General features: G+C 37.3%; 1 long non-coding RNA gene across 1 annotated transcript; it reads right to left on the reverse strand.

Moving 5' to 3' along the window:
• Positions 1–24728: 24728 nt before the first annotated feature.
• LOC131481106 (uncharacterized) lies at positions 24729–92386 on the reverse strand. The gene is made up of 3 exons (XR_009246040.1): positions 92249–92386; positions 39999–40152; positions 24729–24817 (listed from the first exon to the last, which is right to left on the reverse strand). It is a non-coding gene; the product is annotated as an uncharacterized LOC131481106 (long non-coding RNA).
• Between the last annotated feature and the right edge of the window lie 51793 nt (positions 92387–144179).

The raw sequence follows: 144179 nt of genomic DNA on the forward strand, positions 1-144179 counted from the left end.
TTTCACCTCAATCCAATTAAAATGTTTTTCATACAGAAACCAGAATATTGGGCCCTGTGTGGCAAGCCTAGTGACTAAAGTCTTCGCCTTGAACATGCCAGGATCCCATATGGGTGCCAGTTCTAAACCCAGCAGAGCCACTTCCCATCCAGCTCCCTGCTTGTGGCCTGGGAAGCAGTCAAGGACAGCCCAAAGCCTTGGGACCCTGCTTCAGTTGGTGACCTGGAGTTCCTGGCTTCAGCTCAGCGCAACTGTGGCCACTGTGGCCATTAAGGGGTGAATCAATAGATGGAAGATCTTTTCTCTTTCCTCCTCTCTGCATATCTGACTTTCCAATAAAAATACACCTTAAAAAAAAAAAGAAAGTGAAATGTTATGAAAATGTGGGGAAAGGATACTGCGAATTACTGTTTGTGAGACTATAAAGCAGTGCAACCATTCTGAAGACTGTATGGAGCTTCTGCAGATATTGATAATATATATTCTATATGATGCAGCCATCCCACTCCTTTGAATTTATTCAAATGAAGTAAAAGCAGCATTTAAAAGAGTTTATACCACCTGCTTATAGCAGCTAAAATCACAATATCTAATATATGGAATTATGCCAGATGACTAAAAAGTGATAACTGGAAAAAGGAAATGGTATACTTCTACACTATAAAGTACTCTTTCATAAAAAGAATAAATTTCATCTTTTGTAATTAAATAGATCCAACTGAAAACTATTATGCTTCATGAAATAATCCAACCACAAAAGAGAAATACTATGTTTTCCTTGTTCTGTGATAACAAATATACAGAATACAACAAAAGTAATTTAAATGAGTATGATTGAGTTTTGGGATTTGATTATTGATTAAAGGATTTGTCTATACTCCTGAGGAAAAGTGTATTATCATCCTTGATATCTGTTCATATCTTTTCCTGACGTAGTTAAGCCTATCATTGCAATGTGAAATGAAAATATGCAATCATAAAAATTAGAGAAACAAACTGGTAAGGAGGAGGGTGCCTAAGGAATTTGAGCAGGAGTAAGGTAATTTGAGAAATCACAATGCTGTCAAATCTGTGTCATGAAATATGTGGCATTTATTCATATCATTTTTCATTTTTTTTGTATTTTATTGCTGGCATTACTTTCCAAATACAGGTTTGTAGGTGTAAGGATTCTGCCTTCCCATCCCTCCCTCTCCATTTTCTATCCTCCACTCCCACTATTTCCCCGATATTATTGTAATCGTATATCTCACTCTTATTCTTCAAAGGATTTTCCATTATATTCAAAAATGGCAACCGATGTGCCATCCTCCCTGATGGTCAGGACTACCTTGACAACTGCACCCCTGTTTATGTGCCCATCTGTAATTGCTCTACTCTCAGATTCAGTTTCTAATCAGATGAGAAAAAGTCACTGGAACCCACATATGCATGACTTGAGTCACGTCCTGTGTTGTAAATAATTTCCTCTTCCCACCTGTACACAGGTGGAGCTCCAACTGTGACTGGAGTGTGTTCACCGTAGCACCACTACATTGCCTGCTGCTTTGTCATGCCTGTGAACTCCCATGTGTGTCTGTACTGCTGGCCTTCCTGCTACTATTACCCAGGATCACACCCTGTCTGAGTCTTTGCTTATCCTCTTCTGTCCACTTTAATGTATCCTCACCCTATTCCATCATCTTGTCTGCTATAATTTTGTAAAGTGAATTTATTTTAAATTCTGATCATAGCAGAAATGGTTAAAATTGGGTGCTTATTTCAAAATAATTACATTTCTTTTTTTAAAAAGATTTGTTTTTTCACTTGAATGGGAGCTACAGAGAGAGAAAAAGATATATAGAGAGATATACTATCATGTTATTCACTCCTCAAAAGGCCACAAGAGTTGGAGCTGGATTAGTCCAAAGTCCGGATCCAGGTGATTCTTCCAAGTCTCCCACATGGATTTAAGTGCCTAGGGACTTGGGTCATCTGCTGCTGACTTTTCCCGTACATTAACAAGGAGCTTTATTGAAAGAAGAGAAGCTGAGATCCACATATACCTTAATAGGTAGAACATGAAAATAAGTTACTCCTCACTGGGGTATTGAAGATTTCTCTGCACAGCCCCCCTAAAACTGTTCTGTGCCTCAACTGTTGACATATGCCCTGTTAAAGTTATAAGCCAATTTGGACTATCCTAAAATCTGCCAAGTTCAGTAAAAATTATGCTTCAATACAATAAGCTGCTAAATACAAACACGAAAATAGACACAAGACAGCTGAATAGTATCCCATAGTCATTTTAAGGTGGATAGAAACTGGTTGTATATGAACTAAAATTGAAATGTCAATGAAGTAGTCACAGGATGTGGTTAAGGAATTGCATTTTCTAACATATCAGTCGCTCAATACCATGTCAGTTAACGCCATAATGTTGTAAACTGTTATCGATGTTATGTTATGGCTTTTTATTGGTCAGGACGATATTCTGCCAGCTCTGCTTTTAGACCAGAGATCTCCCCAAGAAACTGTTGAATTTATCTGGACAATAAGATGCTGGACTCTATGCATGGTACATGCTTGCAATGAAAGAAGCATGACTGAATTTGAACTGTAATACTGCAACAAGGTGGAGGAATCCACCATGGGGAACGGATGGGGGAACCTCAGAGCCTATGAAACGATGTCATAAAATGAAATGCAATTAAAATAAGAGATAGAGAGAGAAACTGAAATCAAACTGTTGCCCATAAGGGATTCCAGCACCACAGATGAAAGCTCAACCTATTTATCTCATGGCACGTGTCCCAATAAGAGTGTGTGTGTGTGTGTGTGTGTGTGTGTGTGTGTGTGTGTGTGTGTGTATTTAAAAATTTGTTTAATTTTATTTGAAAAGCAAATTTACAGTGAGAGGAGAAACAGGGAGAGAGAAAAAGATAGAGATCTTTCATCTGCTGGCCTGCTACCCAGATGGCTGCAACGATCAGAGCTAAGCTCTTCTAAGCTGGGGGATTCTTCCAGGTTTCCATGCGGCTTCAGGGGTCCAAACTCGTGAGCCATTCCCCACTGCTTTCCTAGACAGGGAGCTGTATCAGAAGTGGAGTAACCAGGATGCAAAACAGTTTCCAAATGGGATATTGGTGTTGCAGGCAGGCATTAGTTTGCTCAGCCACACTGTTTGCCTCTAATAATTGTATTCCTAAGAAATGCTGCAGTAATATTTTATCCATGGATAATAAAAATTTCCATTTGTTGATATCTTTTAAAAAGCAAAGCATAAACACAGGTTGTGTGATACTCAAATATCAAAATGGACAAAATTCTGTCATTAACTATAATTTACATGGAACTTGAGATAGTTATTTTAAATGAAATAAGCCAAATACAGAAAGAGAAATTTCAATGATCTCACTTATATATGGAGCACGAAAAATTTAGCTTTTACCATTAGAATTAAAATTATACCCTCCCACGGGAATAGTGACCCAAGAAGGGGGAACCCACTTTTTCCCTCTCAGATCTCTCTGTCCCAGTTTATGCACTCTTTAGGTGGTTCTGTGATTTGACTTGACAGAATTAGTCCCCAGTGCCAGCTTCTGCGGCTATACCCATACATCCCTCACCCACTCTAATTTATGCTTTCACCAGCAGGAATAATCAGCCCAGCCTGGCTTTTCCCTGGTCTAATCCACATGCAGCGCACAGGTGATGTAGCCTTGCTTAGTCTGGTCTGTCTCTATCCCAGCCCACGCTCTCCAGTGGGAGTAGCTGTCCAGCGAGGGGACCAGCCCCTTAATCCCCCTGCCGGTTCTGCCCCTCCCTTCCTGGATCTCACGTGTGCTGGTTGGGTGCTGCACTCATATCCAGTACAGGCAATCACGCCCTGGCATTCCATAATGTGTACTTATTTTGTCGCGACCAAACCCGGCTCATCCCACACTCTGTTCTGGTGATCGGATTTCCCAGTGGGGACGGGAGCTGGGATGGCTAGATAGAGAGGCACTCAACAACACCCGTGAGGGCTGGATGGTTGTGTTGATTAGATAGAACTAAGCTTTAATACCCATTGACAAGTACAAGAGCCAAATGGGATGGGGGACAGACTGGTCTTCTGCTACACATACTGGCAAACCAAAGGTAGGGGGCGGGCCTGGTGGGGGTTATTGTGGGTCGCCCCAACTAGGCTGCAGCTCCCACTGGTTGATGTAAGGGCCGAACCAGACTGGACTGCAACACCCATTGGTTCCAGTGCAACTCGAGACCGAAAACAGAACCAACCCAGCAATTGCAACCACCAGCTGATAGGAGTGATGGACTGTGCCGGGCCCTGTGCTTGCTAGAACATGCAAGAAACTAGTCTGGGAATACCTCAAAGTTTCTTTGGAGATCTCCCCAATCGAACTGCTGGACTCAGAACTCTAATCATCATTCATCTCAGCTATATGTTGGCAGCGAAATATGGGGCAAACAGAGACTTTATAATGGACCATATCAATCAGTGGATGACCTCATCGAGCAAAACTGGCAGCGATTCATAATCGGAGAACTATTAACACCACTCGAGCACATATTTCAGAGCATGCCCCACATCCGGGACTCGGGGTGAGCAGGAAACTGGGTGGGGCTTCTCCCTCAATATCCCTTTACCTCAGATACATGATGGACTTGAGTCAAGGAAACAATATGAACATAATAGTATTACCCACTTCCCTATCCCCCTGAACCTTTTTTTTTCTTTTTCTTTTTTTAACTGTAATTAACTATGTAAAGATTGTCAACAATACAATAAAATAGATTAAAAAAAAAAAGAAGAAAGAAATTGAGAGGCAGGGAAATAGAGAAAGGTTCCATGTGTTAGTTCACTCCCCCAAAGGCCTCAAGGATGGGCTAAGCCGAAGCCAAGGACAAATTCATGCTAGGTCTCCCATGTGAGTACTGTAAATCCAGCTCCGTGGGCTATCACCGCTGCCTCCCGGAGTTTGTTTTATCAGGAAACTGGAGTCAGGAACTAGAGGTGGATAACGAATCCAGGTATTCTGGTATGGGACACAAGCAGCTTAACCCCTAAGCCACATGCATCTCCCACCACAATTGTTTGAAGTATGCTCGTCTCTCCTCAATATGACCTAACTGCAATAGACAAAACAGGGATTAAGCAGTGATAAAAAAAAAAAAAAGAATTAAAATTATAATGGTGATAACCAGAAATTTTGGAGGGAAAACTGGAAAGAGGTAGAAAACAGTTTCTAGGTTATATAGCTTAGCTAAGAATAAGAAGGTTGTGGACTCTATTGCAAAATAGCATGACTATAGATAATGTTGATTGATTGCACATTATTAATCTAGTTAAAAAATAAGCGCTAGAGCCCATCCTGCCTCGTCTTGTTTCTGTTCAGGTTAATACATGCATATTAATAGATGAAGTTGAGTTACTGGTGAAAATGACTTTCTCTTACCCACTCTTGGGCAGGGAAGTAATGTTGATTTTTTAGGTCTTTGTCTCATTGTTTTAAAAAGTGATCATACTGAACTTTTTGCAATGGCATAGAAAACATAACTGTGTGTGTATTTCAGTCAGTGAGACATTCCTGATGATTTTTGCAGAGAAGAGGATGTGATTGCCTTTGTCACTGGCAAGGTTGTCATTAGTTGCATAAACTAAAAAAAATGTCAAGTGAGACAGTGACTCACTTTTATATGAATGCAGTATGTGATGACTCACCTCTTAGATTAACTAAACCAATGCAGTTACTACAATTTACATCAGATTCCTAAGAGATTTTCAGCTCAGATTTCTGAAGGGAAACTTAACCTTGTCCCTCACCAGTTCCGTCCCTTTAGTGCCAACTCTATTTGTTGCAAACAATTACATTTCCAGGCCACGATCTGACTTGTTTTAACCAAGTGGAGAAGTGTGAAGATGTAAGTGGACATAATATCATAAGCTTTCAAACAACATAAAGCATTAATCAGATGAATAAAAACTTGGACTTTACAATTCAAGTAAAAAGCCAATTTTGCCTGCAAATCTGTATGTTTTTGAAACAGTATGAACCTACATTGAGGTTTAAGAAGTACCTAATCAGGTTTTCAAAGATCAACATGTATTTTTCAGGGCATACTTGATATTTGACTACCAAATTCAGTTTTTGGTTTTTTTCTTCTTCTTTTCCTTGGTTTCTCTCTATCTTTTTAAAGACATTTATTTTATTTTTTTATTGTATTTACATAGTTGTGAAGGACACATACACATGTGGAGCACTGATGAGGGCCACATTCAGTGTGGATGATGTTTCCAGAAGGAAAATTAAGAAAAACATATTCAGAGAATTGAGTAAGAGAAATCTTATTATTCGTCTTTGTTAATATGGGCTCTGATATCCAGAGAATGACCTTAGCACAGTTAGTATTAGAGAAATGTATCTTCATTGTCATCACATCTAAACTATTTCCATGTCTTCATATGATCTGAGACTGATCTGCAGCTGAATCCATCTGTAATCTATGATATTACTTTACACACAAGTACGAGATGAGCTTCAAAACTTGTTGGTATATTCACATGAAATGTTTGTGACCAAGTTAATTTCTAATAAAAATTAGTTGTTGTCAAATCATCATTCACCTGGAATAAATCTGTAGAGTTGAATATGTTGTGGTTTTCCAGCTTGAAATCACAAAGGATGTTCCATAATTTCTATATGGAAAGCTTTACTGTATATTAACTAAAGAGAATTTTATCATATGACTTCTGCTAACAACTTAAATAGACTTGCCCCGAGATACTCAAGAGACCCAGATGACAGTTTATTTGAAAAAGGACAGACTGATATTGGTGAATATGTATGAAGTTCTTGCATGATTATAACTGAAGCATTCATTATTGGAAAATTGCCTCAAATGACCTGTGTCCCCTTAACTGAGCTGTCAAGGGGGAGGTCATGAACTTTGATATCAAAGATTCATGTGGATAAAAGCAAATTTAACCCCTTGGTTTTTGCTCTTGATAAAAACTAGTGACTTCAAAAAATGAAAGAAACAAACGTCCTAAAAATAAATTCTTTCTCTAGGTGTATGAAAGTGAAGAGAGACTAACAATGTCTAATTTAATTGATGGATGACATTACTTTTTATCCCCAACTTAAAATTTTCTTCAAGAGAATACTACAAAACATACTAAAGAAGAAATCATTATGCCTAGTGTTGAACTAAAGCCTTGCTTCCATCTTTATACTTATGAAGTTGTTTTAGCAGTTCAGATAAAACCATAGGAATCTATTTTGCTTAAAACCAGGTATGATTCCATGAAATCAGTTATCCACATCCCCCATTGGACATTCCTATTCTTAGTTCTTATCTTTTCTCAGGAAAATGGCAAAAATAGTCAAAATTAGGGAGGAAAATGACATGGAAAAAAATCTATATTCACTAGCTCTCAGATTCAATTACCTTTACTTTTCTTATTTCCACTGCCTTAAAGTTGTGATATCCTGGGATATGGAAATGGAAGGTAGTGTAAGTCCTTTTGTCCTCAAGTTTAACTTTCTGCTTTCTCTCTTTCACTCTCCACCTTTACTTGTTTTGCCTCTTTGGCTTTTATCCAGGAGTATGGATCTCTTTAGGATAGCTTTCTCTATTGTAACTTTGCTTTTGTTTTTTTGTGGGTTTTTTTTGTTTTTTTTTGTTGTTGTTGTTTTTTGTTTGTTTGTTTTTGTTTTGCTTCTGAGCAAATTGAAGTGATGAAACAAGATGACAGACTCATGGTCACCTTAACAACATGTAAAGAACATATTCCAATATGATGGGAAGAAAAGACACACAGGAGTTTCATTTGTTCAGAACTGCAAAGTCAATCAACATAGGGTGTACACTTGAAAGATCACTTTATATAAACAAAAAGTGTAAAAAAGACAAAAAAGAAAAAGATCAACAATGCTACTATTTATGAATATAAAGGTATATTAAGTCTTTCACATTCTGGATTGCTATTTTATTCAAAAGAAGTTAAAAGAAAACCATTTGCTACTTTTATCCCAGTTTAGGAAGTCCTGCACATCGGCTGGAAACTAATACATTTAATTTGAGGTGTCACCATTCCTAGTAATGTCGTATACATTCTGATCAAAGAGCCTGCTAAAGCACTCCATACTTAGATATGAGCATTGTTCTCACTGAATATGTCTCAAGAGGCTGGATAAGGTATTTCCTGAATATCAGGGGCTTATTTTTATATGACAAGGTTTAGTTTGTCACATACTTTAAACAGTCATGTTAATGGGCTCTAACATGACCTGTAGGTTATTAGATTTGCTTTCCACTTCAAATCATTATATGTGTTCTTATCAATATACTTTCTTCAATAATTTAGAAGTACATAGACAGAATTTTTAGTGCATGTATTTCATTTTAATTGAAAATGTTTTACATATTTCCTATAATATGCCACATCATGTCTATACAAGAGAGAATTCAAAAAGTCCATGAGTTCTTTGAATTATAAGACAAATTTATTTTGTTACAAAGTTAATTTTAAATCTTCACTTTTTTTAATGATGTACATTTTCTAAGAACTTCTGAAGACTCTGAATGTCAAATCCAAATATATAACTGCATAATTTTTATTCTGTGTTATAATGCATTTTAATGGTATGAGTTAAGAACACTTGATCATCTTAAATGAATTTTGACAATATATACAACATGTATATATTGTAAAACTTATGAGACTTTGTAGTAAATGTAAAATAATTTATACACAATTTCCAAATAAAGATATTTACCTACCTGCAGTTATCTAACTAGATGTCACTTGTTTTAGCATCATCACTAACCTGCTAATGCATAATTACATTACCATATAAATATTCCTTCTTCTAGGACTTTTTAATCCAATCCTTATCCTAATTCTAACCTGTGGACACCATTACTTAAGCCTTTATCACAATAGCGCTGTGTTTTGGAGCCTTCTGTGTGTTTGGAATCCTGTGAACTTCTGAGGTTAGCTTCCTTTAATCCGCCATGTCCTTAAAATTTGCTATCCAAGCTACATGCTGATTTTTGTTGAATAATACTGCACATTCGCTTTTAAACCTGTCTTTTTTCTAACACTTTTTAAAGTGTTTACTTGTGTTTTTGTGGATGAGAGTAAGAGAAGGAGAAGGAGAGAGAGATTGAAGAGAGAGAGAGAGAGAGAGAAAACATGCACATGAATTTGTCCATTTACTGTTTCACTCCTCAAAGGTTCTCAACAACCAGGGTCAGGCAGGTCAACCCACAACAGAGAGAGACAGAGAGATAAGGGCCCAATTTTATTCTTTTTTAATGTGTATATCTAGTTTTTACTGAGACAATGCGTCCTTTCCCCATTGAGTATTCCTTGCAACTTTCTAAAATAATCAACTGATCACAACTGATTAGTGGCAACTTTAATGTGTTTCATAAGCCTATCTGTCTGTGCTTATATTTGTATTTTTCTTTTCTTTCTTTTTTTTTTTTTAGATTTTCATTTTACTTTTATTACAAAGTCAGATATACAGAGAGGAGAAGAGACAGAGAGGAAGTGGAGCTGCCGGGATTAGAACCGGTGACCACTTGGGATCCTGGCGAGGACCTTAGCCACTAGGCCACGCCGCCAGGCCCTATATTTGTATTTTTCAATAGTACTGTGCAAAAGTGGAATTTTATTTAACCCTCTCTGATGAACTCTTAATAACATTGTAACTATGTCTTTGGCTAAATGATCAGAGATTGTAAGTATGAAAAAACAATGGAAGCTTACCTTCCTGGGACACAACTGTTCTGAGCAAGAACATTTTCCTTTTTTTCAGAGTTCAGCTGATGCAACTCCCTATTTCAGGCAGTATTACTATCTTAAATTCATCTTTCCCTCATGAATAACAAGATCTTTTGAAATTTTCTGCTTATGATTGACATGCACTTCTTAAATTTCAAGCTGCTATGAGACCAAGTTGAAAAATACTGTGAAGGTAAAAAAAATTGCAAAATCCCTGTCATTTAACAGGCATGTCATAATCTACCTTCTTCAGTTCTCAGGAGTTTTCCTTCCTGCATGTCAGTGTAACCACCGAGGGGGTGAGGCAGCAGTGTTCTTCAGCAGCAAGAACCACCAGAGACAGTCTGATGGATCATGTTCATTTATTGTAATGCAAGCACAAACTTATATAGACTAAGAAAGCGGAAGGCAGGGGGGTGTTTCCTGACAGTCCTCCCACCAAAAATGGCACTGTAATAGGCTAGAAGGCTTGTCTATCTCTGTACTCTATAATCATGTCATATCACATACAACATTCATGGCTGGCAGGTAGGCTCTGAGTCACATATACCAGGTTGGCCGGGAGGTAACGTGGGCTGCACCTGTTTATCAAGGAAGTCCCAGCACAGCTCCTCCAAGGACAGAGAAGAGAAACTTGGGTGCAGCCTATCATTATCACCTGTAAGACCAATGAATAAGGCACGTTGGGGTCTCAGCCAAAACCACAGTCAGCGGTTTCCCACAGGGAGTTGGTGTGTGTTGTGCACCTATGATTTTCCAAATAGGCCAAGCAGGCAAAGATCCAGGGATGAGCTACCACATTCAGTCTGTCAAGTACTATTTGGTTTTTACAGACTTCTAATAGTTACCATAACCACTGTCCATATTTTATTAAAACATTCATAAAGAGGATAATGTGAAGAAAGTTCACTTTGTCTTTTTCAGAAAAAAATGATAATTACAAGTTTGTATTTATTTATTTATTTATTTATTTATTTATTTATTTATTTACTTATTTTGCAGTCCCTGGGTTTCTGAAGCTCTTTGTAAATCCTGAATATTAGTCCCTTATCACCTCTGTAGTGTGCAAAAAATTTCTCCCATTCTGTTGGCTGCTTATTCACTTTGCTGATTGTTTCCTTTGCTGTACAGAAGCTTTTTAGTTGGATGTAGTCCCATCTGTTCATATTGGCATTGACAGCCTGTGCTTTTGGGGGTCTTTCCTATGAAGTCTTCCCCTGTTCCTATATTTTGGAGTGTGCTTCCTATATTATCCTTTCATAGTTTGATGGGTTTTGGCTGCAGATTTAGGTCCTTGATCCATTTAGACTTAATTTTTGCATAATGTGACAGGTGTGGGTCCTGCTTCTTCTTTTTTTTTTAAGAGATTTATTTATTTTTTATTACAAAGTCAGATATACAGAAAGGAGAGACAGAGAGGAAGATCTTCCGTCCGGTGATTCACTCCCCAAGTGACCGCAATGGCCGGTGCGCGCCGATCCAAAGCCGGGAACCAGGAATCTCCTCCAGGTCTCCCACGCGGGTGCAGGGTCCCAATGCACCGGGCAGTCCTCGACTGCTTTCCCAGGCCACAAGCAGGGAGCTAGATGGAAAGTGGAGCTGCCGGGATACAAACTGGCGCCCATATGGGATCCCAGCGCGTTCCAGGTGAGGACTTTAGCCGCTAGGCCACGCCGCTGGGCGCAGGTCCTGCTTCGTAATTCTGCAAGCTGCTATTCAGTTGTTCCGATGGCATTTGTTGAGGAGATCAGGCTTTTTGCCTGGACAGCACAATCCACACTAGCAAAGACATGGAAATAATCTAGATGGGCGTCCAAAGAAGAGTGGTTAAAGAAACTGTGGTACATCTACCTCATGGAAAATTATTCAGTTATTAAGAAAAATGAACTCGGGCCTGGCATGATAGCATAATGGTTAAGGTCCTTGCCTTGCACATGCCAGGATCCCATATGGGCGCCAGTTCTAATCCCAGCACCCCATTTCCCATCCAGCTCCCTGCCTGTGGCCTGGGAAAGCAGTCAAGGACGGCCCAAGGCCTTGGGAACCTGCATCTGTGTTGGAGACCTGGAAGAGCTCCTGGCTCCTGGCTTGCCTTTGGCTCAGCTCCAGCCATTGTGGCTGCTTGAGGAGTGAACCACCCGATGGAAGATCTTCCTTTCTGTATATTCGCCTTTCCGGTTAAAAAAAAAAAAAGAAGAAGAAGAATGAAATTATACTATTTACAACTAGGTAGTCCCAACTCGAGACCATTATACTCAGTGAAATGAGTCAATCACAAAAGAACAAATACCATATGGTTTCTCTTATATAAGGAAACCAGCATGGAAAGTGGAACTCCAGTACTGTGATCCATACTGTTTTTGTTTTGCTTTGTTCTGTTTGTTTTGTTTTGGCTGCATCCCATGTGCTTTGATGTGTTTTTTAAATTTCCGTTTTATTTATTCCAAATACTATCTTTTGTCTTTTCGAATTAATTGCTGGCTCATGGATTTTACCGTGGCATCATTTTTCCAAAGAGACTTTTGTATCTCCATTTGTCACCCATGTGTTGGTTACTCAGTGGCATGTTTTTTTTCATGGAGCTGTAATTTGTTGTTGTTATTGTTGTTGAAGCTGTTGTTCTAACTCATACCAGTTGCTGACCTTGTTCCATGGCTTCTCAAATATGGACCTGTATAATGATGGAGTATTGGGGTCTACCATAGCCAGATGTGGGTGTATAATGCAACATGCATCCTTGCTTCCCGATGAAAGATGGATTCCCAATGAAACTGTTGGACAAGTGTAGACAATGGGATCTGAATTGTCTGACTTTGTACGAGCAATGTTGGGGTACACTTAAATAAGACATTGATGGAATTACAATTCCTTATGCAGGATTATACCACTGTAGTAAAATGGGGATAAATTTGTCAAGGGGTGGGAGTCTGGGGGAAAATGCCAGTTTATACGAAACTATAACACAAAATTTTAAAATTCAAGAAATATATGTATATATATAGTTAGACCCAGCGTGGTAGCCTCGTGGCTAGAGTCCTTGCCTTACATGCTCCAGGATCCCATATGGGCACAAGTTATCATCCCAGCAGCCACCACATCCCATCCAGCTCCCTGCTTTTGGCCTGGGAGAGTAGTTAAGGACCACCCAAAGCCTTGGGACACTACACCTACATGGGAGACTCTGAGGAGGCTCCTGGCTCCTGGCTTCGGATTGACTCAGATCTTGTCATTGTGGCCACTTGGGGAGTGAGTGAACAAATGGAAGATCTTCTTCTTTGTCTCTCCTCCTCTCTGTATAGCCGACTTTACAACAAAATAAAAACAAAATAAAACAAATCTTTAAAAATCTGATGATTTAATCCTGATTGAAAATAATTAATTGGATTTTAATCTTTTTTATAGTCTGCATTGTGGATGTTTAGTGCTTAACACTAAAAAGAATTTATCAGGGTTATACAGCTGAAAACACTCAATTGTTACTCAAGATATTAAATCAGTTCAGCAGTGCACATCTCAATTGAACGTAACTGTAAGCCATGACTAATTTTGGTTCATTTCATCTGATGGATCTCATTGTGAAATGAGTCACCAATGTCACGTTAGGTTTAAATGCGGTGTTTATATAAGAGTGTGGCATGTCTTAGGCAAATGGCACAGCAATCTCACTTTGTGCCACATTGATTCAGATTTCAGAAATTTTACTTAACACTTTGGCTGAAAAAAAAAGACGGGGATATAAGGCAGCTATTTTCTGCCTAATTTGTCAATGCAAGCTTATTTATTCTTTTCTCCTAGGAAACATCTAAGCTTTTATGTTTTTGTTGGATTGTTGACAAGAGTTGCCAGTCTCAGTGCTACAGTGTGCATCTCTCCCGACAACCAGAATGTACTCCCTGGAGAGCTCTGACAGTTATCGATGTGCTGAAAGCGCTGCAGTGCCAAAGCCAGAAATGCACACACCTCTACAGAGGATCAAGATCGGCCAGGAGCTAACGAGTTTGAAAGAAAAATATTAACCGCAGATCTATGTAGCTTTTATTTAAAGTGAAAATTTCAGCAAGAAATAGGAAAAGTTTATAAAATATGCAATTTATCTGAGTTCAAGCTTTCTAAGCATTTTATGTATTTATTTATTTTTTTTTCTGCAGTGCCTTTCCCACGATTACATTATCCTCTAAGGTGGACTGATGTTAACGACATATCAATATCATAATGGTTAAAATAATGGTCAATTCATTTTGAAGAATTATTTATTTTGCAAGAATGAGAGAGATTCTTTTTCTTCTTCTTTTTTTTAATCTGCTGGCTACTCCCCAGTTGGACACAATGGCCAGCTCTGGACCAGCATGAAACAAGAAACCAAGAATTTTGTCTGGTTCATCCACATGGGTGGCAGGGATTCGAACACCTGGGCCATTTTCTACTGCTTTTCTAAGTGAGTAGCAAGAAGCTGGAGTCATGATTAAAATATATTCACTGATATATGAAAATATTGCTTTCAGAAAAATTAGCAGCTTGCTCATTGATACTCTTAAAATGTATGACTGGATCCTTACAAATAGTCACATAGCTAGAACATTTCATAGGAATAGAGGGAGACTCCTGGCAGGGACCAGCTCCAGCTGTCTCAAGAGATTGAGAAGGATGCATTGATCATCGAGAAGATAAACAGAGGCAGAGGAGGTATGTACCGCTGTGGCATGATACTCATAATGAACATCTCAGAAAAGTTGCCTTCTTTAGTTATACACAAATCATCTCAAGCTTTTGCACAACATCCAATACTTTCATTTTTACTTCACTATAAAAGATGATTACAGAAACAATCCTAAAAGATTATTATTGTTTTACTTCAGAGAAAATATTTTCAGCAAGCTATGACACATTCAAACCTGCAGTGACCTGGCTGAAGCCAGGAATCCCATGGTTGGCAGCACGTGCAGTTACATAGTGACAAGTGGTTTACTTATATTCAAAGTTAATTTTCAATAAACCTAAACTAACATTGCTTAAAATATCAAGAGTACAGAATTAAAAGATCATAAATGAAAGGAATTTATAAAAGCATATAACATAGATTCTTTATTAAATCTTATAATCAATCATGCATTAACTACCGTCACCTTCACCTAGTGCTGATTCAGTTGTTTTTTGTTCTTTTGTTAAAGGGCAGTGAAAGGGATCAGGGCAACTCAGCCATTCTACAAACAGAGGGCCTTTATGAGAAACTTCCTTTTATCTTTATAAACTGTTTTCTTTCCCTTTATATGAGTGCCAATATAAGGTAGAAGTTTTTATAAACTGTTTTCTTTCCCTAAATATAAGTGCCAATATAAGGTAGAAGTTTTAAGCCATTTGGGGGCGGGAAGGAGTTCACATTTGTCTCCCTTTAGAAGATGCCCCATACACTTTCTGCTTTTTGTGGTGAGAAACCAAAATGTGTCATTTCATGTGTTGTAACAGTTCGAGCCTCATGGTAAACAAACTCTGTACCTCCATGATTGCCAACTGTTCCAAGATATTGTTAAGCCATTTCTTAAGGAAAACATTACTTATATTAGGGCAATCTTCAGGACAAAGGTGGGAACATAACAGGATGTTTGAAGACATTGTAGGCTCTATTGTACTATTGTATGCTTTTACCTGTGTGTCATTGCCTTACGTCGCTAAAGATGTTTTTGTCATAACATGATTGATCAGTTTGAGGTGTTATGCCAGTTACAGGAATCATCTCACATTTGCAGAAAATCAACAGCACCCTCAGGAAACTTCTGTGAAACATCAGAGAGGTTATTGAGTGTCCATGCAATGGGGTGAAGCAGCAATGAGGTGACCAGAGACATTCTGCCGGGCCTTGCTTGCCACGGCAGCCAGAAACTCCTTGTAGCCTTGCTAACCAAGGAGCGGTGCTCACCACACACCCATGCCATCCGAGCCAACTGCATGGCTCCATGCAGACTCCATCTTCAGAAGTTCAATTCAACTGCTCAGACACAGCTTATGAAGTGTCTTCTTTACTAATTCATTGTTTTCATTTGAAACATTTTTGCTAAGGACTTGCTATTAACATGAAATCACCACGGGAAAGGTAATGTCTGAAACTGTTTATTATCTTGGCCCTCTCTGATCTTTTATGATTCTTTTGTTCTGAAAAGCAAGGATCAAATGTATGAAGGAGTAGGAATCATGGCATTAGGTTTAGTTTTACTGAGGAGAAAAATGTTGTACTCAGTGTGCTACAGGGAGCTTCATCATTTGCCAAAACACTACTTTGGTTCTGGATTCAGTTGGGTAGAAGGTGCCAGCAACAAATGTGAATTACTCACAAGCTTTCCCCACTACAGGTATATCCCCACTACAGGAGCAGTTAAATGACCACTAAGCCAAGATAATATGATACTTGCTAAATACATAGAAAACAATATTAAGTTGCTGAAATTTTTGTCAAGATATATCAGACACTGGAATGCTGCTGCTTTTTCTACCAACAGCTTCCACGACAATTGGCTACCAGCCCTTGTCAGACCTAGAAAAATCAATCATACCAATGGACAAATCCTGGAAACCTACTCTTAAGAAGAGATTTATGACTCTGTTATGGGTTATTTTGCAGAGTCAGCAAAGTGTTATAACTTTATGGCCAGCTTAAACAGGATCAAAGTCAGCCATTAGCCAGCTATCGAAGAACTTGAATCATCCAGGAGAAAATCTGGTGGTGGAAGTTCACATTTGAGGCCTCTCATTAAATAGCACTATCTTGGCAGCACCTGGTCAAAGGACACAGCTCAGCATCAGTTGGAAATTTGAAAGTTTCCAAAGAAAATAACATGCCTTTTCAGTTTTAGCCAATTTAGTAAGCTATGTCTAGGGAGCACCAAGATTATAGCTATATTTACATAGAAAATGGTGCTATATTATTACTGTCAAATGCATAACTCTAGCATGCCCAGATATTTTTAAAAATTCAAAATATTTGTACACAATAAGTAGATTGTCAATTTTGGAAACAAGAAGATGGGTAGTATTTACTTATGGTTAATCACCATTATGTTTTTGCCAATAAGATGTGTCTGTATGGCCAAATCTGCTACATAGCCAACTTAATTTACCTGTCTCTTTCTGATATGTAGCTGATTTTTACATCATAAAATTCCTCCTGGAGAATTTGGATTTCCATATCTAAATTGACTGGTGGTTTACTCTTTTCAGACTGGTAGGCTGAAAGCGTAGATCAGTAATTTTCTAAAAGATAATTCACAACTCTGATTAATTACTACATAAATTTCCTTTGCCACTCAATTACATGTCTTAATCAGACACACCATCTTTGAAGCAACTCAGAATTCCAAAAATGCTTCCCATTTGCATGTAACCAATGTTTCACTTCTGATAGGGTATGAGTTACTCATAGTGACTTCTATGATTTGTTTTTTTCTGAATTTGCAAGCTTGGCCTCAAGAAGTATTGGCTAGCTCTAGGACATGTACTATGTTACTAAAACATAAGTGCAATCTATCTTCCTGTAGGGTTAATATGCATCTCTCCTTCATGTAAAAATCCAGAGAGTAATATCTAATGATACTTCAAGGTGAGTCATATTTATCTTCTTAGTCTTATAACATATTTCTTACCTTTCATTTGAGCTTAGTGTCAGCTTATAAAAGCTCAATATTTCCCAGATCCTGCTCATCACCATCTGTTCAAATTCTAACACATTTGTGCTTCGGCAATACAATTATGAATACCATGTTTATATAATGCTAACAGTCTAACAAGCCTGAAACTCCTCCTTCATATAGATGCAGCAACACCTATGAAGTTTGATGACATTCTTGCAAGGGCTCTAATTTCCTGTAAATGACAAGATTCTTTGACATCAAGGAACTTGCATTGCATGTGAATTGTGAGGGTCAATATTAAATCCTTAACAGATGTGAATGCACATGAAGCCACTTTCCGACCACATACAACCTGTCAGTTCTGAATTTTAACTGCTCTTGTTGTGTTATCACCTAGTTCTCAAGGATCCATCAACACAATTTTATGCCTAAATTCATGGGTGCCATCCATATTTCATCCAGAATACAAGTTATACAACAAAAAGAAAATAGAGGAAAAGAATCTTTAGGTATGAGTTCTAGTGAGAAGCTAAATTGAATTTGGTGATAACTTTTATTTACAGGAAAAAAAGCTGTGTTTTAAATCAATAGACAAAACATTTCTTATTGCATCATTTGTGCTAATACCATATCGCTAGTCTCAAATGCATTTTGTGATAACAGCATGAAATTTATTTCATTAAGTTAAAGTGTGCTGGCATTAGTGTAATGGCTGATGACATCCTCAGTTTGAGAGCCTTCCAGAGTTAGTTTTATGGGGACATTTTCCTCAGCAACCAAACCCAGGCCTAAAATACCTTTAGAATATTATTTCTGCTTGGGCAAGAATCCATCCCTTTGGCCTAGTGTGTGTGTGTGTGTATAACAGGCTATAGTAGTGTTAAATATGACATAGCTCCCTTGCTACTTCAACCCAGGAAGGAACATTACACTGTTTATGCAAAAAGTTTTTCTAGGATTTTATTACTAATTAAATTAATGGTGGAACAAAGGGTTCTGGAAGCACATGTGCCTTGACACATTTTTACATGAAATAAGGAGTTAGATGTCTTTTAATTTGAAGGGATGAAAAAATTGCCAAGAGCTATGAAAAGGAAAATGGTTGATATTCCATCACTTCTACTATATATTTTAGTTATGGAACTTTAACAAGCTACCAGAATCAGCATTTTTTACTGAGCCTGTCTAGAAATCGGCCCAGTTCCAACAAAACACATACTTGTGTAATTTTCTAAGAAATGATGCCTTGTGGGAGCGCCCTAAGCTCCCCCACCAGGCCCACTGCCAGACTCAGATCTCATGCATGTCAGTGGATGTTAGGCACTTCTTTGTCCACCACCTAATCTCGACCTTTGCGTATGCTGGTAGACACTGTGACCTGCCCCACCCCACACCCAACTCTTGGTTGTGCCTGAGGTGCTTCAGATAGGACCAGTCAGTCCTAATCCTAACCCCAGGTCCCATAAGTATCAGTGTGCCCCTGATCATGCCTGCCTCAGCTTGTCACCACTCCCAGCTTCCCAACAAACCAGCTGGTATTTACAGTTCCACAGGGGTAATCCACAAATCCCCCAGAAAATCTGCTCTCAGACCCAGTTCTCTCATGTGCAGATTAATGTCATGGCCAGGCTAACCTTGCCCACCTCCTTCTCTGACAGTCACTGATGGACACTGTGGGATAGCCCTGTCAGCCAGGTCCCCCACACCTAGTTTCTAAGGGCACCAACTGTCCAGCTTAGATCTTCCATATGGGTGGGTGCACTGGTCTGACTCAAAAATATCTTTTGGTTTGCCTCATCTGAACCATCTGGTATCAACTGGCCTCAACCTATCATTTACCTGTAAGTGCAGTAGTCTGGTCAGTGAAAGTCCCCTGGAAGTCATTTCTCAGTGACCTTGTCTCCCACAACCCCCTCCCTGAGCAATCTACAACCGCATGCTTGCAAGCATGTGGGTCTCTGAGCCCCATCTTCCAGCAATATGACGTGCCAGCCTGAGGCCCTAGCCATCATTCTGGGGCTTACAGATGTTTGCATCTGGGTACCCAAAAGCCATTAGCCAATGTGCTGCAGTCTGCTGGTGTTCAGCATCTGTCCCCCTCATATCTTAAAAAAAAAAAAATGAATAGGAAATTGTGCTGGCATACTAGTGGATTTAACACAAGTTCAGCGTTTTCCAGACCCAGAATGCCTGCCAGCTATTAACTGCTTTACTCCAAGCAATGTCACATTTGCCTTGGCACAATGAAATTGATGTCAGCTATATATCCTGATGACTTAAGAAGTTTTATTAAGGTCACTTAACAAAAACTTTGAATCTTTAAATAAATGATAGATGTGTGTGTGTATATATATGTACGTATGTATATAACATAGAAAACTATAATGAGAAGTCTTGACTTCTCTTAAAATCAAAGTTTAAGTAACTCAAATTGGAAAATCTAGCCAAAATGTACACAGGTACCCAAAGGTTCCTAGAGATTAAGGTGATCATGTGCTAGCTTCACTCGCTGTTCAGTGCATAGAAGATATCATCCTTATCTAGCAGGATCATCAGTCCCAAAATGTTAAACTGGCATATGTTAACAATATTAATAATTTAAAATAATTATGTATTGTAACCTAGTCAAATATGCATTAAGTTCTCTTCCTGATTTCTACAACTTGAACCTCTACTCTCCCTGGTTCTTTCTGCTAACAAAAACAGATATAGTATGACTGACATCATATTACACACATTAAGATAATTTCCTTTCCTTGAGATGTATCAGAAGTAGCTTGCAAAGCAATCAATTAAATTACCACACATATATTCTTTATCTTCAATTTGTGTATTTGTCAAGACCAACTTCCTCAAATGTACTTCTCAGAAATTAATTTTTTTGTGTAAATAAAATAAGCTCTACAGTCACCTATCATTTAGTTTTCTGTACTTTTATGGGAACCTGACACAAAGCAGCAGCCAGGAGATTTAGATATGATAACAAAATGTATCATTTAGTCTTCTAATTTTTAATAAAACCATGCCTGCTAGCAGATGAACTCTGATAACCTAAAGTAGGCATTTTCCATCACAAGTTTGGGTTTTCAAAGTCTGGCTTAGAAGGGTAATTCATTTCCTCTTACATATTTTTCTTCTCAACAGATGGACAAGAGTGATTTCTTTATAGCCTGCCTCATGGTTCATCTCTTCAAGCTTCCAGATGAACTGGTTTAGAGAGACAAAGAAAGATAAGCTTCAGCCATATATATACATAGAGATATAGATAAGTATCTATATACAGATGTATCTATATAGAGAGAGTTATATAATATATATACATATACATATGAAATATTAGATTGCTTGATCTTACACAAAGGAAATCTTGCAGATATGTTTTATAAGCTACTCAAAATGTAATTTGCACATTAGAAAATAAATGTATCCTGGTTTAGGATAACTTTTACCGTTTGAATTAACTAGTATTTTATCTAAATATTCTATCTTCGATGTTACAAATCAAGTTTAGTGTGTCTTACATTAATTCGACCCTACAAAGTTTTTATTAGCCATTTCTCAGGACATACTTATGCCTGGCCAGCAATGTAAGAGTAAGACAAATGATGACTAAAACAAAACAAGCAGAAACAAAATATTGAAACAAAATATTAAAATAACGAAATCTGTATGATACATATCAACAATTTGCCAAGAGACTGATATATGAAAATGAAATATTAGAAATGAAGAATTTGCCACAGATAGCTTGTAAAAAATAAGTGTCTCTTGATAAGGGATAGCAGGCCTGACTCTGTCTAGAATCTTCAGTTCACAGATTGATGATGTTAGAGACCAAGGTCTAACTTGGTAGGCAGTGGTCTACAAGTGTGCAAGTTTGACTTTGAGACCAAGATATTATCTTGTGTCTGTCTCTTTTCTTCTTTTCTCAAGTACACATCATCCCCTCTCCAACCCTTTCATTTACAAATGAAAGCTAAATAAAGTCCTTCCAAAACAAAGAAATTTGAAGAATGTGTTACCATCCATACAGACAGATTGAATGGAGTAAAAAGCAAGACTCATCTATTCTCTTCCTACAAAACATACACCTCAACAGCAAAGATACACAGACTCAAAGTGAAAAGTTGGAAAAAGATGTTCCACACCAATGGAATAAAAAAACAAGAAGATGTAACTATTCTAATATCAGAAAAATAGACTAACACAATACTATTAAAAGAGATGAAAAAGGGCATTACATAGTGGTTCAGGGATCAATTCAACAAAAATTGACTCCAGTAAATGGATATGCATTGATGCCAGGGAACCTGACTATTTAAAACAATTGTGATTAGACTTAAAGCAACACATGGATTCCAGTACAATTATTATGGGGGATGTAAGCATCCCACACTAATCAATTGACAGCTCAAGAAGTTAGTAAATCAATAAACAACAAAAGTAATCTATGTTATGGACCAATGGATCTAATTGACATCCATAGAACATTTCATCCCACAGTGAAAGAATGCATTTTTTCATGAATGCATCAAATTTATTCTGATATACTATGTTATATTATGTTATATTATATTATATTATATATTATAAAGCAAGCCTCTGCAAATTTAAAAAAATTGAAATTATATCAAGTAGTGTTTCTGACTTCCAAGCAATGAAGCTGGGAATCAACAATTTATGAAATTCCAGAGATATACAAAATACACAGATTTAATAGTATTCTACTAAATGAACAGGTCATAGAATAAAATCAAAGGGAAATTTAAAGTTCCTGAAAATGAATGAAGTTGACAGCACAATGTATCTAACCTAAGAGGTACTGCCGAAGCAGTGTTAACCATGAAGTTCATAGAATTAGTGCCTATATCTATAATTATAAAGGCAGCCTAGGGACCCTGCACCCACATGGGAGACCTAGGAGAAGCTCCTGGATTGCTTTAGCTCTGACTCTTGCAGCCACATTGGGAGTGAGCCAACAGATGGAAGATCTTTCTCTCTGAATCTCCTCTCTGTTGATCTGCCTTTCCAATAAAAATAAATAAATCTTTAAAAAAATGTTCTCACCCTTCCTACACACTGAGTCACCTACAAGCTTGTCTCTGTTCTTCCAATTATTCTTAAGGATGTTCTTAGCATAAACCATCACACTTGCAATTTATGAATGGAAATGTTTTTCATCAGAGATATTAAAACAGATTCCTTCTTGACACTCAGAACTCAACACAGATAGACATTATGACTACTGGTCTATGAGACAGATTTTTCAGTTTGAAAATTCGTACTTTTTCTTAGCATCAAAGGGATGCTGCTTTTGATTGCTTTTCTATTTTGAAATTTATCCTGACATGTAATGTAGATACAAGTGAATGTTCTGATCAGAAACTGACAAATTTTTACAAACTTAACACATTTATGTAAACAGCAACCAAATTAAGGAATCTGAACATTAATGGCCCAGCAAAACTCCACTCATACTTCCAACCCAGTCACTAGTCACTAAATAGAGGCTAGTCACAATTTTGAATTATAGAATATCAATAATGGCTAAGGCTGTGTCAAGAGTAAAATTAGGAACCAGGAACTCAATCTAGATCTTAAGTGATACTTAATCCATTATGTATGTGGTAGGGATCCTATTACTTGGGCTGACACCTTGTACTTGCTAAGACTTGCCCTATTGGGACTGGAGTCAGAAGGAGCAGACTGGAAATGTATCCAAACCATGTTTATGAATGCTACAGACATCTTCATCAACACCTTAGCCACTAGATTTAGCATATTACTTAATAAAAATTATTTGAGACATGTTCATGTTTGTTACAATATAGTTACACATTTTGAAAAACAAGTGTTGTAGACAATGACTCCTTACAAAGAAAGAAAAGGAAGAGAGAGAAACCTTAGTTCTATTTTTTTTCTCCTAGAGGCAAACACTTTAAACTCTTATGCTTGTTGCCATTGGTAATTAAATTTACATTTCTAAATAAAATGTTAGTATGCTAATGACCTTTTTGCTCAGTCTATATGACTGCAAATTTTTTCATGCTAACGAATATTTATTTTCTGAAATGTCAGCATATGTTTAATTCACCCGCTTCACTATTGATCTTTTGACTGTTCTTTCTAAGCTTCAAAATTTAGGATACTTTCCTTTTTCTTTAATAATATCATATACAAGACGTACATTTTAAAAATTATCAAAGGGAAAATGTTTTTTATGGTGGTGAGCTGTAACATAGGATGCCTCCATCTCTCCTCAGTTCCCATTCCATTACCTGCTAACACAGTCTGCATATAGAGGGCGATGGCTCAGAATCTTGAGTCCCTGCACCAGTTCCTGATTCTGACTTTGACCAGGCCTAATCTTGGCATTTGGAGATGAACCAGAGGCTAGACTATCTCTTATTTTTCTCCATTTGTCTTCTTACCTTTAGAACACAATGCTAATAAGAATCAAAGGTGAAAATCTCTAACAAAAAGTTACCAAGTATATGCATGCTATTTTCCAGTTCAGATTCTGTTACATTCTACACCTTTAAGTTGTTCCAGTTTTTTCATTTTTATAGATGAAAGCTGTTTTTGTTATGTTCAGAATCTTGCCATACTTCAGAGAAACTTAAAATTGCTGCCTCAAAGTGAAAGCCATTAGGAAACCATACTGAATAGACAGGGAGTCCAAAATGAGTCCATAAAGCTACATGGGGCTGATATGTGATCTCCACTACCCACTCCCTGCTGTCTAGTCTTAACTCCTTGAATGCATGTTGCCCAAATCCCCAAGCTTGCTCATTTGGTCATAGCAATGTTTGCTACAAAGGAGCGTAAGAAATATTGGCAAGAGAATAATTCATTTATTTAGATAGGACATGGATATTGGTAAAGTAAACTTCTCCTCCTAAAGGGAAATTCTTAAAATGCATTATTATTCAGAAAATGTTTCATTTGTATATAATTCTTTTCCTGTAGGCCTGTTTTCTGTGTGACCAACAGGAAAATAGATGCTTTATATATTTGAAAAGTCAAAATGCAACAATGAGTGAATACTCATATTTTAACACTAGGTCACTGAACTGGGCCCCTTATATGTGCTTTTAAAAGCTAAAATAAATCCAAATTTTTTAAATGCCATCAGAATTCTGTAAGCAAATTAGAACTTACTAAAAATAGCACGCTCAATTAATCATGGCCTGTAAGATGACAGTATCTCAGACCAGAGAATTCTTTTGTGATCCAACTCTAAACAAACTCCCAGGTAATATGCATAGAAGAAATGGTGGAACCGCAAACATGGCCCTTGCTACCCACATGGGCACCCATAACGAGTTACGGGCTCTTGCTTTCAATCTGGTTTAACCATGACCATTTGGTCATTTGAGGAGGCAACCAATGAGTCCAAGATCTCTCACTCCATCTTTCTCTAAAAAGAATACCAAAAGCATGAATTTAGTTTATGCTTGCAGAATTTTACGTACAAACTATAAATTATTATAACATTAATAATAGTGCTAATATTTTAATAACATTAATTTTTTATTATATATATATATTTTATTAATTATTTTGCATTATGTGACAGTTTCATAGGCTCTGGGAATCCCCCCACCCCTCCCCCTCCCTTCCCCCCTGTTGGATTCCTCCACCTTGATGCAGTATCACAGTTCAAATTCAATCAAGATTCTTTCCTTGCAAACATATACCAAGCATAGAGTCCAACTACTTATTGTACAGATGGGTTGAACAGTTTCTTGGGAAGACCATTTCTGGTCTGAAGTTAGAGCTGGTAGAATATCATCACAGTCAATTAAGAGTCCCAATATAACATCAACAACAATTTGCAGTATTATGGAATTGACATGGTTTTGAGTAACCAGTATGTTCAAAAAAAAAAAGCAAGTCCTAACCACAACCTATGATTTTTTGCTCATTGACATTTCAATTTTAGTTTATATACAGGACCGGCTGCTATATATCTTAAAATGGCTATAAGGTACCATTCAGCTGTCTCGTGTCTATTTCATTTTAGTATTTAGCCATTTGTTGTGTTGAAGTATAATTTTGCTGATCTTGGCAGATTTTAGGATAATCTAGACTGGCTTGTAACTCTAACAAGATATTTGTTGACATTTAAGGTGCGGAACATTTTTTTTTGGGGGGGGGATGTGCAGGAAAATCCTCAACACCATGGTGAGGAGTAACTAATCTTTGTGTTCCACCCAGCAAGGCATGAGCAAATCCACACCAGCTCTTTCCTGTCAGATTTCAAGCTCTACTTTCTGTTGTTTGTCTATTTATTTTAGGTTTTTTTTAGTTTGTATGATTGTTTGTTTGCTGTGAGGGGTTTTCGAAGCGATCCCGATGGTCATTGTGAGGGAGGGCGGGGGTCCAGAAGCGGAGCCAGGCTAAGGCCAGAGAAAGCTCTCCTCCCTGGTCCCGAAGGACATTTATTGTTCTTCTGTTTCTGCGGACTGCTCAGGGCTGCTGGTTGTCTTTCCGATGACGTTGGTTTCTGCACAATAGTGTTTGGACTTCTTCCATCCCCTGCGGAAGCTCCGGTTGGGGGTGGGTGACCTCAGAGTTCTTGGCCTCCGAGGGCATCCAATTCCCTGTGGCCTCCTTGGCAGTTGGGATATAGTCCTTGTTGCTCGTATTAATAGTTTGTGGTGAAGGTCTGGGAGTCTTCATGGTTGGGAGCCAAGCTTCCTCCTTACCACCTGCTCCACTCTGGAGTCCCCCCTGCTCCACGCACATGACCTCCTGTTAAGAGGTTGTCAGGATCGCACCCGATTCCCCCCTCATGCATTGGTATAGTAGTTTTATTGTTGTTTAGTGCCGCTTTGAGTCTGTTGTCTATGAATTACCAGATTTGATCTTGATAGGCTATATTGTACTTTTTTCTCACTCTTTTTATGGTCCTGAAAGGCTTCCCTGCACTCCCCCCCCCATTACAGATTAACATAGCGTATTGAGGGTATAGTAGGTTTTACAGTTTTTCGATGTAGATCTTAAGTATTCTGACATTAATTGTTGGTTTATACATTATATCGCGTTATTGCATTGGATACAGGTTGTTAGAGATTGCACTAATATTACAATATACAGGTACTGTCTTCCAAGTTGTCATCTTTTCATCTCAGATTAAGGCAAACATGTGGTATTTAACCTTTTGGGATTGGTTCATTTCTCTTAGCATGATGGATTCCAGTCGGGCCCATTTGACCACAAAGAACTGCATTTCGTTTTTTTTAAAATAGCTGGAGTAGATGAACCATAGCTTTCTTATTCAGTCTTCTATTGATGGGCATTTTGGCTGCTTCCAGGTTTTTGCGATTGTAGATTGTGCTGCTATGAACATAGGTGTGCATGTTGGTTTCTTGTGTAGGAGATGTTTTGGATATATCCCTAGGAGTGCTATTGCTGGAACATATGGTATGTTGATTTTCAGCTGTTTGAGTATTCACCAAACTGATTCCCATAGAGGCTTTACAAGTCTGCAGTCCCACCAGCAGTGGAGAAGGGTTCCCTTTTCCCCACATCCTCGCCAGCAAGTGTTGGTGGTATTATGTATGTGTGCCATCCTTACTGGAGTTAGGTGGTACCTCATTGTTGTCTTCATTTGGATTTCCCTTATTGCCAGGGAACTTGAGCATTTTTTCATATGCTTGTTTGCCATTTGGGTTTGTTCTTTTGTGAAATGTCTGCCCATTTCCCGTGCCCATTTCTTGAGCAGTTTGTTTGTTCTGTTGTTTTGGTTTCTCTGGAGATCTTTGTATATTCTGGAGATCAGCCCTCTATCACCTATGTAGTGTGCAAAGATCTTCTCCCATTCTGTAGGTTGTTTTTTTTACTTTGTTGATTGTTTCTCTAGCTGTACAGAAGCTTCTTAGTTTGATGAGGTCCCAATTGTTTATTTTGGTCTCGATTTCTACTGCTTTTGGAGTCTTTTTTAGGAAGTCAGGGCCTACCCCTAAGTGTTGCAGTGTGTTTCCAACATTTTCTTCCAAAAGTTTGAAGGTTTCTGGATGTAGGTTTAGGTCTTTTGTCCATTTAGATTCGATCTTGGTGTATGGTGAGAGATGTGGGTCTATCTTTTTGTTTCTGCAGGCTATCAACCAGTTGTCCCAACAGCATTTATTGAACAGACCTTTCCATTTGCTTGGGTGTTGTCTGTCTTTTTGTCAAAGATTAATTGACTGTATGTGTGTGGGTTTCCATCTGTTGTTTCTATTCTGTTCCACTGATCTTCCTTTTTATCTTTGTGCCAGTACCAGGCTGTTTTGATGACCACTGCCTTATAGTATGTCCATAGATCCGGTACTGTGATTCCTCCTGTTAAGTTCCTGTTCTTCAGAGTGGTTCTGGCTATTCGTGGTTTTTTGTGTTTCCAGATGAATCTGTGTATCATTTTTTCCAGTTCGATGAAGAATGCTGTGGGTAATTTGATTGGGATTGCATTGAATGTATATGTTACTTTTGGTAGTATAGACATTTTGATGATATTAATTTTTCCTATCCAGGAGCATGGGATGTTGTTCCATCTTTCAAGGTCTTGTTCTATTTGTTTTTTGAGTGTTTTGTAATTTTCTTCATAAAGGTCTTCTACGCTTTTGGTTAAATTTATTCCCAGATATTTCATGCTTTTCTCTGTTATTTTGAATGGTAGCTTGTTGGTTAGATCTTCTTCCATCTTGCGGCCGTTTGCATACACTATGGCTGTTGATTTTTGTTCATTTATCTTGTATCCTGCCATTCTGCCAAATTCTGGTATGAGTTCTAGGAGTCTTTGTATTGAGTTTTTTGGTTCTTCTATGTAAAGAATCATGTCATCTGCGAATAGTGAAAGCTTGATTTCTTCATTTCCAATTTGGATTCCTTTGATTTCTTTGTCTTGTCTTATGATTTCTGCAAGTACCTCTAGGACTATATGAATAGCAGTGGTGATAGTGGGCAGCCTTATCTTGTTCCAGATCTCAGTGGGAAGGGATCCAGTTTTTCTCCATTTAGTATGATGCTGGCATTGGGTTTTTCATATATTGCTTTGATTATATTGTGGATTATTCCTTCTATCCCCACCCTGGTTAGGGTTTTTAACATGAAGTGGTGTTGAATTTTGAATGACATTAATTTTTATAAAATTTAATTCAAATTCTTAGAAAATATTATATTTAATCTGGCTTTTAAAACACTGAAAATATGTGACATTCTATGAAAATTATTTTCTTATACTTCCTTGTAGTATGAATTCCCTTAGGATAGACTGAGTCAATTCAGAACAAAAATCATCTGACCTGTATAATTTACACTTTGTTTTCAAAACAGAAAGGATTGCTCTGGATCTTCAGGCTGCTCTTTTATTCTTGTAGATATGTTTAGAGCCTTGCTCAGCTTGGTCTGCCCCCAATCCCACCTGTTACACTCACCAATGGGAACAGTATCCAGCAGGGGAGTCCTTGCAGCTCCATCTGGCTTGCTACACCTCCCGGGTCTCACACATGCTAGTGGATGCTGCGACCCATTCTGGTAGGTCCTGCCTCACCCTGGCATTCACTGGTTGGTGTTGTTGCCTAGCCCAGCCAGCCAGCCTCTAATCCCAGCCGTAATGTGAAGTGGTAGGTGCTGTCTCTTTATCTTGCTTTTCTTGCACTCCATCTTGATTTTCACATCTGACAATGTATGTTATGAACTGGCCCATCCTGACCCACCCCTAGACCTGACCCACACATATACCAGCAGATACCATAACATGGCATGTTCTGGGCTGCTCCCAGATTGTTTTTGGGCTCACCTGCAGGACTGCATCCTGATAGAGGAGTTTCCCAAGCTCCTCTGTCAGGTCTCCTCTCAGTAGCAGATATTTTGCACACCATTAGGTTTTTCAGCTAGCCTGACTTGGCCCACCTCCTCTCCTGGCAGGCACAGTGGCTTTACCTGACTAGCCCAAACCCACTCAAGTTCTTACTGTTGGATGTTACAGCCCAGCCACCCCTGGCCCACATCCACACCCAGTTCTCATGTGGTTCAGTGGATGCTGAGACCTAGTCCAGCCTGTCCTACCCCCACTATGGAGCTTGTGAGCACCACCAAGTGCTGAACCTACCCTAGTCTGCCACACCTCAGTCTTAGTTCATATCCATGCCAAGGGATGCTGTATTAATGCCCAGTCCAGTTCACTGCCCTGATTGCAGCTGTCACATACACTAGTGGGAACTGCAGCCCAACCAGGGCATCCCCCTGGCTCCCTAACCAGGACTGGTTCCAATCACAGATCTTGTGTGCACCAGTGATTGCTCTGACCCAGCCCATTATGGGGTCCCCCAACAGATTCCTCTGGTACCCTGTTGCTGGAGGGGGTGAGCCTGCTTTCCGCCATCCAGCCTCCTAGCACACGGGAGACAAATAGATGTGACAGGGGTTCCGTCTAAGCAGTTCTGATTTATTTGGGAAATTCAATTTCTTATATAAGGTAGCAAATAGCCTCAGGCCAGGAATCCCAGGAATTCCAGGAGGGGAGGACTAAAAACCAATTGTCACCCCCATGACTGTGGAAACCACCTCCCATAGGCCAGGGGGTAGGTGAGTAAAATGGTCTTGGCTAATCAGTCTTTCTTTGAAACAACTTGACCCCTGCCCTGATTTACACCCAGGGCTCTGTCCTTAACCATGATCTTGCTTGCCACATGTAACCCAGTGACCTTGACTGTTAGTTGCCATCTTGTTGACTTAGTGACCTCTTCGTCCCTGAGCTCCACAGCCCAGCATAACTCATTCCCAGTCTTGTCCTTTGTCATTAGATGATACAGCCTGACCTGGCCTGGCCCATCCCCAATAACCATCATTGGTGTGTGCTGCAGCCTAGGCCTACCCAGTGTGACCATCCACAGCTTTTATGTAAACCAATAGGTGTGATAACCTCTTCTAGGCCAATGTGGCCCACACCTCATCCTGCCTGCTATATATGCCAGTTTGCTATGGATTGGCCTAGGGCTGCCAGGTTGGCCCCAGAGCCAACTCGTAAACCCATCAACAAGTGAAGCAACCCTGCTCAACTTGCTCACCAGTGGGGGCTACAATTCACCATGGGAATTCCCCAAGTTCTCCTACAAGGCCTACTCCCAGGCTTGGATCTCATGCATGCTGGCAAGTGCTAAGCCCTTACCAAGCACAATCTGTTCTCCAGTCTCAGCTTTTGTATGCTGATAGATACTGAGCCCCTACCAGCCCCACACCTAATTCTTGGGTATGCCTGTGGGTGCTGCAAACTGGATGTGCCCAGCCTGTTCCCAATCCCACTAGCCATGAGTATTCATCAATTCATGATTGTGCCTAACTTAGTCCATCACTACTCCCAACACTTGAGCAAACCAGCTGGTAATGGTGGTCCCACAGAGATGAACCTACAAATCTCTCACAGAATGTACTCCCAGACTTGGCTCTCTTCCTTTGTAGCTAATGTCATGGCCAAGCCTAATGAGGTGCACACACTGCCCTGACACTCACTGGTGGGTACTGTGGTCTAGCCCTCCCAGGCAGGCCCCCCAGTCCTAGCTTTCATGTGCACTGTTAGTGTTTGATACTAACAAGCCCAGCTTAGGACTCCTATGTCGGTGGGTGTATTATTCTGGCCCTGAAAGGTCCTCTGGTTTCCCTCCCCTAAACCACTTGGTCTCATCCCCCTCATTTACGTGCAAGTTCAGTACCCGGATTGGTGGAAATACTCCAGAAATCATTCCTCACCTGTCCCATTCTCTCTCAGCAGAGCTCCCTCACATATATCTCCCTTCCCTGAGCAAGCTCCCCATGCTCATAGCGAGCAGATCCCCAAGCCATGTCCTCCGTTGCTATGGTGTGACACCCTGTAGCTTTGCCTGCCTGCCTGGGACCCACATATGCTCAGGTGCAGGTCCCTAGACCCCTGTTCTTGGTGTGTTGGCACCTGTCCCCCATCTACCTATTTAAAATTAGGCAACTATGCTGGGACACAGGTGCAATTAATAAAAATTGGCATTATCCAAGCCAAGAATGCCCACCAGCTATTAGCTACTTTTATCTTAGCAACGCAACACTTGTCTAGGTGCAATGCATCCTAGGTAGTTGCTGACAGCTGCATTTTACTCTTAACAAGGATTTTGTTTACTTTCATCATCGCCAGTTTTATTTTCAAAGGAAATATTGGGTTTTTTCTTATGTTTTGACTTTCAGTATAAAACGGAAATGCTTAAATATTCATTTTTATTCTCAAACAGGAATGGAGGCAGGTTGGGCACAAAAGCACAAAAGATTTTTTCCAAATGTAATGGTTTTGTAAGCCATCAAAGAGCAGAAATTGTAAAATATATAAATATTTTATAACATAACAAAACAATTAGCACTTTAATTCCAAGTTCTATCATTAAATATGCACGTTTTAGGATGGGAATTTGAATTAGCTATTAAAATGGTCATGTCCAACATCAACATGACTGTGTTCAATGTCCAAATCCATATCAGAAGTCTAGCTTCTTGCTGTCATAAAGCCTGAAGATGGTACTAACAATGTAGTTTGTCACATCCTATGGGAGACTTCATTGAATTCCCAGCTCCTAGCTTTGTCTTGGCCCAGCCAAATCTGTTACGGACAGCTGAGCAGAAGCCAGCTTATGGGATTTTGTGTTTTCTCTCCCTTTCTTTGCCACTTCAATAACTTTCAAAAAGAAGGTACATTGAAATGTAAAAACAAAAGACAAACATATCCAAAATGCTATTTCTATGACTTGGTTTTAAAAGCGTTTTTTCTTTTAATATCTTAAGACTGTGTTGAAGAATATATCAGAATAAAAATTTCATAGGAAATTTTATATTACATACTGCTAAGTAAATTATTAAACATAAATGTTACTAATATGAAAGCAAGAATATATTCCAGGGTCCGTCAATGCCGTTTAAAATTCTAGTTTTGCTATTTTTGTTTAGCGGAAATCAGATTACTTTGAATGAATGTGGATAACTATTTAAACACGACACTGTTCAGAGATAACATAGTAGAAGGACAATTTATTTTGTTGAAAAACCTAAAATCTTTTTCTACAGTCAATCTTGACAAGTTCATGGAAAATTGCTGTTTAAAAAAGTTATGTATGGGCCCGGCGGCATGGCCTAAAGGCTAAAGTCCTCGCCTTGAATGCCCCGGGATCCCATATGGGTGCCGGTTCTAATCCCGGCAGCTCCACTTCCCATCCAGCTCCCTGCTTGTGGCCTGGGAAAGCAGTTGAGGACGGCCCAATGCATTGGGACACTGCACCCGTGAGGGAGACCCAGAAGAGGTTCCTGGTTCCTGGCTTCGGATCGGCCAAAGCACCGGCCGTTGCGGTCACTTGGGGAGTGAATCATTGGATGGAAGATCTTCCTCTCTGTCTCTCCTCCTCTCTGTATACCCAGCTTTCCAATAAAAATAAATAAATCTTTTAAAAAAAGTTATGTATGATTTAAGACTTTTTTTGGAACAAAATAAATCTTTCAGTTCCTTTTTTTTTTTTTTCAAGAAATGTTTGAAGTACACTTCTATTTTCTGAGATTCACTTGATTCATCTAGCTGCTGAAAGCTTTCTTCCTTCTGGGATTTGCAGTTATCAAAAGAAGAAGATAAAACAACAAACTTAAAAGTCAAGCGAATTCTGAGGTTTCCATCTACTTCATTCAATGATATATCCCAAACAAATAAATCAGTCCCAGGAAAATTTTAGACATGTACACATATTCTGTATGAAGCCATACTCTGTAGTCAAAACTTTGTTCTGGCTTCAAAATTATCTAGCAGATATTCATCATACATAAAAATTCTTAGAAACATATTCAGAAATCAAAGTAATCTATCAGTACACCTGTAGAAATAAGGTAGTCCTACTGAGACTGTAATAGACATTTATTTACTAGGTAGTTATCAAGAATTTACTGTATGTGGTAAAGATGCTGCCTGTGCTGCTAGAATCCCATATCAACACCAGAATGAATCTAGCTGTTCCAACTCTGCTTCAGCTTCCTACTAATGAACCTGGAAAGAAGCAGGGGGAAGGTGCAGTGTCTGGGCCTCTACATCCACTTGGGACACTGTGGGAGATCGCCACTGGATAGTTGCCTGCTTTGGCCTATGTGGAAGTTCATAGACACACAGCACAATGTGTGACAGCACAAGGGAGCTCATTTTGTTTGCTTTCCTTTTCAATTAAAGTTACGGAAAGAAAGAGGCAAAGATATTCCACCAAGTGGCTCATCAAAATGGCTGAAAAGGTGAAACCTGGGCCAGACTGAAGGCAGGAGCTTTATCTGAACCTCCTACATTGTTTTTAGAGACACAAAAGCCTGGACTATCTTCAGATCCTTTTCCTAGGCAATTAGAAGAGAGTTGAATCTGAAGAACCTTATATCTGAAAGGTCACCAATAGGAGGCACCAGTGTTGCAGGTAGCGCTTTCACCAACTATACCACACTGTCCCTAAAGTTCTTCAACCCTTCATTTGATGAACGGTAACAAAAGGATTAGGATTAGGATAGCAATTCAGTAAATTACCTCACCATAGGCCTGTCATGAAAATAAATTAGTTAAATTTGATAAATTTTATAAAGCACCTATTACAAAATAAGTAGTAAACAGTAGATGCTCAATAAATACATCTTCTACAACATTAAAATTTGCTTCTTCTTCATTGTGTGCTAATTAAGTCCTGTCAAACTTTCTAAGGTCCACCCTTATACAATTTACATTGTTTGGAAACTAAATATTTTAGTCATTCAGGAGAAAGGACTTTTTTTTTTTTAAATTAAAGAACCTAATTTTCCAGTAACTGAAATGATACATAACTTTAAATGCTGTCCAAATGTAGAATCTCCATAGTTGAAAACTTTTCCTTTATTAGAAACTATTGTTAGTTTCTGGGAGGTAATATATTTAGGAAGTCTTGAGTGTCTATTTCCATTAACAACATAGTCAGGGATTAGTATAAATATAATGTCTGGGTTTCAGAAAGACTTAACATTTACTATTCTTTAAGTAAAATGAGCATATATCACATGGATAAAACCAGAGTTCATTATGTCTGCAGAGTGTAGGATAGAAGTGCCTAAAATTATTGTTAGCAAGATGAGTAAAATTAATACATATTAATGTGTAACATTATGTTTCCTATAAGATGTACAGTATTTCCTTTTTTCAAGACTTTTAACTTATTTAAAAAATATAATCACAGCAAGAAGGAAAGAGTCTTTCATCCACTGTCCACCCTTTAAACAACTCTAGTAGCTAGCATGTGCCAGGATGAATTTGGGAGCCACAAGCCTCTCACAGGTCTCTCACAGGGGTAACAGTGACCCAGGTGCATCAGCCATCTTTTACTGCTTTCTAAAGGATGTTAAGAGACCTGGATCAGAAGTGGAAAAATACCCAGATGGGATGAGAGCATTGCAGGCAGGGGATTCGCTTATTATATCACAATACTCAGTTAATATTATATGATATCCTGGAAATATGAGTTCAAAAAAAGGACAAGATTTCAAACGTCAAATATGTAAAGAGCCAGCTAAAAATGTAATGTGTTGTTGAATCTACAGCAGCAATTATATTTCCGTACATCACACTTTCAAAAGCTCTTAGACACACTGTCCAGAGGGATGACTAGGGTGAGGAGAGAATTCAGTCCATGGCTATGTAAAAAGCAGGGAATGGATGGTTGGATGGTATGTATGCTGAATCCTCTAGCAAACATCCTTTATTTAAAAAATCAGTTAACAGGGCACACTCCTAATCTCCCTGAGGCCCATCCGACTGATGAACATCACAGACAAGTTATTTCCCCTGAGACATGAAGCATATGGAGTGAAAACTTAATTAAAACATTGACAGAACAGTAACCAACTAAGAAAAGGCAAACAAAGAGGGAAGACATAAGGAGTTGTTATACAAAGTTATGAAGAGGAGGAAAGACACCAAGAGGAGAAAATGACAATACTTTCAGCCCCCAGTTTATGCATTATTTTAGAAGATATAGTCATCATTTCCTCAGTGAATATTTGAGCACAGATAAAGTCTTTTTTTTTAAGATTTATTTATTTTTGTTACAAAATCAGATATACAGAGAGGAGGAGAGACAGAGAGGAAGATCTTCCATCCGATGATTCACTCCCCAAGTGACTGTAACGGCCCATGCTGCGCCAATCTGAAGCCAGGAGCCAGGAACCTCTTCCGCGTCTCCCACGTGGGAGCAGGGTCCCAAGACTTTGGGCCGTCCTCAACTACTTTCCCAGGCCACAAGCAGGGAGCTGGATGGGAAGTGGGACTGCTGGGGTTAGAACTGGCGCCCATAGAGGATCCCGGCCCATTCAAGGCAAGCACTTTAGTGCTGGGCCCAAGATCAGGCCTTATTTATTGCTCTAGAAACAGAATAGAGCAGTAGACATGTGACAGAAAATGCCTGCACTCCTAAAGTATATTTTCTGGCAGAAATAAACAATATTAACTTATAATTTTGCCTTGGTTTATATTTTAAGGTATCACATCTAATGCCTTATAAACAAAGAATTGTAAATCGACAAAGATGAGGCAGGGAGATGATATCAAGATGAGATTATTGTGGTCATTCAAGATAAATAGTGTGTAAGCAGGAGTAGACATGAAGAAAAATAGATGGACTTGAGATAAACATTTTACTTAGGAGCAAAAATTTTAATGGATGGTAGGTGTGAAAGGATGAGCTAGAAAATAAATCAAAGTGATTATCTTTTGCTGGCTGAATAATTAGAGAAGTGGCCATACTGAAATACTGAGATAAAAATCAAATGAGCAGAGAACAATGAAAGATAGTCATGCCCTGCCTATGAAATACATTCAAGAGAAGAAGGGGGTTGTAAAGTCATTAACTATACGCAGAAGCTTGGAGAGCAAGAACACTCATGTACTGAAGCAAAACACTGGGGAAAAAAACCCTCATTTGTACATGGTATTTGTGGTTTAAAGGAAAATGTGGTATAAGAATGCATGGATATTCTGAAACACAAAAGTCATCAGCAAATGAAATCTAGGAAGCTCAAGAATCAGGAGAGAAACAAGATGAACGAAAATTTCCAGAGGGGGCGGGAGGGGGGAAGAATCACCCAGTATATCATACTTTTCAGGAATTAAGTAGGAGGGTTTTTTTTTTTACCGTACAGATTTGGACATTCCTTTGGAAGCGTATGTGCACTGTTAGTGATCTCAGGCAGGGCGGTTTTTTGAGAAGCAAATCAAGTAGAGTCTGATGGAAGTAGATTTTCAATAAAGAATGTGGGGGGAGAACAAATATATACCAATCAAAGGTATTTCTTGAGGAAATTTCACTTTAATAACAAAGCAGAAAACATGGTCATAGCAGTGGTTGTAGAGTGTTAATTTTATTCTTTTTTTTCATAAAAACAGTGCAACAAAAGCATATTGTGCCCTTAAGGACTAATGGAAATAATTCTCATTGTAATTATTGCAAAAATGCATTACATACTGTCCAGCATGGTAGCCTGGTGGCTAAATTTCTTGCCTTGCATGCAGCAAGATCCCAGATAGGTGCTGGTTCATAACCTGACTGCTCCACTTCCCATCCAGCTCCCTGCTGTGGCCTGGCAAAGCAACGAGGATAGCCCAAAATGCTGGGACCCTGCCCCTATATGGGAGACCCAGAAGAAACTCCTGACTCCTGGCTAGAGCTCAGTTTAGCCCAGGCTATTGTGACCACTTGAGGAGTGAACCAGCAGATGGAAATCTTTCTGTCTCTCCTCCTCTCTGTATATCTGACTTTCCAATAACAAATACATATTTTTTTTCAAAAATGCACTTAGTATACAATGGTAACAGCAAGAGTGAAAATGATGGGATTGTGCACATGCGTCAAGGGTGACGTTTGACCTTTGGTAAAAACAGAAAAACCTTGTTTATTGTAGGGGGAAGCATACAGGATAGATAGATAGATAGATAGATAGATAGATAGATATTAACAATGTGGAAAAATATAGAGCATCTTACTATTTGTTTTAGTGTGAGATTTTTTTCCTTCCAAACTATTATGTTTCTGTCACTACATAACCTGGAAAACAGAGTTCTATAAACATGTAAAAGAAGCAATGGGGTTCAACTCACTTCTAAGCCAACTACCATGGAGGCTCTGAGGAACAGTTACACAGTTGTTCATGCTATTTATCACAGTACTAACAAGGATGTAGAACAATATTAAATGGCAATTTAAAAAAATATTTGTTTTTCTTGGATAAGCAGATTTACAAAGAAAAAGAGAGGCACAGAGAAACATCTTGCATCTGCTGATTCACTCCCCAAATGGCCACAGATGCCAGAGTTGAGCCAATACAAAGCCAGGAGCCTGGGGCCTCTTCCAGTTCTCTCATGTGGTTACAGAGCCCCAAAGCTTTGAACCATCCTTTGCTGCTTTCTTAAGCCACAAGCATAGAGCTGGATGGGAAGTGGAACAGCCAGGACATGACCCAGCAGTGATATGGATCCTGGCAAATTCAAGGTGAGTAATTTCACCACTGGGTCATTGTCCCAGGCCCTAAATGGTAATTTTTAAACCATAACTCAATAAGTAGCAAAATTAAAGCCAAACATTTTTCCCCTCACTTTTACTGTAAAGTGATGATCAGATTATGGTATTCTATGATTTAATGAAAAATACTGCTTTTATTCATAATACTGTTAATCATCCTTAAGAGGATAGGATAAGAATTTATTCATAATTTTACTTGCAATGACTAACATCAAGTCTGGAATATCCAATACATGCCATGATTTTGAGCATCCATTGCCAAGCAAGTACACAGCCACGCTGTATCAATGAGTCCTGATCTGTAAAAATATGGACACATCCAAAGTAAAATGAACTGAGTGTATTAACAAGGTATCATAAATGTCATAAAGCTTTGTGCAATTATGAAATGGAAAAAGGAATATTTGAAATGCCTGAATACTAAATAAAAAAATATATATAGTTGCCTTCACAAATAGAAATGGATTTGATATACAGCTGATGTTTAGATACTGATTGAAAAAAAGTATGTGCAGAAGGCAATAAAAATTGTTTTTTTCTTGTTTAGTTGAACATTTCACTTTGATTTTAGATTTTTGTATGCTCCTTAAAATAGAATCTACTACTGCTCATCAATTTACTTGGGAGAAGAAACCCAATGTATAATTCATAATATGTATTTAAATATTCTTCGTTTGAATCTCATGTTGCTTAAACAGTTTGTTATTACTTGAAGTTTATTGATTTCTTTTTTTTCCTTTGACAGAAGTCTTATAAACCAAAGTGATTCATCTGTCACAATGAAAATATTTCCATATTCAGGATATACTGCCATAGAAGAGTGAAAATCAATATAGCAATTTCTGTGTAGTAAGATTTTTCAACAAGAAACATTACACATTTTTAAATATATGATATGTACAGACATTAATGAAAGCTTTATCACAGCAGTGCCATAATTCTTCTCAGACTGACACATATCTGTGTTTAAGAGATCTTATTTTAGGACTTGATTCCTTACATCTAGTATGCTCATAAGCTACTGATGTTTCTCTATGTGGTATCAGTTTATTGGCTGAAGAATAGGTAAGGAAATAAAGTTTAAAAATTGAATATTCTGAAAAGCATATACATAAATATGCATGCATAATCAGTTATTCATAATGAAAACTTTAAGAGCAAAACCCCACATAATGTTAAGTAAAAGTGTGATTACAAAAATTTTAAATAAAAAACCTAATTTTTATGTTCCTAAACATAAAAATTAGCACAGCAAATAGAACCATCAAAAAGAACGGTCAACTGTCTTTATTTTTTTTTCCATACCCATGAAAGCATAGGGAATTGTTACATTACAATTGGTAGAGCAACAATTTAAATCTAATTTTTGAATCTCTTGTATACATAATATCCTGTAAGATAGCAAATTTCTGGAAAGGACATCTTGGAATTGGCATTGGCATAGACCCACAGCATCATTTTGGATTATCCACACACGCTGAACACACAGACCATGGTGTGTGTAACATTCTTAGGTAAAACATAAATAAGCTCCCAAAGTCTTCAGAATAAATTATTCTCTAGCATTTTTTTTCTCCTATCAGCAAAACTCTTAAGAGCATGTCAGACATTCTTTACCGAACTGCCTCCACTTCATGAAGTTAATACCACAGATAATGTTTCTGTTCATGTACTATGTGTGTGTGTGGATGTGTGTGCTTGCAAAAAATAACAACAAGAGTTGCTGCTTTGTGTACTGTATGTGTCTGTGAATGTGTACATTAGTAAGAAAATAAATAATAACAAGAGATCTTGCTTCCTACTCACGAATTATTTGTGCCCCTTGGTCTACACATAGAGGAAAGTGAGATTACACGGCCTAGTGAATCCAGATTCAGGATGTGAGCTACACTATACTGCAAATTCATGGACACTGAGTTCAGATCTCTTACAGTCTTTAGGAAGCTATGAAGGCTGATGAAATCAATGAAATTCAGCCGTCAACAGTGTGTTTTACAGAACAGTGTATGAAAAATAACTAATCAGTCTTGGAAAACAGAAATCACTTACATAGAGAAAGCAGAAATATTAGAAATTTGGTTCTTTTCAAATCTCTGAGATATAGGGCATTGCATTACAGCTTGTTAATCTGACACTTGCAATTTCAGCATCCTATTCAATATGTGGGATGTTCTGTTTTCAAACCAACTTCTTGCTCATGTGCCTGGAAAGATAGTAGAAACAGTATGAGTACTTGATTGAGGTCCCTGTGACCCTTGTGAAATTCTAGGTTGGATTCTCAGTACTTGGTTTATCCTGCTTCAGCCCTAGCTACTGTTTTCAGTTGGAGAGTGACCCAGCAGATTAAAGATTTCTATTTTGTCTCCGTCTCTGATTCTCCTACTCTCTTTCTTTGTGACTTTCAAATACATAAATTGATTCTTAATAAAGAATCGGGGCCAGTGCAATGGCTCAACAGATTAATCTTTTGTCGGCACCAGCATCCCATATGTGCATTGCTTCATGTCCCAGCTGTTCAGCATCTGATCCAACTCCCTATTTATGGTTTAGGAAAGAAATAGGGAATGGCCTAAAGCCTTGGAATCCTACACCTGCGTGGGAAACCCAGAGGATCTTGGCTCCTAGATTCAGAGTGGCTCTTTCTCAGTCCTTGTGGTCATTTCAGCAGTGAAACAATGGATGGAAGATCTTTCCCTGTCTCTCCTTCTCTGTGTAAACCAACCTTACCATTAAAATAAAATATTTTAAATAAAGAATTGAAAATGAATTCTACCAAGCAATGAGAGGAGTAAAAGTCAAAGTCAGTACTGTGTTTTAGAATCAACAACTCGGTTGTGAACTAGCAAATCCAGAAGTTGTTACTGCTACTCAGAAGTTAGGAAATGAATCCACAGGCAAGTGTCACAACTGCCAAGAGCAATTCCATGTTTACTGAAGTTCATTTATTGCATGTGACTGCTGAAAAGCAAAAATAATACCAAACGTTCCTTTTCTGTTTTCCAAATATGCTAGAGCATGTGTGCGAGATGTTGGCTGTTACAAAGCACCAATATTGGAGACTGACAAGGAGGAGCGAGAAGAACAGCAAATAGTTCAAAACAAAACCAGAGTTAAAATCAAACATATACACTGTCTCCTCAAAGAAAAATAAGCTTTGTTTTTCGTTAATATCCTTTCTCTCAAATGGAAAGAAAAAGTGAACAAGTGGATCATATTCATAGAACAATGCTTTTGGTAAATATGTGCAAACAGGAAATGCAATCACACTAAAAGCAGACACCGAGTAAGCAGACCCTCCTGTCTGTCCCAAGAAACACTACCATATGAAAACCCAGAGAAAAACAAATGAGAGAGAGCCTTGAAGCCTAAATTTCAAAATTGATTGCTGTGATTCCTAAATTGCATATAATTATACTCTCTCTCTCCTTCTCTCTCTCTTCTCTCTCTCTCTCTCTCTCTCCTGGTTAAGAGAAGAAAATATATGCCATTCTGAATTTTTCACTGTGACTATCAACAGAAACATAACCATTCATAAGCAATGTAACCTTTCCTAAGTAAGATTTCTGTTCAGGCCATTGTGGGAAGCTTTACAAAACCTACCAGACTATGACCTTTTTCCACATTTCTCAGCTATGAGAAAATCGGAGCTCTTACTCTCACTAAGAACCAACTCGGGATCATTCCGTTCAGTGAACTGACATTGTACCCCCTAATGAAACTTTCTTGGCATTGGCAGACTTTTTTTAATGGCTCTTCAAACTGGCTTGAACATTTCGGCTTAATTCTGAATTTGCTGCAAGTAGTGCCAAATTTAGTACACTACTTTTCATAATAAATCTATTCATGTATTTTGTGGTACCCATCAACTTTTATATATATATATATATTTCCCATTTCAGATGGTGAACCAGAAAAAAACATTTTTTTATTTTGGGTTCCTCAGTCATCTTCCTATGCTTTCACAGACTATAAGCAAGAAAATGAGGCTAAAATAATGTCAGATAATAAAGAAATATTTACATCTCAAAATATTTACCAAAAATATTTTAGGACTCAGGTTAATTTTATACAGGAATTTATCTTCCTTCATTTGGTCTCTATAGGTTCAAGTCTTCTTGGATAATGTACTTCCAACTCATCCAGGGTTCATTTGAGAGCTTTCATGTAGAACATTTTCCTTTCTATTTCTAGTCTAGACATAGCCATGATCGATAATGAGACACATGCCTGCATTTATCATTGCCAAGTTGTTTTCCCCTTTATCTTTGTTCACATTTTTGAAACATGAAGTACTAAGAAGAGATGAATATACAAGAATGCAATTTAAGCCTAAAAATATAACAGTGGCTATTATATCTAAATACTTATGGCTATGAAATGATATTAATGATTGTGCATTCAATGGTATATTTTTTTGAAAGTAGCTTTTCTAGGGCCCAGCATGGTAGCCTAGCGGCTGACGTACTCACGCTGAACACACGGGTATCCCGTATGGGCACCAGTTCTGATCCTGGTGGCCCCACTTCCCATCCAGCTCCCTGCTTGTGGCCTGGGAAAGCAGTTGAGGACAGGTCAAAGCCTTGAGACCCTGCATCCAAAGGGAGGCCTGGAAGAGGCTCCTGTCTCCTGGCTCCTGGCTTCGGATTGGCTCAGCTCTGGCCGTTGTGGCCACTTGGGTGGTGAATCATTGGACAGAAGATCTTCCTCTCTGTCTCTCCTCTCTGATATTTGCATTTCCAATAAAAATTAAAAGTCTTTAAAAAAGTAACTTTCCTATACAATATTCTAATACCTAATCAGTCAGTTACATGTCAGGAGAGGAGGAATATTTTATCATGATTAAGAAAGTCCACCTATTTAAATTTAAATTTCTGAAGTCTGGATTTTATTTTTTAAATGTGTTTGATAGCACAAACACAAAGTGAAATTTGTATTACTATAGGATAACATCATCATTTGCAATAATGCTGATATAATTGCATGTATTCTGTTTGTGATGTTGCATGGAACTAAATGGCAATCTTATAATAGGAGTAAGGCCAAAGTATTCCATTTTATAGTAATGAGCATGGTATGATTATGTAAAATATTTATGATAGCAGCTATATTTTACAACAGTATTTTTGTCTTTAGCTTCTCATAGGGAGATATATATATATTATTCATGATTTGGCTGAAGACAAAATAGCTCCAGGGATTAGGAATGAGATATGAAACCTTTCATCTCAAAGTTTCTAGTTCCAGCATATGATACTTATGCCTTAGGGTGTGTATTACCTGTTCACTGTCAAATATTCTAAATAATGTGACTTTAGAGAACTGATTTAAGTCATGTGCAAGAAAATTTCATCTGTCACAAACTATATATACATAAGTAATCAGCAGCCTTCGATCAAGCTTGCAAGGATAACATAATTTATTCTATAGATTCTGTCTCCCTGAGTTAATGTACAGCCCAAAAGCCTCATAAGGAAGACCAATCTATAAAACTACATTGGTCCACTGTTGTTTGTTGATTATTGCTCATTTACTCACTAGCTATTAGTCTACTTGTGTTATTTTTAATTAATATGCACTAGGTAATATTTATTAGCGGTCTACACCATTATTTTATATCAGGTGCATAAGGTCATTTGGTCACATCAAACTCATTGAGTCACCAGCTACAATACTCATTTTACAAATTGAGTAAACTGAAATTAAAGGATGCTGTGAAGTTCACCCTTACCATGGAGTTCATGGTTTGGATATCCTGGGATAAATAACAAAGCCACTCTTGCTTTGAGTATAAAACAGTGTCACACGTGAAATGTTTTCAACTATTAAATAAATGTAGAAAATCCTTATGGTGCAAGGTTACAGATTGCATTTATTAGATTTTTCCCTTGTACTCTCAAAAGTAGGAAAAGCAGGGGATTTTAGTTGTTATTCTAATATTTAGTTATCATCTTAATATTTTGTTAAAGGATATAAAATAGGATTTGCTTGACACACCACTCTTGGTTTCTAGATTCTAAATTGTCACTTTTAGGACATTTATTAACTACTTTTTCAAAAAACTTATTTAAAAAGCACAGCCAGAGAGAGAGAGAGAGAGAGTTATCATTTGTGAAGTCAAGTCAAGTGAAAGAGAGAGAAGCAGAGAGAATCTTCCATCTGGAGGCTCATGCCCACATATCAAAGCTGGATAGATCTGAAGCCAGGAGTACCTTCTGGTTCTCCCACGTGGGGACTTGGGCCATCCTCTGTTGCTTGAGCAGGAAGCCAGATCCAGCATGGAGAGCTGGGATCAAGCTAGTACTGCTGTGGGGCATTTTGGCACAGGTGGTAGCTTTGCCTACTACAATATAGCACTGACCCTCATTAATATTTTTTCAATTTCAAATATATAGATATAATTTTAAATACACACTTTAAATATTATAAACATATACAAATACTAACATAGCAACTTTTCATTTATAAGAAGGCATACTATCATTCATATGATAAATATATTAAAATCGAAATTTAGATTGTGGCATCTTAATGACTTATGGGCTGATGTGCACTTAGAAAAGATTTAAGCAGTGACAAGCATTGTGGCACAGCTCTTTAAGTTATTACTTTTAAAGTAAACACGCCATGTGACAATGCTTGTTTAGATCCAGATGCTTCCATTCTGGTTCAGCTCCCTGCTAATGTGTCTGGGCACTCAGCAGACAGTGGCCCAAGTTCTTGCATCCCTGCTGCCAATGGAGTTCTCAGAGCCTGGCTTTGGTTATTTTGGGGAATGAGGAAATTAATGGAAAATCAATTTATCTCTCTCACTCTCTCCCTTGCTGTTTCAGTCTGCCTTTCAAATAAATAAATAAATATTTTCAAGCCATTTTGAGTAAAGTACTTAGGATTTATTATATTAAAATAGAGATTTATTTTGGTTGGGGGAGCTTGAGAAGATGTAGGCTGAATAAAAGTGAGTAAATGATAGTTTCTGCAAGAACTAAAATGTAATTTAATTTGCAGGAAACTTAGTTTTTATTTCTCCCATTTACATTTTTCTCATTGCTTATACCTTGCATGACCTTGAAAAATCTTTTTTCTAGGCACTAATGTAGATAAAATTCTAAAGGTAACATCACTCTTTGAAAATAAAACAATGTTAATTATACTCATTCATTATGTAACAACTCATTTCAAATTAACATAACCGCTGCTCACAAGAGAAATATATTAATAAAGAAATGTTATTTCTATTATGCTGTTTACATTTTGATCGATGATAAGAAGCAAGCAAGTATAAAGATACTTTGAGAAAGATACATATTAGAAAGAAAATGCACTGGAACTTTCGTGTATTTCTCATATGAATTATCTTGTGCTGTTATGAAAATATCCAAAAGATTAACAAAAGGTTAGAGAGGTAAATTTCAAAATATCAGATAGAAAAACTTTCACATTATTATAAGAACCTGAAAATTTTACTCAGAGGAAAGAAAAAGGAAACTTTTTTATGATTTATGCTAAAGAAGCCTCTAGAAGCCTTTACCCAATTAAAAGCAAAATGCACACACACACACACAAATACACACACACACACAAGATACACAGACATACACACTCAGCAGAAATATACATACACTCAAATACACACACACGATATACAATGATTCCTGTGACCCCATTCTCAAATGATTTGTAAGCACAAGTTTAATTTTCTGATTATACTTTCATATATGTCAGATGAAAAGATTTTATTCCAAATAATTTCCCCAAAGAGTGGTATAATTTGTCCAAAACTTGTCAGTTTTTAATAGTTTTAAATTTAACAATACTGTCATTTATAGAACCATAAACTAATCAAATGGTGAATTTATTGCAGTGTGGATAAATATAGAAAAATAATTTAGATTCTATACAAAGATGTGCCATTTTTGTACTGCAGGTTATGTTTCTATGTGTAAAGATATCAGTTATTGGGGTCACTTAGAAACTCAAGAATCAAAGACAAGAAGTCAGGAAAGGATCATTTCCCAGGTTGACTCCCTACCAATAAATCACTGTCGTTATCTTTACACCCTAATAGTGCACTTACTCACAGTGACAAATCTCTGACAAGTGCTTTAATACATCTTGAGGTTAATGTCAACCTGTATAACTTTGAACAAATTCTAAGTGCTGAATTCTGAGACCCATGACTGCTGGGCAATAAATGACTTTATTTTCAGTAAACCTTTTAATCCTATAGAGAGCTGATCTGACATGGCAAATATGATTAGTCTGAGAAGGATCCCTTATTTACAGAGATTTTTGAGAGGAAATCTTTCGCTGAGACTATATCCCACATAGGTTAGAAAATAATATGCTACTAGTTTTCATTTCATTTATGTATAACCTCAGGAGAAAATAATATTGAGTTTTTAAAGACTGATATAATACGCACAATTAATTAATGTTACATTTTGTTGTAAAAATAGAAATCATGGGATCAGAGTTAAGCAGTTTTTTATCTCACAGTCCAGATAGTCTTTCATTCAGAAGTTTGGAGCACTGACAGTTTAAAGATAACTTTAAGAAATATAAACACATACATATCCATATAAATATATATAAATAAATATATATAATCTATCACCAGCTATAAGCTTAAAGATAAAAAGAAACGACAATTTTGTGATAACTACATGATAAGATAGAATGCAGATGGGTGTTTGTTGCAATGGTTAAGATGCTGCTCTGGACTGCCACATCCCATTTCTTTGTATCCAGGTTTAATTCCTGACTCTGTTCTTGATTCTAGCCTCTGGATAGTGTGCTACAATGGGAATCTGCAGGATTGCAGGTGATGGCTCAGGGAGGTGGTTCCTTGAAGCCCAGGAGATGGATCTAGATTGGATTCTTAGTTTCTAGATTTGGCTTAGTGCAACTAGGTTATGCTTGTCATTTGGAGAGTAAATGTGTCATTGTGATCTCCATATCTCCCTCTCCCTACATTTCCATTCTTCCCTTTCTCTTTCCTCCCTTCCTCTATATTTCAAATAAGTTACATAGATAAATGTACTTCATTTAATAAAGAGACCCAATATACACAGATACACAACAAAAGTGTAAAGCTAGTTAGATGTAAGATATTAAGGCAATATTAGCTGAGGACAGAATGCCATTATTTACAAAATTATATCTAGATATTTTGCATATTGCCCATTTGAATAACTCTATTCATAGTCCTACTATATAGTATACTATATATATGAATATATATACGTGTGTGTGTATTGCAAAAAGCTTTGGTTTAAAATAATGATTAAAGCAACAATCATAAAAGTGAATTTTAGTCTTCATAAACTAGTGATGAAATATTTAGCATAAAACCAAACTGATTAATAAGAAAAGTAGCTATATGTGATACATATATGTATTTATTTATATGTCAAATAGTAAATATACTTGTACCAGTTTAGACACAATATGCTCAAGATTAATATTGCAATTGCTAAGATGTCTATGTGCAATCTGTTTTGAAAGAAGAGAGATCAGTTCTCTACATGTCTCTTTACTCTCCAAATGGCTGCAATAGGCAGGATCAGGTCAGGTTAAACCAAAAGCCCAGAATTTCATCCAGCTCTTTCACACAGATAGCAGGGACACAAACATCTAGGCCGTTTCCCACTGCCCTTGTAGGCACATCAGCAGGGAACTGAATCAAAAGCAGAGCACCCAGGACCAGAGCCAACAGAGAATGCTGGCATTACAGAAAGTGTACCAACCTGACCTATTACAATGTTGGCCCCACAAATCTTTAAAATAAATACATAAAGTAAATTTATATTGAGTATTATAACCTCAAGATCAAAACAAAACCTTTGTGTAAGACATCTTTGAAAAGACATTATTGAGAAAAAAAAGTGCTGGATACCACCTAGCTTAAGTAAATATCTTAATAAGCTCAATAAGCTCAATACCAATGGCAAACTGAAAAAAGGAAGAGTAGCAAGTCTTATTCTGCCTTTGCCAGATGTCACTCTTGCTACCTTTGTGGTCTGTCTCCTGTTCACAGATGGTACATCTTGTGACCTTTTTCTGTTACAGATAGGTGGTCTTTATCTGCACTAGGACTTGTAGTTGCCTTATGCTAGGTGTGCATGAGCTCATCAATCTGCTACAGTGATGCAATAAAAAAAATCCATGCTCAGTTGATGCTCAATGTGTCCTGCATTACAGGTTTATATGCAGCCTGGGGCACAAGAGCAGCAGCAATACTAATAATAGTAATAATAATAATAATAATAACTAATATAGATCTTTATGTTTTGTATATGTTTATTAAATAACAACTTTAGTATTGTTATTGTTATATTCTTGGCTGACAATTGTAATATCAGTTCTACCTACTAAGCTTCAGAGTCATATCATATAATACATCACGAGCTAGGCAAGTTAATTATTACATGAGGATTCAGCAGTCGTTCAACTCTGCTGACAAAGGTAACCATGTATTTATCACCACATTAGCAAATGAATTCTCACAACTTGTAACTATCAGGAGATGGGATTACATGCTCACAATTTTTCAGGATTTGAGGGCAATATATAATTTTGAACTCTTAGGGGAAAAATGTTTATGAGCATCTTGAAAAATATGTTTACAAGTGGTAAATTATGTATGATTTCAAGCACACCAAAGAAACTTATGCTCATATTTACATAACTATATTTATACAAATTTAGTTCACACATTAGAGAAATGCATCAAATGACCAGCTGAAAAGATCAAAATTTTATTAAATTACTTAATCAAAAAGTTAGTGATACAGAATAAAGCAAAATGGAAAATGGAAGTGTTAGAAAACAAGCCACAAAATGATAAGCAAAGTCATTCTTATCATTTGCTACATTAAAATACAATAAAAGAAAATACTTGGATTACAATGGCAGGAAATGTCAAGCTGGATTAAAAAAATTAAGCCTGGTGAAAGTGAGGCTTACAGGAAAGCACATTAAGCATAAGATAAATATATGAAAAATAAAAACACATGAGCTCACAGGATACAAATCATGAGAAATGTGTTGTTTCTATTAGCGGCAGTACATATAAAGGAAGCACACATCAAAAATATAAAAGTCTGCTGAAACCACACTAGTTGAAAATCTGTACATCCTCTAAGGTCAGAGTGTTAAGACGCAAAGACGGCCAGAATTGGGACTGGTATTGTGGCAGAGCAAGTAAAGCCATGATCTATTGTCACTGGCATAACATATAGCTTTCTTCATATCCTGCTCGCTAATGGCCTGGTAAAACAAAGGAAATGTCCAAGCATTCGGGCCTTGCTACCCACCTGAGAGACCTGTGTGAAGATCCTGGCCTCAGCCTAATTCAGTCCTGGACATTGTGGCCGCCTTGGGTGGTGAACCTGTGGATAGAATATTTCTAGACTTTTTGTTTCTCCCTTTCCTTCTATAACTCTTTCAGATAAATATTTTGAGGCATCAGCATAATTAAAAAGAAATAGATCAAAGCAATAACTACTGTGGTAGCGGTAGAGCTAACACTGCCAACAGTGACATCAGCATCGCATGTGGGAACTGAGTCTCCACCTCTGATCCAGCGTCCTGATAATGGCGTGGCAAGAACAGTGGGACATGGCCCAGCTTTAGGTCCCTGCTGCCCAGGCGGTGGACCAGGAAGAAGCTCCTGGTTCACAGCTTTGGCCTGGCCCATCTCCGTTTGTGCCTTTTACAGACAAGTAAACCAGCCATTGGAGGATTCTCTCTCTCTCTTTGCCTTTTCCTCCCTTTCTCTGAGACTCTTTCATATAAATAATTAAATATTTGCAAAAATTACACCAGGGACTTCAAAATTCTTCACTCTATAGTTCAAACAAAGTAGAATCGAAAGTTATATATATATATATATATATATATATATATAGAGAGAGAGAGAGAGAGAGAGAGAGAGAGAGAGAGAGAGTGAGTATTGGAGAAAACATCACTTTTTTTTATTTATTCACTTTATTACAGTCAGATATACAGAGAGGAGGAGAGACAGAGAGGAGGATCTTCTGTCCGATGATTCACTCCCCAAGTGAGCCGCAATGGTCGATACGCGCCGATCCGAAGCCAGGAACCTGGAACCTCCTCCAGGTCTCCCACACGGGTGCAGGGTCCCAAAGCTTTGGGCCATCCTAGACTGCTTTCCCAAGCCACAAGCAGGGAGCTGGATCGGAAATGGAGCTGCTGGGATTAGAACCGGCGCCTATATGGGATCCTGGGGCGTTCAAGGTGAGGACTTTAGCCGCTAGGCCACGCCGCCGGGCCCATCATCACTTTTTTCAAAAAACATTATTTTATTTTTGTTGGAAAGTCAGATATACAGAGAGGAGGAGAGGCAGAGAGGAAGATCTTCCGTCCATTGATTCACAGCCCAAGCAGCTGCAACAGCCGGAGCTGATTCAATCCGAAGCCAGGATCCCAGAGCCTCTCTGGATCGCCTATATGGGTGTAGGGTCCCAAAGGATTTGGGCCATCCAGGAAGAGGGGCCGCTGGAATTAGAATCGGTGTTCATATGGGATCCTGGTGAGTGTAAGGTGTGGGCTTTAGCCACTAGGCTACCCTGCCAGGCCTTATCACTTGTGTTATTTTATCTATTCAGCAATTCACTGGGCCTGTGTTGAACCTGATAATGTATTAAAAACAGAGTTGCAATGAAGAATGACACAATCTCTATTGCAGCAGTATATGCTTTTGTCTATTTTTATTTATGTATGCATGTGTTTATGTATGTGTGTAAGTATGTATTAGAAATGCAGACACACAGAGAGAACAAGATACAGAGAGAAAGCTCTTCCATCTGTTGAATCACTCCTCAGGTGGCCACAACAGCCATAGCTGAGCCCACTTAAAGCCAGGAGCCTCTTCTGGGTCTCCCGTGAAAGTTCAGGGTTTCAAGGCTTTGGGGCATCCTGGACTGCTCTCCCAGGCTACAAGCAGGGAGCTAGAAGGGAAGCTAGAAGGGACATGAACCGGTATCCATATGGGATCCTGGCATATGCAAGGAGAGGACTTTAGCTACTAGGCTACCACGATGTAGCCAAATAACGCATTGTCATCAGAACTTGAGGATGATAAAGTTGACTGCTAGTCTTGAGTAAGACTAGCCCAGAAGTAAAAAAAAAAAAGGAAATAGTAAGTGTGTTGGTTTATTACCAATAAACTATTAAAATTGGTAAATCAGAGAAGATTCAAGTCTGTCCCCAATATGAAAGCCATTATATCAAATAGCATGTCTTCATTAGAGTGACAAAATGGATATTATTACAGTTTACATATGCATATTGTAAATGATCCTGTTTATGTCCGTATGACTCTGACTGCGGCAGACTTATTACTTCGTATTTGAGAGCTTGTTCGGAGGTTCTAGCAGGGGAGCGCTGCTACTCGTATACCCTTGACCGAAGACCGGTCCTCCTCTAGCGGGAATGGTCGTCCTCTTCGACCGAGCGCGCAGCTTCGGGAGGGACGCACATGGAGCAGTGAGGGAGGAAGGGGACACCCGCCTAGCCAGCCAGATCAGCCGAATCAACCCTGGCGATCAATGGGGTGACAGATGTCGCAGCCTAATCGCCCTCACATCCATTACTTTGTATTTGTTTCTCAATCCTATTAGTGGAATGATCATATGTCAGTTGACCAAGCAAGTTAGTTGAATACTTTTCTAGACCTTTTATCTTATAATGTACCCAATGTGTCTTTTAAATGTTACATTAATATATTTTATATGATTATTTGCATATATTTTCTTTTTGCTTTGCTAAGTGGCACTCATTTTATTCATCTTATTAAACAGGACAAGTTGAAACTTGTAGACAAGTATTTTATTGAGGCACTGAAACCTTTCAAAATGTCAGTCTATAATTCTGCATTCATTTCTTTCAACAAAAAAAAGAAAAAGAAAAAGAAAATAATTGGATTTTCAGAAACCTAAAAGCTGGAGAAAAAAAGTTGCTGTTTGCAGATCAGAACATTGAGGCTATCAAAGAAACCCCTTACAGAAGAAGTTAAATTAAATAAAAATTTACACAAAGCACAAGATGTATGGTAACATGTTATTCTTTTTTTGTTTTGTTTTGTTTTGTTTTTGGTAACATGTTGTTCTTAATATTTAAATTGAGGTAATTCAATAAACCAAAAGATCCACGTATAGTGTAGAAAGAGAGAGAGAGAAAGGGTGTGATTGTGTGTGTGTGTGTGTGCATGTGTGTGTGTCTGTGCATGTTGCAAATGTAGCACGTTTAAAAGACACTCCAATTGGCTCATGCCTCGCTGGGTAGGACATGAAGATTAGTCACTCTTCACCGTGGTGTTGGGGACTTTCCTGCACACCCCCCCCCAAAAAAAAATGTTCTGCACCTTAATTGTTGACAAATGTCTTGTTAGAGTTACAAGCCAGTCTAGATTATCCCAAAATCTGCCAAGATCAGCAAAATTATACTTCAACACAACAAATGGCTAAATACTAAAATGAAATAGACAAGAGACAGCTGAATGGTACCTCATAGCCATTTTAAGGTATATAGCAGCCGGTCCTGTGTACAAACTAAAATTGAATTGTCAATGAGCAAATCATAGGTTGTGGTTATGAACTTGCTTTTTTTTTTTTTTTTTAACATACTGGTTACTCAAAACCATGTCAATTCCATAATGTTACAAATTGCTGTTGATGTTATATTGGGACTCTTAATTGACTGGGATGATATTCTACCAGCTCTAACTTTGGACCAGAAATGGTCTCCCCAAGAAGCTGTTCAACCCATCTGGACAATAAGTAGCTGGACTCTATGCTTGGTATATGTTTGCAAGGAAAGAATCTTGATGGAATTTGAACTGTAATAGTGCATCAAGGTGGAGGAATCCACCAGGGGGGAAGGGAGGGGGAGGGGTGGGGGGATTCCCAGAGCCTATGAATCTGTCACATAATGCATAATAATTAATAAAAAATATATATATATAAAAAATTTAAAAAATTAAAAAAAAGAAAGTGAAAAAAAAAATAATAAAAATAAAAGACACTCCAAAAGGCTTGTTGGGTAAAAACATGTAAAATATTCTGTAATCGTATGACTAGAACAAGATGTAAAAAATAAACTTTGCTATCCGTGATATGACCTTTGTGTTACCTCCCACCCTATCACATTTGGAATGAACATTTAATTCATCAATGTTTTACCACACGAGAAGTATCAGCCTAACAGATTTGCTCCCTGCCTAACAGCCACACATAGCAACTGACCTTGGTGCCATTCCTGACAAAATTGTATTCAGTTTTCCATAACTGCTGGTGTGTCAAATGGCATATTGGAAGTTTATTTTCATGTTTGGCTAAAATAGGTGGAAATAATTTTCTGTCTTGGTTGCAAACACAGAATTCTCTACCTTTAGTGTATCAGAAGGGTTGTGTGTGCTGATTCACATGTTGCAGGAAAAAAGACAGCTGCAAATTCAGACTCCAGGACAGTACCAAAAATAATTGACTGTGCTCTTCCATATTTGAATATCTACAAGGTCTACTGAAAAATTTGAAAATCAGCTTCATGTTCCTTAAGGTTGCTACATTGCAGTTTACTTCCCTGGAGGTTGTGACATTTATTTTGATTTATCAGTAGCCTGTACATTTTTGATTAGTCAACCATATGTTTTGCTGTCTTAAAAAACTTGTAAATCAATCCCCTTGTTCTCATTAGAATATTTGATGAAATGTGATTTAAATCACCCTATGATTATATCACTATACATTTAGTAACGACAAGAACTTTCAGCCAGGGGTAACAAAACACAGACGTTCTCCTCCAGACAATGAAGATTTGTTTGTCACTGCTACCAAAAGTGCATGCCTGTCAAAATTGTTCACATCACTGTCATTTGTATTACCCCTACTCAGTGGTGTAACAAAAGAGAAAACAAAAGATTTCAGCATATCGAAGCTACATCAAACATGGAACAAAGCATAAGGGAAAATGAAACTTTTATAAAAACTGGCAAATATCTGGAATCAGCAACATTGTAGTAGGAATAAAGTAAAATGCATAAATTCTTTAGATTTAATTGTTAAAATGCCAGAATATGTAGATGGATATTGGCATAATTTGGGGAAATTAAAAAAAAAAGTAAGTTTGAAATAGAGATAGGGTCTGCATGGTGGCATTGCAAGCTAAGTGCTGCTCGGGCCTCTGGCATCCCATATAAGTGCAAGTTCCAGTCCTGGCTGCCCAATTTCTATCCAGTATTCTCTTTATGGCTAGCTTTGGATCTACCCAGGCCTGGCCTTTGACACTATTTGGAGAACGAACAAGTGGATTGAAGATCTCTCTCTTTTTCTCTCTCTGCTCTCTAACTCTGCCTTGCAAGTAAAATAAATCTTTTTTAAAAAATAGAAGTAGATAGATATAAACAGCATTTTCCTACATACACTCAAAATCAAAACTAAGGTAAAATAACACCTTGGATAATTTTGATCAAATTCATGAAAATGAATACCTTTAGTAGCAAAGAACTTTTACAAATCAAAATAATCAGCAATAAGCAACTAATACCACCTAAAACACAAAACTTAGTCACCCTTGCAATAATACAACGTGTAAATGAAAACAAAAGATGTTAAATATCAAATTGATAAATAAAATGCAGCACTATCAAGAATGTTCATAAATCATGATTTTTTCCCTCACCTGTGGAAATACATATTTCAAAGTCTTCTTCAGGGCAACTGACCTTGAATAACATAAATTTTAAACAGGTATGAACTCTCTGAGTACTTTCAGAGCCATATTTACCACAGAAACATTTGATCTAATATAAAGCAAATATGTAAGACAAAGGTGCAATAGATTCCCTAACATCATTGAAAATAAAATATTATTTTGCATACAGTAATATGAAATTAATACTATTTGGCATTTAACAACTCACAGTATACAAATGGACTAGGGAGTCTGTATGAATATACAGCTGGAAGTTTTATATTAACTCTGTTAGCAGTGTAATAGGCCAGAAAATTTGGGAAACACCTGCTGAATATAATGATAAAATGGGAAGACCCACAGAGCTTGCTAAATTTGCTAATCAAGTGAAATTTACATAGAAAAGTATAAAAGCTTATAAAAATTTGAATTTTTTTTTTAAATTCTTTTTTATTCATTTTATTACAGCCAGATATACACAGAGGAGGAGAGACAGAGAGGAAGATGTTCCGTCCGATGATTCACTCCCCAAGTGAGCCGCAACGGGCCGATGCATGCCGATCCGAAGCCGGGAACCTGGAACCTCTTCAGGGTCTCCCACGCGGGTGCAGGGTCCCAATGCATTGGGCCATCCTCAACTACTTTCCCAGGCCACAAGCAGGGAGCTGGACAGGAAGTGGAGCTGCCGGGATTAGAACCGGCGACCATGTGAGATCCCGGGGCTTTCAAGGCGAGGACTTTAGCCGCTAGGCCATGCCGCCGGGAAAAAAAAAAATTTGATTTTACAGGTTCATTTTCATAGAGCTCTTTATATTTCATGAACAGAAAGATCTATTTGAAACCTCTATTCAATGATAAATTATTTTTCACTGTCATTCAAGGTCTACCAGGAAATAAGTGGCACTTCATTGCTTGGATAAGTCAAGCACATTTAATTTTTTAAATATAATGTGAGGCTTTGTAATAGGATTAAAGTTAATAATTGAATGCTAAATTATATTGCTAGAATGATAATGTTGTCCTGAAACTATTATATAGAAATATATTATTCTTAATATTACGCTTTTTGGAATTTTTCTTGTTTTTGTTTTACTTTAAAAGCAAAGAAAAAGACACAGATCTTTCAAAGAGAGTTATATCCCAAATATCTACAATAGCTGTGGTTGGGCTTGGTTAAAACCAAGAATCTAGGACTGCATTCAGTCTCACATGTGTGTGACCTGTGTGATTTACTGGCTTCAAGAATGTACAGTGCGGGATGTTGGAGCTAGAAGCACAACTTCACTTGGATGGAGAATGAGGGAGATTTCAACGGCATCCTAGTGTACCTCAGACCTTTTCCATTAGGTCAGCTGCAATTCCACAGAGTTTTCGTTAATATTTACCTTCATGCTAGTGTTTTCATTTTATTTAAGACTTCTGCATTTTTATTTCTTTTTTACTACTTTCATCATCATGCTTTAGGATAAATGATGTATCTGGAAGAAACTTCTCACATCTCTTTATTTAGGATAGTATTTGTAGATTAGTTATTCTAAAAAGTTGAAGAATAATTTCTCACAAATTTATAAATTCTTACAGTCTTTTTTTTTACTACTTTGTCTTTTTCCAATTTGCCTTTATAGAAATAAATTCTTCTTGTTGATACTTTGTTTAGTTGGGATGATTTATTACATTTCCTATCAATTAATCTTTTCAACTCATAAAATTCTACTATTTCTCAGTATTGTGAACTAACTTCTATTGATTGCTTTGTTTACTTAAAATATTTTGCTTAGTATAATTTTCACAGGCATACTATGTCAGTGGTGAATTAAGCCTTTTAATGTGTAACGAAAGAATAGATTTTCTTCATCAGTTCTGTTGATTTATCTCTTCATTTCACAATCCAGGCATTTTTACCTTTATTTCTCTTCATTTCTTTGGTATATTAAAATCTCTACATAAGTTTATTGTCTGTCTATTTAATTCTTTAAATATTTGTATATTTTTAAATGTTTAAAAATGTCCTGAACTCTTTAAACTGAAAGACAATACAGTTTTAATAACAATAAAAAGGATGGAATCTGTGTTTGCAATAACTTTGATGGAATTTGAGAATGCCAGGTGGAAACAGCATGGCAGAGAAAGCCAAATGCTGTATGATCTCACTCATCTATAGAATATAAATAGTTAATGTGATAATAGTTGAAAGTACACAATAGTTAAAGGAAATTGTGTAGAATAGGGTAGTGGGGAGATAGAGAAAGATTGTTTCCACATTAGAAAATTCTCATCTTCCATCACAGAAAGTAATGACATATAATTATAATTTTGCATCTTTTTTTGAGTCTAAAGTGTTCAGAATTATTTTCACCAGAAAGAAATAACTTTGTAGAACTAGATATGTTCACCTTGATTTGCATGTTTCACAATTAGCATGTATAGAAATCACATAATAACCAACAAATATATATACTTGTTAGTTAAAATAGTGGAAGAAAGTAATCAAGATAACTTATGATTAATAAGGATATGCTAATTGTGAATCTAGACAGTGAGAATGATTCACAGAATTGCGTAAATATACATAAACAGAAAAAGTCATAACACAAAAATATGAAAATTCATGAGTTACTACTCATATTTGGAGGTTTTCGAAAAGTTCATGGACAATGCTATGAAAACAAAAGAACACCAATCAAAAAATGTATCAAAATAAATTTTTTGAAGTAGTACCGTGTACTTAACATAATCAGTAAAATTGAACTATGGACCTATGGGTGACACACTTTAGAATACTGGCCTTAGGGGAAGAATTTGCTAACCAAACATAAAATGACCAAAATCGAAAGAGACAGAGGTACAATGAATATTAGTGAAGATTCCCCTGCAGAGAAGCAAAAGCCTTGGCAACCTCAGAGTTAACTGAGAAATAATCAAAGAAAGGTGGGGTGGTACAGAATTCAAAACACTTGTTATAAAGCTTCTTATCCACAATGAGATGCACAAACAGGAGTTCAAAGAATTTAAGAAATATGCCACGCAAAAAATAGCAACATTGGAAAAAAATCAAGCAACATTTTTGAAAATGAAGGACACAATGGAACAAATTAAACATGTAGTGGAAAGTAACCATAATTGAACGAATGAGGCAGAAGAAAGAATCTTAACATTGGAAGATATTTCTTGCCAGAACAGTGAAACAATAAAAAAGCTGGAAGAGGAACTGAGTAAAGCTAAGAGAAATATTCAGGAATTAAGGGGCACTATTAAAAGGCCAAATATCAGAGTTACTGGAGGTCAAGAAGGTGCAGAAGAAGAAGCTGGGTTTAAAAACATTTTCAGTGAAATAATAAGGGCAAACTTCCCTCCTCTGGAGAAAGAATTGAAAAACAGATTATAGGAGTGGCATATAACTCCCAACAGGGTTGACCAAAAGTGATCCTCACCACAGCACATGATAATCAATCTCACTTCAGTTAAACATAAGAAAATGATCCTTAAATGTGCATGTAAAAAAAGAATTAGTTAAAATGTAGAAGAATGGCAATCAATCTCACAGATGACCTCTCCCTGGAAACTCTATAGGCCAGAAGAGAATGGAGCCACATATTCCAGAAGGAAAAAAAAGAATGTCTGCCCAGAAAAACATACCCAGCAAAGCTTACCTGTCTTTCAAAATGAAATAAAATTCTTCCACAGTAAAGAAAATCTCAAAAAAGTATATCTCTCCCAGACCTGCCCCACTATGGTACTTAGGATTGTTCTGTTAGAGAAAAGCAATCGCACCCACCAAGACCAAAAGCAAATATGAAGAACATCCCAGTAAAATAACAACGGAAGACTAATTAAAATGAATAGCCCATTGCTAAAATAACAGGACTAAATTACAACCTATCATTATTAACCCTGAATGTAAATGGCTTAAGTTTATCAATCAAATTACATAGATTAGTTGATTGGACCAAAAAACAAAATCCATCTATATGTTCCCACAGGAGACACATCTCACCAACAAAGATCAGCTAAAACTGTATCTCATAGATTTTGATACTTTTGTTTTTATTTTCATTTCTTTAAAGCAGTTTTTTCTCATATCAAATTCTTCACTGACTCTAAAGTCATACAATAACATCATTTTCTTCAAGAAGAATTTTTTTTAAATTTCTTCAGCGACACATTAGTCATTCAGCAGCATGTTACTTAACTTCATGCTGTTGTAAATTTCTATTTTTTTCATGTTGTCAATTTTGTCTTTTTTTTCTTTTTAAGGGGATGTATAGTAACTGTGTAATGGAGACTATGACATCCAGATGTGAGAATATAATACAATATGCATCTCTACTTCCAGATCAAAGATCGACTCCCAAGGAAGCTGTTAAATATACCTAGACAATAGGATTGTGGAGTCTGCCATTGTCCAGGCTCTCAATGATGGACTTGCGACTATTTAGGAAAGATTGTGTTATTGTAATAATATAGGGGAAATCAGTGTGTGGGGTGGAGATGATTTGGAGAGGGAGATAAGGTAAATCTCAGAGGCAATGGAACTGCATCATAAAAAAATAAAAAAAAAATAGAAAAAGACGTTATTTTGGTTAATAATTTTCCTGACATTTATCAACAAAATTCGTTTTAGTTACATAAATCAATGTTGTGGGCTTTGGAAATGTTCATATCTAGTTGAAAATCACTCCATCACGCTAAGGTGACAAATGAAAATCCAATTCACAGGTTTTTATTAGTGCTCCCAAACTCCTTCCTGAGCTTCAGACAGCTCTCAAATTGTCTCAAAATATGTTTTTTTTTATTTTATTTTCTCTGTAGGTGACATAAACAATAAATAAATGAGTATCTTATATAATACAAAATCATCCATGAATTCTGCCTGGTTTCTCTCCTAAGCATATCTAACATGAGCCAGTTCACTTAAAAACACAGCTGGTATTAACTAAAACAAAAGTCAGAACTCAGAGGTTTCTTTTCCAGTTCACCTAAAATCAAACCCAGAGCAACAAACCAGGTGATACCCTCCATTTTATCTACACAGTGAACTCTTTTCCAACAAAATCTACTTAATAAAGAAGGAAGGAATATAGGAAAAAGAGAATGTCATTTGCCGTTAAAATTGTATCTACAAGTCACATTGAATTTGTTTAAAAATTAAAAATGGAAACAACACAAATTAGAGGAAAATAAAACAACATGCTGATTAATAGAGAGATTAGAGCGAGAAAGGAATTTGTAAAAACAGTAGGAGATGTTGGGTGGTGTTCAATAATTGTGACAAATACATTAATATGAGACAAAAATTTGGAAATAAGGTAAATGAGATAGGGGAAGGCTTTGTGTTAGTATTTCAAAGCTTTTGCCTTTCAAATTAAGAACTGTTCCGAGATGAAATTTAAGAAAGAAAAACAAAAGCAAGTCAAGTGAATCTTTTTTTACTCTTGGTGATATGGATCTAGCTGTCATGGAAATACAAACGAAAATGACATGGAGGTTCCACCTAACTCCAGTGAGATTGGCCCACATTAGGAACTCCACTAACAGCAGCTGTTGGCATGGATGTGGGAAGAAAGTTATCCTCTTTCACTGTTAGTAAGAGTGCAGGCTGGTATAACCACTATAGAAATCAGTATGGAGAGTGCTAAAAGAACTAAAACTTGACCTGATGTTTGACCTAGCTATTTCACTTACTGGAATAAATCCAAATATCATAAAATCTGTATATGAGAAATTGACCTATACTCCTATTCATATTTAAATTGCGGCACAATCTATAATAGTGAAAACATGGAAACAACCCAGCAGCTATTTAAAAGAGGAGTGAATAAAGAAACTGTGATACATTAACTCTATGCAATATTACTCAGCCATTAAAAATGATGAAATTTTAATACAACTGGAAAATGTAAATTTAAATTTATTCTTAGTACACTTGAAAAGATTAAAAATCATACGATGAATCTTCTCAGATCACAAACGAGTAAAATTATAGATCATCAACAAAGAAGAATGGAATATTTATAAGTACATGGAAATTAAAATAATAGTGAATTACCAATGGCTCACTGAAGAAAACTTCCTTGAAACAAATGAAAATTAAAGTTTAATGTATCAAAACCTGTGGAAAATATCAAACGGAGTATTAACACTGAAATTTACAGCATTGTTTACATTTAAAAGTTTCAAATACTCTAATATTGTATCTTTAGTATTTACAAAAAAAAAAAAAGAGCAAACACCAATATCAGGAATTGAGAAACATTAAAGGGTATAAACAAATAAAAAAAAAATCACCAAAACAGAAACAAAATCAAAATTTCTTTTGTTAGACAAAGCATTATTCAAATAAATTCAAAACCTTATCCAAAAAACAGAGAAATTCAAATAAACAAAAATTACAACTGACATCTGAGAAATACAAAAACCATAAGAAATTACTGTGAACAGCCACATGCTAATAAATTGGAAAACCTAGATACATACAATCTCCTGGGAAAGATTCAAGACAATAATTGAAAATTTAAACAAATCCAGAGCAAGTAATGAAATTCAGGCAATAATTAAGTCTCTCCCTGAACTTCAACCCCTTTATATAAAAACAGGATCCAGCCTCCAATCTATCTCTCACAGCACAAGGTGTCCCTGCATGCTCTTTATCAAAAGTAATTTACTGACTTGAGGGAGCAATCCAGCTGGCCTCACAAAGTTCTAATCACTGGATTCAAGGAGTCATTTGCTTCTCCAATGTCTCAAAACAGTTCAGAGTAACATCCAAACTGTTATTCAGCAACATCATCAAGGAAAAGTACAAGACTTGATTTTTCTACCGTGTTCTACAAAACATTTAAAGAAGGACTGATTTCGAACACCTCCAAATGGTTGAACAGACTAGAACTCTGCCAAACTGTTTTCATGAGGCAGCATCTCCTTTATACAAAACCAAATAAAGAGACAATGCAAAGAGCAAACTACAGATCTATATCCTTGGAAAGACAGATGCAAACATTCTCAAGAAGATACCAGCAAACAGAATCTAAGTCTACAGAAATGATTATACGTATTGACCAAGTTAGACTTATCCCAGAGATACAAGTCTGGTTCAGCAATCCAAAAGTAACATAAACCACAGCCAAAAAAAGAATAAACATGATATAGTTACAATTATATGATATTATATATCATAATATATGATATATAATATCATATATATAATATGCATGATATATAATAATCTATATATAATGTGTAATATGAATTATAAAATATAATATATAATAATATACAATAATATAATGTATAATATATCATATATAATAATATAGTTATAACTATATCAAATATGATGCAGTTATCTAAACATGCTGAGAAAACATGTGATCATGAATAAAATAAAGGCAAAACTAAGCAAAACCCTCCACAACTGATATAACAGGAAGACTTCTAAAAATCATAAAAAGTACATATTGCAATCCAAAACCAATATCACACTGAATAGGAAAAAGCTGAAAGCACTTCTCTCAGAACTGGAATAAGACAAGGATGTCCACTTCTATCAGTTGTAGGAGCACATTGCGACCCTAGAAGGTCAGCGAGCACAGGATTACAGTTGATTGGATAATATTTGTATGAAAACAACCGAATGGCTACCTTTTGTATACCTGATTGGATATCATTTGTATAAGAATAGTTGAGTGGACCTCATGTGTATGAGAACACTTGGTGGAATATACAAGACAAAAGGAGTTCCAAACAAAAGTATAGAAACAGTTGATGGGTTTTGTTGATAAGCTCAATACTTCCTCTCTTATCCTATATGACCCTCTGTATAAAGTCTGATGCCACTAATAAACTTCAGCTTTTGACCATCAGTCAGGGTCCACACATGTTATTATTGGCTTCGTGCACCAAGTCCATCACTGCGGGACAGCGACAATCAGTCTTACTCAATATAGTATTGGCAGTATTGGCAAGAGCAATTAAGGAGGAGAAAGAATAAAAAGCATCAAATCTATGAAGAAAAACATCAAAATATGTATGGTTGCTGATGACATCGTGTTGTGCTTGGAGAAACCTAAACACTTCATGAAAAAGCTTTAGGACTGAAACAAACAGGATAATGAAATTTCATGTTACAAAGTAAATATAAAAAAGTAACTTTGTATGTTAATAATGGACTCACTGAAATGAAAACCAAAAAAATCCCACTCATGAGAGCCAACTACAACAAACTTAGTAAAATATTAAATGAAAGAAGTAATGGATCTCTACAATGGAATTATCCAACATGGATTAAGGTGATCATCAGGGAAACAAAATAAAATATTTTCCCTGATTATCAAATGGAGAATACAATTAACGTGTCTATACTACCTAAAGTAATATATATATATTTTATGCAATGTCTGTCCAAAAAAGTAAAATAAAACAATATTCCCTACAAAACTTGATAAAAACCCTAAAATCTATACTGAATTACAAGAGCCTAAACTGTCAAAGCAATCCTGGTACGTGGCCAATTGTTCAAGCTGGAGGGTTCATACTATCTGACTTCAAAGCATATTGGAAAGTTGTACTAATTAAACAACATATGACTGACATAAAAACCAATTTACACATCAAACTGAAACAAAGAAAACCCAGAAGTTAATCCGCATATATACAGCCAACCAATTTGTAACAAAAGTCCCTAGTTCATACATGGGAGATATGATCATCTCTACAAAAAGTCAATACTAAACACATGAGATAATATCAAACTCAGAAACACAGCAATAAAACAATGAACATAAGGAATAGGCATTCACAAGGATGGAAAAAATAGCGCATAGATGAACCAACAAAGGATTAATATTCAGAATATATCAGCAACTCAAAAACTCAACAACTAATAAAATAACCACTCCAGTTAAGAAACGAGTAAAGGATCTTAAGGAACAGTTTGGAAAAAATATAAATGCCCCACGTACATATGAAAAAAAAAATATTCAACATTATAGAGAATAAAGAAAATGCAAGTCAAAACCATAATGGAGATCACCTCATTCCTGCCAGACAGGACATTGAAATTACATGGAAGAAGCAGTTCTCATAACCACCATTCACAGGAATGTGGAAAACAGTACCCAGATTACTTCAGGAACCGAAAATAGACAAGTCACATGATCTATCAATCCCACTATGAATTATTCGCTCCACTGGCACAAAAACATTCTATCAGATAGTTACTTACACTGTAGTGTTTATAGCAGTAGTGTTCATAACAGTCAAACTGGAATCAACCAAGGACCCAACTTGCATTCAAGTTCCCCATGTGGTGGCAGGAACTCAAATACATGAGCCTATAATAGGAGCGACTTGAAGGTGAAGCACACTGCCTGTCATGTTCCACTACCAAAATTTATTAAACACATACATTAAAAATTCTGTCAGAGTTTTAATTCATAAAGATTTTTTTCAAATATTATATTTTATTACTCTTGAAGATGAATATGACACAGAATAAAGGGCACTTAAGGATCTTCCAGAAAGTTTTCATTGTTCTTATTTCCATAAGAATAAAGGATAGCTTTAAGTTCAGCTAGGATAAAAAAGTAAATGTTCATGTTTTTCTGTTTCGACTTTATACCTCGTGTTTGCTTTAAATATTGAAATAAAAATGAAATTGTTGAAATGAGCACTGTGTCTTTCAGAACTTGGGGTTCCACCAAGTTAAAAACAGCAGGAAGCTACAATATATTTATATATTTCTGCAGAAGAAAGGAAAATTAGTTGCTTCACTGTGCTTCAATGTGTTTTACCAGTTTTACGCATTTTCAGAATCAGCTCTTCCATGGAAATCTATCATGATTAATATGAAGTTTCTCCACAGGCTTTTCATTATCACAGCCCTAATAAAGCACATTATCTAAAATATTTTCTTTCTTTCCACATGGATAATAAGCTCTTAAGAAGCAACAACTTTGTAACTGTGTCCCAGCTACAGCCGACATCCAGGCTGGGTGCTGGAACAATGAACTTCTGTCCATTGTCACTTAGGATGGCACTGTGCTTCTCAACGCTCAGGAAAGATGCTGGTCCTAAGTTGTGGAAGAGACTGGTGCCACTGTTTTAATTTTATGTAAGAAAACTGACTCTTGAATTACTGTCTGTGAACCAAAAAGTATGAAGAATATGACATATGTATTCAGCTCAAGAATTTGGGAATCAACAAGTGCAAACTTATTGTTTAAGATGATAGACAAGCTGATAATCCTGATGTAATAATTATATTATGTACATGTGCTGAAATATTACAGCATATTCCATAAATACGTGCTATTATATGCCAATAAAAATAATAATCATTGGTTTTTGAGGAGTGTCAGAAAATATTAATTTTATGAAGATGCTGATAGAAATAAAAGAAATAAAGTGCTACCTACCATGTGTCCCATAACTTTTCTTTCTTTTTTTTTTTTTAAAGATTTTTATTATTGTTGGAAAGCCGGATATACAGAGAGGAGGAGAGACAGAGAGGAAGATCTTCCATCCGGTGTTTCACTCCCCAAGTGAGCCGCGACGGGCAGGTGCTGTGCCAGTCCGAAGCCGGGAACCAGGAACCTCCTCCAGGTCTCCCACACGGGTGCAGGGTCCCAATGCATTGGGCCGTCCTCGACTGCTTTCCCAGGCCACAAGCAGGGAGCTGGATGGGAAGTGGAGCAGCCGGGATTAGAATCGGCGCCCATATGGGATCCCGGGGCTTTCAAGGCGAGGACTTAAGCCGCTAGGCCACGCCGCCGGGCCCTCCCATAACTTTTCTGAATACTGTAATGTATTAAGTGATTAAACTTATCCTAAGCAGCCATCTAATTGAAACACATTTCTAACAAACAATTTTTGGTGAATATTTAGAAATACTATTTCACATGGGTTATCTATGTATTGCTAAAAAAAGAAAATCTTCCCTCAAGTTCTTATAAATTTGTTTTACTTATACAGAAAATGTAACATTATTTATAAGACACTGACAATGCATTGAAGGTTCTGCATGAAAATGTTTTTTTAATATGAGATGTTATTCAATATTTTTAGTAAAATCCAAAACATCATTTAGATTGGAGTCAGGGATGCCTAAAGGATGCATATATAGAATAAAAACACATAACACTTTTCTAATAATTAAGCAGTAACCTACAAAGCATTATTATTATTTCTTAATGTTCAGAAACCCTGCTTCCAAAATGTAAAATTGAATAGTGTTGCAAGGCTTTTTTTTTTTAATATTGTGCTTCAACATTTATTTTATACCAACATAAGTAGTAACCGCCCATTTAAAATTCTAGCCCAGGGAAACACAGTAAAAATTATAAGGGTTGACTCTGCAACCATTAGCTACACAGCATTGAACATGACTTTCAGCATAATGAACCCTAATACCTCCATCCTTTATTTCAGCACACTCAACATACCTGCCCTTTCAGCCATATGCCTTGATGTTAGCTCAACTTGTTAAGTATTTACAAGAGTTATTCAAATGTTAGTTGTTACTATCAACAGAATTAATCTCATGAAATTGATTTAGGCATTACACTAAATAGTAATCAAATCTAAGTAAATGATAGGTTGTGTGATTGAAACACAGTGCTTAAAAGCTCACTGATTAGCTAATATCCCCAAATATGAGACTGTATCATAAAATACAAAGGTCTAGAATACTTCCAACATTGCTATTTAGAATCTATTACTTAGAATTTCTGAGCAGTGTTTTGTTAAAATCATTCCACATCAGTTATTCTGTCGATTTGCAAAGTTTTCATAACTACAACAAATCATCCTGAGAGGAATTAGAAAAAAGTTGATAAAATAAAATAATTGTTTATGATTGCATATTTATACTCCTGTGTATTTGGATATTGAGAAAACCTTCACTCTGTACGACTGCTCTACACTGTAATATCACAATCTTTTATGCCATCTAATTTAAATAGAGAAATTACATAGTGATAAATTTTTAATTGAGCAAAATATCCATTATTATTTGCCAACTATTAAATAGCAACTCTAGCAAATATTGATGGCATAAAATACTGAATGTCCTGTGACTTGTTGAACCAGAGCCCTTGTGTTAATGACCATTCCTTAGTAATAAAACTGTTCCAAGAGAGATTGTAGACGCTTTTGACTCTTTTTTTTTTAAAGATTTATTCATTTTTTCATTACAGCCAAATATACAGAGAGGAGGAGAGACAGAGAGGAAGATCTTCCCTCCGATAATTCACTCCCCAAGTGAGCCGCAACGGGCCGATGCTGTGCCGATCCGATGCCGGGAGTGTTGACAGCTTGTGGCTGGAAAAACATATCAATAGTCAATTGAATCCAGGCAACACATGTGTACCAAGCTAAAGCTCCACAGCCTTTTTTCCTAGCTTTTGATTTTCATTAAGACAAAATAAGCAGAATTCAGCCTCCTTTAAAAATTACAGTTAATAATTAACTGATTTAAATGTTTAATTTGCATAATTTTATGGTGCTTGGAAAGTGAAACTACTCACTTGATCTCACACTTGATATGTCAAGAATTAACTGTGATATGGAATTTAGGAACAAAATCATCTGATTTATTTATTTTCCCTATTTCACCCCGTTATTTCAATTTAAAAATACATTCAAAAGTAAATCAAGTAGTTTAATGTGATAATCAAAATGCTTGAAATCACTCAGATAAAATTCTGAGATTTCACAATCCTCAAAAAAACACTAAATAAGGGAAGAAATTAAATAAACAGAGACCAAAAATCCATACATGAAATCAATGAATCAAAAAGTTGGTTCTATTAAAAAAAATAAACAAAATAGACACCCTACTGGCCCAAATGACAAAACAACTGTGAGAGAAAATGAGAATTAATAGCATCAGAGATGAAAAAGTGAACATCACAACAGACACCACAGACAGATGAAGAATAATTAGAAGTACTATACAATCATATGCCAACAAATCACAAGACCTCCAAGCAACGGAGAGGTTCCTGGACTCCCACCAACCACCAAAACTTAGTCAGGAAGCAACGGAAAGCCTAAACAAACCTATGACAGAGGCAGAAATTGAATCAGTTACCAAAACCCTATCAAGAAAGAAAAGCCCAGGCCCAGAGGGTTTCACTACAGAATGCTACAAAACATTCCAAGCAGAACTGACCCCAAATCCTCCATAACTCTTCAAATCAATACAAGGAGAAGCAATTCTTCAAAATTGTTCTATGAAGCCAAAATCATCTTAATACCAAAAGCAGACAGAGCTACGACAAAGAAAGAAACTACAGACCGATATCCCTGATGAACATCAATGCTAAGATCCTCAACAAAGTACTAGCTAACAGAATACAAAAACACATCAGGCAGCTCATTCTCCCAGACCAAGTGAAATTCATCTCGGGCACTTAGAGACAGTTCAACATACGTAAAGCTATAAACATGATACACAATATCAAAAAACTCAAGAACAAGATCATATGATAGTCTCAACAGACGCAGAGAAAGCTTTTGACAAAATCCAACACCACTTCATTATAAAAACACAAAATAAATTATGCATAGAAGGAACAATCCGTAACATAATTAAAACAGTACATGAAAAACCCAAGGCCAACACCATATTGAATGGGGAAAGACTGGCAGTCTTTCCACTAAGATCTGGAACAAGACAAGGCTGCCCGCTATCACCACTGCTGTTCAATATAGTACTGGAAGTACTTGCAAATTCTATTAGACAAGGAAAAGAAATCAAAGGAATCCAAATGGAAAAGGAGGAAATCAAATTATCTATATTTGCAAATGACATGATCCTATACATGGGAGAACCAGGAGACTCAATAAAGAGACTGCTACAAATAATGTGAGAATTCAGCAAAGTGGCAGGGTATAAGATAAATGAAAAGAAAGCAACAGCCATAGTGTACACAGACAACCCCAAGGCTGAAGAAGAACTAACCAGCATGGTGTCTTTCAAAATAGCAGAGCAGGAAATGAAATACTTAGGAATAAATCTAAATACCCAGGAATAAACCTGACAACAGATGTGGAAGACCTATATGAAGAAAATTACAAAACATTGAAACAAGAAATAGAAAAAAGACCTCAAAAAATGGAGAAAATATCTTGTTCCTGAACAGGAAGAGTAACATCATCAAAATGGCCATATTTACCAAAATCAATATATACATTCAACACGATTCCAATTAAAATACCAAGAGCATGCTTCACAGAACGGGAAAAAATGATACAAAGGTTCATCTGGAAACACAAACACTATGAGTAGCCAGAACTATCTTGAAGAATAAGAATCTAGCAGGAGGGATCACAATCCCAGATCTCCAGACATATTATAGATAGAAATTGATATACTATTTGAAAAATGGAATTGACAAAAGGAAAAATGAAGGTAAGAAGACCATTTAGGTCACTTCTAAAGTGATTTAGGATCATGATTACAGCTGCAACAAAGAAGAAGAGGAAAGATGAGGAGGAGAAGAAAGAAGAAGCAGCAGCAGAACGAACTCATAGAGGGAAAGGAGAAAAGGGAAGTGGAGGACAGGATTTTTTTGACCTTCACCTTGTGTGTTTTAAAATAAGCAACCATATTGGAGAAGCTAAATTAGGGAAACATCAGAGGAGAAAATAATAATCTTCATCAAATAAGTTTAAAACTGAGACATTTACGGGAAAGTCATGAATAAATTAATCAAAATGTGGTGTTCTAGATAATAACAGACAAAGCAAAAGATACTAAGTTGCTGAGTATAAGGTGGGAAAAGTTTGAGCAACTTCCTTATCCCCCTCTTCTAGGTCTCCCACACAGGTGCAGGGTGCCAAAGCTTTGGGCCATCCTGGACTGCTTTCCCAGGCCACAAGCAGGGAGCTGGATGGGAAGTGGAGCTGCCGGGATTAGAACCTGCGCCTATATGGGATCCCGGTGCATTCAAGGGGAGGACTTTAGCCACTAGGCCACGCCGTCGGGCCCAGTGTTCTGTTAAGGAATTATCATAGGTATGCGTGTGCATATCCACATCTGCAAGAAGACATCCGGGTTTGACTATGCACTTATAATGGATGGTGTGATACTTACACATCTCAGGAAGTGAGACTAACAGGAGAGCCAGTCAAGCAAATTAAAAATAAGACAACACAAAAAAATAACACAATGTGTTTTTCTAATAAAAGACTTCTCTTTACTTCTTGGCTGATAATTACTGATTCATTATTCTCCAGCCTGTTTCTACTCCCCATCATTTTTTATGAGTGAAAGTTCAGAATCATACCCTCTGAGAAATAATGAGCGATTTTCACTTAGTCTTCAACACTCTTGAAGTCTCAGAGGCATCCTCATAGGATCATCTGGCACCTCATATCTCACACTATTTTCTAGATTCTGTAGACATATCAGAATCTTTTGATTAGAACAGCCAACTGGGACACTTCGACACATAAGAGAGGATAACTACTGATTTCACGAATAGGATTTACTGAAGCACTAAGAGGTTTAAGTATATTTTTGTTCTAATAACATTCATACTCAATCCCTTCCATCATGGTGAGCCATAAGTGTTCTTTTTATATCTCAGTTCAGCACTTGCCCAATTCAGTGTGCCAGTCATTTGACTAATATTCAGAGGATGGGCATCTGCTGTAAGCATAGCAATATGCTCTTTGCTTTCGGGGACTCCCCTTAAAAATCATCAACTAATTATAAGAATCTTCACAAAATGAGTATATCCATGAGTGATTTCCATCATAGTATAAAGAAGTAAAACTTACTATAATAATACAATAATTTCTAATGATATTTTGGACTGTTCATTTGGAATTATTCAATTCACAATCCATGAGTCAGTCTCGCTCACAGTTATAGTTAACACTGGATATTAGAAACAAAATTATCATTCAATCATGGTTTAGAGCAGGAAGAGATTATTTCAACAGGGAGTAGTAGCTAAGGGATGCTGGCACATACTCTATGTGCACTGACTACTAAATGCTTTCAACAGCTCACTAACACACTGAGGAAATGAGTAAAAATAATAGCAGAATATCTTCAAAATTTACTGTATTATAGAAGTGGTCATAGAAAATGTGAATCCATGCAATTTTTCTCATGCAAATCACCTCAGGAAACAGTAGAACTCCAAAGTATTTTGTCAGAGTTATTTTAGCCCCAGTTCACCAATAATATGAAATACACATTTTGTTTGATTATAGTCAACAAAGCACACTAAATTAAGTCCTGTTATACTTCAGATGTGGGAAAGTGCATTTCAGTAGGGATTGACCAAGAAATGATATCTCCCCCAGGACATAGGAGAATAAAAAGACTGAAACATGTGTCCCACCCTCCTTTCAACATGCCTGACCTGCCCCACCTCAATCAGAGGCCCACATGGGCATGCATCCCTCTCAGCCATTTAAATAATATTAAAAATAAAGATAGAGACCAATAAGGAAAGCTTAGAACAGACAGGAAACAGTCAGTTTGGACTCACATACACTAAGATTAGTTACTCCTCACTAAGGTAGTGAAAATTTCTCTGCACACTCCTTCTAAAACTGTTCTGTGCCTCAATTGTTAATGTATGCCTTGTTAGAGCTATAAGCCTGTTTGGACTATTCTAAAATTTGCCAAGTTCAGTAAAAATCATGCTTCAATACTAATGCTGCTAAATATAAAAATGAAAATAGACACATAACAAATGAATAGCACCCTATAACCATTTTAAGGTGTATTGCACCCAGTTGTGTATAAACTAAGATTGAAATGTCAATGAAATAGTCACAGGATGTGGCTAAGAACTTGCATTTTCTAACATATTGGTCACTCAGTACCATGTCAATTAATTCCATAATGTTGTAAGTTGTTGTTGATGTCATGTTGTGGTTTTCATTGGAGGGGATGATATTCGGCCAGCTCTACTTTCAGATGAGGTATGGTCTCCCAAGGAAACTGTTGAATTTATCTGGACAATCTGGACAATAAGATGCTGGACTCTATGCATGGTACATGTTTGCAATGAAAGAAGCATGACTGAATTTGAACTGTAATACTGCAATAAGGTGGAGGAATCCACCATGGGGGGAGGATACGGGGAAGGGTTGGGGAAACCTTACAGCCTATGAAATTGTGTCATAAAGCAAAAGTAAAATAATAATAATACTACTAATAATAAAGGCTTAAAATTAAGTATACGGGCCTGGCGGCATGGCCTAGTGCTAAAGTCCTCGCCTTGAACACACCGGGATCCCATATGGGCGCCGGTTCTAATCCCGGCAGCTCCACTTCCCATCCAGCTCCCTGTTGGGGCCTGGGAAAGCAGTTGAGGACGGCCCAAAGCTTTGGCACCCTGCACCTGTGTGGGAGACCTGGAAGAGGTTCCTGGTCCCAGCTTCGGATCGGCCGAAGCCGTTGTGCTCACTTGGGGAGTGAATCGTCGGACGGAAGATCTTCCTCTCTGTCTCTCCTCCTTTCTGTATATCTGACTTTGTAAGAAAAATAAATAAATCTAAAAAAAAAAAGTATACAAAGTAACAGAAAAAGAAAAACTAGAAGAAATAAAGAGGCAAAATTTTAAATGAGCATTAAATACCAAGACAACTCAAGGGATATATAAAGAGACAGCACCTTATGGGGGAAAAAAAATAAGAAACAAAGAATCCAGTGTAGGCCAATACAAGCTGTGTTCCAGTGAAAGAAAATAGACTTTTTCTGCGGGAGGGAAAATTGAAGAGGAAGAATCTGAAATAATATTACGGTAACAGTTTGTGCCAAGTTGTGGAAAGCACCACACATATTTGAAATTTGTCTGATATGCTGTCACTGAGATCCCTATGCATAGTAAAACTGTTTTGTGATTTACTACAAAGCTCTTCATCAACATTTCAATGGAATTTAGCATTTGTAAAAAAATGTAGCCTATTTTTTAAAAAATGATTTGTGAAAGGTAATTGTAAATTGTGTATGCTTGCAAAAAATCAGTCAAACTGTCTTCCCCAAAGCTAGATATTTTGCATCTTTTTATTGCCCTCACTCATTCTCTCATTCTCAATTTGAAACAGTGCTCTTGCTGTTTCCCTTGTTCCCATTGCCCTAAACCCTCCCCTATCTTGTCTCTACGTCTCAAAATTCTCTACTGATATTGTCACATTAGGCAGCAAAACAATGTGTAGGGCAGCTTGTAAGGCACACAGATTCCTTTCACTTGAGAAATTTTCTCTGCGCATCTTCCAAGTGTTTAGACAGTCAGTGCCTTATTTCTTGAACATTTAATCACATCTGTGACTTCATATGACAACATAGCATATATGTAAAAAGTATTATGAGAGAAGGACCAGAGGCTCCCAAGAATTATAAGAGGCGCGAGTTGAGTTCGAAACAATAATCAAGCGTGATCCAAGCAAAATTCGGAGATAAATAAATGCTATCAGAAAGCAAGAAACAGGCAAATGTTTCAAAAAGAAAGAACGTGAATCTTTGAAATAACTAACTAAATGTCAAAGTGGAGACTCCCCAAAACTGGGACTTCATCTAAAAGGATCTTAGATGTCGTCACATTGTGTTAGTCAATGCTGAAGCTAAGCAATGCCACTAATGAAAACTTCAGGTGTTACACAAAGATGAATTTTTAGTAAGATTGGTTAGGCTATAATGTACATGGTAGATAAGGAATGCTCAAAACTAGAGATAAGTAATTGAGCTTTGAAGATATGAGGGCACTTCAAAAACATGGCACAAAAATGAATTTAAATCTGTTAGTAAAATGTATTATATTTTAGGTATAGGCAATGGTAAAAAGTTCAGAATCCTATTGTTAAAATGTGTTTAACAATTTCATCAGGAGGGCCCGGCGTGATAGCATAGTGGTTAAAGTCTTCATCTTGCATTCCCGGGATTCCATATGGGCACCGGTTTTAATCCCAGCAGCCCAGCTTCCAATCCAGCTCCCTGCTTGTGCCCTGGGAAAGCAGTCAAGGATGGCCCAAAGACTTGGCACCCTGCACCTACGTGGCAGGCCCGGAAGAGCTCCTGGCTCCTGGCTTCGGATTGGCATAGTACTGACCGTTGCGGTCACTTGGGGAATGAACAATCAGACGAAAGATCTTCCTCTCTGTCTCTCCACCTCTCTGTATATCTGACTTTGCAATAAAAACAAATAAATCTTAAAAAAAAAACAATTTCATCAGGAGTCCTCCTTTTATGCAGAAGCGATGCTTTCTGCAATGTATCTTCACTTCTCAGTATGATAGTCTCTTTTACAGTTCCTGTAGATGAATTATATACATGCATATTTACCTATATCTCTATTGATCTCATATTTTTCATGAAAACTGCCTTCTATCAGGGGGAACATATGATAATCATCCCTTGGTACTGGCTTATTTAACTAAGCGTAATAATCTCTAGTTGGGACTGTTTTGTTGCAAATAGTAGAATTTCATTATTTTTAATGGTCGAGTAGATTCTACAGAGTAGATATACTACAGTTCTAATCCATTCCTCTTTTGACAGGCATCTGAGTTATTCCCGTATTTTGTTATTATAGATTGTTTTGATGTAAATGTAGGAGTACAAATCATTTTCTAATATGCAGATTTCATTTCCTTTGGATATATTCCCAGAAGTGGGATAGTTGGCTCATACAATAGATCAATTTTCAGCTCTCTAAGCACTCTCCACTCTGTCATAGTGGTTGCACTATCCTAAACTCCCACCAACAATGAAGTTGTGTATCATTTTTCCCACATCTACACCAGCAAGTGTTGTTGGTAGAGCTCTGAATGTAGGCCAATCTCACTGGAATTAAGTGGAACCTCATTTTTCCCCCCTCAATTTTAAATTAATTTATTTATTTTATTATTCTATGATACCGTTCCATAGGCTCTGGGATTTCCTTTACCCTCTCTCCAAGCCACACCCCCACTGATTTTCCCCATATCATTACAGTGATATAGCACTACATAATCAGTCATAGATGCCTCCTTTTGCCATTTAAGTGTTTCCTGCTTTGTAGACATGGACAATGCCAGAGACTCTAGCATCCTATTTTCAAGATATTTCCAACAGTTTCATTGGGAGTCCATCTTTGATTTGTAAGTAAACATACACACTGCATTGTATCTTCACATCTGGAAGTGATAGCCTCTGCTAGAGTTACTACACATCTCCTCAAATGAACCTCAATGTGCTTCTTTGTGTATTTTCCTGGGAGTTAGGCAGCATGAGTATTTTTTCACACATTTTTTTAAAATAAAAATTTCCTTACACTCTCAAAACCTCTCACACTGTAATATTATGAATGAGAAATGGCTTATGTCCAAATGAGAAACATGGGAACAATAATGCAGCGAAAAATGAAAACACCTTCTGATATGCTGGGAATGAAATAAAGTGGATGATTTTTGTCCTGTTAAATGTGAACAGTGTGCAAAAAATAAATGATTCTTTTGTGTGCATTAAATAAATGCATGGGTTTTTTTTCCAGATAGACATTCAAAATATCATTAGAAAAACCTTTTAAGGCTATATTATTTATTTGAAAAGGATAAGCAAATATTTCATCTGCTAATTCACCACCCAAATGCTGGCAATTGCCATGACTTGGACAGGGCATTATCAAGGAACTTTATCTTCCTTAATGTGTGAGAAGAATTCAAGTACCTGTAGCAATCATTTATTGCCTCCAAGGCAGAATGGTAGGAAGCTTGATCAAGAGCAGAAGTGGGATTCAAACCCAGGCACTGTAATATGAGATAGGGGTGTCCCAAGCACTAATATAATGCACTGTGCCAAAATGCCCATCTCATTTTAACTGAATTTATATCATGATATTCTGTCCTTCATTTAAGGGACAGAATTTCTCACATAAAGCCATCTTCCACTAGTCTGAATTACTCTTAGAATATATTTTAATAAAAACTTGCACTATATAGTTAGATGGATTCTAACAATAATCTTCTGTCAGTTCCTTTCTCTCAGCAATGCCTTCGCTTATATTCTGTAGGCTGAAAAATCCCTTTGTGCCTTTTTTTAATCACTTTATCCTTATTTACCAAGCAAGGAGAGAATTTTATCTTAAGTGGATGAGAAGTTACATCCAGACTCTCCATTTTCCAAATTTTGGTCCCTGTGCTTCATGCTGATACTTTTTAACCTGCTGTGTGTAGGTGTGTGTGATTGCATACATCTGGGGTTGATTTTTGCACCCCTTGCATTGCAGACTAAACACACACATATAATAATGTATACGGAGAGACAGAAATTTTATGACAAACTAGGAGCAATCTGCATGCTACAAACCTAAGTGCTAAAAACAAACGGATTCTTTTCCCTGTGTTCTGTGCCATTCACCTAAAAGAGGATCTGCATAATTCTTTTAGCATTAAAAAGCTTGATTTTTCTGCCGAGACAGAATTTTTATTAGGTTTACAGAGTCTATGAAAAAGTTTAATTTTAAATAGATTTTTAAAAAATCTCCTTCTTGCTTTAAATATCAAAGTTTTCCCCATTGGTTCATCGTTGTTAAGTGTTAACCCACAAAATGAATACAACCTGTGTTCAGCAAATGCATATTAGATGCTTTTTCCTGGAAAATGTGTTTCCTCATTAAATTTGACAGTCATTGCTTATGTGGTAAATGTTGTCAGTGCCAAGAACTATCTGGCATGGTTGCCGGCTACAGGTCCATTATTTTAATTGCCTTTAACTTATAATCAATATTTACTGCTTTCCATAGAAAGAGGCTGCATAGCTAAGCAATGCAAAAAGTGAGTTTATTGTTCTGTACCTTAGCTTCTGCTTTTACCTTGAAAATATAATATTAAAGGCTTCCTCTGAGAACTACTTTTTAAATCAAAATCAGTTCTCAGATTTTTTTAAATGCTCACATAAGCCAATTCGTGTCTATTTCAAACAAAGCAGTTTGAACTTATACCTAAACTCACATTTTGCTTCATCAAAAATTACTTGAATAATTTTGCTTTTGTCATTGGAAGATGGTTCTGAATTTTGATATCATTCATTGATTGAGGAATAGAGATACTGAACATAAAATTCCCTTGGATTTTCTCTGGGAGTCAGAAGAGTTGGACCTGTAGGTAAAAATAAAGATATTCTAATTCGAGAAAGGAAGAATGTAAAGATGGGAATGGCCCTTTGACCTTTAAAAGTGTGAATGGACAACAGTGAGCTAGTTAATATTTTTAAGCTGAAGAAAGACGGTATACAAACGGCATTGTAAAAACAGCATTCTGATTGAGTTGAAGAGAGACTTACAGAGTTTGGGAACAAGGATACATTTAATAGAAGCAAACATTTAGTAACTAAAATATTTACATAAATATTGTACATACTCTTGTTACAATAGTGTTTGCATATTATGAAAGTACAAATATACGGTATATATATCCATCTACATATATATATATATAGTATGCAACTAAGTATTTATTAAAGGGAAACATTAAAACTCTTAAGTACATTTTAATTTTCTCTTTTCAAGCTGCATTTTCTACATTTTAACAATATTTTATGCATAATTTGTGAAATTACCCACATGATAAAAATTGTAACACTGTTTTATGGACACAATCATGAAATTTGAGAAGAGGGTATAATTTTCTAAGTTAGTGTTAGATTTAACTAGAATTTGATGACCTTGATTCCATTCTGGTTCTTAATAAACTTCATCCAGTTGTCCACATTTGCCATTGATGAAACCCTACAATGTAGTTATGTTGCAAACATTAACTTGATGTGTCTCATACCTCACTTTGTGGGGGAGGAAATGTGTGAAGAAAGATGACAATATTATAGCAGAGGAGTTTAGGGATGTGACTTATTATTGTATAGCCTCTGGCTAGCTGGCTTAATTATACTGGGCAAGGAATGTCTATCACTGAAAACACTCAAATTGTCAGCAATAAAAATGAATATTTTTTTCCAAATAAGCTTAAACTTCCTTACAAGGTTACAATATTCTGAGACAAAATAGATATGAATTTAACAAGAAATGTGACATTAGCCAAATATCACATACATGATGTATAGAAAATACATAATTTTTAACCAAAGCATCATGATGAAGCTTATTCATCAACTTTTCTTGTTGTCTATCATGTGTAAGTACTGCAGTAATTTTCCAAGAGTATGAAAAATGAAAAATAAGCATCTGATATCAAAGTAGTAGCAGAGAAATGAAATTCATAATCCTTAATACCCAGAAGTCAGGGAATCGTAACTCTGCCCAGACACGGATAACTTACTCTAATTGTGTAACACACAGAATTCTTCTGGTCTCAAGTTCTCACAGGAAGCTGAGAATAGTCCAATATATTATAATTTGAATTTGACTACTCCAGATCTCATGTTGAAATTAAATTATCATTGGTTAAGGAATCAGAGTTAGAAGATTTGAGCAACAATTAGGCCATGAGAGTTCTACCCAATGGATGGAATTGGTGACCTCATGAAAGAGAAAGTCTGGCACCTTCTCTTACTATGACCTGTGGGATATTCTATAGCAAGAATGTCTTAGCTGTTGTTAATACTTTGGTTATGGACTTGTAGAAGTTCACAACAGCAAGAAAACATATTCCTGTCCACTAAAAAATTACCTCATAATTATAAATCACCTAGAAATATTAATTAATCTGTCTTTAGGGTATGACATTACAAAAATTAAACACAAAAAATTACACCAGAAGCGAGATGTTGCTTAAACAAACAGTTGAAAACATAGATGTGGCTTTGGAACTGTGCGGCAACTGCAACAGTTTTCTAGTAAATACTAGAAAAAAAAACTTGCTTTGCCATTTTGAGCATTAATGATAACTCTGATAATGAAGGTTTAGAAGAAACAAGAGTTTAAAAGAAAGTCCAAAACTTCATAAAAATCATGTTGTTGCAGTCAGAATGTTGGGAGAGATATTGATAGGCCATTCTGAAAAAGTCTCAAAATGAGTGGGAATAATGTATTGGAGAACAGAGTGGAAATAATTCTTCAAGTGCTAGAGAAAATGGAATTATTTAACAAGTATTTTTAAACAACTGACTCATCACTTGAGTGAACTAAAAAAAAAATTATCTCATTCTATATGTAACCCAGATTGAACAGGTAAACTATTTAAATTTAAAAAAAAATAGTAAATTAAATTGTTTAGATCATTTTCTTAGGTTTAAATTTCTCAAGCTATTCTAAGAGTCAGGAAGGTCTGTGTTTCATAATAAACCAAATAAAGTTACAAAATAATATCAAAATATAAGCATGCTTACAGGGTTTTTATGGAAAGGTTGCTCTCCATCACTTACATGACACACAGTTTTGAAATGTCACCTAATGATCCTCATTGATGCATATTCTTCCTGTAAGTGTGTGATGAGAATGTAATTAGTATCTAATAAGCCAAATAAAACTCAAGTAAACCAGAGCTAGGCTCCCACTACCAGGCTGGAAGAGCCTTTTATCTGGCTGGTATTACTTGACCCTGTTACTGTTAGACCAGTGTCTTTGGATAGATCCTCAATATTAATTCCCATAAAACCTGTAGACACATCCTCTGGTGCTGCAGCGTTATTTTCACATATGCAATCATGATTCAGATGCAGTCCGGACATGAGCCTAAAGATTTGTATGGTATCTCATGACTAAGATTGTGGTGAACCCAGTAAGTGCTAGTCAGGGCAGAGAATGGTTCTGTCATCCCTTTTCCAATGTTGGAACAATGCAATAAACTGCAGGACTCCAGTGGCTCTCAGTGCCAGATTGATAAAAATCTAACTACAGATTGGATTCTAATCAACAGGACAGGGTCAGGGCCTACAGTTGAAACTTGTTGACCTGTATTTTTTTTTTTCCATGTATTGTCATCATGGAAAATTCTGATGTATGCTGTCTAGAACCACCAAGGGGTTGTGAGTCAACTTCAGCAACAGATGAATTGTAGTAGGGTCAACTTCAGTCCCACTTTCTGGCTATGCTTCATTTAAGTGTGTGTGTGTGTGTGTGTGTGTGTGTGTGTGTGTGTGTGTGTCTCATCATGCAATATAGTGTTCCTGACTAAAGAACAAGACATTTAAGTTTACCTTGGCTTCTGCAGGAGTCATAACAATGGACAATCCTTTCCTATACAAGTATGCATGTATCATGTTGAACCACACTCAAATTATGTATTTAGAGAAAATCAGAGTCTGATATGTATTTTAGAACCAAAACAAAGAATATAAAAACACGAACAGCAGACCTGAAGCAAAGTTCAGTTTCAGTTACTATCTTGTACTGAAACAGCAAAAATGTTTGGAGATCCACAGAAATCAGATTGATTAGAATTCATGGAGGTGTAGGAACAGACGAAGCCATGCTACTATAGCTAATCCTTCAGTGCATAAGTGACAAGGTACATAAAAAGCATCAACAACTTCAGGGAACCATGACCTCACATAAAAAGCAGAAAATACATTAAAACACAATTATGTAAGTATTGAAATAGTCAAAGGCTGAGATGAAAACTTCAAAATAATTGTTTCAGGGAAAAATCAATGAACTTAAAAAAATACACAGAAGTTATTATCATTCTAATAGAAAGATCTGATATTAGATGGAAGCAATGAAAATAAACCAAAGAAAAATACTTCCACTGAAAAATACACTGTGAAGTTAAATATGTGAAGGACAGTATAAGAACGGATTAAAATATAATCTTTGTGCTCAAACACAGGCTATTTGAAAACACATAGTTTGAGAGGAAAAAAAGTGAAAATCAAGAGCCTTCTTGAGGAAAATAATGCTACTGTATGATATATGAGTCACTGAATAATGTAATCATAAGAAATTGTTTTGAAGAGTTGAAAGTAACAAAAACAAAAACATAAAAAATCCATGAGATATAGCTTCTGCTGTTTTTTGTTGGTGAAATGTCTCTTCTAGACAACAAATAGATGTGTTTCGTTTTTTAATCGAGTCTACCAATCTATGACATTTGATTGAGCTTAAGCCAATTACTTACAGGGTTAATATGTATGGGTGGCAATTTTGTCCCAGCATTTTTAGGAATGGATTGTTCATTGATTTGGTCTTCTGTTGTCATTTTACTGAGATACTCTTCACATTTGCCTTTGGGTTTTGCTGGGTGTTATTCCTCTTCTCTGTCCAAGATAACATCTTCAAGTATTGTTTGTAGGGCAGGTTTGGAAGAGGCAAATTCTTTTAACTTTTCTTTACTGTGGAAGAATTTAATTTCATTTTCAAAGACAAAAGAAAGCTTTGCTGGATATGTTACCCTGGGCCAACAATTTTTTTCTTTTTCATTTCTTCAGCAACACACTAATCATTCAGTAGCACATTATTTACCTTCATTGTATTGTTAATTTATTTTTTCTTCCTGTTGTTGATTTTATTTTGTGGCTTTTCATTTAAGGGGATATATAATAGCTGTGCAATGGAGACTGTCATATCTAGTAACATGTTATTTGACTTCATGGCATTGTAAATTTCTGTTTTTCTTCCTATTGTTGATTTTGTACTGTGACTTCTCATTTAAGGGGATGTACAGTAGCTGTGAAATGGAGACTAACGTATCCAGATGTGAGGATGCAATGTAGTATGCATTTCTACTTCCAGACAAAGATGGCCTTATAATGAAACTGTTTACTGTATCTTGACAATAGTATGTTGGACATATGACTGTGCATGAAGAACTATATTTTCTTTAATTTATTTTTATTACAAAGTCAGATATACAGAGAGGAGGAGAGACAGAGAGGAAGATCTTCCCTCCGATGTTTCACTCCCCAAGTGAGCCACAACGGGCTGGTGCACACCAATCCGATGCCAGGAACCAGGAACCTCTTCCAGGTCTCCCACACGGGTGCAGGGACCCAATGCATTGGGCCGTCCTCAACTGCTTTCCCAGGCCACAAGCAGGGAGCTGGATGGGAAGTGGAGCTGCCGGGATTAGAACCGGCGCCCATATGGGATCCCGGGGCGTTCAAGGTGAGGACTTTAGCTGCTAGGCTACGCCGCCGGGCCCGAAGAACTATAATTTAGTAATGATATAGAGCAACTAGGTGGGGAAGGATAAGGCAAATCCCCAGAGCCTATGGAACTGTACAATAAAATGATAATAATAATAAATAATAATAATAAATAAAACAAAAAAGCAAAGTAAAACATTCAGAATGTAGCCTTATACAAAGAATCCTGTAAAAAAAAAAAAAAAGTGGGTCCCTGACAGAAGTAGCCTCTCAGAAACACTTCTTGACTAAATATGAGACTTCTCCACTAGTGTAGCTGTCACATGGGTGTGAACGAATGTTCTATAAAATGCTTCCAAAAAGTTAATAGAAAATGTCTGCCTTGAAAAGCATAGGCATTAATTTCAAGACCTTTTTGTATCACAATAAATTCATCTTTTAATTCCCAAAGAGGAGGGAGAGAGAGGGAGAGAGAAAAAAGAATGAAGAGATTGAGGAGAGTTTATGTATAGGGAAACATGCACATAGCAAATATCCACGTTACTGGAGTTCAACGGAAGCTTCAGGAGGTTAAAAGCATAGAAAGGCTATTCAAAGAGATAATCACAATTTTTTTTCTAACGTTACAGAAAAATACAACTAACCGTAGACTGGAAGGCTAATGTGCAACACCTTCAATCCAAAATATTTATCTTAGCACATAATCAAGCTCTACACTGTTAAAGGTAAGCATATTTTTGAAGTTGCATTAGAAAAGAAGCAAATAGCACATAAAGTAATTCAGATTTGCCTGAGCACAGACTTCTCAGCATGGCATGATACTTTCACCGTAGTGTCTAAACCAAAGCAAACAAACAGAGCTAAAACACTTGTTACTCTGTCAAGAATATTATACAGCCTCGACTCTGAGGGAGAAAGAAATCCCAAGGAAAGGAAGAGCAAACACAATTTTTATCAGCCTATTAAAAGTGCCAAGTGGGTTGTTCTAGATGAAAGGTAGGCAAACTAACAAGAAGAAACTATCAGAATGTAAAAAATGCATAGTTAAAAGTACCTGTACAAGCAAATTCAGAATTCATTAATACATTAAATGTGGTATATAAATCATTATATGTGTATTGTGTATATAAATATGCACAACTATATTAATGTATATATATAATGTCTGTGCAATGCATAGACTTAAAATCAATTACAAATGTTATATTAAAATATTTAGAAACATGCAATAGAGAAAGAATACAGGCAAGACATGAAAAATTGAAATATGGAATGGATTAGAGGACAAGTAGAGTATAGAGTGCACTTTATTAATTTCTTCTATGGGTTTCATTTTCTATATTTGTAATCAATATCATATTTGCTTTAATTTCAAAATGAATTACTGTAATCAAATGTGATTTTTGTGTGCATAATGGCAACCCAAAAATAAAATTCTATAACCAACATCTCAAATAACAAACAAGCTTTATAAACACATTACCAGAGAAAATAATTTAACTACACAGAAAGATTGCAAAAGAGGAAAAAATTTAAATTACAATATAACAGAAAACAAATGTCAAAATCACAGTGGTAAGACCTGGCCTACTGACAGTTACCATAACTGTAAATAAGTTAAAGTTGTCAATTAAAGGAGAATATAACTGGCCAGATTAAATAGAAATAATTACATGCTCCTTATAAGAACCCTTCATATTTGCTAAGTAGCTACTGAAAGCAAAAAAAAAAAAAAGAAAGAAAGAAAGAAAGAAAGATATCCCAAATGGACTGAGAAGAAAGCAGGAATAGTCATGCTTTTACCAGTTAAATATATTTTAAATTAAAGGTAGTAAATACATGTGGAGAAAATCACTGTAAAATAATAAACATTTCATTTGGTGAGAGTTGATAAGTGTAAGTATATAGGCAGTATATATTGAAGTGCTTAATGCCAAAAGCTAATACTAATAGCATTAACAGAAAAGATGGACTTCAATATCAAATAGAAAGAGGTCTTTACAACCCAATTTTTAGACACTTATAGATCCTCCACATGAAAAGTCAATGAAGAATGAAGATGAACTGAATTCTGATTATTTGAGCCTTTTAGACATTAGCAGACATTCCCACTCAATAGCTATAAAATATTAGATCTACTTAACAGTATACAGAACGTCAAGGAAAGTTAACAGTAAATCTTAGGACAAGTTTTACCAAATAAATAACCGTTAAAACAATATTGAATAACATTCCTGAACACATTGCACAAGAAAACTAGAAATAAATGGTAAGGAAAACTTGAGGAACTACCTGAATTCATCAAAATTAAACAATTTACTTCTGAATAATGAATAGATGGGGAAAAACTGAGTAGAAAATTAAATTTTAAGAAGCAGATTAAAATGGGAAATGCATCATGACAAACCAACCAAACAAAGCAAAAGCAATACTAAGAGGAATGTTTTTAGAATGCAACAAGGTGGAGGACTCCACCATGGTGGGAGGGTTTGGGGAGGGGTGGGGAGAATCCAAGTACCTATGAAACTGTGTCACATAATACAATGTAATTAATGAATAAAAAAAAAAGAATTCAATACCCATAACAAAAAGATCTCAAGTGAACAACATGTTGAAAGTTTTGGAGAAAATAGAAAAACAAAAATCATATCATAAACTGTAGCCATCCGATGTTTGACAAAGCTGTTACGAACATGGAGAAAGCACCATCTTTTCAATAAATGTTATTGGGAAATTAGAATATAGAGATGAACAAAAAAGAAACTAGAATATTGCATCTTACCATATACAAAAATAAACTCATATTGCATAAAATGCCTAAAGATAAGCCCTGAACATGGGAAATAACTATATGAACATGGGAAATGGTCGTTTCTCAGTAGATGATATGGAAACAAAAAACATATTTATTGAAAAGATACTTAACATCAATAATCAACAGTTGAATACAAATCAAAGTCATAATGAGTCATGACCTCACTATCATTGTTCTGAAATAATTTTATGTCAGAATATAATAACAAGAATAATAAATGCTTACAAAGATATGGAGAAAAGGAAAATTTTCACAACAGCAGTAATGTAAATTAGTATAATAATTGTGTAAAGTAATTTAGAAGTTCCTCTAAAAACTACAACTAGAACTATTGGGCATAGTGTGTGTGTGTGTGTCTGTGTGTGTGTGTGCGCGCGCGCGTGTGTGTGTCTAGCTGCAAAGGAAATTTAATCATTCTGATGAAGATATATCTATCTGTATCTTCATGTCTATTTAGCGGCACATGTGCTTTCATCACCTGAGTTTTTCAGAGTATACAAGGAAATGGGCAACATTTGAACCCCAATGCAAAGTCCACTCAATAGATATTTAGTTTAACTCTGCCCCAAATATCAGCCACAGTGCATCTAATTCATTTTAAAGGATGACCTTAAACTTTGCTCTATGTAGTTGCCTGGAGAATACCCAGTTTCTTGAATTAATTCATTTCAGATGCAAATAAATCTTCTTTCTCTGTTGAAATTTACCTGTTCATGTCCTCAAATTCCTTCTTGCATGGGTGGTAAGAAACTGGATCAAATCAAGTAGCATAGACTAGGATGTGGAAACCCAACAACATAAGCCATTGAATCATGCTCTCAACTCTTACCTTTGCAATTGAATATCAATTTTATTATGACCTTTATTTCCTCATTATACCCCTATAATTGTGAAATAGCACATCTTAATCTTAGAATTTCTTCTCCCTCCAGTGACTTGGAGATGAAATATCAAAATGTGACAACAGCCAGTCAGGACTACATTGGGTATTTCATCATGAAGGCTGATATGAGAGTTTGAGACTTGCTTTCAAGTCATTCAGTACAAACAAGAATTTTTTTTGTCATTGCTACTGTTCTTTCATTGCTACCACATTGCAATGCACCCTCTACATTTTTTGATGGTCCATTCACAACTTCTGAAGCTTTCAATAAGCATTCAACCATACATTTTACTACCCATACCAATAGAGTGTCATTTTCCATGTTGCAAACCTCTGTAAGTTTATAATAAATAAAATCTGTTATCCTAAGATCCTTAAGAAAACTTATTGTCTCTGTGACGATACATTTTGGTTAGCCACATATTCCTGGCTCCATAACTACAAGACGCCACCAACATCCACCTATTCTGGGGCTCTGTTTTCTGTCTTTAGCCACATTATTGTCATTCCCCACCTCCACTGAGGCATCCAGAATTAGGGGTCTGGATGTGGTACTATGACATTGACTGACAAGTAGTCTAGAAATACTGCAAGAGAAGTTCTCTCATATTCTTTCTAAGACTTATTTTATATGAATGCAGAGGAATGGGGAGGAGTGATAGAGCAGGAAATGAGAGAAAGGAGTTAGGGTAGGAAAGAAAGACGAAGAGAATGAATGAAGGAAGGAGGGGTGGAGAAGGAAAGAAAGGGAATAAGGAGGTAATATAGAGAAAGCAAGGGAAGGAAGGAAGAATGGAAGAGAGAGGAAAGGGAAAGAGAGAAGATAAGGAGGGAGGGTACAGAGGAGGGAAAGAGGGGAGGAGAAAAAGAGGAAGGGGAGGAAGGAGCGACAGAGAGAAACCTTTCTTTTCTCTTTCAATTGCTGTTTCATGCCCGAATGTTTACAATAGCTGGGCTATAAGGCCAAAGCAAGAGTACAAGAACTCTGCATGGTCTTCCTTTCAATGTTGCTAGAAGCACGTGACTGAAGTCATCTTTGCACGAACACAGGTATATTAGGAGAAAGTTGAAGCAGAATGCAATGTAGTTAAAACCTGAACAACCTATGTTGATATAGGATGTATGAACCACAAGTTGTGCCTTAATTTATGTCACAAAGCCCACCTCTCAAATTCCTTTGGGAGCAGAAAGAAAGGAAGAAAGAAAGAAAGAAAGAAAGAAAGAAAGAAAGAAAGAAAGAAAGAAAGAAAGAAAGAAAGAAAGAAAGAAAGAAAGAAGGAAAGAAAGAAAGAAAGAGGAATGAAGGAATGGAGGAAGGGAGAGATAGACAAAGGAAAGAAAGCAGGAAGCAAGGAAAGGAGGGAGAAAGAACTCTTTATGCCTACTTTAATTAGGTGAATTTTAGTGTGATTTTAGCTAGCATATTAAACCACTACAGGCAAAACCTAAAGTGCAAAGCATGCTACTATCTTGCTAAAATGATAAAAGAGCTAAAATCTCTGATGACCAACTCAGTATACCACCCCCTCACAGAAATCCCCACGGCCTGTAGACTCCTGGGCAAAATGAAAGACCAGGAGTCACTCAACGCTCCTTGAACTGTTTTGAGGTCTGGGGTACCATGTCTGAACTTGTCCACAAGAGCCTCCATCTAAGGGCATGCCCAGTGTGTTGGAGAATGTAATCAAAATCATGGGACAACAGATCTGACTCTCATGTTCTTGCCACCTTTGATGACTGAATGACCCAGGAAATGATATTGATATTATAATTGATATAGAAACCACTTACTTATTCAGCCCACTGCAGTATGCTAGCAACTAAAGTCCTTGCCTTGCATGTGCCGGGATTCCATATGGGCACTGATGTGTATCCCGGCAGCCCCACTTACTATCCAGCTACCTGCTTGTGGCCTGGGAAAGCAGTAGAGAACTGCCCAAAGCCTTGGGACCCTGTGCAGGTGTAGGAGACCTGGAAGACGATCCCGGCTCCTGGTTATAGCAGTTGAGACCAATTGAGGAGTGGATCAACAGACAGAAGATCTTTCTCTCTGCCTCTTCTCCTCTCTGTATATCTGACTTCCCAATAAAGAAATAAATAATCTTTATAAAAAAAAAGTAGAGAAAGAAACCACTTAATCTCTTCTGCACTGCCATGTGGATTAAAAAAAAAAATGTGTAATCTTGGGAGTTGATGGCCAGTCCTTCTCAGGTTTGCCAGGTAGAAGAAGCTTTCATTTGGCACCAGATTTCGGTGATGCTGGAATGCCCATTTCCTTTACCCAGCAGGGTTTTACAATCCTTCTAGAAACCGTTTTTCAGTAAATGTCTACATTTGTACAGCTTTACTTGCAGAATTCTTGTTTACCTTTGAAATAATTGAACTGTTATGAAGTATGGCTCAACTCTGCTCCCAGAAAGTTTTTCCTCAAATTTTACAGAAAATCTGCATTTTTAATGCAATTCATCTTAACAAAGAATCTTAGAGAGCATAAATTCAAATCGTTAGCCATTTTATGATGTGCATGGTAGCTTCATCTGAACTTCCTCTGAGTACTACTTTGATGAAAACACCATCCAGGTCTGAAAGTTGTTAGGGTAACAATGATTGTAGAGTTTGTCTAACCAGAGCCCAAACTTCTAAACAGGAAGCCGTCTATTTGGAATATGTTCTGACTCCAGAAAATTGTGTCTTTTCAATTAGACAAAACTAAGTCATGCTCTTCGCGTGGCAACCTCAGAGAAAGAAATGGGTGAGAACAGCAGGCTGAGACTAACAATGCAAGTTGTTCGCGATTCTGTTTGAGGCCTTCATATGCTGACCCACTTGAGTGATCAGGAAAACAAAAGAGGTTCTTTCAAAAAAGTCTGTGAACCATGGCCCTGCACTAGGATTTCCTAATTTAGAAAAGCTCCTCACCTGGCTGGTAGTTGAAAGACAAGAAATAGACCTGGATGTACTCAACCAAATTTGGTTCTACTTCAACACTAATGGCCTACTTTCATATAGAGCTGGAATCAGAGTTCCCAGGATGATTTGGAAGCTTAAAAGAAGTCACTATTATTGTATTTTGGAAGAAGGGAATCACCAAATGCACATAGGATAGCTTCGAGTACTTCCAACTCCACACCAACTACACAAGGTTCTGACAATAACTATATACTGATGACTAATAAGACAATGCCTTACTAAAATCAGGTCCTCCTTCCTACATTCATCAGAGGTCACTCTCAATGTATGCCAAGTTTTCATGCTTGGTTCTTTGACCATCTAAAGATAATGAAAAGATAGAGACTCCAGCCTAACACCCCAGCTCAAAAAGCCAAATTTATCACCTTGACTATTACCTTGAGATTGGGAAAAGAACAATGGATCAATATGTTGTAGATTCTAAATATGCTTTTTTGTGTGTATATTATACATGATAGCAATTAGGAGAGTCAGAGTCCTACTCACTATAAAAAATTCTTCTATTAAATGTTTCCAGGAGATTTTTTTTCTTTCCACCTGGCAATTTTGAAGTCTGTGGAGGCGGCTGTTATGCATTATAGAAGACACAAAAGGTGACTATGAATGGCATGAGAATTAATGCATTGGCAGATAGAACAACAAAGACCTCTACTACTCAAGGAGTTTCATAAGTGGTTCTATTATTCTGTCCCCAGCAGGGAGTCTGTAAGTCTTTACTATACCATAACTATGATACAATGGGACCCAAAATTAAGTTACTAAGGTTCCAAATTGGAGGTGGACTGAGATCATAAAAGCATACTCCCAATAGCTTCTTAATGGAAAAATATCAAAGAAATGCCAAATTTTATCAATCTGGAAAGAGAGATCCTAATTCAGATAGTCTCTCATGTCTGGGGGAAAAAGGCCCACACAATATTTTGAAAGAAGGAACCCAATCCTGTGCTATTTATCTACAAAATAATCCTAACAACCACACCAATTGACTTCCCCTAATTGTTTCCATACAAAGCAAGAACACTTACTGATGAGGATTGGCCAACAGACCTCAATGGCATGTCTCCAGAAAATGATCATGTTTATATATCAGACATAACTGGTACTTTTTTACTTTTTCTATACAGAAGAAGCAGAAGAAGGAAGTGGTGTGATCCTATGCCATTTACCCACATTTTACTGTAACCCTAGCAGGCACACCAAACCCCCTATGTTTCTCACAGCCATACAAACCAAATTAGTTATTCCTAGTGAAAACTGACTGAAAGACTTAATTAATATGCACCCATATGCACCCAGCAAGTGGTCATATTTTTATTAGTCTCCTTTGATTCTTTTATTGGACAAATCAATCCCATTTTGACCTAAACAGGAAAAGTACAAGTATCCCAATTTCTAATAAAAGAAACAGACCTGTATTTTGGGCTCTGGACAAGCTACCGAGTTAATAATGGTCTTTCTTTTGTCTCTACAGTAACTCAGAAGACAACCAAAACACTGAAAATAGCTTTCCAGCTCCATACCTCTAGTTAGGTCCAATTATCATGCAAGGATGAAATGACTGATCATTATTGCTAAAGAATTCTGACCAAACAAAGCCAAGAGAACTCAGAAGCTTAGTCAGACAATTTTCCATTGTTCTTCTGAAACCCAGGATGGTACAAGGTTATACTCTATTTTGGCTCTCTTAGATATTATGTGGGAAACCTCCACTTAACTCCAATATCCCCTATTCATATACCCAAGATCAGCTAATACATTTCATTGATTTAATTCAAGCACAAAAGGTTCTGATAGAATAAGACCACAAGATTCTCCTAGTGCTTAATTCTATGATTCATGAAAAACAAATCTTCCCAAGAGATCAAAGTTGTAGCATAAACTGAAAGGCCCTTATCAGAGGCTTTGTAGCTGTCCAGACACTGGCAAATTATAACAAATTTCTATGTGAGTACATCTCTCAAAAATTCAGTCTTTCCCCTAGAGTTTCCTCATGCAAAACCAAAGTATAATTTTTCCTACTTCTATGCAGGGAGGGCCTCAATTTTGTCTCCAAAATGTTAAAAGTAAATGCCATAAAATTCTTTCTAAAGTGAGAAAAATATTACATATCTCAGCTGATATGTTTTTCTCCTTTTCCTCATATCTCTCTCAAAAAGAATTGCAGTTTCCATGAAAATCACCCTGATAATGTTGCCATACTAGCACAAGGTAAGTCTTACTATGTACCATCAAATTATTCTGAGAAACTTGACTGTTTCTGCCAGGACAATCTAGACCACTGGCCAGACCATACTGCAACCAAAATATTCATTAAAAACCCTATACAAAGAGGTCATGTACAACAAACTACCCTTTTATTGCCTGAAGGCAGAATGGGAAAGAATATTATGGGCAGTCTTAGTTAAAAACAGCACATTAACCTAGGTAGTTTCATGGAAAGATATGCTAACAGGGTTTATGATACAGGAAAGTGTTTCCATAATTTTAATTTGCACGTTCCCTGAAGCAGCAAAATGTTGTCTCCTTTCTTATTATCCTTATACTTGCACCTTTATGACATATATATCCTCATTTTAATAGTCAAATTTTTCTTCCAGAATTCAACAATCTCATGTAAAAGCAATGAGCATGCAGGGGTTCTGGTTATTACCAATGATTGATGGTACCCATCTAGCGCAGATTCTAAATTAGTAATGGATTTTCACTCTCAGCTGTTCATGAATGATGCCCTGACACAGTCTGAAGAAGTTACAGAAAATGGACCTACCCCCTTGTCCTCCCATAAAGAAACAAAATCGGAATATCAAACGGATGTATCTAAAGAGGCAGTTATCAAGGAGCAGAGACCACAAACTGTGTAATCCCTCTTGAACAACCCAAACTACCTGTCCGCTTTCTATGAAAAGAATTTTACTTCCCATTATTTCTCCTCTAAGAACTGATGCAAGACAAAAATCACTAACAAGCCTGCCATTGCATCTACAAGATGACCATTATCTCATTGTAATCGCATTATCATTTATTCTCAGATTCATAAATATGAACCACATGGAATATGTTTTCTTTGTATAAACATCACGGTACCATAGTAGATTAGCACTGTCTTATAATAATTATAATGTACTTGTTGTGAACCTTGAAAATCTAATGTATAAAAAATTAACTAAATTAAAACTACCATGGCTGCCATACTCACTTCATTTACTACTGTCATATTTTTTTTGAATTTTTCAAAAATGGTCAAAAAATATGAAGCATTCAAGAACCACTGTAAATTCCACTCTTTCTCAATGTTCAGCTGAGCTTTGCCCCACATAACACCTCCTGTGCTCCCAGGAGATATCAAGGAATGATAATAACCACTATGCAGATCTCTTGAATATGACTGCGTTTCTTCAAAGTACTTTGTTTCCAAACAAATGTTGTTTCTCTGCTAATTTTCCTGTATTCTTGTTCTTACAATTCATTTCACATAAGATACAAGAATACAAGTTAAACCCACAACAAAAATTGAACATCTTCAAAATAAAAGCATTAAATTATTTATACACACTAGGTAAATGATATCAATTCAGTGATTATACCATGAGTACATGTATAAAAGTATCACGTGGTACCCTACAATGTGTGGAATTTTTATATTTTCCCCCAAATGCTTTTTTAAAATTAAAGTAAAGCTTTTCTAATAAATAAATAAATAAAAATTCTAAGAGGTATTTTTCTGAAAATAAGTTATTTTTTAATATATGTACAACATATGTAATATGTATATTATAGGTAAACATGCCAAAACAGACACATATGAGTGTATTTGTGTGCATTTCTTCTCCCCTGAATATATACACATATGTGTGTGTTCTTCTAATAAGCTTCAGGTACTGCCAATAGAGTTATTTATAGCACTGGCTGGAACCACAAAGTGTTTAAGATTTTCATACCTGTAATTTAACAAGTTTCAAGGATGCTGCTGGTCTTATGAGTACTGGCATAGCATAGTAGGTACCTGGATCTGAGATGAAAAACTTTATTGCTCATTGCAAAACAAACAGCATGTATAGTACACTTGTGTGTTCTCCCAAGTCCCATGAGTGTAATGTGAGTAAACCCAGAACACCTGCTTGTGCAATAGCTTCAGGATAGAATAAGATCTCAGAGCTCAGGGAACTTCAGTATTTATAAAAGGGCAATAATCTAGCTGGCGTTGCCCTAGGGGGACACATTATCTTTGCGTTACTGCACATTAAGCATTCCTGCTTTTGCTTTAGAGGAAGACAATGTCTTTATCTATCAAGGTATTTTCGCTGTACCAAAACCATCTTTTTAAATTAGCCTATAACATGGGCAGTTAATTATTTTCTGGCAAGACAGCCAAAACTCTGAGACTTATACAAAGCTGCGTGTCAATCAAAACACAAAACAACAGCAATAACAAAACACAGAAACACCATATCACATTGGCATATTCTCATGGCTCAATGACTTAAAACTGAAATCCTCATGAATGATAAGCAGTTACTCATTTTAAATAGAGTTTGGGGTTAGGAGTGTTAGCACATCAGGTTGAGCCACTGCTTGGGATATCCACATTCCCCATCTAAGAACCAGAGAAGCTCCAGCCCACCACTTCTGATTCATTTCCTGAAAAATACACCCAAAAAGGCATCAGTAGTGAGCTAAGCACTACGGTTGCTGCCAGTTATGTGGGAGATCTGCATTGTGCTCCACACTCAATACAGTCTGTCCCTGCCTCAGTTGTTGTGCATTTATTAGGACTAAATCAAGGCAGGTTTCTTTATAATACCCCTTCTCTTTCTGTTACTCTTTCAAAAGGTACATATCTTTAAAATATTTTTTTAAAAGATCTGATTATTTATTTAATAGGCAGAGTTACTGAGACGAGAGAGAGAGAGAGAGAAATCTTGTTCATTTCCCAAATGATCCCAATGAATGGAGCTGTGCCAAACTGAGCAAGGAACGTCTCAAGGTCTCCCACATGGGCTCAAAGGCCCAAGTACTCATGCCACCTTCTTCAGTTTCCTCAGGTGCTTTACCAGGGAGCTGGATCAACAGTCTAGCAGCCAGGACACAGTGCTGGCACTGCGAGAAGTGGCTTTACTGCAGCACAGGCCCAAAATATGCATCATTCTGAAATAGTTTTATTCATGCTAATATTGTAACTGAAAAAATGATGTTCTAATTTTCTGATCTCTCACGAACACTTTTTGTTTCAGTCATACCAAAATTAAAAGTTTCATTTATAATTACAACATTTAATAAAGTAAAACCAGCATTAATTTATATAGATTTTAAATATTTTAAATAATACATAGATTAATATAAAATATATATGATCCTTGTGACCTAAAAGAGAACTAGCAAGCAAATATGGCATATACAACCTTTAAACAGGAAAAGCTTTTCATTCCAAATCATTTGAGGGAGCAAAGAAAATGTTACTCAAATTATGTATTTTTACCTGCATATACGTGGAAAGGCTTGTCTTCTTTTAATAATTTATATTGTTGCAACCATACAATTTTTGAGTACCTTGCTGTGATAACTTCTTAAAACTCCTATCTGCAATTTTCCTTTGACAAATCACACAATATTAGTATATAATAGCTTATTTTTAAGAAACGTATTTATCTTAAATACCAGGTTTATGCAATTTTCATCCATGTTAAGAAACGCCCAAATCAAAAAAGCTACCATTAAATATGTATTACTTTTTATTCCTTTCAGTGTTCTATTTTTAGAAGTTTCAAATGCAAAGACAAGTGAAAAGAATAACAATGAAACTAACTTACCTTACATTTAAATTAATAATTACTAGCTTTCTTTTTATTATCTCTTTAGGAATTTACAAGAAAATTTCTATGAACACACTTTAATGCTTTATACATACTGCAATGGTTTTAATATTTTCTTAAACTGAAAATAATCTCAGATTTTAAACTTATTTTATTTCCTAATAAAATGATTCTTAAATTATATATTTAATAGCAAACACACCTGCTGATTAGAAGATTTTTATATACTTCTTCTTAACCTTAAAATATATTTCACATGCATACAGCAGAATTTTACTCACACATCATTTTTCTGTGTGAATATATTTTGGAATTGCTAATAAACAATTTTGTTTATGTTTGAATTTTTCAACTTTGTTTTTGCAACATTTCACTGTATATCTTTATTTCGAGAAATAAATTTTGTAGCAAGCTATGGCTTCAAACTTCTTTTTTATTTTTCATTTTTACCACCTCCTAGAATAATCATTCTCATTGTTTCTAGCTTACTCTTCACTTTACAACTAATACATCCCCTGTGTCACCCAGCAGAAATAAGCAAAAGGAAAAAAGGTAGATGATAGGCAGACAAACATATACATAGATACTGTATTTTTACGGTAAAGGCAATATGTAGAACTCTTCAAATATTAGTTATTTATTTCTATTTTATTTAAAAGACAAGGAGGCTGAGATATAGAGAAAGACACATCATCTGATGATGTATTCCCAAATTGCAGGCCACAGCCAGATCTGGGCTAGGACATAGCAAGAGCCCATTTGCTTAGCAGGGACTCTTGTACTACAGGCATCTTGTGTTTACTCTCCAACTGCACATCACAGAGCATGGCATTGGAAGCAGAGCAGCTGGAATTCCATCAAAAACTTGAGTCGCATGTTGAAACAAATTCCTGCCTCAACTCACGTCTCCTACTAAACACAATCACGTGTTTGCATGTCTTCTTTCCAATTATTTTAACACTATTCCATAGATTACTCCATCAGCCTCTCACAGGCATTTGCATTACAACTGTTTCCACTACAATAGCACAGTTAAGCAATTTTAAAATGATTTATTTTACTCAAAAGACAGTTACAGAAGAAGTAAGAGAAAGAGAGAGAGAGAGAGAGAAAGAGAGAGAGAGAGAGAGAGAGATTTTCTGTTAGCTATGTCACTCCCCAAATGCTCCTTAAGGCCAGAGTTATATGTTTCTTTGGCCAGCAGCCAAGAGTTTCTTTTGGGTGCAGGACTCCAGGCCTTGGGGCATCCTCTACTACATTCACAGATCATAAGCAGGGAGTTGTATCAGAAATGTAGCAACTGGGACTCAGTCCAAAGGTCATGAGCGATGCTAGCACTAAAGACGAAAGATTAGCCTGAAATATAAATAGCGTACTAATATATATGAAATATAAATAGCATACTGATCCCTAGTTGAGACCATCTAGTTACAAATGGCATAACTTCCTTCTTTTTAATTGCTAAATAATATTGCATGGACTAGATCTACCACAGTTTCTTTAACCATTCTCCTTTAGACACACATCTGGATTGTTTCCATGTCTTTGCTATTGTAAATTGTGTACTTTTCATTTCCTTTGGGTATATTCCTAAGAGCAGGATAACTAGGTCATATGGCAGGCTTATTTGCAATTTTCTAAGTGTACTCTCTATGCTGATGTCCATAGTGGTGGTACTAACCTGCACTCCCATCAGATGTGCAAGAGGGCAACTTTCTCCCCACATCCACCCCAGCAGGTATTGTTAATAGAGTTCTGAATGAAGGTCAGCCTCATTGGAGTTAGGTGGAACCTCAATGTGGTTTTCTTTTGTATTTCCTTGATGGCTAGGGATCCTAAGCATATCTTCATGTCTGTTAGCCACTTAAATGTGTTCTTATGAAAAATGTCTGTTCATTTCTGTTGCTCATTTTTTCACGTTTTTTTTTTTCTGGGCTTCTGAAACTCTTTGTAAATCCTAGACATCACTGCCCTATCAGCTGTGTAGTGTGCAAAACATTTCTCCCATTCTGTTGGTTGCTTCTTCACTTTGTTAATTGTTTCCTTTGCTGTACAGAAGCATTTTAACATGATGTAATCCCTTTTGTTCATTTTGTCCTTGAAGGCCTTTGATTTGGGTCTTTTCTAAGGAGTCTTTCCCTGTTTCTATTTCCTGGAGAGTGCTGTCTATATTTTCCTTGAATGGTTTGATGATTTCTGAGTGTAGATTTAGGTCCTTGAACAATTTAGAGATGGTTTTTATATAATATCACAGGTGTGGGTCTTGCTTCTTAATTCTGCAAGCTGCTATCCAGTTGTCCCAACAGCATTTGTTCAGTAGATCAAGCTTTTATCCTGGATCGTTTTTTTAGTTTTCTTGTCAAAGATTAATTGTCTAGGAGAACTTCCAGCAGTCTGTTGGTTGCTGGCAGGTCCCAGGCCGGGTAGGACTCCATGCTTGTGTCCCTGGCTCCAGCCATCATGAACATACGGTAAGCTGGGCCTGCACGGCAACCATTTGGCACCAGGCTCTGCATGCTGGCTGACCAGGTCTGGGGTCTTAGGGGTATTGAACTGCTGCCTAGGTATGTCCATGTTGAGCCCACTGTGCTTGTGACTTGTGAATCAGTTCTAAAGGACTCCCAATGACAATGTAACTTTCCCTTGAATGCAAGCAAGGGTGCTGAGATCTGGTGGTTTGGAGGAGAGATTGGACAAGATTTCTATGGGGCAGACTGATATACCAGTCTACTTTAGATTCCTGTGTAGAACCTGTTATTACCAAATAGTGCTGAGCACCACACAATAGTCCATACAAAAGCTAACGCTGGGGGCTAGCCTAGCATGACCATATCCTAGTATTTGACAGAATGTTCGATCAGGGGACAGGTCACATTAGGCAGGGTCAGGACACTAACCAGCACATGAGAAAAACATTTCCAGGGGCATATTCTGTGGGGGATGTGTGGGCCAAACCCTGTGGAGATACTAGTCCCACTGGTTAGCTCAAGAGTTGGAGTGGTGATGGGCTAAGCTAGGTGTGACCATGGAACCTGCCATCACTCACGGGTGAGGAATTGACAACAGTCTGGGCTGGTCAAAGCAGCAGCACTGGAATATGCATCCTAAATAGGGTGTGGGGTGGGCTGGCCTGCAATGTTCACCAGCACCTACAAGCCCAAAATGGAAGGCCAGCTGTGCCAGGCACTGGCCTAACACCCACTGACATGTACAAGTGCATGGGAGTGGGTCAAGAGGGTGAACTTGGGAAATTCCTTTAATGGGTTATAGCTCCCGCTGGTGATCACATGGTCCAGACCTGGGGGGTCGGACAAGCTGAGCAAAGTAGCTCCAATGGCTGGCTAATGTCTAGGTTGGTTATGGAAGGGGGTGGACTTGGCAGGGCCAAGCAAACCTTAGCTCAGAAGCAAAAATAGAAATAAGGCTGGAGCACAGGTCATGCCGAGCTAGGCTCTTACACCGACTGGTCTGCCTGAGCCAGGATGCCAGACCACAGCATCTAAGGCAAAGGCAAAGACAGGTGAGGGGCTATGCCAAGCTGGGTCAAAGCAACCACTGGCAAGCATGTGATTTATGGCTAGGAACAGGCCCAGTTGGGGAGCTAAAAGGATACCCTAGTTGGATTGGGGTTCACACTGGTCAGCGTGGTGGCTGGAGTGGGGGTTGCGTTCTGGTCTGGATAGGGCTGCAGTGTCCCTTGGTACAAACGTGGACTGAGACTGGACACACCAAGCCAGGCTAGACTCCAGCACCATCTGGGGCTCTGGAGGATCAGGGTAGATGTAGGACAGATTAGGCTAGGTCTCTGCCCCTTCTGAGCCATGTGTAATCCATTTCTAGGTATGGACGAGCCGTGGCTAGGTTGAAACATCCAAAAGTAACAACCAGAATGGGTTGAAGGCAAGTCAGGAAAGGCCACTATTGCTGCTAGGACAGGAGGTAGACGAAGTAGGGCTGGCTCATGGAGCTACCAGAATGCATGAGATCTGGCATTGGGAGGGGTTCGGATGGAGGAGCCTGAGCAACTGTTCTGGCAGGGCACAGTCCCTGCAGGTGAGGACAAGGAACACGATAAGGAGCAGCTCAGAACAGGCCAGGGAAAGGTACTCATTGGCATACATTTGGCACAGGTTGGGGGCGAACCAGGCTGAATCAGTTCACATCACCCACTGGTGAATCTGAGCACCAGAACAGTGAGGGTCAGGCAGGATTGGTTGCAACGCATACCAGTACACATTACAGTCAGGATTGGGTACGTGCTGGGCTGTAACCCTTACTAGCTGGAATTAGGGCCAGGCTGGGCTGGGCCAAGTTATAGCACCAATTGGCAAATGTCAAGGCAAGGCAGGCCATGCCAGGCTGGGCCACAGCACCCAAGCAGCACACGTAAGAAGCAGGGAGGGAGGGGCAAAGCCGGCAGGGCGAATGTGGAAGGACCCACTGTTGGAACACCTCACCCACTGGAGAGCATGAGTCAGGATGAGACAGAACAGACCAGACAGGACTACAACACCTGTGGGCCTCATGTGAGCCAGATCAGGAGTCAGGCTTGGTTGACTGTCCATACTGGTGTAAGCATGAATCAGAATGGGTGAGGGTTGGTTGGGCTTTGCCGCAGGATCAACTGGCAGATGCTAGCACTGGGGGCTAATCTGTCAAGCTAAATGACAGAACCACCCCAAAAGTGCATAATCTGGGAGTGGGCCCAGGAGGGAAACAGTGGGCCCTTCCCTCTTGGGTTATGACTCCCACAGGAGAGCATGAAAAAAGGGCTGGGGCAGACCTGCCTGAACAGAAAAGCACCTACCAGCATGTGCATGGGCTGGCTAGTGGGGCTGGTTGAGTTGAACCAGGCTTCAATGCCCATTGACATGTAGAATAGTTGAATGGGATGTGAGACAGACCAGACAAGTCTGTTATACATACAGGCAAGCAAGAGAACCAGGGCAGGGGTTGGGCCTGGTGGGGGTTTTAGTGGGTCACTCCAACTAGGCTGCAGCTCCTACTGGTTTTTGTGAGGGCCGAGTGTGTGTTGGGCAGAATCAAGCTGGACTGCAACACCCGTTGTTTCTTGTGGAAGACAGGGCTGGAAACAGAACTGACCCAGCAATTGCAACCAACAGCTGATTAGGGCGACAGACTGTGCTGGGCCCTATACTGGAAAGTACACACAAGAATCTACTCTGGGATCAGGTCAGACAAAGTTTGTTTGGGAATCTCCCCAACTGAACTGACAGACTCAGAACCCCAAACATGAAGAGAAGTATAGGTTCCATGGCCTGCCACAGAGTGCAATTGTCAAAGCTCAGCCTCCTCAGAGACTCAGATGGAGCAGTGGACAGCATATCCAGATGCAAATGGAGGATTTGGCAGTACACTGGAGCCTGCAGAGGACATCTGGTACCACAATAGAGGATGGAGAACAGGACAAATCAACCAACTATCCTGGCGATGTGTTGGCAATGAAAATCTGGGCAAATGGGGACTCCAAGGTGGGCTGTGTCAGCCAGTGGATTCTGTAGTAATTTCATCGTGCCTGGAAGGGTGAGATTGGCAGCAATTCAGAACTATTGAAATACCGAAACCACTTGAGCAGGACCCTTGGAGCATGCCCCACATCGAGGACCTGGTATGGGAGGAAGGATGGGTGGGACTTCTCCCTTTTACCTCCCCCTTTGCCCCAGATACAGGGGGGAAAGCAATAATGTGGAAGCAACAGTCTTACCCACTTAAAAAACAAACAAAAAGAAAGTGAACTGTTTTTAGAAGTGGATTTTATGGTAAATGCATCTTTACAAACACCTGTAAATAAATTAGTTGTCTGCACATGTATGGGCTCCCTTCTTGTGTTTCTATTCTGTTCCATTGATCTTCTTCTGTTTCTGTGCTAGTGCCAGACTGTTTTGATGACCACTGCTCTGTAGTATGTCTTGATGTCTTTTAATTGTGATTTCTCCAGCTTGGTTTTTATTCTTCAGGATAACTTTGGCTATTCATGGTCTCTTGTGTTTCCAGATGAACTTTTGTGTCATCTATTCTATTTCTAAGAAGAAGGTTGTTAGAGTTTTGATTGGGATTGCACTGAAATGTGTATTACTTTTGATAATATGGACATTTTGATGTTGATCCTGCCAACCCAGGAACATAGTAAGTTTCTCCATTTTTCAAAGTCTTCTATTTCTGTGTTTAATGGTTTATAGTTTTCATCATAAAGGTCTTCCACATATTTGTCTGGCTTAATTTGTAGGTATTTAAGATTCCTCTCTGCTATTTTAAAGTGGACTGTACTTTCAAACTTTCTCAGCCATGAAATTATTTGTGAACACCAGTGCCATTGATTTGTGATTATTAATTTTGTATCATGCTATCCAGCCAAAGTCTCATATGATATCCAGTAGTCTCGTGGCTAAGTTTTTTGGTTCTCCTATGTAGAAAATCATGTCATCTGCAAATAGAGATACTTTCAGTTCCTCATTTCCAATTTAGATTCCTTTAATTCCCTTTCTTACCTAATAGCTCTGGCAAGGACCTCCAATTCTATATTGAAGAGTAGTGGTGATAGTGGACATCCCTGTCTAGTTCCAAATTTTAATTGAAAGGCTTCCAATCTTTCCCCATTTAGTATGATACTGGCATTGGGTTTTTCGTAAATTGTTAGATTATGTTTTAGAATGTTCCTTCAGTGCCTAACTGGCTTAGGGTTTTCAGCATGAAATGGTGTTGGATTTTGTCAAATGCCTTCCCTCCATTTATTGAGATGATCATATGGCTTTTATTTTTCAATTTGTTAATGTGATGTATCACATTTATTAATTTGTGAATGTTGAACCATCCCTGCATTCCTGGAATGAATCTCACCTAGTCCGGATGAATGATCTGCCTAATGCGCTGTTGGATCCTGTTGGCAAGTATTTTGTTGTTTATCAAGGATATTGGTCTGTAGTTATCTTTCCTGTTGTTTTTGTATCTGCTTTGGTATTATGGTGATATTGGTTACACAGAGTTTGTAAGGATTGCCTACTTCTTTATTGTTTAAAAAAATCTTGTGGAAGATTGGAATAAGTTCCTCTTGAAAAGTTAGGTAGAATCCAGCAGTGAAGCCATCTGGTCTAGGCCTTTTCTTGATTGGAAGGGTTTTAAATACCAATTCAATTTCAGCCCATGTTGTAGGTCTATTTAGATTGTTAATTGGTTCTTGGTTTAGTTTTGATGGATTGTATGTGTCAAAAAATCTGTCCATGTCTTCTAGATCTTTTGATTTTTTTTGCATATAGTTGCTTGTAATAATTCCTATTAATTCTCTGTATGTCCCAGGTATCTGTTGTTATATTTCCTTTTTCAGCTCTGATGCTATCGATGCGTATATTCTCCCCTCTTTTTTTATGTTGATTAGTTGAGTGGGAAGTCTATTTTGTTGATTTTCTTAAAGAACCATCTCTTGGATTTATTGAGCTTATGTATAGTTTTTAGGGTTTTTTATTTGGTTTATTTCCTCCTTTATGATTATTTTTTTTTCCTACTAATCTTGGGATTGCTTTGCTGTTGGTTTTCTAGTTCCTTCAACTGTAGGGTTAGTTAATTTACTTGGTTCCTTTCTAGTTTCTTAACATAAACATTGATTTGAGATGAACTTTCCTCTTATCACTGCCTAGACTGTGTCCTACAAGTTTTGATATGTTGTGTCCATGCCTCACCTGTTTCAAGCACTGACCTCTGATCCCTACCTCTCTGTGTAAGATGGCACCTGGCAGGACACCGGCAGAGATCTTGGGCTGTCGTCTATCAGAACCATGGGCGACACAGACCATACAGGATGCAAGGCTGGTGCTGCTTTTCCTGTGGGTTCAGCTCAGTGTGATTAGCAAGAAACTAGCACACTCCAGACTGTCCCTTGATATCCGCACTCTCTGCTTCACTACTTAAGATGGTGCCCATCAGGATCCTGCTATAGACTCTCAGGGGCTGCTGATTTTCAGTTCCATCGACCACATGGCACCTGCAGGACATGAAGCTGTCGTTGTCCCCTCGTGGGTGTAGCTCAGTGGGATCAGCTAGAAGCAAGCCCACTCTGTGCCTTTCCCTAAACTCTACACTCTCTACCCCACCCCAAGACAGCACCCAATCTGTGCTATAACATTTATTCTGCTACTTTTTCAACTCCTGGAGTCTGCAACTCTTTTCTAGCCATTGCCAGGCCGTACTATTCGGCAAGACTGGCAGGTCTCAGTCTTCATTTGCGTCCTGAATGCCCCACGCAAACCCCACCTCCCACTTTGTTGCCACAAGAGCCGGGCCATGGCTGCTGCTGCTGGATTCTTGGCTGTCGCTGGGGTTTGGATGGCTGCTTACCAGCGGCTGTTAGATTTTCTGTTCACTGCAACACCCGTTCACTGTTGCTGCCACTTCCCTGTGTACAGAGGGTCTCCAAGTACTACCCTGCCACCTGCTTGAACCCTATCTTTTTCCTGTAACCTATCCCTTGTGCTTCACCCTAAAAGTTCTCTGTCATCCAACCCTAATTTGCCTGTCAGTCAGCCAGTTAGTGGGGATGTTTGTTGGCTGCTGCCACCTTGTGGGTGACCCTGTTGACCCTGGATAGTGTCTTTCCAATGATTCCGTTTGCTGTTTGCTGTTTTGAGAAATTTTGTTTTGTGGTCCTCTTTGTTGGCTCTGTCCCTGCCTTTATCCCGCCAAATCTGGGGAGTTTCAAATGCCATTTCCAGCAATTCTACTCTTCCTTTTCTCTGCTCTGCCAATGTTTATATCTCTCCATGCACTTAACACCAACCCTCCGCAGGCAGCCATCTTCACAGACTCTGCCTTCTTCTTTTTTTTTTTTTTTTTATAAAATGAAATAATTGCCAGCTCGATCACAATTTCATGGGTAATAAATTGGGATGACCATCTTTTCATGCAGACATGCTCACAGAAATTCTTAGTTCTGTCCCCTGTTCAATTTGTATGTGTAAGTGTAAGTTGATAGCAAGAAATAAACAGATAAAAGTAGTAATGCCTGAGGTATTTTTTAAAGACAGTTAACAGAGAAAGGGTTGGGGATAGTAAAAACATTGCCCATGTGATGGTTTAGTCTTCAAATGGGTGCACACCTGGGTTTATGCCAGGTTGAAGTCAGAATATGGGATGTTGGCATTACAGGTAGCAACTCAAATCAATATGCCATAACACTTAGTGTAACTGAGGTCTTTGTTAATAACCATTCAATGATTGTTCTGATAAAACATGAAACAGTAATAGCTGGGGAACTGCCCTTTGAACATAATTATGTGTGGCATTTGATTAAGAAGTCCCTATGGGTATATATTATAAAAAGCAATTCTATTAAAAGATGAGTTTACTTATGTTTTAATATAATCAATTGATAATGTTAACAGTGTTTGATTGCTATGCATAATTAAATTTAATATTCCCTTTTGGTTTAGTTTTTTGATAAAGAGAATTTTGAACATCAAAGTACTTTTTAAACTTGGTCAGTGGCTGTAATCCAAACTGCAAAGCTTTTAGTTAAACTCCTTAGTTTCACTCCATTCACATAAGCATGTCAGGAGTGAATGCCATAGTGAAAATCCAAGCTTGAAAATTAATCCTCTTTTATGATTCTTTCCATTAACTACCCAAGCCCTGTGCCAGCCGGCTGGAACACCAGCTTCCACTATGCCGTTAAGGTCTTGGAAAGAAGTTCAATATTCATGCCATGAGAGAAATTGCACAGATTTGTAAATCTTGGTAGAAATTTAAGGACCGTAAAGTACACATCTCTGATTTCTGAGGTAAAATGAAGTAGAGAAAGGTAAATCAGTGCTCAAGGTCAGGTATCAAGTATATCTCATAGCAACACCAGCAGCCCTAGTTTTCATACTTCTACTCCTGCATACTTCAGATTTCATTAGTTAGCAATTTCACTTTCCAATTGTGTATGCAATCATGTTTGTGCATGTTTGTGTGTATGTGCTGAGGACTGGTCTAATAAAGTTCCAACGAGTTGCAAATGCTTAGCAAGTATAGCATACAGGATACTTTCCTGTGGAGGCTTTGTCCTGAATTAACTGGTTAGACTACCCACTGTTTAATTGCAACATCTTCATTTCCCTGGGTGTTATATACTATGATGTCAAGTATAACTGGGCCCAGATAGGCTTTCTGGTTGAGCTATAAAGAGCCTACCTTGCAAATGAGATATTTATCTACAAGATGTATTTAAATGGTACACCTAGTCTGAAATAAATTAGATACTTGGCATTTTATCATCAGTTTATTACCTTTACAACCATTCACTTGGATTATCTCAGCTTTCTTATTCACCCAGACATTTGAAGACAAATGAAATAAATTTTAATTTTTAGCTCTTGGAGAACCATAAGTTTCAATTCTTTATGCCCCCAAATTCATTTTAAAAAATCTAAATTTCAGCTCATAGAAGTAAAAGGATAGAAACTCGGGTATGGTGCAAGAGCGTAGTGGTTAAAGTCCTTGCTTTGCATGTGCCAGGATCCCATATGGGTACCAGTTCTAATCCCAGCAGCTCTGCTTCCCATCCAGCTCCTGCTTGTGGCCTGGAAAAGCAGTTGAAGACTACCCAAGACTTTGGGACTCTGCACCCGTGCGGGAGACCCAGAAGAGCTCCTGGCTGCTGGCTTCAGATTGGTTAAGCTCCAGCCGTTGTGGTCACTTGGGGAGTAAACCACTGGATGGAAGATATTCTTCTCCGTCTCTCCTCCTCTTTGTATATCCGCCTTTCCAATAAAATAAAATTTTTAAAAAGGAGTAAAAGGATAGAAACTTAATCCAACAAGGTGCTCAGATTTGGGGCCTTGAAAATGTGAGTAAACTAAATTATTAGGGAGTCTCCATGATTAAACCTTGGTTGTTGTATAAGGAGGCACAGATATTCTCACTTCTTGTCACTTAATATATGAGGCCATTGTTGATAGCAAGAAGATCCCTAAACTTTCACTACCAGAACTATAAAATAAGTTTCTTTTATTTATACAATGTGTCCCATTCTATTCCTTGGTGTAATGTAAACCAAGTAGCAGACACATTTCACCCACATTCACATGATCCTGCATTGCCTATCAGAAGTCAGTACAAATAAGTTATTCTGAAGTTTGAGCTCACACTCCATATTTTGCCATTTAGTATCTCATAGTCACACACATTTTGATTCTTTCTTATACAAGTTCTACAGGATAGGCAAACAGGTCATTCTGTAAGGTCTAGGGGAAAAAAAGCAACTTTGCCTTTTTTCTTTATAACTTTTTCCCCTATAATTTGTTTTTTTCTAACACCATGACCCAGTCATAATTTATGCAATTCTTTAAGCCCCTAATTATTCACCATTATTTGTATATTTCTGGGCTGTTTTTCTTATCTTAGTGATTCTCAATCTTTTTTGAATATAGAACTTAACCTTTAAAGCAATGTTGGTGTGACAGAAGGAGTCAAAATGGCTGACAAAGGTGGACTGATGTGACCGGGGGTCTGGAAAGTTAGGGATGGGAGCAGACAGAAATGAGTGCAAGAGGAAGAGAACCGTGGGGAACACTGTGGGGAATCCCCCAGTGCCAACAGGACTCTACAAACTCCTCAAAACAATAGAAAACGAAGCAACCCTTTCAAACTCATTCTATGAAGCCAATATCACCTTAATATCAAAAACAAATAGAGAATCAACAGAGAAGAAAAACTACAGACCAATCTCCCTGATGAACATTGATGCTAAGATTCTCAACAAAATCCTAGCCAATAGAATTCAAAAAAACATCAGACAGATCATTCCTCTGGACCAATTAGGATTCATCCCAGGAATGCAGGGATGGTTCAACATATGGAAATCCATAAATGTGATACACCACATCAAAAATAGTATCAATTGATGCAGAAAATGCTTTCAGCAAAATCCAACACCACTTCATGCTAGAAACCCTAACCAGGGTAAGCATAGAAGGAACAATCCACAACATAATCAAAGCAGTATATGAAAAACCCAATGCCAGCGTCATACTGAATGGAGGAAAACTGGAACCCTTTCCACTGAGATCTGGAACAAGACAAGGATGTCCACTATCACCACTGCTATTCACCATAGTCCTAGAGGTACTCGCAGAGGCCATAAGACAAGAGAAACAAGTCAAAGGAATTCAAATGGGAAAGGAAGAAGTCAAGCTTTCACTATTCGCAGATGACATGATCCTTTACATAGAAGAACCAAGAGACACAATACAGAAACTGCTAGAACTTATACAAGAGTTTGGTAGAGTGGCAGGGTATAAAATAAATGAGCAAAAATCAACAGCCATAGTGTATGCAATCAACCTCAAGAGGGAAAAAGATCTATGCAGCAGGGTACCATTCAAAATAATAGAAGAAATTGAAGTATCTAGAATAAACCTCACCAAATTGTAGGAGACCTCTTTGAAGAAAACCCAAAAAGCTTTAAAAAGAAATTGAAGAAGACCTCAAAAGATGGAGAAATATCCCATGCTCTGGGATAGGTAAAGTAAATATCGTTAAAATGTCCATACTATCAAAAGTAATGTATATATTCAATGCAACCCCAATCAAATTACCCAAAACATTCTTCATGGAACTGGAAAAAATGATACAAAGGTTCATCTGGAACACAAAAAAGCATGAATAGCTAGAACCATCCTAAAGAACAGGAAGATAACAGGGGGAATCACAATTCTGGACCTTGGTCATACTATGGGGTGGTGGTTTTCTTTTTTTTTTTAATATTTATTTATTTTTATTACAAAGTCAGATGTACAGAGAGGAGGAGAGACAGAGAGAGGAAAATCTTCCGTCCGATGATTCACTCCCCAAGTGAGCCGCAAAGGGCGGTACACGCCTATCTGAAGCTGGGAACCAGGAACCTCTTCCGGGTCTCCCACGTGGGTGCAGGGTCCCAAGGCATTGGGCCGTCCTTGACTGTTTTCCCAGGCCACAAGCAGGGAGCTGGATGGGAAGTGGAGCTGTCAGGATTAGAACCGGCATCCATATGGGATCCTGGGGCGTTCAAAGTGAGGACTTTAGCCTCTAGGCCACTGTGCCAGGCCCGGGGGTGGTGGTTTTCAAAACAGCCTGGTATTGGCACAAAGATAAAGAGGAGGATAATTGGAGCAGAACAGAAGCAACAGAAGGGAATTCATGCAGATACAGCCAAATAATCTTTGACAAAAATCAGATGACAATCCAGGTAAGTAGGAAGGTCTCTTCAATAAATGCTGTTGGGACAACTGGTTAATATCCTGCAGAAACAAGATAGAACCACATCTTTTACCATGCATTGTGATCAAATCTAAATGGGTAAAAGACCTAAACCTACATCCAGAAACTTTCAAACTTTCAGAAGAAAATATTGGAAACACCCTGCAAAATTTAGGTGTAGGCCCTGAGTTCCTAAAAAAAATCAAAAGCAATAGCAGTCAAGACCAAAATAAACACATGGGATTACATCAAGCTAAGAAGCTTCTGTACAGCAAAGGAAAGAATCACTAAAGTAAAAAAGCAACCCACAGAATGGGAGAAGACCTTTGCACGCTACATAGGTGATATCAGGCTAATCACCAGAATACACAAAGATCTCCAGAACAAGCAAAACACCAAAACAACTAAACCACTCAAGAAATGGGCATGGGAAATGGGAAGACATTTCACAAAGAATAAGCTCAAAAGGCAAAAAAACATATGATGAAATGCTCAAGTTCCCTGGCAATAAGGGAAATCCAAATGAAGACAACAATGAGGTACCACCTAACACCAAGAAACCACCAACACTTGCTGGCGAGGATGTGGGGAAAAGGGAACACTACTGCACTGTTGGTGGAACAGCAGGTCGGTACAGCCACTATGGAGATCAACATGGAGAACACTCAAAGAACTGAAAATCTACATAGCATATGATCCAGCAATAGCACTTCAGCGAGTATATTCAAATTACCTGCTGCACGGGAAACCAGCATGCACCCTTATGTTTTTTAGCAGCACAATCAATAATTGTAAAAACTTGGAAGCAATCGAAATGCCCATCAAAAGACTGGATGAAAAAACTATGGTTTATCTACTCCATGTAATACCACTCAGCTATTAAAAAAAAACAAAATGTAGTTCATTGTGGCCAAATGGGCCCAAATGGAAACCATTATGCTAAGGGAAATGAGCCAATTCCAAAAGGTTAGATACCATATGTTTGGCATAATTTAAGATGAAACAATGTCAATCAAATAAATAGTACCTATAAATTGTAATATTATTTTAACCTCAAACAGCCTGTATCACATGCAATAAGATATTGTGATGTAATCAATGAACCAATAATCAATGGGAGTCAGACTGCTTGTGATCTACATCAAAGAACTATAAAACCTAATATACTTTTAATACCCTATGTTATTCCATAATGGGGCAGGAGAGCAGAGAAATCCTCCACCTCCTTTCAATGTGTGAGGAAGACATTAAGTATAACCTTTCAATAATATAGTAGTCACAGGATATGGTTAAGGACTTGCATTTTCTAACATGTTTGTCACTCAATACCATATCAATTAACTCCATGATGTTGTAAATTATTGTTGATGTCATGTTGTGGCTTTTCATTGGAAGGGATGATATCATGCCAACTTTGCTTTCAGACCAGAGATGGTCTCCCCAAGAAACTGTTGAATTTATCTGGACAATAAGATGCTGGACTCTATGCAGTATACATGCTTGCAATGAAGGAATCATGACTGGATATGAACTGCAGTACTGCAGCAAGGTGTAGGAATCCATTGAGGGAGGGAATGGGGAGGGGTTGGGGAAATCCCAGAGCCTATGAAACTGTGTCATAAAATGAAATGAAATTTATGGGCCCGGCGGCGTGGCCTAGAGGCTAAAGTCCTCGCCTTGAAAGCCCCGGGATCCCATATGGGCGCTGTTTCTAATCCCGACAGCTCCACTTCCCATCCAGCTCCCTGCTTGTGGCCTGGGAAAGCAGTTGAGGAGGGCCCAAAAGCTTTGGGACCCTGCACCCGCGTGGGAGACCCGGAAGAGGTTCCTGGTTCCCAGCTTCAGATAGGCGTGTACCGCCCTTTGCGGCTCACTTGGGGAGTGAAACATCGGATGGAAGATCTTCCTCTCTGTCTCTCCTCCTCTCTGTATATCCGGCTTTCCAGTAATAATAAAATCTTTAAAAAAAAATGAAATGAAATTTAAAAAAAAGAATGAACCACAGGGGGAAAAAAAAAAACCAATATTGGTACTTAGCATTCATCCCTATATATACATGCTTAATTTTTCTGTGGAATATTAAGTATTGGCAATTTTTTACTTTTAATATGTATTTGTTTGATTTGAAAGGGATATTTATGGGAAAGAGAGACAGAGAGAAAGATATTCCATCCACTGGTTCACTCCCCAAATGATTACAATGGCTGGAGTTGAATCAGTCTGAAACCAGGAATCAGGAACCTTTGTGAGTCTTCCTCATAGGTGTGTGACCAAAGGACCTGGGCCATCTTCTGCTACTTTCCCAGATTTTAAGCAACAAGCTGGATTAGACGTAAAGCGGCCAGGATATGAACCTGAACCCATATGCAATTCCAGCATTCCAGGTCAAGGATTAACTTGTGGAACCACTGTGCTGGCATAGGCTTTGGAAATTTTAAATGTTTCTCATTTAAATCTAATGTGACAAGTAAATGATTGGCATATGTATGCCAGCAATACATTATTGGCATGTATATAATTTAATAAGACACATCACTGTTGTTATGCTTGTGTGCTAGTGTATTTTAAATATTTTTAGAGTGAGCAATTTGTTGTATAAATGTTCATATAATTACAAGTGCCCAATACTAGTGATAAAGTTATCATTTTATATTTTACTGTACATTGTAAAAATAAACATAAAACATTTAATAGAATAAATTGCCCAATAAACATGCTTGCTTCAAATTATATCACAAACATCTCTACCTATTTCTACTACTTACAATCACCAAGATTTGCCACTCAAGGAAATCATTGCATTGCATTCCTGATAATTTTGTAAGAGGCAGCATAAAAAACACTTTCCAAGGCTCTGATTGTGCTCAGTGATTGGAGGCAATAGCTAGGACCAGCGTGACTCCAGGAGAAAGAGAAAAGTGAAGAATGATGGGGAGGAGAGGAAATCGCACAGCAACAAGGACAGATCACGCACTAAATTGTAGCTATTATGAGAGTTTTAGCTTGTACTGAATGTGAGATTAAGAGGCTGAGAGTCATTGGTACATCAAGTTTGAACAGAGAAGTGATATTGTCTGTCTTACATTTTTAAAACATTAGTTTAAAAAGTAAGGTAACAAGCTTGGCTTGGTGGTATGCGTTAAAGGAAGAGAAAGAAGCAATCTCTAGAAACAAAAGTACTAATTATGAGATCATATTAATAATGCAGGGTAGATGTAATAACTGTAACACAGACTTGGTAGTGCAGGTGGCGAGATATATTTATGTTCTGCATGTATTTTTATAATAGCATTAATGGGATAGACTATTAGATTAGACATGAGAGAAGATGAGACAATTTACACTTGACTTCAAGGTTTTATACTTAGCTAACAAAAAATTTATTAAATGCAAATCAAATGATCATTTACCTTTCCTTATTGTAAAATGGAAAAGATATCAATGATCCCATCACAGAATTATTTTAAATATTGAATCATGTAATATATGGAAAATGCCTGCCACACAGCTTAGTACATATACGTTCCATTAACTGTAAATTTAACGGAGGGACTCAGTGAACACTGCGGAAGTCAATGAAATCTGAAGCACCAATACTCCAGCTTAGGTATCTACTGAGCATGAAATTATTCCTGATTGCCATTGAATCATATTTCTAATTTAGCAAGTTAGATATTAGTGCAATTAGCTATAAAAGAAAGGTGTGACTAGTGAGAGTGTTATCCTTTCAGCTTGAAAACCAGATGGATTTCCTTAGAGGACTAACAATTGAAGGTCTATACATTAGGTCATTGGAGGCTACATTGGTTACTTGAGTTTAGGGCAGGAGTAGTAGTCTATTAAAATAAGTAAAGGATAACAGAAAACATGCAAACTGCAAAAAGAAACTTGATAACAAGAGAAAATAAACCCACAATTGGATTTTGCAGCAAGAATATGTTCAGAGGGCAAGGCGTGGTAACCTAGCGGCTGAAGTCATGCCAGGATCTCATATGGCTGCCAGTTCTGATTCCGGCAGCCCTGCTTCCCACCCAGCTCCCAGCTTGTGGTCTACGAAAGCAGTTGAGGATGGCGCAAAGCCTTGGGACCCGGCACCCACATGGGAGCCCTGGAAGAAGCTCCTTCCTCCTGGCTTTGGATCAGCTCAGCACCGGCCGTTTCGGCCACTTGGGGAGTGAATCAACAGATTTAAGATCTTCCTCTCTGTCTTTCCTCCTCTCTGTATGTATGACTTTCCAATAAAAAAATAAATCTTAGTCATATGCATAAGGCTGTGACCCCATATGACTTTATCTTAAATTCTCATGAAATGAAAAGAAGTCCTGCGGCTTTGTGACATTATAGCCACTTCCATTCAACGCAATGCACTAACTTATATGTTTGTGGTGACATTGATCTAAACAGAATTAATGCACTATGAAGTAAAAATCTAGCAAGTAACAGTATAACATCTGATAGCAGTAATAAACCATTATGACACTGGTTATCTATTTACATATCATATTTTTATTATTATTTTAAAGATCATTTCTTTTACACATAAAAATTTACCAAAAAATAAATTATATTAGCAGCATTCTCATGAGTCTTATGTTTACTATATCTCTTGATTATATGACAAATGTCATGACAAATGACTAACTTATACAGGTTAGTGGAAATATATTGGACTAAAGCTGCAAAAGTGAAGTCCTTGCAGGGTCAACAAGCTGACACAGTGAGTGAGCATTGAATAAGGACATTTTTGATGAGCAAAATGAACAAAAAGTAATAACACATAGTAATATGAAGGCAAATTTTGAGAAGTCCTGGGGGCCAGCTTGGTATCAGATTACACCTCCACCTGTGTTGCGAGTATCCTGTGTAAGCCTGTTCATGCCCAGGCTTCTTCACTTTTGATCCCACTGCTGGCTTATGGCCTGGGAACGAAGCCCTTGTATCCATGTGGAAGATCCTGAAAGAAACTCCTGGCTTCCAATTTGTGCAGTTCTGGCCATCACAACCATTTTGGAGAATGATCGAGATTAAAAATCTCTCTCACACACTCTTTCAAGTAATAAATAAATAAACAATCTTTTTTTTTTAATTGAAGCCCTACAGTGATTCAACATTTAACACTATATAAAACAGAATGAGCTTAAAACTGAGGGCTAGTATTTATTGATGCATGATCACACAATCTCTGAGTATCTTTATCTGTAAAATTGAGAAAATAATCATCTTAAGAATATTAATAAAAATTAAATATATGAATGTTCATGGTTGTATAGAGTTTAGAGTAAAGCTTATGTAATTAGTAGCAGCTAGGTGGAACTAAAGAAATTATTATCTAAGCCTCAGAAGTATGAGAGGTGTTTATTAATCCCTAGGAAAGACTTAGCAAAGCAAATAAAATTGCACAGATGGTCTACATACTGCTAATCACTCCAGGTGTCTAAGTTGCTTGTTAAGTTAACCTGTATGTAATTTACCAATTATATTGTTTAGGTCCCCTCATCTAATTCTTTTTGTTACTACTATTAGTCTAAATTATTGTATAGCTCCAGATATTGTAAATCAGGCTTACCAGACACAGGTAGCTGTCATTGTCCATCTGGCTATGCTTTGGAGCCAAGATAGGAACTACATAAGCTGGACAAGGAGATGGAAAGGACACCATTGTCCAAACAACCACTGACCAAACAGATATTTCTCTCTGTTCATTATAACATAACATCCAAAAAGATAAGACACCCTGGTTTGATTAGCAAAAACATTTTTCAAATGACATGTAAGTTAGCAGTTAATTTGCTTGTAGAATAGAGAAACAGATGTCCTACATCTAGGTTTAACCATTCATTTGGCTATAATGTAAACTAACAAATGTCATGTTTGTGTACTTAGAAAACTAGATATGCTTTGCTCATGAAAGTATTCAATAGCATCCTTATCACTAAGGAAGTTATCAGAAAATACATTACAGTAGCAACTAGTGATTAAAACAACCAAAATTAATATGAAATAAAATACTAACCATATGCTGATCCTTGGCACATTTCCTCTTAAATTCACCCCTGCCTTTCTCCTGTGTTCTCAGTAACAAGAAGGACACTTTCCTGACACCTGTGCCAGTTGGCTTCTGGCTGTGACCTATCAATGATTGCTCAGGTAAGAACTGGAATGTCTAGAAGACATAGTAGGCCAACCTCCCCCCCCCCAACACACACACACTCTATCTCTTCTTCCCTCGCTTGCTTCCTCTTTCCCTCCTATTCCCAAAGTTGCCTCACTAGTGCCACATTTCTCATATTTGTGTATTTTTCATAAGACAGCATCTAGACTGATCTACCTTGCTCACAGTTTTGTTTGATGTTCCCATATGCAGGTTTCTACAAAGTCACCCCTTCTGGAGGTGTAAGTAGCTTTCTGGTATTGCTCACTTTCAGGTTGCCTCATACTTCTATGTTGAGATTATTATTTCTACAACTTTCTGTAAACTTTGTTATCTAATCCCTACATTTGATATATGCTTGGTGATTCCTATGTACCTGATGGATCCTGATTCATAAGGCCCCAAAATTGTTAAATGATGCTTATTCTGGGAAGAAGAAAATGTTGATAATCAACAAATAAATTTTAGAAAGAGGAATATCAACAGAAATTTGTTGCCTTTGGGATTTCCTTAGCACACTAAAACCGAAGCTGGTCTTACAATGGGAAATGTGTGCAATATTTCCCTAGTTTATTCTGAATAGCTGTTTTTTTCTTGGCTGATTTTGTTATTTCATGGGATATCTGCAATCATCTCATAAAGCAATGTTATATGTAATGTAATTTAAAAATTGATATTTTGGTCAAAATAAACAGGTCTAGAAACATCTGTATATGTGAAAAAATAAAAATCCAGTGCATTTAACACATAAGGAATCAAATTTTATAGTTTTGATATTCAAGGTTGTTTTGTATCTTCAGGATGCAGTAACCTAAGGCAAGTATTCTGAAAATGAAAGCCACGATGGTTGAGGATATGCACACAAAAACAGCTCCCTTCACTTAGATCCATTTGCAATATTGTGGTGGGCAAAGGCAAGCTATTTCATGCTAAAACATCACTTGCAAATTTGGTAATTGGATCCAGTTTGTGGAGTTTGCACCCTGAAAATGTTATTGCATTTCATTTATAATCAAAGTGACTGAGTTTGAAATGATATTAAATGTGCCAGTTTGAGGAAATAATCCAAATGGATTTATGCTGAAATGTTATTAACTTGGAACCGGTTCAATGGCTATCTGGCATTTTCACATTGGTAGGGTTGATTTGTGGAGCGGGAACAATGAGCTAGAGAGATGGAGAGCTGTGTACTTAACATTCATGTTTATCATTTATGAACCTGGGCTGAGAACTTATTAAATTTCTGCCTTGTAGTTTTAGGGTTTTGTTGCATACAGTATTCATTTGTACATTCATTTATATAGATTTATTATAGTCATCCATTGCAGATTATCATTTTACATATAGACTTCCTCATGCAAATGGTTAGCTAGAACAAGAATCAAAATAATATAAGCAGTAAATATTGATTATTCTACAAACAAACTCATTTTTCTATTCTTATAAGATTAAGATGAAGTCTCAGGTTTTTAAGCTCTAGATATTTGTTAAAATGATATGCTTACCTTATATAAAGATAAATTAGCCATTTAGTCAATAAGTAAAATTTTTTAAAAAATCAAGAAATAATGAAACATATATGACAGATTCAAATTACGTAAAAAATATAAACTCAATGAATGAAAGTCCAAGGAAATGGCATAGACAATATTTTAACATATTCTACAATGACCAGCAATATGCCTTATGCATAACAATGTTTCACATATCTGAATTGTCTCAATATACCATGTTATTGAGATCAAAATATTTAATGTGCCAAGAGATTTGAACCATACTGTCCAGATATGTGTGGTTTTATGTTAATTACTCAACTGCATTCATTCATTTGTTCTTCAAGCACTTTCAGTTTCCATACTCTTTGTAGATCACATATTTAACTTATGAGGATTCTATCAAAATTTATACTCAAAGGAGATAAGTAGAAGGAATAAAGGCAGTAAGAAAACACATAAGAAAAATCTCAGAATTCAAACAAGCTAATGAACTAGAGGTAATTAAATACCCACTGTCACTTTTATGACCTCATAATTCCAGGTAGAGAGAATTGTGGTGAGAATGTTCTTTCAAAATTCCAACTGGAAGTGTATTTTGATTGTTATGGGAAAAATGGAAAATATTACATTAGAACCTGATCATATCAGACTTCCTGATCTCTCTAAAACCCTATTTTCTCTTTCACAAAGTCAGCTATTTGAGGAAGATGAATTTATACAATTCTTGCAATTCTAAATATCTGTAATCTCTAGTGTTGAAAAAGATAAAACTTCATGAGCACACTGAAAGAACAAAGGATAAACCAAGGGAAACACAAAATGATTAATGGAGTGTCTAAGCAGGAGAATAATAAAGATCAAATTATAATTAAGATTTTCAATAGCTGACATCAAAAGCATGGCATAGTGTAAAGATAAAATGTAATAGAAAAAACAATGTATTATATATTAAAAACTTACATCAATTTTGCTACACCTCTTTTCTTGGTAATATAATTCCATATATATGTGTATATATATACATATATATTTCACAAACTATTAAGATTATTTCACTTATTGTACACTGCAAAATTCAAGTCATTTTTATTCAACTACTTATTCATCCTCATTTCTGATGTTAGATAAGAATGGAATATGTATCAAAAGCCTGTAGAAACGCATATTATATTGTTTTCTCATGTTGTCTATTGGATTTGGGCAACAAGATTGGCCTATTATAGCAACAATAGTCTTACAGGTTGGTGGATCTCAATCAAATCCAAGATGGAGGCTAGGAAATTTTGCTCTCACCTTCAACAGTGACTAGACTGTGGACAAGGGAACTCGGGCTGGGTCAGTCTTGAGGCTTGAATTTTAGTTCTGGCCACCAATGTCATAAAGTGAGCAGATCTCAAGAAGGTCTGGGCTAGAGGCTAGGAAATTTGCTCCCCCAGCTGTGAGACTGTGGCTGGGGAACGTGGGCTGAGTGGCCTGGGTGCCAATGGCACTGGTTAATGCCATTGGGGCACACGGCAATGTGCTCTGGAAACTTGAGGATGTAATGCTACAGGGAGTCTAGGGGATGTCATAGCTGTGTACGAGCAGGACCTGAGGGTTGATGTCCAGGTAAGGAATGACTTCTCAAGGATATCCACGGCAAGGCCACTGCACTAGAAGAACAAGATGATGGTTCCCACCAACAAAGAGCAGAATAGGGAACTGGTACTCTGAGACGGAGCCATGAAACCAACAAACACATGAGTGAATTGGGTCTGGGGGCAGAAACCGTGGGGGAATATCTGGGCTCACCCATGTGTAACAGCAATTTCTATTGGTACCTGCAAGATGTGGTTGAGAATAGGCCTGGTTGGGGAGCTAATAGTATACCTAGACTGAGTTGGAATTCTCACTGATGAGTGTGAGAGATGAATAGAGGATTTGGGCTAAGCTGGACATGGCTGCGGTCTCCCTCAGCATGAGTGTGGAATGGATCAAGGGAGCATCAGATTGGGCTAAACTCCTGCACCTGCTAGTACTCATGAGTGTCAGAGTGGACACACAACAGGCTGGACTAAGTCTTGGTTCCCACTGAACCATGTGAGAGCTATGTCTGGGCATGGTCCATGTATCACTGCAAGACCAAATAGTAGGAAACAGGAAGGGTATGGATCAAATGGGTAGGGACAACATTCCTGTCAAGGCAAGAGATGGACAAAGTCCACTTGGGCCAAAGACCCACTGGTATACACAAGATCTGCCATGGGAGGAGACTTTATAGAGGAGCTTAGGGAACTCCTTTGTCAGGTTGCAGTCCATGCAGGTAAGCACAAGAACCAAGGCAAGGGACATGTCAAAAAGGTCAGGTACCCACTGTCATACATGTGGGTCAAATCTGTATGTGGGTAAGACTGGGCCAATTCATAACATCTACTGGCAAATGTGAAAACCAGCATGGAGTGCAAGAGGGGCCAGGTTGGTCTGCAACTCTAGAAAATTCATACTGGAGCAGGGATGGAGGACTGATTGGGCAAGCCTAGACTGAAGCATCAACCGGCATATGCTGGAACTGGAGGAAGGTTGAATTAAATTACGCTGAAACACCTGCTGATGGATGCTGAGGTGAAACGAGTCATGCCAACCTGGGGTGGGTATGAAGTCCATGAGCTCTGTGGTCAGAGGAGTTCAGTGGAGCCCATGTCGCTGGGCCTGAGTTCTAGGGTACGTCTGAATGGTGGGTGCTAGATCCATGATCCCTAGGTGTGAGGCGTCTAGCAGGGCCTATGTACCATGGGCCTACCTATGTGGTGGATGCAAGATACCTGAGCCCCAAGAGTGGGACTTCTGATGGTTGCCTGGCCCAGGCCTTAGGGCCCACTTGCATGGTGGGGTGCAAGGCCCACCCATTGTGGCCTGATGAGGACATCTGGTACCATGGAAAAGAATGGAGAAGAAAATATATGGACAATACCCCAGCCAAACAATGACAGCAAGTATTTTGGAAATGGAGACTCTAAGGTCAACTGTGTAAACCAATGGGAATTGCAAGGGATTCCTCACCCTTGGACTGGCAAGATCAACACAGCATTTCGGAGCTATAGCATCCACCTGGGCAGAACCCTCAGAGCGTGAGTGACATGGGGACCCTGGGTTGATATCAGGTGGCTGCTCCCCATCCTCGGGTACTGGGATGGACGGGAGACTGGGTATGGCTTCCCTCTTATTTCCTCCCTCACCCAAGAAATGGGAAGAAGAAACAGAAGTTTGGAAATAATGATCACACCCATTTCTCCTTAGTCCTACATTATTTCCACCCAGATCAATTATGCAAACATCACCTATGATAATAATTTAAAAAGGAGTATAAAAAGAAAAAACTTATAAGGATAATCTATGTTTGATAATTATGGTAACGGAACTTTTGGAAACAGAAACTATAAGAAAATGAGAAAAAAATATGGCTTGTTATGCAGAAGTAAGTCTACTGTTTTCTGTAAGAAACAACAGTTACTCAATCACATTGGAAGCTCTAAATTTATACATTCACTCACAAATGCCTCAAATTAAAGAAGGGGCCATGTCCAGTTAAGCTACCCCAAGCCAGGAGACAAAAGTATGGTAATTGTCTTCCGCTAAGAAAAAAATATTGAGGAGGTTGTGAGCCTGGAATATCAAGCCAACACTACTACAGCAAGGGGAAGGAGTTTTGGGACTGCAAGGAATTTCTCTCCTGCAGCTGCGCATGACCACAACGGTTGCTAAAGCATGACAGAACAGAAGTAATGCAGTAACCAAATTTATGGAATGTGGGTGGAATATGAATCTTATTGTTGAAATTTTGAGTCCACTGTTAATTTTCCATAAAATTAAACTGTTAGCCAATTTATTAAAAGTCCCTCTTTATTCCATTCCTATTTGTGTTATCTCAAAGTTAGCTCAGAAAGGAAAGCCAAAAACCATAACATTTCTTAAATTCTATGGGTATCAGTGACAATGGAATGGAAGATTCCATGTCTCTCTCTTACCTTCTTCCCTCCGTAAAGTAGTAGAACCAGGGCAGGTTCACTCTTTTCGCTACTCCCTTTTCATTCTATACAAAACTACTCTTGTAGCTACTGGTATCGTTGAAATGACCTAAGGAGAACAACCTCAATTCTATATTGGGCAGATTTTTATCGTATCTGGCCCAAGAGCTAAGATGTGTAGACCTATGTAGATGAGTATTAAAATAAAGTGTAGGACTTTGGAAAGAAAATAGAAAAAGGATATTGAGTACTATTCTAGAAGCTCTAAGTCAAGACAAGATTTTCTCTATTTGATTTAGTGCAGCCAATTTCAGCCAATTTCACTTTTGTAGAGACATAAACTTAAGTACTATCTTTTTAATCTCCGGTTAAACTTTTTAAAAAAAATTATTTATTTTTATTGGAAAGTCATATGTACAGAGAGGAAGAGAGAGAGAGAAAAAGATCTTCCATGTGCTATTTCACTTCCCAAGTGGCTGCAACAGCTGGAGCTCAGCCAATCTTAAAGCAGGAGTTTCTTTGTCTCCCATGCAGATGCAGGGTCCCAAAGCTTTGAACCATCCTCAACTTCTTTCCTAGGCCACAAACAGGGAGCTGGATGGGAAATTGGGTCAACAGGATATGAACCAGCACCCATATGAGATCCTGGGTGTGCAAGGAGAAGGACTTTAGCCCCTTGGCTACTGCACTAGATTCTTCAATAAAACTTTGGAGTTTGTCTCTACAGTTGTATTTCACTTGCTTGAATTCATTGTTCAGAAAACATTGATCAAACCTTGTACCTTGTACCTTGTACCTGTCCCTTGGCTGAGGGATAGATATAAAGTTGAGTCAGATACTATTGCAGTTCTCAAAAAGCATCTGGGGTTTAATTACAAAAACAGACAATAGAGCAGGTAATTACAACAGCAGATGATGCCAGTATGCAGAGGTAGTCGTTAGTTGTTATGGGGGTACACATAAGAGGCAAATAATCCAGCTGGGAAATCACAGCACCCTTCCTGGAGAGAAATGTTTTAAGTTTATTCCTTTTGGATGGATACAGTGACGGATAAAAAGTCAGAGAAAATGAAAGGGTAAAAGAACTCCAGAAGAAAGTTCTGCTAAAAAGGCATAAGAGAGAGAAAATCGAAAGTCTGACCTAGTTGGAGACTGAAGTGATCACTGTGATGAAGCTGTGAAGAGAACGAGTGAGTATGAATTTATTAGTACTTTTTCATATATATTTATTTTTCTTATTTCAAAGGCTGGGGGCCAAAGAGAACTTCCATATGCTGGTGCACTCCACAAATGGCCACAAAGACTAGCCTGGACTAGGTTGAAGTCAGGAGTCTAGAAATCCTTCTGGGTCTCCCACACAAGCACCAGGTACCCAAATTAGTCAAAACTAAGAAAATATTCATGAATTAAGAGGCACTATTAAAATGCAAACGTAAGAGTTATGGGAGTTCCAGAAGACACAGAAAAGAAGCTAAGTTTAAATCTCTATTCAACAAAATAATAAATGAAAACAACCCTGATCCGGAGAAAGAATTGGGAAACACAATGTAGGAGGGACACAGAATTCCCGATATGGTTGACCAAAACTAATCTTCACCATAACACATGATAATCAAACTCTCCTCAGTCAAAAATAAGAAAAAGATCCTTAAATATGCATGTAAAAAATCAATAAACATATGGAGGGATGGCAATCAAACTTGCAGATAACCTCTCCCAGGACACTAAAGGCCAGAAGAGAATGGAGCGACAAATTCCAAATTCTGAAAGGAGAAACGTGTCTACCTAGAATAACGTACCCAGCAAAGCTTTCCTTTGGCTTTCAAAATAAAATAAAATTCTTCCACAGTAGAGAAAATCTCAAAAATAATGCCTCTTCCAGACCTGTGTTACAAATTATAACTTAAGATGTTCTCTTGACAGAAAAGAGGAATAGCACTCACCAAATCCAAAGCCAAATATAAAGAACATCCCAATAAAACAGCAACAGAAGACTAAATCAATAAGCAACCCATTTCTAAAATGACAGAACCAAATTATAACCTATTGTTTTTAACCCTGAATGTGAATGGCTTATGCCCATCAATCAAATGACATAGATCAGTTGATTGGACCAAAAAACAAAGCCCATCTATCTGTCACCTACAGATGACACATCTTAGCCACAAAAATCAGCACAAACTGTATCACATGCATTTTGATGTACTTTTTTTTTATTTCTTCAAAAAAGTTTTTTTTCTCATATTAAGTTTTTCAGTGATTCATAGGTCATACTGTAGCCTCATTTTCTTCAGGGTTCTTGATTTTCTTTTTCATTTCTGCAGTGACTTATTCATGATTCAGTAGCATGTTACTCAACTTCACGCTGTTGTAAACTTCTAATTTTCTTCCTGTTGTTGATTTTGTTTGTGGTTTTTCATTTAAGGGGATTACAATAACTGTGTAATGGAGACTATCATATCCATATGTAAGGATACAATGCAGTATACATCTCTACTTCCAGATAAAGATGGACTCCCAATGAAACTGTTTGCTATATCCTGACAATAGGATGCTGAACTCTCTGCCATTGTCCATGCCAGCAGAGATGGACTAAGTATAGTAACTAAGTATACTATACTATAGTAACTAAGTATACTAACTATAGTATTGTAATATTATAGGGCAACTCAGTGGAGTGGGGGTCTTAAGAGGATTTGGGGAGGTGAAAAGCAAAATCCCAGAGCCTATGGAACTGCATCACAAAATAATAATAACAATAAAAACAAACAGAAAATGTATGAAAAGCCCTAATTTCTACCTCATCAAAGTTTTGTAATTGGCAGAGAAGTCTTTTTTGTGACAGTTATTTCAACATTTTCTTTTTTATCCAGTTGGAAAACTGAGCTACATAATTGGCTTCCTGATGAATTCAGACATGATTTATATAATTACCAAAAGATGATCATCTCTTCTTTATTAAGCCATTTGCTCAAAATTATTGCTTCAACAAATTATGTTCTGCTTTAAAATAAAATGATTTCTGTTTTCTGCAGTATTTTTAGTAATGATGATTTCCACAGATGGTTTATTTTTAGATTTCCAGGTAGATTTTTTAATTGTTCATTTAAAAACAGAGAGAATATGAATGAATGAAAATGACCCAGATACCCATTACAGTAAGAGGAAATTGGGATAAGGAGGAGACAAAAACATTTCCAGGAGGCAGAAACAAGGATCCAGCACTCCCACATGGAAGACAGCCATCAAATTACTTGTGCCATCACCTCTGCTGCTTTGGTCTGAATGGTTGAGAACTTTGAGTCACACATGTATTTAGGAATCTGGATGTGGGACATTGGTGTCCAAGTGGTTACAGCAGAGCATGCATAGTGGGGTAACTGGTAAACAGGTTAAATGGCTTTTTCACTTCCAATCCAGGAAGGCAGCAGAAGCTGGCCCAAGTGTTTGAGCCCTTGTATCATCTTTGGAGATCTGGAACAATCGCCTGCCTCTTAGCCCAGCCCTAGCTTTCCAGCTGTTTATGAAGTAAACCAAAACATGAAGGATCTCTCTCTTTCTCTTGCTTTCCCTCTCCCCCTCTGAAATAAAATAAGATTTTAAATGGTTAGGATAAATTTTCATCCATAGGTAACTTTATTTCCAAATACATTCAGGCTTAATTATTCAAACCAATGGACTAAAGCTTTGGGGTAGATGATCCCAAATACAAATCATCCTAAGCCATTTCGTTTTTTTTTTTTCTTTATAATCTCTTTCTTTCTTTCATTTTTAGTGTTTATCAGAAGTCAAAATGCATATTTTCAGTACCAAATAATACAGCCTTGTAATGCAGTAGTCCCTGAAAGAAAGTAATCCAGATTATAAAACATTAAAGATCACATGCAACAAAAAGTGAAGAATTGTTAAGTGCAGTTTTCAACTAAATGTACACAGCATCTTATACAAAGTGAGTTGTTTTTTTTCTTAAAATCTGAGAATGTAAAACCCATATTTGTTACTATCCTGACATTTAGAAGCTTTTATCCTAGCATCTTGCTAAAGTTTTCTGCCAAGGCATGAACACAGGAGCACACTGTGTGCTGGACAATCTTATTTAAAGTCTGCAATTGTGACTTTTCAGTACCTGACTGTACCATTACTACTCTTCCTCTTCACCACCACCGGAAGGTCTTCCAGGAGTCTGCTGCTCCAGTTTTCAGAGCAAGATAATTCTATAAAATGTCAGTCTGTGTAAAGCCTACTCTAAAATGTTTGTGTAAAACGATATTTAAAAATAAGCTTTCTAGCAGAAAAAAGTGAAATCCATGCATATGGATTCCATGCATATAATGTCTAGTGACATTCTACAACACATATTTTCCAGGAACATTTTGGATTTTTATAGCTAAGTCAGTATTGTTAGCAACGTTAAGGAACTTTACACCTCTATTCCATACTTCAGACTCTTGATCAGATATTTAAAAGCAATTTTCTCTGACACATGATTTACTAAACATCTACATTCTCTCATTGTTTCCATTCTCATATGCCTCAGTCCCATACATTGCCCACCTCTTCAGTTAATGCTTTGTCTCACTTAAATGACTTTCTAATTGGTACTACCCTAAAATTCCCCATTTCAATTCTTATGCACTAAATCCAAATATGTATAACCCCTGCAATGATTATCCCAAAACAAGTAACTCCTAATTCAATTAAAATCATTTGCTGCCCTTGCTTGTTATGACTTTCTTAATTTTTTTAAAAAAGATATTTATTTGAAAGACAAATACATAGAGAGGGAGACAAAGAGGAAAGAGAAGAGAAAAGGGGGAGAGGGGACAGGAGAGAGACACAGAGGAGTTGGGAGACACTGAGGAATAGGAGGAGGAGGAGGAGGAGAAGAAGAAGAGAGAAGCAGAAGGGGAGGAGGAGGGAGTAAGAAGGGGGAGGAGAAAGAGAAAGAAGGAGAGAAAAGGGGAGAGAAGGAGTGAGAAAAACAGATTTGCCAATTGCTGCTGTTTTTACTCCTCAAATGGCTGCAATGGCCAAGAATTTTTTTTTTTTTTTTTTAGGGATTTGGACTGAAAGTGAAACAGCCAGGACTCCAACCAGTACCTATATTGCCTGGTTTAACCCACTGCGCCACAGTATTTACCCCTGTGGCTTTCTTCTAGCAGGCCTCATCATTCAACATTTTCTATTTATACCATCGTATTTCAGGATTTTGCAACAGTTAGAACACTGCACCAATTTATATACTATTCTCTGTATGTTCAGGTGTTTTAGAATTACTTGGAATGCCCTTTCTTTTATTCTTTAACAAGAAACACTTTTCTAGTGACATTATGCTGATGTTTAAATGTTATAATTGAACTTTATGCAATGGACCTAGGAACGTATACATTCTCTTGTGCTGTGACTATGTCTTAAGAATGTGTTTACTGTTAACAGATAATATATTTTTATCAAATGTTAATGCTCAAGTTTATCCCCTTTCCTACATTGTGACAACTTGAATGTAGGGTGTGTGTGTGTGTGTGTGTGAGTGTGCGTGTGCGTGTATATGTGTGTGTTGTTATTTGTATCTTCTATTCCTCATGATGATTAGCACAGAAACAAATTTGCAGAATAAGTGGGTGAACGAATAGATGAATAACTAAATTTTGCTTCAGATATATAAGTAAACCTTACAGGTTTTCTGAAAAGGCAGCAACAGAATAAGGACATGTTTTGATGTCATAGAGAAAGTCATTAATGAGATCATGATACATTGTGATCCTAATAATAAGGTGGGTAATTAGGAAAAATACAATCACGAGGCACTATAATGATGACCAGCCCTTTTACATAAATGAAAGATCATTAAGATTCGTCTTTCAAGTTCAAGCATTTGGCATATTAGTTAAGCAATATTCCTGAATTTGATTCTTGCCTATGCTTTGTATTCCAGCTTCCTGCTAGTGTGCACTACGGCGAGCAGCAGAGGATAACTCAAGTAGTTGGGTCCCTGTCACTTATGTGAAAGACTTGTTTCCTTTGCTGGATTGTGTTCCTTGCACTTGGCATTGGTCTGGGATACTCCTTCCTTGTGAGCATTTGGGGACAGTAGCAAGAGATGAGAAAACAGTCTGCGTGTGCATGGGTAAGTCTCTAACTCTCACAAACTGCCTCTCAAACTAAGATAACAAGTGTTTAAAGTAAATACAAGTGTTAGTCCTTTACGACATGAAAGCTGTGAAAATAGATGAACTATAATTTTCTACAGTAGAAACTAGAGAAAAATTGACATGAATTTTTAAAAATAGATTGAAGCTTACATCTGTAAACCCATACAAAGCTGCATGTTCTATTCCTTTCACTCCAAAGGAAATTATCATTGCTCTCTGGTTTGCTACTGAATGAACAAGAAGGTTTTAGTTCCAAGATAATCCCCCAAAACACTCAAGGGAAATAATGTAACTTTTAGACTAAACCTTCATGAAACTCTAAAATAATCCTCCCTTAAGTATTCAAGGTATCTAGGAAAAAACTGAAGATGTAGATGTGAATTTTGCATACTGCAAAATCAATACACCAAAGACAATAAAAGAAAAAGGACACACTCATTTCCTCAAATTAAGAAAACTCGTATCACTTTTTAAAGGATTCAAAATGATGCTCAGAAATAAAATAAAGCACAGACTATATTCTGTGATGCTCCAAATATTAACAGTGCACACATGCTCACTTGAAAATTACACCAGCTTTATAAATCTATGCAGCTATTGTCATTTTTCATGAATTCAAAAGTGTACTTTTCAATAATAATAATTTAAAATTCTGAACTATAAATTTAAAGTAAAATTAATAATGTGTCATAGTTTAATTGACAGAGCTTGTCAAATTTCACCATATTGTGAAAGAAAATAATGGTGCATGCGGTTTACAGTAAATGAAAGTGTTAGAAGCTTGAAGATGCAAGGTTAAGTGCCTGGTATTTGAATATTTTTCCATTGTCAAACCAAGTTGTGAAACAGATCTAAAGGAGAGTTGTAATTTTCTTAACTGTAGTATAAAATAGTATCATATTTCATCTCTCCCATACACAACAAGGTAAATGTTCCACAAAGAAAAAAATGTTCCAGAAAAAAAAGACAACCTGAGTAGACTTCCTACTTCTCAATTTATAACTATTTTTAATCTATATTAAAATTAGAGAGAGAGAATTTTCCATTTTGCTGGTTTATTTTCCAGAGGGTTACTGGCCTAGGTCAAATCCAAGACCTTCATTTGGGTCTCCTGTGAGGGTGGCAATGACCCAAATAGTTGAGCCATTGTCTACTGCTTTTCTCAGGCCATTAGCAGGAAGACCAATTAGAAGTAGAGCAGTTGGAATAGAAAGTGGCATCCACACGAAATTCTGGCATCAGAGATGGTGGTTGTACTCAGTATGCCACAATGCTGAACCCCTAAGCATTGCTTGAATAACTAACCAATTGCTATACATTTTGATGTCTCAACATGATTTTACAAATCCATCAAATCTAGAAGGACACTAAAGTAGTCATTTGGTACTCAAAACATAAAGGTACTTCTAGGAAGTCTACAAATGTTGAAAATTAGACACTGCCTAAACTCTTCATCCTCACATTCTTGATATTGATGGTTTTCAGGCACGACAGAGCGTGACCTTGTGTCAGCTTTCAGCATCACTATAGTTATTTAGTAGGTGCTCTAGTTTAACCTTAGCATTCCTATTACGCCAGTTATTACTTTGAAACCTATACTTGTTCTCCCAATCCCTCCTCCCTCAAATTCCTTAACTCCATCATTTCATTCCTTCTTCATGGCCACCATCCCTTTGTCATGTCCTTAGCTTTTTGGGTCATTAGTGTTCCATTTAGTGAACCCATCTCAATGTAAGTTCAAAATGCCTTCATTTTCATAAAATATTCCTGGTAGGCCCCTTCCACTCAATTGTTATAATGTTTCACATGCTTCTTAGTAGGACGTATCTCAGAGTTTGCTTTACATTGAACTTTACACTTCTGTTACAGATTTTCTCTTCCACCACAGTTAATCATCAAAAGACCAAGCCACACTTGCAGAAGAGATTGTTTCATAGCTACTTAGCCGTTAGTTTTGGGTCCTTGGATAGTTTTTTTATGTTTTATTATTTAGAATATATTAAATCTGATCTATATAATTTCTACATTTTTCTTTAGACATAAATTTCAAATATATAGAACATTTCATCTTAAAACTTTGATAACTAGTTCTATGCAACTAAGTGACAAAGAAATGGCCACTGAAAGTCCCACAAATAGCTTGAGTATTTTTTAACCTGTGTAAGGTATCAGCAAATTAATATTTTTTAAAGATGCTTTCTTTATTTATTTTTATTACAAAGTCAATATACAGAGAGGAGAGACAGAAAGGAAAATCTTCCGTCTGATGATTCACTCCCCAAGTGGCCGCAGTGGCAGGAGCCGCACCGATCTGAAGCCAGGAGCCTGGAACTCTTCTATGTGTCCCACACAAGTGCAACTTCTAAGGCTTTGGGCCATCCTAGACTGCTTTCCCAACCACAAGAGGGGGCTGGATGAGAAGCAGGGCCCCCAGGATTAGAATCTGCACCCATATGAAATCCAGGCATGTGTAAGGTAAGGACTTTAGCTGCTATGCTAGAGCGCCAGGCCCTTAGGAAATTATTTTAAAAGTCTTGAATAACTGGATAAATTTAGAAATAAATTTTACTTGTAATATTCCAGCCTTAATATATAACATGTATAAAATGATGAACTACTTATAAATATTTTGATCATAACCATAAGTTGCAATCAGCTAAAATTCCAATTCCATCAATAGCCTGATTGTTGGCTTTATCTTCTAACCTGTTTAGGTTTAGGTTTTGATATTTATAACTTTTGCAAACCCATATTAAAATCTGTGTCTTATTATTTGTTTATTTTATTTTATATTCTAGAGTATTTTCAAATAAAAATATTTAATGTGCATCCATCAGGAGAATGCAAATAAAAATATTGCTATTTGTATCACCTCACTTCATTCGGGATGACTACTATCTGAAAAAAATCAAGAACTAGCAAATGTTGATGAGAATGTGGAGAAAAACTTATTCTAGAACAGTGTTGTGCTGAATGCAAACTGGGTTCAACCATTAAGGAAAGTGAGATTCCAGATCTATATCATGACTCAACTACCCATTCTTGGAAATAAATCCAAAGGAAATGAAATCAGCATCAGAAAAAGATACCAAATAACCAAGATTACGTCAACATATACTTCCAGCAAATCATGGTGAGATAAGAAAATGTGTTATGCATATATAATGGAACATTATTCAACCATAAAAAGAATGAAATCCTGATATTTGCAATACAATAGAAGCAACTGGAGATTGTTATGCAAAGTGAAATCAATCAAACACAATAAAACAATTACTATATGCTCTCTCTTACCTGTGGTGCCTGGACAATAAACTCATTTGTGTACATGTATGTACAGGTCACTTTCTCATATGTAGCTTTCATTTCCTTTGGATACATTCCCAGGAGTTGGATAGCTGAAACATACAGCAGATCAATTTTCCTTTTCTTAGCTCTCGATATTGACTTCCACAGTGGCTGTACTAACCTACAGTCACACCAACAGTGAGGTAGGTTATGCTGTATTCCCCACATCATGCCTGCAGGAGTGGTTAGTAGATTTCTGAATGGCCCAACTAGAGGCCATTATTGTCAGTGAAATAAGCCAATCCCCAAAGGACAAATATTATATGTTCTCTCTGAGGAACATATGAAGCAATCTTCATATAAAACATAAGATCAATAGATTTGTCAGTAAGTATGTATGTACATGTACATACCCATACGATTGCCAATAAGTCTTTAAGTCAGAGTAGATTCAGATTCAACAGTAATACTAAATGAAGAAAATACAGGGATCTAGTAACAACTGTTTGGGGAAGGGAAGACATATGAGAACTAAACGTTCAATAACAGTGGGGGATTTAAACATGCCAGTATCCTCAATGGACAGATCCAGTAAACAGAAACTCAACAGATAACACAGTTAACCCATGCTATGGATCAAATGGATTGAATTGATACCTACAGAGCATTTCATTCCCCAGATGCAAAAGATACATTCTTTCACCAGTTCATGGACCTTCTTATAGGCTAGATTACATGCTAGGCCATAAAGGAAGCCTTAGAAAATTAAAAAAGAATTGAAATCATACCATGAAACTTTACTGACTGACCATCAAAAAATGAAGCTGAAAACCAAATAGTCAAGAAATTAAAGAAAACATGCTAACACATGGAGACTGAATCATATGTTTCTGAATGACCAGTGGGTGCACACGATAAACCAAAATTAAAATTTAGAAAATTATGGAAATGAATCAAATGTGGTTGCTTCACTACCATCATTGCTTCAATGAAAACATGGAGTCCAGGGGAGGGAATGTACATTGCTAGGACTGATTGAAATGAGGATTATTGAGGGCTTGACATAAATAAATGATTTCTGGGGTCTTCCACAGAAGCACCACTGCATCTGTAGGTTACTGAGGATGCTGAAACAGGGTGGAATCTGGAGAGCCTTCATAGGTCAGGCAAAAGCACCTGCCTGCGTGCACAAGCGCCAGGGCTGGGGTAGACCAGCCAGGTTATGCCATCTGCTTGCACTTGTGAGAGCAGTATTTGGGGGCAGGTCTGGTGGTGGTTTTTGAGGTTCCCCAACCTAAGCCACAGCACCCAGAGGTAAGTGTCATGGCTGGAAGTGAGTCCTGCCAGATCTGGCTATAGCACCTGCTGACACAGTAAAGATCCCAGGCTTGGGGTAGCACTGGAAAGAGACCTTTGGCAATGCCTCTGCTAGCCTGTGGTTCAGGCCTGGCTAGACTACAACACCTTCTTACACATGCAAAAGCAGGAATTGGAGGCTGGATCAGGCAAGGCTACAACACCCACCAGTACATGCAAAACCCGAGGCTAGGGTTTACCTAAGCCAACAGAGGACCTCAAGTACTGCATAGAAAGATGGGAAGAGGCCCAGGCATAATGATTCAGCGACTAACCTCACCTTGCACTACCAGGATCTGAAATGGGAACCAGTGCATTTCCTGGCAGCTCCACTTCCCTCCAAGCTCCTTGCTTGTAGCCTGGGAAAGCAGCAGAGGATGGGACAAAGCCTTGAGACCCTAATCCTATGCAGGAAACTTGAAAGAGCTCGTGGCTCCTGGCTTCTGATTAGCTCAGCTGTATCTATTGCAGCCACTTGGGGAGTGAACCAGTAGACGGAAAACCCTTCTCTTTACATCTCTTTCTCTATGTAAATCTGCCTTTCCAATAAAAATTCAAATAAATGAAATTAAAAAGATGGGAAGAAAGACAAACTGAATAGCAATTCAGGTCAGATTCTACAAGTAGCTAGGTCTGTGAGCAAACTGAGGTAGGCAAGGAGCACCAACACGCCTTAATACTTTTTATACCTCTGGAATAACATAACCAACAATCTGTCAAAATAATCAAGATCAAGCAAATAATACTCTTGGGATATTCTGCCCCACCTAGGGGCCTCAGTCGAACATGCTGTGTGGTATAGGGGCTACTCATGCAGTGGGACAGCAAGGAGAGATGCACTTTTTCTCTTCCTCCCCTTCACACTTCCTGGGGATACAAGAGGGAAAACTAAAATGTTTTTCCTATCCACCTGCCCCCCTCCTTCATAATACTCAGAATCAAAGACCAAGATAGGTTTGTGACCCTCTCACCATTGCAATACATATAAAATTATTTTTGATAAAGAAGAACCAATCACTCACAATTAATTCCAAATTATAGAAATGGAGACAGTCATCCAAAACCTGTTCTATGGAGGCAAACAGTACCTTAATTCCAAAGCAGGGAACAGATACAACAAAAAAGATAATTATACAGCAGGATTTCCAATAAATACAGATGTCAAAATCCTCAACAAAACATTAGTCAACTGAATCCAAAACCACATCAGAAAGATGACTGATTTGCAACAGGTAGGATTTATCCCTGGGATACAGGCTTGGTCACCATACACAAATAAAATAATATACAACACATTAACAAGCTGAAGAATAAAAACCGTATGATCATCTCGATGGATGCAGAGAATTCATTTCATAAAATATAAAATATTTCATGCTCAAACACCTTATCAAATGGGATGAGAAAGGGCCATTCCTTGGCCTGGTGCCATAGGCTAGTGGTTAACTCTTCACCTTGCATGTGCCAGGATCCCATATCTGTACTAAGGCACAAGAGCTTCTTCTAGGTCTCCCACACAGAAGAAGGACCCCAAGGCTTTGGGCCATTCTGGACTGGTCTTCAAAACCAGCAGGAAGCTGGATGGGAAGCAGGGCCACTGGGACACAAACCGGCACCCATATGGGATACTGGCGTGCAACAGGAGGACTTCAGCCACTAAGCTACTGCCCCAGGCCCATTTCATTCTGTTTTCTGTGAATTTATTTGCAATTTTTGACAAATAAAAGATGACAGGAAACAACCTGATAGACTGCACAACTCTTCGCGTGTGGATCTGGCATGGAGTAACTGATAAAGCTGCACTTTGCCTGTTATTTGGCATTATTTGAAGTGTGCAGCTGACTGCAGGGCCTGCTTACTGGAACGTATAAGAAATCATACGCTTCTGCCCAAACAGAAACACATTCCTCTCCAGGGCTCAGTCATTATTTTCTTGGGCATACCATTCAAGTTGGGGAAACACTGAAAAGTGTATTTTCTACCTAGACTCCTACAACTTCAAAGAAAAGAATGATAATTTTATTAAAAACATTTGTTAGAAAATCAGAGCAACAGATCTTCCACGCACTGCATCACTCCCCAAAGGCCTCCAATGGCCAGAGCTGGGCTGGTATGAGGCCCAGAGCCCAGGACTTCTTCTGGGACTTACTTGGCTGATTTAGCCATCATCCTCTGCTTTCCCAAGCTCATTTGCAAGGAGCTGGATCAGAAGTGGAGCATCCAGGCTTGAACTGGCTCCCATACGGAATGCTGGCAATGCAGGTGGCAGCTTTGCCCACTGTGGCACTATTTGAGAGTTTTCTTGATTTTTATGTTATATACCACCAAAAACAGATGTAAAAAAAATGCTTAACTAGGTAGGAGGCTAAGTGACAATTAGGCAAATACATATAAAGGAAATGACAGTTATTAATAATACGTGAGTAGGGCTTCTATGAGTCTCTTACTTCCTCCTCATGTTAGAAGTCCCTTTTTTCCACAATGCAGTATAGTTTCAGAAATATCACATGAAGTATAATTATTCCTATTACTTTACACTATGCTCTTGAAATACGAGATCTGTCACCTTTGTTTATTCTAATCTGAGTTCATATAACATGCATGTGTGTATATGATCATTTAAATTATAATTTAAATTATATATTTATATTTAAATTATAATTTTATTTATTAACATATATACAGATATATTCATATTTTGTATATTAGTTTGACATTTATGCAAAATATCACGTAGAACTATACTTGATATTTACATATGTTCTAAATAACTGGTTTTTTTATTTTAACTTAGAGATTTCATTTGAGATGTAGAGAAGCTAACATTTACTCTTCTCTGATTCACTCCCTAAATATTCAAAACAGAGAGAGAATTCAGTATGGGTCTCACAGTTGTACTTGACTCAACAACCTAAGCTACCACTTGCTGATTTGCAGGAGTCACATTAGAAAATTAGAATCAGTAAAAGAGCTAGAATTCACCACACACTCCAATATGGAACTCTGTAGTTCCAAGAAGGGTCTCAGTTAACATACCACGTAGCCTAAGATTTTCTCTTTTAAGAAATCATTTCTGATATGTGTGAATAAATCAGTGACAGAAGTTTTAAACACATGGTTTTCATGCGTTATAGAATTTATTTTTTGTTACTCAAATACGTAGGGAGATTTCTTTTCCTATGAAATGAAATCAGTGGTCCCAGTGCGTGTTTACATAAGCCGTCATTCATTTATGCGGACGTGTTGGTTTTGCAGATATAATTGTCCTTTCTTCAACAGTAGATTTGGGACATGCTGAGTTCAACTATACAATGTTGGAGACCTGTTATCCACTCTGAAGAAAGCAGTAAGAAAAGCCCTTAAAATAGGCTGAACATCTTGCAGCTGGTGTAGAGAGATTACAGCCTTCTTGCATTCACTTATAAAAAGATTTCATATGACAGTAGCAGTTATTTGCTGCAATATTCCCTATCACATGGGTAGATTATAATTAGTCCTCACAAAGCATGAAAACATCTCCAAAAAGCAGGACTGAAGTTAGACAGAGTCTAGCTGTGGCCTGAAGTTAGATACAGCACATAGCAATCGCATGCAATTGCAAAGCAACTTCCCGGTTGTAGATATCTCCCTGGCTAGCACAGATTATTTCACAATTTGATATATGAAATACTAACACTGATAAGCATGCAAGAAACAAAAAGACACAATATGGCAGCATTGCAGGAGGATTCAACAATGCCAGAAATAGCAGCACTTTGATTTATGACAGGTGGTAGAATAGCAGCACTAGTTGCATGAAGTGTCCAACTGATTATTGAGCCTTAACTCTACCCGTGTACACTGATATCTTATTCTAAGCTTACAAAAAATAACTCATAAAGAAACACATGTTTTCCTTATGGTTTAACACGAGAAACCCGAATTTAATAGCAAAGAACTATGCCAACAAATAGAAAAATGACTCCAAAATTTTGAGGATTTAGCTGAAACAGATACCAAATGAAGATGAGTTATTCTGGGTGCCTTGGAGGTTTCCTTCACTCAACACGAGTGCTTGTTGTAACAGTCTTTCTGTGATATCTGAAATAATCTCTCAAAGGATTTAAATATCTTGAAATTTTGAATCACTGAGGTTCTCAGAGTTTGTTTGTACTGATTTAATAATTCTTTTGCTTAGGTTGATGAAATCATTGCAAATATTTACTGAAAAAACCCTATTGCTTTTGCTGAAGAAAAGGATACTTACTACTTTTATTTTATTCAGCGATAAGCCTGTGATTATAAAGTAAGCTGAAAATATTTCATCACAAAAAATGAGGAAAGGAGGAGAATAGAGATTGAGAAATATAAGTATGTTACTTAAAATTATAAATATGAAATACATGAAACCTGTTTCCTTTCAATAAATAAATAAAATAAAGTCGCAATTTAGTAATCTTTATGACTGATGTATTTTTTAATAATGAGTCAAAATCCATGTGGAATATGAGAAATATTTTCATTGTTTAAGACAATATAAATGCATTTTCTATATTTAACATGCATTTACCTTTCCATATCATCCAAAAATATAATTTTGAAGATTTAAAACTCAGTTACATTGAATACCCATAATTTGTGTATCCAAAGATCATAATATTTTAAAATTATTTTGTCTTAAATTCAAAACCTTTCCAAGAACTTTTAGATAACTTTTAGTTTTTGAAACTTTTAGTTTACTGATAGAACGCTAATGCACATTAACCTGAGAACACTACCATAATGATGAATATTTGCAAATTTTGGTAATTAAGCATTTGCAGGAAGTGAAAACATGCATAATGAGTTCTATTTAAGTACTTCTTGTATTTCTTTCAGTATTATTTTCCTTATTTTGCTGTCATAAATATCCATTTATTACATGAATTTGAGTGCTATTAATTTCCATTAAAGCATGCTATGTTTCACACTTGGAAATTAATGAAATTGTTGAGAGGTTCTCTCTCCAACTCTCTCTCTCTCTCTCTCGCTCTCTCTCTCTCTCTCTGTATTGGTGTACTTTTTAATTACATGGAACAAGATCTAAAACTGGCTTTTCTATTTTACGAATCAGTCAATATTCTTTTCTCTTGGTGCCTCCCAAACTTGTCTGTCACCATCTGAATATCTGTCACCTGCAACCAAAATAGTTCAGACAAAAGACTCCCCTTTGTCTATGCTCTTAATAATAGAAAGTGATTTAGGCTTCAGAAATATTGTGGCCTGCAATATATCTGTTTCCAACACTGGATAGCACGTACTTCCATCAGTGCAAAGTTGGATATTGATTCAATCATTTGATAATAAGAATTTAAGTTTTTCCCTCAAATACACAGCATACTTTGGACTTCAATAACCCATGACAGTTTACACTTCAAAAAGTAAAATTAGCGAAAGGAAAAAAAGAAAACTTCTAGAATACATATCAGTTAAAATTAATTTGACATTCAAAATCAGCATGAGATTTTGTTAAATAAAAGATGAAAAACAACAAAAGAGAAAAATCCAAACTCTGTCATGTTGTCTCTGGCTCACCATCAAAGTATTTGTTTGCTTTAAGAGAAAATTCATAAAATGAGTTTGAAAAAAATCACCGTAAATTACTAATGCAGGCACCTGGATATATATCAAGTCATTACTGAATAGCGGCATGAAAGATTGCCTATTGATTTTACTACAGTAATTTGGATTACTCTAATCTTCAATATTCTCACATGTTCATTATCAGATGGTGTAAGGGGGTCGTATATTGGGAAAAAAGGAGGAAAGGACAGCATGCTTGATTCCTCTGATGATCAAGGTAGTTCATTGTTCTGTCTATGGAAGACTTTCACTGCGTTTTTGCTTCTAACCTAAGCATAACCTTTTTGCAAAGTTGGGTAGTATTAAGGCAAGTATTACTGAAAAAGACAGTCATTTCCCTCTTCTAGTCACTACACTTTTATTCTGCCAGTGCCCATCGCTTACTTGCCAGCGCCTTCACACTCTGCCTCATCTGTACGTAACACTGCCTTCATAAAAGATGTTAATAGAGTCATAAACATTAAAGAGGAGATTTGTAAGTGATATGTGTTGGAAACCAAACTTTCACGCAACCACCTCAGAGTCTACTATAAAACCTGAAGGTGAAACCAAAAAGGGGTCAGAGGTTCCCACTTTCATTTCAAGCAAAAGTGTTAAACTTTCATCTAGTTGATGTTCATGGGTTCTCCTTAAAATCTTACTTGCTAAAAGAAAGGAGGAAAAAGTGGTTCCACAGCTGCTGCTGTAACTGTTGAAAAGAAATTGTAACAAGACACAGAAAAAGACTGTGAGCAGTTAGTCACTACACAGCAGGATGGCTATAATTACAACATATTTTATAGAATGAGAAAATTTGAAAGATGTGCCCACACATAAAAGGAAATAAATAAAATGTTAATTGCCTTATTTGATCAGTTTATGCTGTATGTGTGAAATACTGTACCATACACCATTAAATTGAAACTGGTCTTTCTTCTTTCTCTCTTTCTTAAATTAATCAATAAATTAAATGAAAAAAGGAGTGTATATGTTTTAGCCTAGCTGTTAATATATCTGCATCCCACGTTAGAATGCCTGGGTTAGATTCCTATTTCTGTTTCTGAAGCCAGCTTCTTATTACTATATATAGACTCTAGATTAATAGTGATGATTAAAGTAAATGGATTCCAGTTACCATTGGGAGAATTGTGAATTCTTTTTCAGTTCCCAGTTTCAGTTTGCCTAACCCAGGCTAAGGTGGGTACATGAGGAGGGACCCAGCAGATAAGCACTTTCTTGCTTGCTCTCTCCCTGTCTGGCATTAACTTTGTAAAAATGTTTAATTTTTTTAAATTGTTTGTTCATTTGAAAGGCAGAGTGATGGGGAGACAGTGCCAGTGACAAAAGAAAGATGTTAGCAGTGGTGGGGGACAGGAGGGAGGGTAGGAGATAGACAGGACCAGAGAGACCTTTACTTGTTCCCTCCCAGAGTAGCCTCAATTGTTGCCAGAGTTGGACCAGGCTAACCTCAGGATCCAGGATCCCCACCAGGGTCTCCCTTGTGAGTCACTGGGACATGAGTACTAGGGACATCTTTTACTGTGTTCCCAGGCATATTAGCAAGGAGCTAGATGGGAAGTGCAGCAGCTGAGTTTGGAAATGACGTGCATATAGGATGCCAGCTTTGCAAGCAGCATTTGAGAATCCTGTGCCACAAACATGGTTGCAACTCTGTATTTTCTTTAACAACACAAACACGAGGGACCAAAAGTTGAGAGTGACACTTTCACGTGTCCACATAATGCTTACTATAATTTATAAACTGAGTTCCTGATCATTAAGTCTTACAGCTCAGTCTTGCCCAAGTTCATGTACTGTCACCAGCAAAAATTCTCTGTGCCCCATATTTGCACAAAGAAACAAAACTTTGAGAGTAAAGGTCAATGCAGTTATCATAGAAGAAGGAACATAACATCCCCATGGTAAAATTTTCTTTCGCAGTCAGTGTGGCATAAGCAGGTTCAGTTGTCACCTGCAAAACTAGCTTCCCACGTGAGCACCAGTTGGAACCTCAGTTACTTCATTTCTGACCCAGCTCTGTGTTACTGTGCCTGAGACAGCAAGAGGGTAGCTGAAGTCCTCTGGCCCCTCCATCCATGTGGGAGACTGTGGGAGACTGTGGGAAGGCTTCTGATTCCTGGCTTCATCCCTGGTCCACTCTTAGCCATTGCTATCATCTGAAGAGTGATCCAGCAGATGCAAGAGTTCTCGCTCACTCTTCCTGTTTACAATATGGCCTCATAAAAATTAATCTTTAAAATATGTATTTTAACACATTATTGCTAGTAGATTTAAGTAATGTTAGTAGCATTGCCAAAGTTAGATTATTGAAATTTCTTAGATCACATTTAAAATGTAAATACATATTTGATTTTATATATAAGGTCTTAAGATCCTTCAGGTACTAAATAAAATTGGAAATTAGCTTTTGATGCCAAGACTTGGCCTGTATGTATTGAGGATGAGCTGGTTTTAATAAATTATGATAGATTTATTACAAATCAAATTACATCCACATGAATCTGAAATCAGCTGAAACTGTTGCCTCAGACATTCTGCAAATTGAGGCATAAAGCCACAAATTTCTTAACCATACAGTAATATAAGAAAGAAAGAAAGAAAGAAAGAAAGAAAGAAAGAAAGAAAGAAAGAAAGAAAGAAAAAACCATAATGCCATCTTCATTCTATAACGATTTAACTTAAAATAGTTCTTAGTTAAGTGATTTTAATATAAAACAATAGAAGCTTTAATAATAGCAACAAATTTGTAGCATTTTTTGAACCTTAAGATATTCCACCTGCTCTTAGGTGCCCATGGATAACAAAAATGTACTACACACTCCAATAAATGTAGAAAAAAAGGTAAAAATTGTTACCACAAGGAAAGGATAATTGAGGAAAGAGCTATGCTTACTTTTATTAGAATACTACATAATTTACAAATGTGTTAAAATAACTCATAGCACATCATAATTATGCATTTTTTTAATTAATTAAAAGCTTCCATAAGAGCCAGCATTGTGGCTTAATGTATAAAGCCACTTTTGTATGATGCTGGCTGATAAGCTGGTTGGTATCCCAGCTGTTCCACTTCTAATCCAGATTTTTGTTAATTGCCTGGAGAAAGTGGTAAAAGACACCTAAGACTTTGGATCTCTGTCCTCTCTATGAACCTGGTGCCAGCTTGGCCCAGCCTACAGTTTTGGGGACCATAACCATCTGTAGAGTGAACCAAATAGTGGATGATTTCTGTCTCCCCCTTTCTCAGCAACTACATTAGATTTTTGAAAAAATAAAGGAAACAAATATTATTTACAAAAATTTTAAAGCATAAAACCTGTAACTTTAAAAAAATCTATATTACATTTCATCAATTTAAAAAAAAAATAAAAGATCAAACTGGCATTAAAATGAACTGTTTTCCAACCCATGGAAATTTCAAATTATATCATATGATCGGCTCTTAGAATACAATATTTTCATATTTTTCTTGTATTATCATGAAATCCCTATTTACATCATCAACTGCAGAGCTGGAGTTACAGACATAACTTTGGTTTATTGGTAGTTGTTTTATGGTAAATACATGAAGACATAAATCATCTCAAAATAACATACTCATTCTAAAATAAAATGAAGTGCTGGAAATTAATTTATAAAATAAATTGCTTTAAAATAATATGCTCATTCTTTTTCCCTAAAAATAAAAGTAAGCATTGTGTTTGCTTCCCACATATCCATGTTTGCGATGCTCATTTTACTCAGCATAATGAAAATCCTTTAAGGAAACCCTTTTTACCCATGCTCAGAGGTAAGAGAATTTTCATTGCAAATTGACAACAATTAAGCATTTGCTGTTTTAGTGATGTGAATACAGCACGTACATTTTTGTAAACTTCGGAAATTATGATTGACATATAATAGTTGTATGTGTTTGCAGAGGATGCCATAGAGTATGATTTGATACCTTAGGAGAAATATGTTAATGTATAATGAGCACCTCAGGGTAACTGGGATACTACCATTCTACTGCCAACATAAATGAGAGAAAAAGTTTGAGCTTCCATATGCTTTTTACAGTAGCTAACATATAACTAACCTAGTTTTCCAACAACAGAAAAATGGTTTAAAGATATACAGCACGTACAGACAACGGAATATGCTTTCATAGAAAGAATAGAATCTAGGCATTTACAGTGCACGGATGAACACAGAAAACGCTATGTCATGTGAAATATATCAGGCTGGGAAGGCAAATTGCAGGTGTTTTTATTCATGTAGAAGTAAAACAGAAACTTTTTAGCATTTTAGTAGTTCTCAAAGTAGTGTGTTCCTTATACTTCAATATTTAGCATAGCCTTTTCCAAAGATAAACTGAGAATAAAAGTATCAAGACAAGGAAAAAATAATTCAAGAGTGGCAAATGGCATTTTAATTCAAGAGAAATTATAAGGCTTCTTCACTGGTGGAATATTCTACTGGCCCTCTGATAATATAAGGGTCACAGCACAGGGAGACCTAGCACAACCATCCCTTCCAAAATAAAGGAAGAGACTATTTTCCACATCCTTCATATTCCAGAAATGCCTAGATTTCCTTATATGGAGGGTGTGCCCCCAAAAAAGGTCCAAGAAAAAGTGAAGAAGTACTGTTTGACTACCACTGATTTTTTTTTTTTCAGTAAAAACTACAGATTTACATTTGTTAGAGAAAAAGATCTACCGCTTAGTCTTCAGTGGCAAACTCCGGAAAATCAATAGAGACTTATTTTTAAAATCAATAGAGACTTATTTCTTACCATTCTTAAAAAAGAGTTTTATTATTTTTCTTAGAAAGGCAGATTTACAGAGAAAAGGAGATATGTAGAGAAAAATCTTCTGTACACTGGTTCACTCCTCATATGGCCGCAATGACCCCATCGGAAGTCAAAAGCCAGGAACTTCCTCCAAGTCTGCCACAGGAAATACAGGTTTCCAAAACTTGGGGTCCTCTTCTACTGCTTTCCCAAGCCACAAGCAGGGAGCAGTACTAGAACAGGAGAAGTCAGGACATGAGCTGGTGTGTTATGCGGTCCTAGTGCTTGAAAGTAGAGGATTAGCTGGTTGTGCCATCACACCAGCCCTGGTACCAATTTCTAACATCCTTCTTTGGTTTGCTGAAAAGAGCTAAGAATGTGAACTTAAAAAAATGAACCTTTGGATAAAATATAATGGGCAGTATTATTTTAAGTGATATTTTCCTCTTAAAGGTCTACTGTTTTTGGAGCTGTTTGACAAATTTCAAGAAGCAATGGTCTGTGCTCTATAGTATTTAAAGATATCTAACATCAAGTACATACATTTTTTTCTCCCAAAGAGACAGACTTGTGAGTCTCTTTAATGTAGAAAGTGCTAAAACCTAACTAAGATAAAGTATGTAATTCTATTTTACTGCACAGGAGAAGAAGAGAAAAGTAAACATTAGTTTAACCACCCAGAGTCTGGTACAATTTATTTGGTGTGATAAGACAGATAAGTGCTTTTGTTGTTTTTCTCTGTTTCATTCCCTCTACTTCCAACAGTCAGTCAACTTAAACTTTATTATTCAACACACTTTCAGAGTCACTTGGCAAACAATGGTTTGACAATATTTAGGAAGAAGAATGGCTAAGCTCTGAACCCCATATGACTCAAGGTAATTAAAGCAGCAAACAAAGCTTCTAAAAGTAACACAAATATGAGTGCTCATGAAGGTTTTTAAATCAAGGTAACTGCTTGAGAATTCAATACTATGTGGAACCGTGTATTTTGATAAAAGAGTCTAAAAGATAACTATAGTTTTAGCTAGTATTAATTCATCCTTTGTAAGCTTGGAAAAACAGTTTTTATCCCTGAGAGCAAGCTACCTGGACATCACATCTTTTGAAGGTACTGAAGAAAACTTTTTTCAATGTTCTAGAATACTGTGTGTTCATTTGGCTGCAAAGATTCAAGTTTCTCTACCACCTGTGCTCTGACTGCATATATGTATATATGCATATTTCTTGATAGTCTGCATGTGTAGGAAATTGTAATTCCTCAAGATCATCACAAATGATAAAATAAATTCCTCAAAAACATTTCAGATATTTATTAATCACGTTTTGCGTAACAAGTATTTTTCTAAGCTCCTTTTGTACATGTTATCATTTATTATTTACAACAATTCCATGTAGTATGCCTTACTGTTACTCTCGTCTTACAAACAAGAAAACAAATTCTTTCAACTGTCTGGAGTTCAGAAGCTCTGGAGTGACAGTTTGTTGCAGGGTGCAAGCGAGATCACACCATACATGCCTAAGGTTTATTAAGGAGTCTTTATTAACTAAGCTTGGTGATAATAGAGCACAATAGCAAATCACAACTCCATACAGCAATCCAACCAATCATAATCCAAAGAATCATAATTCCCAAAGGAACAAATGGTCATTATCCTTAAGTCTATTCGTTAAGCTGAAAACCTACGTCCCAGCTTCTCCAACAATATAAGTTATTTTAAGAGATGTGCAACGAATAACCTGGACACACTCATAAAGAACCTGGACACACTTACAAAGCTGCAGATGTTCACCCTTCCCTGGCTTCTCTGCCCACATCCTACTACTGCTAGGCCTCACCCCTCCTGGAACTCCAGATAGTACACAAACCAGAAAAAACATTATTATATCCATTGTCCCTTCTAAGCAGCACACAGGGACCATGCTCAGGGGATTACCTTTCCGGGGTCAGCCAAGAGTAGAGGTGCCAGAGTAATGGAAGCACCTGGCCAGAAAGAGTGAGAGCCCCTGCTTCATGGACCTTTTAAAGGGGCTTGTGAGGGGAGTGGTTACACAACAATGTGATACCATCCCCTCTCAGTTGACAGGTAAGTCACAGGTGGGCAGGAGCGAAAACCTAAGTGTTGTGGGCTAAGGAGTTGATTAGTGCTCGTTGGGATAGGCAGGAACAGGAACTGGGCTTGTAGCTAAAAATGCCTAGACTAATTGGACTTGTCTGCATCCAATATCCTGGCTAAATTAGGACATGAGGGAAGTGGTTGAGGATGGAATTATCATTCCATTGCTGTTAGGACCCACCTTCAGGACAGAGGATAGGGGACACAGCCAAATTTCATTTGCCCACTGTCAATGGGTGCTGGCTATCATAGGCTGCACCCCATAACAAGTTCAATATTTGTCCTTAGCATACCTGAGTGTACTTTCTGCAGTTAATTTATGGTCAACCAGCAAGTGGCCCTGCATCCACAGTATTTTACTTATCCATTGGCGTTTTGTAATTCATAATAGTAAATGGGGAATCTTGGTCCAAGGCACAGACTCTTTGGAGGATGAACTGTTTTCAACAAATTAAGATGGATTTTATGACAAATCAAATTACATCGCACTGTTGCCTTACTCATTCCATTGACTGATACATAGAGCTATGAATTTCCTAAAAATTGAGACATCTCCATTACAGATTAATTTAATTTAACATAGTTCTTAGTTAATTGATTTAAATATAATATAATTGAAGCTTTAATCATAGCAACAAATTTGTTCCATCTTTTGACCTTTATGTTTTCACAAGCAAAAATGTCTTTCTTAGATGACATTTTGGCATTGCTTATTGCCCAACAGCAAGTTTGGTAGCTAAAGGAATCTATTTATATAAAAAAAAAAATGTGTGATGAGTTCCCTAACATATAGGATTATTATTTTTAAAATATATTTGTAAATATTGTGAGGTAGAGGAGGATAGCTCAGTAAAATGTTAATATTTGAAGCTTTCAGAGAGGTATTGGCAAGTCAAAACAGTTTAGTAAATCCTGATAAGGATGAAGGGATGTGATGTAGATGACATTCATTTCTAACACTCATTCCTTTTAACCATGTTTTCCCTAGCATAACTACATAAATGATTGACCCACTCACATACAGCATGAGAGTCTCTTAGAATAAAGGCAAACTCTCTAGGAAAAAAGTGCTTACTGGAACAAGTCCAGATTTTATCTACGGGACATTTGTGTCTGGAGGTGATAATACACTCTTGGTATAGTGAAGAAGGGGAATGGATAGTTGAACCCACTCCTGAAATTCTTTCCAATCTTCTTGGACGAAAACATTGACAAATAGATGAAAATGTGCCCTGGCAGATGTAGAAAATCCAGTTAAGCCCTGTGTGCTATTGTACTTTAGATTGTATGTGAGCATATACATGTGAGCATATATTTGTGTAATTCATATTTTCCCCACACTCCATTCTTATGACTGTGGAAACAATGTGTTACCCATCCTGCAGAGGACAGAAAAGAGCCTGGTTGTAGCTTTACCAAGAACAAGGAAAGCAACAACAGATATCATTGGGGAAATTCACCAAGCTCAAGTGGAAAGACCAGATTTTTTTCTAAACATGGGTTTGAACTCAATCTCTGCTACTTTCCACATGGGGCCATAGGCCAGAGAAAAAGAGATGCCAAGGAAAGCTGCCCAGACTTCCTGTGACATATAAGAGGCACCAGGCCATGAGACATCTGTTCAAAATAAGTGTGCATAACACCTGGCAGAAAATTCACTGAGGATTAGGATCGTTTTAGAAATGTTTCAGCAACGTGTCATTTAAAAACTATTTCCTTCAGTCTCTCAAGTCCATAGCAATAGGAATTCTGAAAGTGTCAGAATAATCACAGTTTTTGATTAAAATTAAAATTGAGGTTTTTGTCAATTTCACATATGTGGAAGCCAACTTTTTTTTTTTAACCATGGTTTTGCCATAGTGGCAGCTCCTTATCTGATAGAATTGCGAAAAA

The sequence above is a fragment of the Ochotona princeps genome, chromosome 9 (genome assembly GCF_030435755.1).
Source record: "Ochotona princeps isolate mOchPri1 chromosome 9, mOchPri1.hap1, whole genome shotgun sequence".
NCBI classification, from domain to species: domain Eukaryota; kingdom Metazoa; phylum Chordata; class Mammalia; order Lagomorpha; family Ochotonidae; genus Ochotona; species Ochotona princeps.